The sequence below is a fragment of the Urtica dioica genome, chromosome 3 (assembly GCF_054948205.1).
Source record: "Urtica dioica subsp. dioica isolate 48M chromosome 3, U.dioica_male_clone48M_v1_H2, whole genome shotgun sequence".
Taxonomy (NCBI): domain Eukaryota; kingdom Viridiplantae; phylum Streptophyta; class Magnoliopsida; order Rosales; family Urticaceae; genus Urtica; species Urtica dioica.
In genome coordinates, this window is record NC_142758.1 from 44,496,401 (window position 1) to 44,640,579 (window position 144,179).

At 38.3% G+C, this 144,179-nt stretch overlaps 9 protein-coding genes and 1 pseudogene across 14 annotated transcripts; 4 read left to right on the forward strand and 6 right to left on the reverse strand.

Annotated features, from left to right (window-relative positions):
• Positions 1-12,996: 12,996 nt before the first annotated feature.
• LOC149403045 (cullin-3A) lies at positions 12,997-16,491 on the reverse strand. Its single transcript, XM_089609054.1, has 2 exons — positions 15,945-16,491; positions 12,997-15,197 (listed from the first exon to the last, which is right to left on the reverse strand). Exons 1-2 carry the CDS (start codon positions 16,103-16,105, stop codon positions 13,160-13,162), a joined length of 2,199 nt encoding a protein of 732 aa, XP_089465180.1. The 5' UTR covers positions 16,106-16,491; the 3' UTR covers positions 12,997-13,159.
• A 6,612-nt stretch (positions 16,492-23,103) lies between these two features.
• LOC149403046 (Haloacid dehalogenase-like hydrolase (HAD) superfamily protein) lies at positions 23,104-25,889 on the reverse strand. Of its 5 annotated transcripts, none has more exons than XR_016296093.1 (10): positions 25,705-25,889; positions 25,500-25,613; positions 25,301-25,386; positions 25,098-25,181; positions 24,945-25,020; positions 24,233-24,305; positions 23,932-24,005; positions 23,704-23,814; positions 23,537-23,616; positions 23,104-23,427 (listed from the first exon to the last, which is right to left on the reverse strand). XR_016296093.1 is itself a non-coding variant. In XM_089609399.1 (10 exons), the coding sequence occupies exons 1-9, from the start codon at positions 25,817-25,819 to the stop codon at positions 23,547-23,549; spliced, it is 786 nt and encodes a 261-aa protein (XP_089465525.1). In that variant the 5' UTR covers positions 25,820-25,889; the 3' UTR covers positions 23,104-23,408; positions 23,537-23,546. The 5 variants fall into 5 exon arrangements, 4 of the variants coding, with proteins under 4 accessions (XP_089465525.1, XP_089465524.1, XP_089465523.1 ...); XM_089609399.1 differs by having other exon boundaries at positions 23,104-23,408; positions 23,721-23,814; XM_089609398.1 differs by having other exon boundaries at positions 23,721-23,814.
• A 6,224-nt stretch (positions 25,890-32,113) lies between these two features.
• LOC149403047 (transmembrane protein (DUF616)) lies at positions 32,114-35,466 on the reverse strand. Of its 2 annotated transcripts, none has more exons than XM_089608159.1 (8): positions 35,197-35,466; positions 34,534-34,710; positions 34,100-34,446; positions 33,699-33,910; positions 33,343-33,599; positions 33,059-33,237; positions 32,773-32,885; positions 32,114-32,528 (listed from the first exon to the last, which is right to left on the reverse strand). In XM_089608159.1, exons 1-7 carry the CDS (start codon positions 35,354-35,356, stop codon positions 32,814-32,816), a joined length of 1,404 nt encoding a protein of 467 aa, XP_089464285.1. In that variant the 5' UTR covers positions 35,357-35,466; the 3' UTR covers positions 32,114-32,528; positions 32,773-32,813. The 2 variants fall into 2 exon arrangements, with proteins under 2 accessions (XP_089464285.1, XP_089464284.1); XM_089608158.1 differs by having other exon boundaries at positions 32,114-32,533.
• An 8,107-nt stretch (positions 35,467-43,573) lies between these two features.
• LOC149403048 (ARM repeat superfamily protein) lies at positions 43,574-46,222 on the forward strand. Its single transcript, XM_089608118.1, has 9 exons — positions 43,574-43,708; positions 43,870-43,992; positions 44,094-44,291; positions 44,375-44,453; positions 44,521-44,666; positions 44,748-44,861; positions 44,993-45,124; positions 45,672-45,785; positions 45,889-46,222. The coding sequence occupies exons 1-9, from the start codon at positions 43,595-43,597 to the stop codon at positions 45,940-45,942; spliced, it is 1,074 nt and encodes a 357-aa protein (XP_089464244.1). The 5' UTR covers positions 43,574-43,594; the 3' UTR covers positions 45,943-46,222.
• Positions 46,223-50,495: 4,273 nt separating this feature from the next.
• LOC149403049 (uncharacterized) lies at positions 50,496-51,981 on the reverse strand (annotated as a pseudogene).
• A 1,605-nt stretch (positions 51,982-53,586) lies between these two features.
• Positions 53,587-55,984, forward strand: ORC6 (origin recognition complex protein 6). The gene is made up of 10 exons (XM_089609548.1): positions 53,587-53,777; positions 53,859-53,905; positions 54,041-54,145; positions 54,228-54,308; positions 54,530-54,641; positions 54,735-54,797; positions 54,905-54,992; positions 55,108-55,178; positions 55,463-55,559; positions 55,688-55,984. The coding sequence occupies exons 1-10, from the start codon at positions 53,658-53,660 to the stop codon at positions 55,765-55,767; spliced, it is 864 nt and encodes a 287-aa protein (XP_089465674.1). The 5' UTR covers positions 53,587-53,657; the 3' UTR covers positions 55,768-55,984.
• A 2,396-nt stretch (positions 55,985-58,380) lies between these two features.
• On the forward strand, positions 58,381-61,194 carry SBH2 (sphingoid base hydroxylase 2). The gene is made up of 2 exons (XM_089609927.1): positions 58,381-58,834; positions 60,474-61,194. Exons 1-2 carry the CDS (start codon positions 58,610-58,612, stop codon positions 61,023-61,025), a joined length of 777 nt encoding a protein of 258 aa, XP_089466053.1. The 5' UTR covers positions 58,381-58,609; the 3' UTR covers positions 61,026-61,194.
• A 20,994-nt stretch (positions 61,195-82,188) lies between these two features.
• On the forward strand, positions 82,189-82,777 carry LOC149403052 (uncharacterized). The gene is made up of 2 exons (XM_089608613.1): positions 82,189-82,484; positions 82,558-82,777. Exons 1-2 carry the CDS (start codon positions 82,189-82,191, stop codon positions 82,730-82,732), a joined length of 471 nt encoding a protein of 156 aa, XP_089464739.1. The 3' UTR covers positions 82,733-82,777.
• Positions 82,778-92,981: 10,204 nt separating this feature from the next.
• LOC149403053 (protein PHYTOCHROME KINASE SUBSTRATE 1-like) lies at positions 92,982-95,201 on the reverse strand. Its single transcript, XM_089608827.1, has 2 exons — positions 94,053-95,201; positions 92,982-93,630 (listed from the first exon to the last, which is right to left on the reverse strand). The coding sequence occupies exons 1-2, from the start codon at positions 94,903-94,905 to the stop codon at positions 93,176-93,178; spliced, it is 1,308 nt and encodes a 435-aa protein (XP_089464953.1). The 5' UTR covers positions 94,906-95,201; the 3' UTR covers positions 92,982-93,175.
• Positions 95,202-110,034: 14,833 nt separating this feature from the next.
• LOC149403054 (S-adenosyl-L-methionine-dependent methyltransferases superfamily protein) lies at positions 110,035-113,845 on the reverse strand. The gene is made up of 7 exons (XM_089610175.1): positions 113,714-113,845; positions 112,597-113,244; positions 112,279-112,489; positions 111,893-112,184; positions 111,370-111,759; positions 111,180-111,257; positions 110,035-110,559 (listed from the first exon to the last, which is right to left on the reverse strand). The coding sequence occupies exons 2-7, from the start codon at positions 113,233-113,235 to the stop codon at positions 110,331-110,333; spliced, it is 1,839 nt and encodes a 612-aa protein (XP_089466301.1). The 5' UTR covers positions 113,236-113,244; positions 113,714-113,845; the 3' UTR covers positions 110,035-110,330.
• Between the last annotated feature and the right edge of the window lie 30,334 nt (positions 113,846-144,179).

The following is a 144,179-nucleotide window of genomic DNA, read 5'->3' on the forward strand; positions in this document are numbered from 1 at the left end:
GCTCCAGAGACGTCTTGTCACCCTCCGGGCTCTGCGCGCCATGACAAACCACCTGATTTGACCTCTCTCGAGAAGAGCGCACGTCAGCCAAAAGTCAATCCCCGACCAAGAGCCTCTCAGACAGCCACAGTGCCCAGGAAAGAACCTTCCCCTCCTAGGTACAAGGCTCACCTTCTGCCTCTGACACACGGGAAAGCCTCTCTGAAGCCTTTCCACCAAATCTCCCCTCCTCGGGAGATTACCACGCCTGGTCATCTCTCTGAAGTTTATGTTGGGGCTCGAGACCCTAAAGCTGCCAACAACACTCCTCATAACCCTACTCTCCCTGATGGGCCCATGCCTACAAAAGCCCACTCCATTACCAATCCTCCCCCTTTGGGCCTTGAGGTCACGGGAAACAGGCCCAACAAGGGTAAGGGCTCGTCCGTCCCAAGCCCATCTCCTCCTGGGCCACTTCCTGCTGAGCCTCCTCTTCCTTTCTCCGAGTTAGCGACCAAGAGCGTCCTTGCGTCCCCCAGCCCCTCTCTGAAACGACGTCTCCCTGATTCCGAGACGACATCTGTGGATACAAGCCAGCCCTCCTCTAGATCGGTGAAAAGGAAAAAGCAGCTAGCCCGACTCCGCTCCTCGTCCCCGACGGTCTCCCTCGTCAGTGCCCCCGAAAACAAACCCACTGCCCCACTTCTCCCTGCTCCAAGTTTTTCTTTACCCAAGGATGTGCTCGAAGCCCCTATCTATTTATCGGCACCCTCCTCGGAGAAGGGTGACCGGGCACAATGATAGGCGTATTGTGGAACGTCCAAGGGCTCGGCGGCCCTGGGACGATGACGACCCTCCGCTCCTACATCTCTAAGCACGAACCGGACTTCATTTTCCTCTCGGAGACAAAACTTTCTAAGCGTCGCGCGGAAAGACTCCACTCGAGACTGGGGTTTGGTGGCTGCTTCGTGGTAGATCGGGTGGGTCTCAGTGGTGGTTTAGTTTTACTATGGAAAGATTCATTGGACACAAGAATACGCTCTTACTCAAGATTTCATATCGAAGCCGGCCTCAAAGATCAAGAATGACTTTACTGGAGATTCTTGGGAATCTACGGCAGTCCCAATGCTTCCCAAAGGCACCACACCTGGGAACTCATCAAGAGGGTCCGGGATTTTGAGGACGGGCCTTTACTCTGTGGAGGTGACTTCAACGAAATTCTCGTAGCCTCGGAGAAACGCGGGGGCTGCCCCAAAACCCCGGGCCAAATGGCTGCCTTCCGCAATGCCTTGGACGCCTGCGACCTGGAGGACATTGGATACCAAGGAGACCCCTTCACATGGAGACGCATTACCAGCTCGGGAGTGACTCTCGAGCGCTTAGACCGGTGTGTGGCCAACTCGGTCTGGAGAGATTTATTCCCGACGGCAACGGTCATCCATCTCGACCTTCAGGACTCAGACCACAGGCCACTCCTCATTCTCACCGACCACCAAGACCGGCCCAAGCAAGGATATACAAGGGGCAGCCATAGACGCTTCCTTTTCGACGAGGCATGGAGCGAGGAAGCGGAGTGTGACCAGATCGTTTCCAATTCTTGGAACCCCAACCTGCCCCTCGCCTTGAGGAACTGCGCAGCGGCCCTAGCGCAGTGGGGTTCGCAGAAATTCCGAGCTTTGTCCAACAACATCGCTTATCAACGCAAGGTGCTTGAAAGGATGAATTCCTCTTTCACTGCTTTCGACCCTGAAACAGAATGGAGAGAGAGAAAGAAACTCAACATCCTCCTCGAGAAGGAAAACACGTATTGGAGGCAACGGAGCCGCGTGACGTGGCTTAAGAGCGGGGACCGGAACACGAGGTTCTTCCACCGAAAAGCCTCTATTCGACGAAAGAAGAACCGCATCAACGGACTCCTCGACCATAACCAGGTGTGGACGGAAGATAGCAAAGGTATCGAGGGTATTGTCACTTCTTACTTCGAAAGCATTTTTTCCTCTTCTTGCCCTTCCCCCGCGGATATCTTTGATGTGGTTGATTGTGTAGAACCGACCATCGACGAGGCCACAAATCTTGCCCTTCTCCGGCCCTTCTCTGAGGAGGAAGTGAAAACGGCTTTTTTCAGCATCGACCCATCCAAAGCCCCGGGGAAAAATGGCTTTCCGGGCTATTTTTTCCAAAAATATTGGAGCACGGTGGGAGCAAGTGTCACGGAGACGTGCCTGGGTGTCCTCAATCAGAAACAAAGCCTCGGCTCCCTTAATGAGACCCTGATTGCCCTCATACCAAAGATTAAAAAGCCTACGAGAGTCCAAGACTTCCGCCCCATTAGCTTATGCAACGTGGTTTACAAGGGGATCTCTAAGTGCATCACGAACCGTTTGAGCATCACCATGTCCAGCTATCTCAGACAACTAAAGTGCCTTTGTTGGTGGTAGACAAATCTTTGACAACGTCATTATTGGGATCGAAGCCGCCTACACGATGAAAAATGGAAGATTCGGCAACGGGAAGTGCGGAGCCCTCAAGTTAGACATGTCCAAAGCTTTCGATCGAGTTGAGTGGAGCTTCCTCGAGGCTATCATGACCCGTATCGGATACGACGAAAGATGGGTGGAGCTCATTATGCGATGTGTGCGGTCGGTCTCTTTCTCTTTCAACATCAACGGACGCCTAGTGGGCAACGTCTCCCCGCGCCGAGGCATTAGACAAGGGGATCCACTCTCCCATTTTCTCTTCCTTTTTTGCTCCGAAGGCCTCTCGGCCCTCTTTCGAAGGGCGGAGACCTTAGGAACCATTAAAGGTTTGAGATTTGGGAACCCCGGAGTCTTTGTCTCTCACCTTTTCTTCGCGGACGACAGTTTGATTTTCTTCAACGCTAATCCCCCCGAGAGCAGAGAAGTCAAACGCTGCGTAGAGTCCTACGCGAAGGCTTCGGGCCAAGTCATCAACTTCGACAAGTCCGTCATCACCTTCGGGAGAAGCGCAAACAAAGAGGACCGCGAGGCCGTGGCGGCCACCCTCCGAGTCCGCACCGCCGATGCCCATGAGAGATACTTGGGCCTTCACATGGCGGTGGGTCGGAAAAAGGCTGAAGTCTTTGAATACATAAGAGAGCGAGTTTGGGCCAAAATCCGAAGTTGGAATATCTCTTTCTTCTCTTTGGCCGGTAAAGAGATCATCATCAAGGCAGTGCTCCAAGCCATTCCGAGCTACGTGATGAGCTGTTTCAAGCTCCCCAAAAGCTTGATTGCGGATATACATAGGATGGCAGCCAATTTTTGGTGGGGAAGCGAATAAGGAAATCGCAAGATCCACTGGGGCCGATGGGAGAAACTTTGTGCGAGAAAAGAACATGGGGGATTAGGCTTCCGAAACCTCGAGCTCTTCAACAAAGCTTTGTTAGCTAAGAATGTTTGGTGAATCATCCGGCATCCTACCGCCCTAGCCTCCCGGGTTCTCAAAGCGAGCTACTTTCCGGATACGTATGTGCTTAATGCCCCTATTCCCCGGCGAGCGTCAAGCTTTTGGACTGGAATCCTTTGGGGCCGTGAGGTGGTGTCTAAAGGATCCCGCTACCGCGTTGGCTCCGGGAACAAGATTGATGCTCGGTTCGGCAGATGGATACCACGTCCCCATGAGTTCGTTGTTCGAGACGGGTCACGCCTTCCCCCTAATGCGCTGGTCTCTTGGCTCAAACTCCCAAACGGGGATTGGGACGAGAATCGGCTTCGGACCACACTACTGGAAGAAGACGTACGTGAAGTGCTAAAAATCCCTTGGTCCTCCCCCAATGCCAAAGACGAGATATGCTGGCACTTCTCCAAAGACGGAGAACTCTCAGTCCGTAGTGCGTACCGAGTGGCATGCGAATCTCATCTAACCGGAAGCTCCTCGAACCCCAAGCCGATGGAGGACTGGTGGAGCACGGTCTGGAAACTTCGGATCCCGCCGAAAGTTCGAGTCTTCCTCTGGAAAACGTGCAAAGAATGGATCCCCACCTCGGGCTCTCTTGCTGCGAGAGGTATGTCTTTGGACCCGACTTGTTTCAGATGCGGACGGGAGCAGGAGTCCATCTTCCACGCCATCTGGAAGTGCCGTTTCAGCGCCGAGATATGGAAGGTTGCAGGCTGGTGGAACCTGATCAAGACCTCGTACAACGGCGACCTCATCTCATTCTTAATTGAAGTGAAAAACTCTCTACCGGAGTCGGAGTTCGACACCTTTGTCATGACGATGTGGCACTCCTGGAACCAGCGGAACGAAACCCTCCATGGAGGCTGGGCACGCACCGCAGCAGACACGGTGAATGATGCTTTGCACTACCTGGAAGACTACCGGAGCTGCCACCGCCCTGAGCACCCACGGCCCAAGAAACCTCCGGCAGCATGCCAGCAATGGACTCCCCCTGCGACTCCCACTACCAGCCTATGCGTCGACGCAGCTCTCACAGCGGACTCCCAACGATGTGGTCTCAGCGGCATATTCCGAGACTCGAAGGGCTGGGCCACGAGCTCTTTCTTCGTTCCCTGCAATAGGCCGCTAAGCCCGCTGGCTGCGGAGGCTTTAGCAGTGATATGGGGTTTGAAGATGGCAAAAGACCTCGGACACGCAAACATTTTGGTCCAGTCCGATTGTGCCTCGCTGGTCTCCACCATCCAAGCTAGACTTTCGCCCCGAACTGAGACAAGACTCTTCATCGACGAGATTCTAACGCTCTCAAAAGATTTTTCTAGCTTTGATATCTCTTTTCTCCCTCGTGGATGTAATGTTATTGCCCATAGGCTTGCTAAAACTGCCCTTCATTTTGATGAAATCGTGGTGTGGAAGGACTATTCCCACCTGACATTATGTCTCTCATTCAGGTTGATACGTCATCAATACAATAGTCCCAGAGACTACCTTTCCTCAAAAAAAAAAAAAAAAAAAAATTAGTCCAAAAACTGTTTAATAATGAATGAGCTATGGATGGAGACATAGCTATGATCATCATACATCAATAGCGTGTGTTTATTAAATTTAGTTAATATCCAAATTCTAGAGGCTCTCTGATTTAGTTTGGCTGTCATTCAGTCTTTGTTTTTTGTCTCCGAAGGATAAGCTAATTTAAATAAAAATCTTTGTACTATCTGTGTCCATCACAATTATAAAAACTTCATATTTGGGAATTTGATTTGATGTGAATTGTCTGCCACAATAATTAGAACAGTATTATTATTGTACATACATATTTGTGTGGGAAGAAAAATTAATATGAACGCAAACCATAGTATATAGTTACTACATATTATTGGGTCCCACTCAGCTAAATTTCAAACAAGTTGGCTTCCACGTGATCGAATATATCATTATATATTTTTGGTCTCTCCTATGAAAACAGAAATACAAACGTAACACATCATACATTTTCTCTTCAAGGTTTGTTTTGTAGAATTACAATTTTACAAGATAGTTTCCAATTTTGAGTATGATTTAAAAAGGAAGATTCTGAAAAACTTAAAACTAAAACGAAGAGCAATTAAAAAAAAAATTAACATGTCATTGGTACATCATATCTTATAATATTTCAAAATTGATTATTGAATATTTAAATAAAAACTACAAAAAATAACCTATAAACTTCAACAAGAAAGATTTCTTTACATTGGTTTGGTTATGAACTTTATTGGTTTGGTTATGAACTTTAGCTCATAATAAAAGAGGTCTATCTGTCTATGTACATCATGTATTAAGATTTGTAGTTGATTTATTTATCCATTGCTGATATAGTTGACCTTTCCTGTTGCTCGTACTTAAATGCTGACGTAACCTTAAATTATGCAAATATAAATATGAGGTTTTAAAACAGCAAAATCAAATAACTATGAAAAATTACATAAATTGGCTTTTTTTTAAGATTAGTCTAAGTTTCATTTTATTAAAATAATAGTCCACTAGCTCGCGGTAAATTAAATTAATTAAAGAGTTAACTTAATGGGATAGAATAATCCTTGGCATCGGAACTGGTAAAGATCGAAACTTCTTGTTCCGATGCTTAAATATTAGCTATCGGACCTACCGTTCCGATAATCTTGGAATCGGAACTACCGTTTCTGAGGGGTACCAAAAGCAACGAAAATGATCAGAAAACATGCTTTTCGGTTATTTTCGTTCATTTTTTAATTTTTTTTTTAATGTTTTTTCTAGGTCGTTGGATTAAAATCCAACGACGCAGATTTTACAATTTCTAATTTCGCCGCGGCGAAGACTGAATTTTTTTTAAGCGTTATTTAAAAAAAATAAAGTATTTAAACGAAATTATTTTTTTAATAAATGAAAGTTATCGGAAATAGAATTTCCAATAAGATTATCGAAAATTTCAATACCCTTAAGCCCGATAGCCGGTTGAAAGCTTATCGGAAGCTTCCGGTACCGTTAAGCTTCGGAAGGCACACTGACGATAGTGTGGTACTTCCGATAGCTACTGGTGCCCAAAATAAGGCTAGTGGTCTAATTTCCTCAATAACTAATATATTTTAATAATTTTATATTAAAAAAACTAAAATTAGTTATTAAAATTATAGAAAAGTATAATATATGTGAAAATGGGGTCACTTTTAATTTAGCAAAATGTTGTTCTAATTATATATGAAGTTGTTTTTACTTAAAGCTGATAATATTATATATAAAAGCTCCCAAACCTTAGTCGTTGTGATCTCTCTCTCAAAAAATCAAGATTTGGGTTTTCAGTCTTCGGTGTTATCGCCTCTTTTGGGATACGTATACTCATGTGATCTCGACCAATGGAGAACTCTTGACTTAAGATAATGTATTTTTTATTTTTATTTTCTTTTTCATGTTTTTTTATTATATTTCAATAATCCAGACTTATTATATATGACTTATGTACCACTCGTTCTTTAATTGGAGTAGTTTTGAATATTTCTTCAGATCTAAATTTCTTATCTAAAATATGAATTTTTTTGGCCGTTGATATCAGTTGGATAAGATCCCTAAAACCGCAATCTGCAAAAGTCGAAGACTGGCGTTTTCATTCGTGATTCGTGTAGTAATATGATAATGACTGATTACCTACATCATCGGATAACCCACAAGTTATATATTTATGATTGTTTATGGTCCACTTTTCATCTTCTTCCCGTAGAAGTTTTTTATTTTTTTTATAAAATAAAATTTATATAAAAAAATTATTGCAACTAGTCAATCCTCTAACTTCTTTCAAAATTCTAGTTAAAGTTTCATTTTATTAATAAAATAGTCAACCAGACCAAAATAAATTTAATTAGTTAAAATAATTAATTAAATGATGATAAGTTATTGAGTGACTGGCGTAATTATTCAAAAATAAATAAATAAATAACGTTGTTCGAATTATGTTATTGCTTTTTATTTCTGTTTTGCAATTCGTCTGTGTATTGCAGAGCCTGTAAATGTTAGTTTAATATACATATATATACACACACTATTACTGACGATAAAAGGGAAAATTTTCCATTTTCCATATATATACACTACCGACGATAAAAGGAGAATTTTTCAAATAAATATACACTTTTATTTATATATATATATATATATATATATATATAATATACACTACCGACGATAAAAGGATAATTTTTCAAATAAATAAACATTTTTTTGTAAAGGTCTATGTATTTTATGATTTGTTTTTGGACTAGAATGTGATGTCTAAGTAACCAGCATCCAACGTCAATTGTGTTGTCATTTTCAGGGAAAAAGCAGTAGAATTGTGTGTGTTTGTGTGTGTAATGCAAATTGGCTAATTAATTTTCACTACGTTAACTTTTGATGTAAGAGAAAATATCAAGAGTATCCCTCGTATTTAATCGAAATGCGAGATTTATCACTTCGATTTTTAGAAATATCAGACATATCTCTTCAGTTTAATATAAATGACATATACCTCCCCTAAAAAAATGTTATATTACAAATATCACCCTTCTCGTTTATTTTTTACAAAAAAAAAATAATTTGAACTCCCCAAAATACCCTTAATAGAATAAAAAAAAATGAAAATGGTGATATTTGTAATATAACATTTTTTAGGGGAGGTATATGTCATTTATAGTAAACTGAAGGGATATGTCCGATATTTCTATAAATCGAAGGGATAAATCTCGCATTTCGATTAAACATGAGAGATACTCTTGATATTTTCCCTTGATGTAAAGAAGAAATTATAATTTAATTATTCAGATATAAAAAAATATAATTCATGCTTAAGTCCCTCGTAATATGAAAGATGTGACTTGTCTTATCTCCCCCAATTTTAATATTAAGATGTGTCTAAATATATTATAGGTCTACCTCCCCCAATCTCAAATGCTTTGTTTTCACAATTTTAAAACGACGCCTTAGGGAAGGAAAAAAAAATGAAATACCTTAAGTCCGGGCTCGGGTTAGACTTTTTTTAGAGTCGGATCGGACTTGAAGGCTTATACATTAAGCTCAGCACAAGTCTTTCAACAAGTTCTGTTCGGCTCGATTCTTTTCTGAAAAATATCAGATCGGTCCAAAACTTTTAAAAAAGAGGATTGGATCGGTTAACTTATGGGTAGCCCGATTTAATTGACAGCATTAATATATATATATATATATATATATATATATATATATAAGAGAGAATGAGAGAGAATAATAGCTCTTAAAAAAAGTCGTGATTGTCTTTAGTTCTACAGCTTTTGGTTAGCTAAGACAGCGAGAGAAATTGGATTATTATGATTGATTGAGACGCTGTTCTACAAAGATTAAAAGAAACAAAAGTCCAAAAGCAATAAAGCAGACAATTTTTATCAATAACCTATCTGCATGATTGATGATGATATATGCTCACACTTCTATTGTGATTTGAGGTTATGAAATAAAATAAATAATTGATTGATTCTAATTGAAAGATAGCGAGAGATAAAGGAAAGAAAGAAGAAAAAAAAAGAAGTTTGATTTCACAAGCACCTTTTCTAGATCTTCTCTAACGGATAAAGTTGTTTTCTTAAGATAAGATGTATATATCTCCCTTAATAATCATATAGTTCAAAGTGTTTCTTGATAATAATTTTTTTTTCTATAATGTTTATTCCTAGTTTACATGTTTTGCAAATTTTTAGTTTGTGCAATGGAAAAAAATTCACTGTCCCACAACGAGAATGTCTTTCGCCCAGCATATAATGTTCCTTTCAAGCAATACATTACAACTCCAATTCAATTTATCCATTTGGTCACAAATACTGCCTCTTTTTATTGGCTTGAAAACTATTCATGGAATAGTGTTTGTTTATTTATCATGATGAAAACTACACTCATGTAAAACTACATCAAGGGTTCGAATTCAACTATATATCCAAACCCGTAAAATCAAAGTAGGAGCCCAAGAACAAGATCAAAAGACATGGGCCCAAAAACTAAATCTCAAGCTAGATCAACAAAATCGAGGTTCAAAATCCAAAAAATAAAGTCGAAGCCTTTGGACCCAAAGACATATACAAATCAAAGTCCACCTCAAGACCTCACCCGAGAGAAGTCAATGCCCTCATCTCATGGTAATTCGAAACACTCGACGTGCATCTCATCATCGACCCTTGGTTCACAACACACTTGAGCTCGACGAGACACACGCTCGATGCAGCTCATTTGCTTGTTCTTGGCGCGGCACCCGTCTGATGCCCTCTGCTCTTAACGCTTGTGGGCCCCTCGAAGAATCAGCATCTTGAGATATTTGTGTAACTCTCTCTTAATAATTCAATTTATTGATGGCATGGGCCCAAAAAAGCTCATGTTCATACGTTATTATTACCATGTATAAATCCATCTCTCTCCCTCCGTGTATGGTTCTTCAATGTCTTCTTGATATTTCTTTCAAAATATTAAGTAACTAAGCCACCAAAATTTGGAGATTTGATAAATAGTCAACCTTTTGTAAATTTTAAGTAAGTAGTTATTATGGTGATGTGGCATTGTTTGGACGTTTTTAGCCTTCCATTTGTGCATTTGGAGTCTAATGGTTTATTTACAATTATTAACGATTATTTACAACTATTAACGTCTTTTTTGGCTTTGTTAATAAAATCTCGTAGCTATTTACTTAAAATTTACCAAAGGTTGGTTATATGGCAAAACTTGAGTTTTCATATGACTATATATATACTAGACCCTATTTATTTAGACATTTGGAAGAAAATTAATACTACAATATTGCTCGCGCCTCGCGACACCCAACGACGTGCCTCCCTTCATGCCGCCTAGATCCACTCAATCCTAAATGGCTCACTATATACAAGACAATTCCTTCAATGCAAGGGCTATATATTTTAGACTCTCTATCTCTCTCATTCTCACTTTTTCTCTCTAAAAACAATAGACAAGCTAAAGATCTCCACCTCACTTAGCACATAATGTTAAGCACCGAAATACGTGTTGGAGGAAATTCCTATGCACCCCATAGTTCAAGTTCCTTGTTTTATAGGACGGAAAATCAAAAACTACTTTCAAACGAAGAAGAACGACAAGCCTGAAAATGTGTCCCCCCGATGGGGCCCACGGGCCATGCCATTTTGAATCTGATCCTAAAGTGTTTCGTTTATTCTCGAACATTTTTTACGGACATGTGTGCTCAAAATGTTGATCATAAAATGACATTAACATATAATATACAATTCTTGAGATTTGTGGAGAGATATGAACTCTTGATCGTTCTTTAACGATTCTTGAGATTTTTTAAATTACATTTGCATCTATATTAACTTTGAAAGGCGAGAAAGCACAAACACATCGGGACATCAAATTATAGACTTAATTTGATGCTCGACCAATATTTACATGTTCCATGATTTTTATATATTTAAAATGTTTTAGCACTTATTAGGCGACTAATTTGTGCATTTCACCTCATTTTGTTTGAGTTTATTTCTAGGTTTATTTTTCTCCACCATAATATATGAAATTTATAAGCAGCTTAAGCGATAGCTCTATGAAAATAATAAGATTGACCTAAAACTCAAATACAGTAAATACAAAATAATAAAATAATTTACAAAAAATTAGAAAAATAGCCAACTTAAACGTTTGATATTGCTAAATAGCCAAGGTTTGGTAAATATTAAGTAAATAGCCATATATGATGACGTGGCTTAATATGGCAGTGGCTATTTACTTGATATTTACGTTTGTAAATATATAAAAATGGCTATTTACCTACTATTTACCAAACCTTGGCTATTTAGCAATTCTCAACGTTTAAGTTTGCTATTTTGCTAAATTACCCAATAATTTAACATAAAAGTTACGCTTCTTGACGTGAGAATCCTACTAGGGATGGCAATTTGACCCGTTACCCGCGTTCTGGCCCGTTATCTGATTTATTCGGGTCGGGTAATACCCGTTCTTTTTGGGTAAACGGGTAATACCCGTTAAGGTTTTAACAGGTCCGGGTACGGGTAACGGAATAGTCATCCCGTACCCGGTTACCCGGGACCCGACCCGTTAACTTTTAAATATTTAAAAAGATAATAAATTTTTATATGTTGCAATGAAGACGACCAAATTTACAATGAAGATGATCAATTTGCAATGAAGACTTCTTTTGTATTTTTTATTTATTTATATTGAATTTTAATGTTCTTTATATTGTAGTAGCACTTTGATATTTTTCACCTATATTTTATTATTTTTAAACTTTATATTTTTGATGGATTTTTATTTTATAAACGGGTAAGCGGGTCTACCCGACCCGCTACCCTTTTTTTAAATCGGGTAAACGGGTAACGGGTCAAATATTTTTAACCCACTTACCCGGCGGGTATCCCCGTTACCCTGCTTGTCTCAAAATCCGGGTAAACGGGTCCGGGTAATGGGTAAAAAATTATAGCGGGTACGGGTAACGGAATAAGTGTACCCGACTTTACCCGTATCCGTTGCCATTCCTAATACCTACAAACCAAAACAAGTAAGTTTAAGATAAAGCCATATTTGAATTTACACTTGATGGGCCTCAAATTCATAAGGATGAGATTCAAATCGATGTAAATCTAAAACAATTCGATAAACAATATATAAAATAAAAATGTCGAAAGAATAACTAATTAATACAAATAGAAACTCGGATTACAGAAAATAGAGAAAGAGGAAATTGTTCGTGTACGAGGAAAGAAAAATATGTGTTCGTTTTTGTGTGGCATATGAGTATTTATAGCAATGAACATCTGGTAATATGTACTGAGCTTCTATATTTTTTTACGTTTCATCTTTATTTGTATATATACTGCTAATGCAGGCCCGAGGAACAAGCGCTATTTTGTTTTACACTTAACTTTTTTACCTTAAAATTTTTCAAATTAGCCACCTTATACTTTGCGTATTAGCTCCCTCCCTAATTTGTATTTTTTGCCTCAGTCCCTGTACTATGTGTATGTATATAGAACTTAGAAGTGGTTAAATAGATTTGCTATAAAATAAAAAAAATAAAAAAAATACTAACAACGTTCTACTTTTTTTTTTTATATATAATAAACATGTTTAACGGGTATTTATCATATTAAGTAAATATGTATTCCTTTAAGATAATAAACAGTATTTTATTTATTATTGTTGTTGAATAATTATCTGGCTTAGCTCCACAATAAATAATAAACTCGTTAGATTAAGTTCATTACAAATATGGTTCCTAATTTGATTAATTTACTTACTCTATTTTTTTCTTCTTAAATGCAACTAAAACACATTCAAAAGACTTGAATCATTTTGTAACTTCTTGCTATAAAATAAAATAATGAATTAATCAATGAAATGGATCATTAACGTCCATGACAAGAATGTATTTTGGGCATATATTATTTATAGCATTTTGAGAGTGCAGTCAAAATAGCTATACTCCTATACTTCTAAACTATCCTATGCATGTCAATTCATGTCGAATCCTCGTTGAAATCTAATTGGGCGAGACAAATCCTATACGCAAGATCATTAAACTGAGAAAGCACTGACAGAAAAAAGAAGAGAAAATAAAATAAATGCATGATATTCATTGAAGATTTAAAATGTGAGAGCATCACCAAATATTTCATTTCCTAAACAACAAAGATACAATCATTACCGCCCATCAAAACGCCACCCAAAAGGAAAAAAAAAATTTAAAAAACAAAAAAAAAAAGTAGACGAATTTTTTTCAGGCGAGGTAGCGGTACATCTTGCGCTCGACTGCGTCGCGCTCCAAAAAGTCGCGCTCGATGAGCGACTCGATCCTCTTCTTGATCTCGGTGGGGTTGGCTAAGAATCGCGACTGAAGCTGCTTCGTGACCTCCGCGATAACGTTGTTGTGGTCCAGCGCCTTTCTCGACTTCATGATGCGGACGATCGCAGCCTCGATCTGCGGCTTCCGGTCCTCCTCGACCCTCTGCCTCGTCTCCTGTTTCTCGGGCTCGGACTCCTTCTGGGCAACCACGGTCCCGATCTTGACCTTGTAGAACTTGCTCGCGAACCTGTCGTTGACGAAGAACGAGTCGTCCTCGGCGATCTCTTTGCTCATCGGCTCCTTCCTCAGCACGTTCTTCCCCTTCACGCACGCCAGCGACTGCATGCACCGCCGGAGCTCCGGCGCCGGGATCTCCGTCGCCGCCTCGATCTCCCTGTACGTCAGCCGATCCGAGCCGTTGAATAGCATCAGAGCGCACATCTGGTGCGTCGAAACGTTCAGCTCGTGCTTCTGACCTTTTCCGAACACGGCCTTGATGTCCGCGGAACCCATGCTCGTCTGCCACGAGAGCCTCCGACCCGTGTGGGTCCCGAGGTAGAACGATCGGAACCGCTCGCACAGAGCCGACATCTCCGCGGGGAGGTTGCACGGGACCCCGGGCTGGGTCGGCCAAGACCCCGTGGTAAGAACCTGCACCGTCAGCGTGGGACCGCCCCCGAGCTCGGGGTGGCTCGCGTAGAAGCCCTGCATCGTGTCCTCGGAGGTTTTCATGTCGGTGAACATGCCCTCGAGCTTCGAGGTGAATTGGTACCCGCACTCGGTCTTGAGCTTCACGATGAGGCTTCGCTCGGCTTCGTCGGAGACGGTCTTCCCGGAGAGAAGCCGCTTCGCCAAGTGCTGTTTGTAGTACTTCTCGAACACGTCTTTCTCTTGGAGGTACCGGAAGAGCATCATGACTTTGTCGAGAATGACCTCCACGTCCTCCTCGCTCACGCCCTTCAGGCCCTTCCGGAGCTTCTCGTCGACGAAGAGGGAGATAAACTCCGGCGAGCGCTGGTTCAGGTTGATGAAGTACTCGAAGGAGGAGTTCAGGGCGTTCTGGAACGTCTTGTCGTTGCTGAACGATGAGGTTATGATCTTGTCGTACTTGTCTTTCTCGTCCAGGAGTCTCTGGACAAACTCCACCGGATCTTTCAGCTTTTCCGGGTCGGTGACCAATTGCTTCCCGGTCTCTCTGAGGTGAGAAGTCATCACGTCGCGGACAGTCAAAAGACCGTTCGGGACTCGTCGGAACAAGAAGTACATCCTCTTGAGATCTTCAAACTTGTCGTCGAGGAGCATGTTCACGAGGCCCGAATTCTCCATGTGAACTAATCTCAACATGTGGTTCGCGATCATCTCTCTCTCCACAACGTTCGTTATCTTCGCCTCGCTCTTCGCATCCAAGTAATGCGAGACCCTCTCGACCTCCTCGTTCAAACGCCTCTCGGCCTTCTTCAAGTAGTCCCCGCAGTCACAGCACTCGATGAACTTTTGAGACTCGCCCATGTAGAACTCTGACGAGACGTCAATAAAAGGCTTCTCAAAGTCTTCTTGATAAACAGAAGGACCCAAATCGGTCAACATTTTGGTTATGTTCCTCATCAGCCCTCTGTTGATGACTTCGCCGCCCCGCTCCTTGAGTATTAATTCGAGAAGCGTGTTGCGAAGCCTTGCCTGAATCTTACTGGAATGGACAATGTTATCCCTCCATAGATTCAGCCCGAGTTCATACACGGGGGTCTTCTGGGTGCTGGGAATGTAAGTCCTGTCCATATACATCAGTATGTCTCGAATCATCTGCAAAGCCTTGTTGTGATCATTCCATTTCCTGTTCATTTCTTCCAGAAACAAACCCCCCTGAGACGCTTCAATAGATTTCGATATTTCTCTTAGATGAGCAGTCATGGTGTTAACCAGTCCCGAGTACAGCTTTTCGCCAAACTTGTGAAGCACCATGTTGTACGCATTTCTGAACACAAGAAAAAGAAGAAGAAACTAAAATAATATGAAATCTACTCTCTTTTTTTTTCCTGAAATACAAAAAACGAATTAAAATCCTACAAGATGGGCATTAGACAGCAATAAATATTTATACGAGATTGCTCCCTCCAATTGAAGGAAAAATAAAAAAACGAAAACAAAATTCAGTTCTAACAAAAAAAAAAGTAGAAAACAATAGGTGCATCATAACAAGTATAAAAATTCCTATAACCAGACTTTCAGTAAGATAATTACACTTGCACGCAAAATTTATTCAGCATATCGATTGATAAGATAATCCATAATATCCCAAGGAGTAACAATCAACATCATTCTTGGTCTCACTCATTCAGAAAAAGATTTCATTCCATTTAACAGCTTAATAGTAGCTGATGACCCGCCATGATTTCTCATTTGCTTTCAAAGCGCCTCAGTTACAGCAGAACCATAAAATGAAACTACGTTCAAGATCCTTATAAAACAATCGTATCTACATCGTGCTTGGATAGAAGGAAAAGAAAACAGGAGTCATATGTAAGTACAAACCAGGGTGAAAATGGATCTACAAACTATAAAATATATATATAAACAACTAACAAGGGCCAATCCAAATCCCTAAGCATGGTAGCGAAAAATCGACCACGAAACAGTATGAACAAAAATCGCATCGGACTCGTAGAGCATATGTATTTCAAATGAAATCAGACGACTTTCAAAAACCTAAAAGAAGTCGGACCTGTAAAGCTCTTCGAAGCTGAGACCACTAGCGTTGTGGTTGTAAATCTCATGAATTGCATGTTCGAGAATCTTCCAGGTCTTCTCGGCGTATTTCGGATCGACCACGACTCTGTGCTTGAACGCCTCTATCTGGAAATTCCTCTTCTTCTGATTACTCATTTCTTTGGTTTCGATGCCCAAAAAACAAAAAATCCCCAAATACAAAACCCTAGCTTCTGATCTTTGAAAAAGGATGACCGAAATCCAAGCCCTACTAGAAATTCACCATCGGACACCAAGATCTACGACCTCTGATCGGAAGAAGACGAAGAGAAACAATAAATCGTAAAAGAAAATTAAGAGAAAACAAAAAAAATAAAAACTGAGGTTTGATGATCGAAATACGATAGGGAGGTTCGATTGTCTGTAAGCAAACTCACAATAATAAAAGGATTATCCTAAAAGAAACGAATATTAAAAGAGTCAAAGAGGTTGGTTTGTTTGATAACTTCGATACCATCCCAAGGAAAATTGAAGAAGCTTAAACCAAGGCTTTTTTCTCTTCTTTTCTTTCTTTCTTTTTCTTTTCTTTTTTCCTTTTTTTTTTTTTCTTTTTTTGGTGGTTTCTGATCACAGTAAATTGTAACGTTTATTATCCATGTTAGGGAAAAAAAAAAAATTCGGCGCGTGTGTGAAATGAAATTTACCGTTCTGTTGCATCATAGCCCTAAGTACTGATTACGTGGCACTCTCCGATTGGCTATCTCAAAGATGATAACTACGAATATGTATACAGCATACTATACTGGGATGGCAAATTGGTCTAAGCACGAAATATGAAACGGTTACGACACGATTTAAAGCGGATTTATATCTCAATAAATGGATCGGTTTTTAATTGGGTCGAACTCGCTAACACGATTAAATAATTGGTCAAAACGACACGATTACAGTGACACGATTAAAATCCGATTAACACGATTATTAAATTATCGGCACGAAACACGATTACGGTCAGCATGAATATGACTCAATTAATATTTCAGCCCAAAATCGCTAAGAGTTTCAATTGACTTGCCAAACTACAACATCAATATTTAGCGATCAAACAATACTTGTTCAATTCCTGATATTTACTTGCCTCTTTAAACAGAACGAAACCACGATACTTGATTCCTTATTAAATACAAACCAAAGAGCTATAAAGATCGAAAACTTTGCGGAAACAGAATGAGATAATTACTTACAGCGCCACCCTCATCGGCAGATTTCTTTTCCTTCAGAGGTTCGCCGATACTCTTATTTTTCTTCTCCTCCGCCTTCGCTGCTGCCGCGGCGACAGCTGCCTCTACATAAGATTAGCTGGTCAATTTCGCTCTCGCTCGCTCTTTTCATCTTCAAAGTTTCTTTACATGCCCTTTCCTCTATAGGTGTGTGTTTTGGGTGGCATAGATTGAAATTTTCTCAGTCTAGAGTTTCGACAAATTTGAATCAAGAAGGAAAAATGTTCGTTCACCCTTAATTAATTGCTATAATTAATAAACTTAAAAGTAAAAAAAGAATCTCACAATTAACTACACAAAATATTTAATCAATTTAAAAAAAAAAAAAAAAAAAAAACTGATTCAAATAACAAAAGGAAAAAAATTGGAATACAAGTTTCGAATTAATTGTCACATCATCAAAATTGGCTATTTTGATTAAAATCTTGAAACATTGGCTACTTTGCAATATCACCGTTTGAGGTTGCTTAATCCGTGTAATTTTTATAATTTGAAGTCGTCGTTTATTACTTTAATATTCATTTTTTTTTTTACTTCAATATTCATATATTAAGATCCTTTGTAAAAATAAAATAAAAAATCATTTTTCCTTAAAAATTTAAATAAAGTAAAAAATAATAATAATAATAAATAATATTGATTGGGTGTTTAGCCGCAGTGTAATTATTCACAAGAAGGGCATAATATTGGTTGTAGCATTCTAAACACGTTTATAATCATTTTTGTAATTCACATAAACACAATGCATAGTCTCTTTTATTTATTTTGACACTGAAATGAGTGTATCTTAAATTATTTTTATAGTTGCGCGCGGTATCTCAAATCAAGGTTTAAAATATCGACAGTATACCGAAAATTTAAAGCTACTATAAAAAAAATTAAAAAAAGAAAAGAAAAGAAGAAGCTATAATAGCCTAAATACAGCCGGTATAAAAAAATTAAATTATTTTTACTCGTGGGCCCAAAATATTACAACTATTGATAAAATTAATAAAACTCATAGGTCCACAAAGGCTCTTTGTTACTTTTGTTTATATAGAGTGTTCTTTCAAGTTTTTTAGTTTCACAATCATGTTTATTTTTTTATTTTTTTTTAAACGAAAATTCTCATTAACACACAGAAATGGCTTCGGCCGTAAAAAATATACCGGATAGAAGCCGGTACCTCGTTTAAATACCTAAGTTCCTACAATGAAAATGAGAAACAGAAGATTGACAAAGCAAAACAAAGAATGCGAGGGTTTATAATGATGAAAAATGCTAATCCCGTCTAAAACTCCCTTGGGCCCCTTCTATAGATGTCTTCCACAATTCTGAAATTGAGCTAGAGAGACTGCCATAACATGCATAAGTTCGAACTCTTAGCCACCCTCGACATCTCGAGAAATTCTTCAACAGTCACTAATATAAGCCCTCACCATAACAATTTTTTAAAGAGGGCATAAAGACTATCTCATCCACATAAAACTCAAACCATCACAAAAACTATCTCAATAAACCTAACCTCTCAGACGAATAACTCATCTAAGATACACAACATCCACCCTAACTGTGGCGTTAGCTAAACCATTCAAACCATAACTCTAATCTTAACTAAACATTACATAATAAAAATCAGGCTTAAAACTAAAAGCAAACAAAATAGATTCTCAAATTCTGACTTCCGCTCACCCCCATCGACTCTAGTCACAAACTCCACCACAGTCATGAAGCGCAGAGCAAGCCATGACATACTCGGTTTTCATCGCTGAACTTCACCGCCTCCAACGACAAGTCCACCAACGACGAGACCACCTGGAGTCGGAGACTTGGAAAAACCTTGCGAAGAGCACTCGAGAACTCTCACCTGCAGCGAAGTTGTCGACCTCTGACATAGAGAATAATCGGAGAGATAGCATGAAGCACAGCTCATCGTCAACGAGACGAGATCCCCAAAAGATGAAACTCGCTGCAAGCTTCCAGAGAGCCTTTCTAGGTCTTCTCCGCGCAGCAAAAATGACGACGCTTCCTTTGTATTGAGCTAGAGCTCGGCTTGAGGATAAACAATTCCACGACGAAGCTCACCGAAGCAAAACTGGATAGAATGGATCTAAGAAAACGGGGGAAGCCAAAGAAGGAAGATGGAAATCTGAATTGGATGAGCCTCCCCCTCCCCGTCACGACCTCGACTCCAAAGAGCGGCGCCGAAAACGTCAAGGGAAGGGGCAGCGAACTGAGACAATACGGCAAGGAGTTTGAAACCTTAGTTTAGAGAGAAACCCTTTTTAGAGAGAGAAAGTTATCAACACACTTCTTGGCTTGTTTCACAATCATGTACTCTAAACTTTTGGACATTAATTGTGTTTAAAGCATCGTTTTTATATGATATAACTATAAGTACACATTAATGACTTAACGTTATTGTTTCTACACTGTTATACACATATATATAAGGGAGTTCTAGAAATATGACCAAAAGCAAACCTCAGTTTTTGGTTTTAGCTCATGTTTGCCAAACTTTAGGAATATAGCCAAACAAACTGATAAGCAATAAAAAGTCTGATTTGCCCTTGGCTGCGTTTGGTTGAGATTAAAATGCCCTGTTTTTGTTTTTAGAAAAAACTAAACTGCTTATCCGGTGTTTGGCAAAACTGTTTTTACAAAAAACTTCAAAAACGATTTTAGATTTTGTACATAAGATGGAAAAGCTAGGATTCTTAGCTTTTGGAAAAAGTGTTTTTAAGTTTGCTATACAAATTATCGTAATATCCTCGTACAAAGTGTTTCTATCTAAGAGTGAAACTTGTTCAAAAATTATTTGAGCATTCTATTGGAATGTCGTTGGCCGTTGGAGTCCAATAGTAGTTTATCCTGTTACGTTATCTTTTTTTCTCTTTGATTTCTTTTGAGAAAAAAATATTTTTCATATATATGCATATGAATAAACATATTAATAATTATTATTTAATTTTAAGAACATCTCTATTTTAGTCTTTTTACTAGAATATATTTATTTTACCAAACGCTAAATCAACTTTTGTTATCAGCAACAACTGTTTTATAAACAGTTTACCAAACACCTGTCAATTTTTGGAAAAAAACAGTTTTTTTCAAAAACTGAATCTAAAAGCACTTTTAAAAAAACAAAACTATGCCAAACGGGACCCTTATCTATTAACAAATTCGTCACTTTCTCTCTTTTACTTTTTTTCTTATACTTTTTTTTTCATAAAAACTTCAAAAAACCATATCTATCTCATATGAACTCGAAATTGAGTTATTCCAAGTCCTACGGATTCGTGACGCCGAGATCTTCAAAAAATGTTGATCCATTGTGTTTGATGAAAAATCATGTTTAATGCCAATAATGTAGAAAAATCACGTTACTGCCTTAGACATGGAAATAACTGAAAATTTTCGGAAATCATCTGGAAATAAATGGAAACGTAAACATGATTTTTCATCAAACACAATGGGTCTATTTTTGAAGATCTCAGCGTCACGAATCTGTAGGATTTGGAATTACTCAATTTCGAGATCGTATGAGTTAGATATGGATTTTTGAAGTTTTTATGCAGAAAAAAAAAATTGAGAAAAAATAGGAAAAAGAAAGTGACGAATTAGAAAACAAGAGAGATAAAGCGATGAATTTAGAAAAAAAAAAAAAAAAAAACGTTATATTTATTTAAGAACAAATATGGAATTTTAACCCATTACCTTTAGTGTCACCTAATATAATTGGCTATTTTTCCAAAACTCTCCAAACGTTGGCTAAATCTCAAACCTTGAGTTTAAGGTGGCTTAGTTAATTATAAAATTCTATAAATAATATGTAAAGAAGAAGTTAACATATATATTATATACATATACATATATCTATTTAAGTAGATATATATATATATATATAGATATATATATATATATATATAGTTATAAGCAAGAACATGACATATATATTTTTATTTAATTACTACAATAATTTATCAAAATTTATATTGTAATAACTGTTAAAAAATACTATAATTATTGAAATATTTATGTATTTATTGAAAATATATTAAATATTAGTTCAGTCAATATATAATTTTTTTCAATTATATTTTGTTATAAGATATTTGTCGATATATCTATTGATATTCGATATATCATCGGTATAATCGGTAGTCGGTGTTAAAATTGTTATAGAATATCCGTTGATATATTTTTCGGTAGTCGATACATCAGTAAAATCAGAACTTCGGTATCGATAGTTAAAATATTGTCTAAAATATGTCAATATGCAATCAAAATATCAAAAATTACAATCACAAGCATTGGAAATCGCGACTGATTCGGTAATGGAAATTTTATTTTTATTTAGATATACCAGTAATGGAATCAAGTGTTAATTATTTTCATGTAGTACGTTCTGTGAAGTGTGAACCAAACACTGGTTATTTCTTTGTTTTTCTTCTTTTTTTTCTGAGAAGAACCAAAAGTACTCATTTTCTAAAGAGAAATAAACCAAAAGTACTCTTGACCGAATATGAATTATTACATAGTAAATGTGTGAAATAGCATCATCGAATATGAATTATTACATAGTAAATGTGTGAAATAGCATCATCATCCTGTTTGGGTATTAATTTGTTAATGTTACTTTTTTTTCTTCGGTTGTAGTTTCTTTTTCCTTTTGTTCAATATGGCTGCGTACATTAACATAGTCGGTCTTCTTTCTTTCTTGCTCTATATGAGTTATAACATTAAAATTTCTGTTATAGTTTTCTTTGATATTTTGTGCAGTATTGATTGTGATTCACATGAAGCCGAAAAAATAATATTGGTTGTAACATTAAAATTACGTTTACTATTTTTTTTTTTTAAAAAGAAATTTGTATTTTTACTGATATTGATGAAGAGTGACTACAAAGTTCGCAGCGAAATAAACTCTTACATAATTGCTGGTACTATTCAAAGAAAAAGCACAAAGTAATCAGTAAAAAAAAAAAAAGCTAAAATCTTGAAAGGTAAATAGTAATAGAGATGCCGAGATACATCTGACAAGATTACTCTCTCGTCCTTGAAAGAAGAGAAATAAATATTAAAGGAAGAGTGGGAATTTTTTTTTTTTTTTTCATGATGATCTCACTATAATCATGTCCCGTAGTATTTTATTGTCTAATTTGTGATGGAAGTTTATAGGAACAATATGTTCGTTTTTAAAATTCTTAAGATATAAATCAGTATATTATAATATAATTTTTATGTTCATTTACGCAGTTAGCAACTTTGCCTCGTGATACTATAGACATTTGGCATAATAATTTATCAAACCTTTTGTTCATGTATAAAAATTAAATGCAAACAAGTCATTTGTATAGTTCCGAAATAATACATGAAAAATTATAAATGTAGATCTTTCTAACAATTTGATATTTCATAGTGTAGAAAACCCCTAAAACGACTTTATATGCCTAACTTGTGGAAGTTCAATGTTGGATTTGAAAGGATATTCATTGTAGTTTGTGGTTAGATGTCTTATATATTAATTGTGTGCTGTAATGTAAGAATGAAATATTCACGGAATGAAATAAAAATAGTTGAAGCTGAAAAAAATACTAGATAAATAGATTAACTGAGTAATAAATGATAGATATATGAGGGGAGAAATTTCATTTTATGGACTTAAAAGCTAACAAAATATCGAGATTAAACCTCATATTTTAAAAATATCTGGAAATGGACTTTTGACCCAATTTCGGATACAAATACCCTTTTGAACAAATAAACTCATTTCACTTTCACTCTCTATCTTCTCAATCTCTCATTCGATCTTTCACGCTCGACTCCGACGAGATATAACTAAATTCAACGAGATACGACAACGACTTATGATGACCTAAAATGACAAAATTTCACATTAATTTGACTTTTTCCGCTTAAAATACCCAAAAAGTATGAATTTTATCGTATAGCATCGTACATTATAACGCAGTTTCATTTTATCGTACATTATAATTATAATGTATCGTACGGCATCGTATTACGATGTCGTACGATAGTGTACGATATAATAAGATGCCGTACGATAGTGATGGTGATGTACAACAATCACCATTCACATCCGACTCACTCTAGCATCATATTGTCAAATATATTTCCACAAAATTACATCTTTTATGCACATGCCTCGAATCAATCGAACTTTCTTTCGAACTACTATTCCCTGAGCCGAGTTACATCTACAAAGCTGATAATATCCTTCAAGGCTCAAAAGCTGATATTAGTCAAGACTTAGACCCATTTTTTCTTCTAGTTCGGAAACTTATTATCACGAAGAGAAAGCGCCAAAGAAAAATGCAATTCATACCTAACATTATCTAAGCCTGCCCCGAAATCAGAAAACCGTTTCGAATGTCTTCGAAAGTCTTCACATCCGTTCCCCATAACCTGCTTTGTCGAAATCAATCGTTAGAACAAAATGCACTTTCTAACATTACTATAATCAACTTATTAATAACATGATCAGAGAAACACATTTCGAATTTTCTGACCAGCACTCAATCCCAACGGTATTTGCGCCTGCCTTGTCGGCATTTACATCATCTCCAACATGTACTGCTTTGCAAGCCTCCACATTAATTTCATCTACACACATATCTTAGTTATACATTCCTTCAAAACAACAGCTATATATATATATATATATATATATATATATATAAAGTTTACAGGGTGCTTAAACTTTAAAGTTCTGAAGCATACCTAAAGCAGCTTCGAAGATCTTCGAATCCGGTTTTTCATAGCCAACCTCTGATGAAATAATGACTGCATCGAACCTGGAAAGGAATATAATAAGAAATAAATAAATCAACATTTTAATTGTACAATAACACACAGGAGACCGTAGAATCAGATTCTTAAAAAAGTGATTTTTTTTCGGGGGGAAAGTAAACATTCGTAGACTAAAAAGAACAATGACACAGATCTGAAAGGTAATGGAAAACTCGGAAGAGAAAGGTGGTCATCGAAATTGTGGAAGAAAAAAAAAGGCAGTGACGATTACAGGTTTAAGATATCGAGCTCCTTCAACAGCTTCCTCAGACGGGTATCGAAATTGGACACAACAGCCACTTTAACTGTAACCCGATTCCACAACCAAGCAAGAAGTTGTTAGACTCTTAGTATCATCGAGAGGGTCAAACTGGTAATTTTTGACTTGTCGAATTAGTATAAACAAGTCATTACAGGGTCATATAGGGTTGAGTAAAATTCCAATTTGAAACTGTGATTTCATCGCAATTACTTAATCATATAAGTATAATTAAAATTGCTAGGCAGTTCATTAAAAAAAAAAAAAAAAAAAAAAAAAAAAAAAAGGAAGAAATCAGTGTCAATTTGATTTATAATTGTAAACCCCATAATTCAAATAGTCACAAAATCTTAAGACTGCCTTTTTTATACACACATATATAGTGTATAATTGATTACTTGAAACATTTAAGCACAAATTACAAAGAAATCTTATAAACTTTGCTAATGAAGACGTTTCACTATTTCTGAGGTAGTGTAACCCAAGCAAAGTCCTTCAGGGTTCAGAGAGACTGGTTCACAAATCGAATAATGAACCGAGTTTATCAATAACACTATCGATTTTACGCTCTGAATTATCCCGGGTCCAACCAGAGAACCAAAAAGAGTTCATTAAACACAACGACGTTTCGAACAACGAAAATATACATATCGAGTGATCAAAGAGCTCAAAGAAGAAAAAGTACCTCCGGCGTCCTTAAGGTGAGTTATCGTTTCATAAGCCCCAGAAGGAAGAAGCCAAGCCTCTCCCCGGGCATAGTACTGAAAAATAGGGCAACAAGGAGTCATAAGAAGAAGAAGAAGAATTATCGAACTCGTAGAAGAAAACATTTATTTACCTTGTAAACTTCTTCGAAATATTCAGGATCGGAACAACCCGTGGCCTCCGAAACGACAATCTTCCAGAAGGGCCTCCCATCTCCCTATCACAAAACACACAAATTACTCAAAAGGATTTGGATTTAAAAGCCATTATTACAACAAACATCTGATGAGCAATCCATGAACAAACAGAATTAAAATTAAATAATTAAAAAAAAACCTGGTATCGAAGCTTCTCGGGCCACGATGGAGCTGCGAAAGCTCTCTTGAATCCTTGCTTTATTTCAGCTGGTGTCGAAATCAGGCCTGAGAGAAAAAGAAAAAAGAAAAAAAAAAAATTAAAGCCACTAAACATCACGCAAAATGACTTGATAAAAAGTGACGAATTTGGATTTGAAAATTTTCAAAAATGATTTGACCGTATTTAGAGCCAATTGAAGCGTAAGTCTCTTCGACGGGATTCGCCAGCTGCAATAGAGTTCCTCCGGCGTCTAAAAGAAGACCATCGTAATTTCTCCGAACTCCATTGTTACCTAAAATTCAATGTTCAATGTTGAAATCGATGCAAGCGAACAAACAAATAATTTTATTTTTTTGTTCGTTTTCGTTGGGAGAATTTCGTACCAGGGAGATGAGAGCAGCGAAGTTGTGGCTTCGGTGGTCGATAATGGCGACGAGGTCCGAGAGCCCTGGCCAGAGAGTCGCCGCCGGAACGGAATTTCGTTAACAAAGCCTCCATTAATACAAGAATCGGCGTCTCGAATTTTCGTTGGCCGTATTGTTTGAGTAGGAAGCAGGAACATCTTCTCTTGTAAGTTCATAAGTCGTCTTACCGGGAGTTAATAAGTTGTAATAAAAAAAAATTGAGATATTATTTTATAGAAAATTAAGAAAATAGTCGACTTAAAAGTTTGACATTGCTAAATAGTCAACGTTTAGTAAATCTTAGATAAATAGTCGTAAATAATGACATGACCTAATATATGGAGGTAGCTATTTATCTAAGATTTACGTCTGTAAATACATGGTAATAGCTATTTACCTAATATTTACCAAACGTTAACTATTTAGTAATGTCAACCGTTTAAATTGACTATTTTTCCTAATAGACCCTTATTTTATTTAGGGTAATTTTGAAAACTACATGTCTAGTAAAAATATGAGATATATGTATCATTTGACTAAAATATGCTCGAACTCATTTTTATCTCTTTTTTGTTCATTCTCTCTCTCTCTCTCTCACTCTTTATTTTCCTCTCTATCTCGAGCTATCTCGCTAACAACCAAAAAGCAAAAGATATATCTCATTCCAAATCATCGTACACACAAAACGACGAATGTCTGGGATTAAAGAGGGTATTGTTCATCAATTTTTGTTGAGTGTAAATGAGACTCATTTTCAAGATCTCGATTTGTAATGTGTATGTCATTTTTTCATGTTATATCAAATGTTATTACATTTTTTTTATATAATTTAAATTTTAGATTTAATATTCAAATAATTAGTTGTTTAGCCATCTAAAACACTAGCAATTTGGTTTTACCCAACATTTCGTTAATTTCTCGTAAATAGTCATCTTGCTTACGTGGCAGCTTATTAATTGAATTAGTTTTACCTTTTTGTCCTTACGCTATTTTAATTAGGCATTTTTTTCAAAAAATTTCGAATTAAATATTGAAACCGAATAGGGAAGTTTTCAAATTTGAAATTTGAATTTTGAGCAGATTTTGAAAGTTCTCAGCCATTAATTATTATGTATTTGGAAATTTTCAGCGTTGACTTTAGGTAATTAGTTTCTATTTTCGTTGCAATTCATTAGGTAATTAATTTCGAATTAATTCTTCATTCATTGATATTATTTTGTCTTCCATATATTCATAATTTCCAGAATTTTCGTGCTCAAAATATTTCCAGAATTTTTTCAGTTTATTTACACGAGTATACTGTAAATAGGTTTTGTATTTACAGTGAATATACTGTAAATAAGCTTCATATTTACACGAATATATTGTAAATATGATTTCTATTTACACGAACATACTGTAAATATGATATCTATTTACACGAACATACTGTATTAAAAAAAACCATAAACTTCTCTCAGCAAGAAGCTTGTCGATTTGCACATGCGTTCCAGGAACATGAATGAACTTGATTCCCAGGTTATAAAGGAAAGCAATATCCTGAATTGAAATAAAATTCATCAACTTTGAACTTATTAAACAAACCACGACATAAAAAATAAAAATTAAAAAACATAAAAAAATAAAAAATAAAAAAAACGCTGAAATGACGGTGTTATTAAACTACTTTGCATTGATGATTGAATTTTGTTATTAAAAGAAGAAGAAGAAGAAGAAGAAGAAGAAGAAGAAGAAGAAGAAGAAGAAGAAGAAGAAGATTTTGTTATAAGTACGAATTTGCTAGACTAGAAATGACGGTGTTTGAGCAAAATCTGAGATAAACCTTGTTTGATGATTTTGGATCAATCCTTGTTTTGCCGATCATAATTGCAATTATGTAGCAATTCAATCTCAGTGGCTGAAACAAACGTGCCGCCGGGACTCAACATCTTCTCCATTGACTGAAACAACTAAGCATAGAAAAATATTGCTTTATTTGTTGTACAACACAACATCAGTTTCAAAGTCCAAATACGTTATATAGAAAGCGTTGTGATTTAAAGTTTTGAACATTGTTGATGCAACTACTTTGCATTTATTGGCGATGTTTAATTGGCAAAATTGCTCATAAAAGGAGGATATATGTTGCTGATGTGGAGTCGTCACGCGGCAGAGAATATTTGATTTGTTGCGACGTATTCTGCGACATTCTTGAAGTCATCAAATATCCGCGAGATTTTCCAGGGATCAGAAGATATGATATCCCTGATGCCAGCAACTGAATTGGTGCGCCCTAATTCGCCTCGAAGACTATAAGTGGCGTCCTCATTTCATAGATCTCTTTGACCATTTTGGAAACACTTGTTTGAGAGATTTATTTTTTGAGTGTTTTAGCTTAGCTTAGAACGACCTGTGTTCAAGCTTTTAAGGTGTCTTTTACCTCTGCTTTGTTGTCTATATACGGGTGATTGTATTAGAAGCTAGAGGTTAGGTATTTTCCATTGTTTTTATTGGGAAACACGTTTAGAAGTCTCGGGAGAGATATTCTGTGGGAATCGAGGGGAACTCGTGCTTTGGGGGAGCCTAAGTTGCTGTTGAAGAGGATAGACGTAGGTTGGGTAGCTAGCGAGGGAGTCGTTGAGTGTAAAACCTTATCGTACCACGTTATCATAGTAGATTGCTTTCCACCGGACAAAGGTCCTCCAGATGTAGGCACGAATTGCCGAACTGGGTTACCAATCCATGTGTTCTTTATAATTTCGCACTTACAGCTTTTCTCTGTTTGATCACTCGAATTTGAGTGTTTTTCACAGAACTCGTCACAACATATTCTGTGACATACGCACAGATCACGTAATTTCAATTGGTATCAGAGCAGTTCACTCCTCACCTTGAGTGTGATCCGTGGTGTTTACTGATCTGGTATTCGAGATGGATTTCATGAGGGAAGGTGCGTCGATTAGCCGACCTCCATTACTTGACGGCAGCAACTACTCCTATTGGAAGGCGCGTATGAGGGCGTTTTTGAAGTCCTTGGATGAAAAGGCTTGGAAAGTGATTCTCACGGAATTGGCTATTATCTAAAATTTACAAAACATTGGCTAATAAAAAATTCCTTTAGTTTTATTTGGCTACTTTGTAAATTATTTGCAAGAAAAATAGATTTTTGGACTACTCTGCATTGATGATTGAATTTTGTTATTAAACGAAGAAGAAGAAGAAGAAGAAGAAGAAGAAGAAGAAGAAGAAGAAGAAGAAGAAGAAGAAGAAGAAGAAGAAGAAAAAGAAGAAGATTTTGTTACGATCAATCCTTGTTTTGCAGATCATAATTGCAATTATGTAGCAATTCAATCTCAGTGGCTGAAACAAACGTGCCGCCGGGACTCAACATCTTCTCCATTGACTGAAACAACTAAGCATAGAAAAATATTGTTTTATTTGTTGAACAGCTCAACATCAGTTTCAAAGTCCAAATACGTTATATAGAAAGCGTTGTGATTTGAAGTTTTGAACATTGTTGATGCAACTACTTTGCATTTATTGGCGATGTTTAATTGGCAAAATTGCTCATAAAAGGAGGATATCTGTTGCTGATGTGGAGTCGTCACGCGGCATAGAATATTTGATTTGTTGCGACGTATTCTGCGACATTCTTGAAGTCATCAAATATCCGCGAGATTTTCCAGGGATCAGAAGATATGATATCCCTGATGCCAGCAACTGAATTGGTGCGCCCTAATTCGCCTCGAAGACTATAAGTGGCGTCCTCATTTCATAGATCTCTTTGACCCTTTTGGAAACACTTGTTTGAGAGATTTATTTTTTGAGTGTTTTAGCTTAGCTTAGAACGACCTGTGTTCAAGCTTTTAAGGTGTCTTTTACCTCTGCTTTGTTGTCTATATACGGGTGATTGTATTAGAAGCTAGAGGTTAGGTATTTTCCATTGTTTTTATTGGGAAACACGTTTAGAAGTCTCGAGAGAGATATTCTGTGGGAATCGAGGGGATCTCGTGCTTAGGGGGAGCCTAAGTTGCTGTTGAAGAGGATAGACGTAGGTTGGGTAGCTAGCGAGGGAGTCGTTGAGTGTAAAACCTTATCGTACCACGTTATCATAGTAGATTGCTTTCCACCGGGCAAAGACCCTCCAGACGTAGGCACGAATTGCCGAACTGGGTTACCAATCCCTGTGTTCTTTATAATTTCGCACTTACAGCTTTTCTCTGTTTGATCACTCGAATTTTAGTGTTTATCACAGAACCCGTCACAACATATTCTGTGACATACGCACAGATCACGTAATTTCAAACATCACTTACCATTGTTTTGAAAAAATCCCACATTGGTTAAAGGATTGAGCAAAACGAATTTCAATGTCATATAAATAAGCAAGAGTTCGCAGGACCATCATGGTATTAAAATAAAGAATCGATATTCGATAAATTATTATATAAGATTTGACTTAACTAAATAGGATGATATTATTAATTATTATTGCCGTCCTAGTTGATATTAGATCTTTAGCTAATTTCGCATGACCATCATTAATCTTTCCCTTCAACATCAACTTTAGAGATAATTTCGAGCCACTGTTTACGTATGAAATATGTTTGTGCATTTTGATTCATATTATACATAAAAAGAAAAAGAAAATTGATGTACCGCTTCGCATCACTCGCACTAAACCCACTATAATTCCTTATCAAAGATTTCATTTAAGCCTTTTCCACGTCCGAGACAGTCGAATATTCATATATCAGTGTCTATGCATTTGATCGAAAGTTTACTGAAGGAAGATATGACCTACTGCATTGGAATTTTGTTGCACTTTACTTGTATTTTATTGGATTTTTGCCCCTGCAGCATGTTGTTTCTCCTTTATGCTGGCCTCTGAATCTCATATAACTCTAGAATCAACCGTAGTGTCAGTAAAATAATCCATCAAGTCTGGGGAGGGAAACGATAACCAAATAAGCTCCGAAATTTATACAGGTTTCTCTTCCCATTTTATGCAAAAGAACTTGGAATTTCGTTTTTTGAAGCATAGTTTGGACGCCGAGTATCTTGAAAGTGGCTTGAAAAACAAAGTGAATGTATACTTTGTATTTATGAGAGATAATATTTATTTTTCCATCTTGTTCTAAACTTTTCGTGAAATTCAATAACAATGGGTGCGGGAAGATACAGAATAATAGATTTGTGAAACGATGCATGAACAATTTCTCTTATTGTACATTAAATAATCCTAGCATACAACTGTTTATGTGAACTTATAAGAATAGTTATAATAAAGGTCTTAGTTTTCTTCTATCTCGGGATTTGATCATCTGGCGAGGTGTTATTGTCTTGGCTGCAATTATGTCTATTTATTGGAGTTATACACCGGAGAGGGAAGCTCATGTTAGAGGTGTGGAGTCTAATCGGAGCTGAGATGACGACTGAAGACCTTACGACAATGATTTGGGGATCGACTTGGGCGAAAATTATATTGTAAGGGTTATTAGTTGATGGTATTTTGGGAATTTCATGCCTATCTATTAGCCCTAATGTTTTTCCTATAAATACTCTATGCGTCGATGTTCTCTGTAGAGCGCAAGAGAGTTGTATAACACATTTTCTCCTGATTTGGGTCTTAGTGAGAATCTACAGCGGCAAAGTGGATGTAACTTTCGCATTGAAAGTGAACCACTATAAATCTGTGTGTGCTAATTTTGTTATTTGCAATTTCGTTGTCTAATTTTAAGTAACATTTATGCATCGAATCTTTACAGCTCCGTCGCCGGCGGCAGTGATCTCGAACTTCTTTTGATTTTTATATTTGAAATTTGATTTATGTTTCTTAATATATGGTTAAACATTGTTTTTTTTGTTTTTTTTTTCTCTTTGGCTGCTGATGATTACAAGGCTGGGTTATACGGATATGTTTCTTTATGTTGTTTCTCAGTTTTATATGTCAGTTAGCCAAATCACCCCTAGTCAGGGCAATGTTCCTTATAGCTATTTTGTAACTTTAAACTTTATTCTTAGTAGAGTCAATTCATATAGGACACCTCCTTCTTTGGTAGATGCTAAACGCGTACAAGATTATTTTGTACGAGACGTGACTCTTAAAATGAGGTTACCAAATGAGGCATAGACCAAACCTCGTTATTTTGTACAAGATTATTTTTTTTTATAACTCCGTCCGTCTATAACACGTAACATTTCAATGAGTAACCACAAAAGGAGAAACATTCCAAACAGTAACAGAAGGACAAATAAGTAATGAGCCATTCAATATAACTGAAAATACACACCTCACGGCTATTTTTAATAAAACCCAAAACTTCGACTATCGTACTATGGCCTTGGATTAAATGGACGAAAGAGGAAATGCATGAATTTTGATATCAAAGTTAAAAAAGGAAATAAATAAAAATAAAAATTGTAAGATCTGTATTTAATAAAAAAAAATCAGTCCAACAAAGGATGTCCCAAGTTACAACTCATCTTCCTGATTCTTCAACCCCATTTCATTGCTGGGGTCCGATGAAAGATTTTATGGCTCAATTCCAAGTAGAACAGAATTTCTTTTCACGACTGTTAATATTTTACAGATATCGGGACAACTTGCGTTTGTCCGGTTCCTATACACTTCAAAAACTCACAACCATCTGTATAGATATAAACATAAATATATATCTACCTGTGCTATAAATCAGGCTGTGAAATCTTCAGCAATACTTTCTCAGCGGCTGAAAAAGCAATCTCCAAAGACAGCTCATAAAAGGCCGAAAAAGCTCATTCTCAAAAATCGACACACTTTGTTTTGTTCTTCCTTCTCTATTCTATTCTATTGAAGACGAGAAACAGCGACAACAACAAAAAGGTTTAGCAATTGTGTAAAATATGATACCATAGGTCGTTTTGGTCAATTGTGACAATGACACGTACACACAACATTATTCAGGTGACTATATGTTTCCTAATCAACAATTATGTCCAGATTACAAACTTTGTGTTATCTTAATCAATGTTTACCATGAGGAGAACTACGTTCAGATTAAAAAAAATATAAGTTGTAGATCTTACCAAGCATGTAAATATTCGGAGTTAAAGATATTATGTAGATGTCACGGAGCTATTGGAGGAGGTGGAAATACTCGGTGTTGGAATAACTTCGCTAGTGATCTTCTCTCACAGTCCTGAAAAATAATAAATTTTGACAAAACAATTTAAAGCAGCATTAGTTTTTAGAATAAAGCCTTGCAAAAGACTAAAGAATGAAACCATAATTTAACATCCCCAACTTAATTTGTGATGGGGAAAGATATTAAAAAAAAAAATTGACTTGAAATCTATCAAGGAAAGTAAATACCTTGAACATGTTAAGATAAAAAGGTTTATCCGGATTCGTTCTTCTCAATTTCAAGTAAGTATATGCGAAGCTTAGTTGGTCACGAGAGGTGAACTTGTCAACTTCGTTAAACCAGAGACAGGAAAAAAGATTCGACATCGGCGTGTGTGCTCGGATGATAAACGAACCCTCGGGAACATCTGCATTAAAAACAATATCAGAAATAAAATCAGTAAAAAGTAAAAATATAAAAATAAAAAAAAAAGAAAAAAAAAAAGAGAAGATGTTCCACAAACAACACGTACAACTTGGAAGAAGGTTATTTGGACGTGAGGGGTCGAACTTGGTGAGACCATCGGACTGGTAAAAAATGAACTGTCTGTCGATGGCTTGGTGATCGTATTTATTTAAGCGTTTATTTTGGAGCACCTCGTCCCAAACACAGTGACGGTCGTAATGGTTAGAAATGGCGTACTCTGACTTTGTTCGCCACAAAAAGTATTCGAGAATAAGCATCGGATCGGTGTGGAGTCGCATCTTACTGTCTATCCAAATCGAATACCTTGAAAACAAAGCATCCAGTTTGTTTTAATTTTTTTTTCTTCTTTTTCAATCCAAAAAAGGGTTCTATGTATTATTATTATATATGAGTACTTATTACCTGGCTGCTGGAAAAAGTCTATGGGATAGAAGTTTCGGGACCTTCCCGGTTCTTCGCATGTCACTGTATGGCAAATTCTTCACAACCACTATTTTCCATAAGCCGATCTTTCCTTCTCGGTCGGGAATACTTCCCTCTGATGACAGCTTTGACATTGTTTGTTCGTCCAAAAACATGACGAAACAAACATGCTTCTTCGAGTAGTCACTTATCTACAGAACAAAACAAAGAACGAATTGTTTTTCTTGGACATAAGTTCTAAAGATCAATAAAAACAATTGATAACATCAACGAATGCTTTAAAACCCAAAGGAATTTACAATCTAGGCATGGTAATTATTTCAAAAAAAAAAATTAATGTTATGTCTGCGTAAAAAAATGGGGAAAAAAGATTTGTTTACTTGTTTTTTCCCAGGCCTCCTCAGAAAATCAGAGTTTCCGAATATGCAAGAAGAGACGACAATCTTGCACGTCTTCATATACGCCTTGTCTTTCTCCTCCAAATCGAATCCAACGCTCGGATTCCCCGTCGGCTCTTTAACGAAGCCGCAATGAATAGTCTGGTTCTGCGCAATGAACGATTTTTCTCTGTCATCCAGAGTCTGGTGTCCCCCGAATCTCGGCTCGAGCGAGCCGGTCGCATCTTCTCTATCAGCATATTCCAACGAAAACCTCGTAAAGTTCACGAGTTCCATCGGTTCGACGAAGTAATCGACCGACTTCTCAAACCCAATTTCGCACGGAAGATCTAGGGACACGGTACACAAGAGAGACATAAGATTAGAGGGACAATGAATTTGGTAAACAAGGATTTTAACAAGAGAACCATTCTTACGTGATCTACGAGGTTTGGTTCTCGGTATAGGTAATGGTGGTGGTGGTGGTGGTGGTAATGGTGGTGGTGATAATAGTGGTCTCGAGATTCTTTGTTCGGCTTCGTGTTGTTGAACCGAATCGCGATCTTCTACTACTTGATGTTCTCGACGCAACGATTCTCGATCTCCGAGTCTATCTGTAATCCATGAACTTTAGTCCTTATACTAAGCATACGTTAAGCTAACAAGGCCAGAGATAATAATATCAGAACCAGATCATCAATCAATGGCTATATTGTTTCAAATTTCAACAAACATAAAGTGCATTGGCGAATGAAATCCTCGCAAAAGACACGAATATCTAATCTATCTGTAATCAATGAACTAACGGTTTAACTTCAGTCCTTATATAGATCATCAATCCAATGGCTATAATGTTTCAAATTTCATCAACATAAAGTGCATTGGTTAAAGAAATCTTCGGATACGACTTGAATTTCGTACAATGCCACAAAAGTTTCTCCGTCGAAAGATTCGCTAGCACTATAAATAATGGCCGTAATGAGAGACACTTGAGCTTGTTCAGAATCTCAGTCCGAAGCTCTTGAAAGAAAACTCGGAGAATTTTAGGAAAGGAAGTGAATATCAGTGACTGAGATAGCTCACAAAGTTCGAAGCGATACCGTGAAAAGGCATTTCTGGGCCGAGGGCGGTGTAGAAGATGATGAAGATACCGGCGACGATGAAAAACAGCCTAAGCGTCGACAATCCGAGCCGGAAGAACCTCTTTCCTCTCCGTAAACTTCGATTCGAGAGCTCACTCGATCTTCTCTCTGGCAACATCTCTGCTTCGTTCGTATGCTCGCAGCGCAGCGAAATCACAACGATGTCGAACCCCCCATGTCGGTTATCAATTCTTAATTTATTATTATTACAAGGGAAGCTCTTGTGTTAGATCCTTAATATATTCTGTATTTAAACGAAGGACTTTTAAAATATATATATATATATATATATATATATATATATATATATATATATATATATATATATATATATATTGGAACTTGGAAGAATGAATTTGACACTGGGCTTTTAGATTTTAACAAATGAAAGGTTTTTCTATATTTGGGAAAATATAACGTGTGTTTAATCGTGCGATGTATCCCAAATATACCTCTTTTAAAAATATATGATATTATAAATACCACTTTTTTTCGTTTCTTTTTTACATAAAAAAATTTTAAACTCCTCAAAATATCTTTAATAAAATAACTATTTATATTTAAATATAATTTAATCAAGTTCTTTATTTATAAAAAGTTAAGTATTTTTTTATAAAGAAAGGTTTTGATTTTTTTTTAATAAAATAGTAAATAAATATTTATTTTAGTAAAGGCGTTTCGGGGATTTCAATTTTTTATGTAAAAAATAAATGAAAAGGGTGGTATTTGCAATATAACATATTTCTAAAGGAGGTATGTATCATTTATATTAAACCGAGAGAAGATGTATGATATTTTCTGAAAATTGAGAGTTAAATCTCGTATTTAGATTAACACATGAGATATTGTTGATATTTTCCTTTTTTAAACTAACAAAAATAAGAGGAGTTAAGCATATAGTCTAATCTTAGACAAACGGAACAAGAAGAGATTTAGAATTTTGTTACTTCTTACACTAAATTTTGTTTCACTAGTTCACAGAATTGAAATTTTTGGTATCATTCATTATTTTTTTTTTTTTTGGTATAATAGGATAGAATAATGAGGAAGTTTCATTCCGGTTATTATAAATGAAATTTCAGTGACTTTCGCTTGCCTAGGTTTACTATAGATCAAAAAAAAAAAAGGTTTACTATAGCCCATTTGAATCTTGCGTTAAACTTATAGCCGAAGTAATTAAAAAATTAATAAGATAGTCCAAATTGAAGCATGACACATACATTTACATTATACTACGGAGACATAAAAATAAATTGGACTATTTTATTAATTATTTGAATAATTTGACTATAATTTTAACTTTCTTCCCAGTTTATAATGATAGACTTATATGTCTTTTTATATTCCTCATTGTAATATCTCACATTTACGTATAATTTTTTACTAAAATGGGACAATGACTAGGAAACAAATTTGGAATAGACTATAGATGTCTACCGCTTAAAGAAATGGGGCAATCGTGTCTATTTGCCCAAAATAAATTAGTGAAAATTGCACGTGATGGTGATTTTTTTAAACTAATCACAAAAATAGTGCACTTATATCTTTTACCGCAAATTTAGTGTTTATTTTGTTGATGTTTACAAATTATTTAAAAAAAATTGTTCACTATTTAACTTCGTTTACTCTTTACAGTTTCATATATATATAAACAATCTCAATATATTTTTACGGTTCTTAAAAATAATATTTTTAAACAAATTTTAAATAATCATTATTTTATAAATATTGCTCTTAAAAAACTATTTTTATAATATTCCCTAATAATTATCCTTTGTTGATTTAATGCAATTTGAATGAATAAATCATAGGGTTCTGAAACTAATTAGTCATGTACAAACTCAAAATTTGATAAATAGCCAATGTTTTATTAATTTTGCATAAATAGTCATTAACATAAATTAACACTATACAAATATTCAAAGTATAAAAAAAATTAACATAAATTAACTTGTCACGTTAGATTTTATTACTATATTTGAAACATATTTGAAACGTTGACTAAATAACAATGTTAACATTGCATTTGATATACTTTTTCTAAATTATAATGATGCTGCAACTTTAGCTTTTATATTTATGTAAAAGTAGTATTGAAAATTGTTCCATTTGACACCTACTATTTTTTCTTCTAATATATATTAACAGGACTAATTTTTTTCAGCCAATAATTATGGCTTCCTCATGGGCCACTATTATATTAATAACTCGTAATAAGTTCCTTATAAAATCATTGCGCATCCAAGGAATGGTTTGTGCTCGGTTGTACTAGGCATGTCTCGTAAATTATGGCATTTACATTTTAGAAAGAAAATCATTATTGATAACAGTCGAATCAGTCTATTAATATTGATTGATCCAAATTCCTATATCTATTTCTAACATATCTGTGTTTTTTTAGTATATAATTCACAAAATTCAAATGTTTGAGTGAATGAGTTTCTCATTAACGTAATCGTCAATGTACATCGTATTTATATCAAGCTGATAAGAGGTTTGAATTAGTACTTCAACTAACACAAAATTACATTATAACATGTTGTCGAGGAAAAATTTTGGACTCTAGGAGAGGGTAAATCTAATAATAATCTAAAATTTGTAGGGATGATGTGAGAAAAAAAAATAATTAGGCCACATATCCAAATATCATATAATTTAGGTTAAAATATAAAAAAAAAAATTGTTGAAAAATAGAGGTAAAAAATAGTTTTGGAATAATTAGGCTATAATTATAATAGTGAGTAGTCATTAAACTATTTCAAATGAGCTCTTAGCTTTTTTTTTTTTAAATTAAAATTCGGGCCGGCTAAAGAACTAGCCAAAATGACACCCCTACTTTAAAATTATAGCCAAACTATTAACATATTTAGGAAAATAGCCAATTTATCATGACAACATTCCAATATTCCAATTATATCCTTAGATTAATATTATTAACTATCATAGTAAATAATATCATCTATAACAAAAAAAATTAGTAAATCTAATTAACAATAACAAAAACTACATTAAATCTTATTTGTCGTAACAAGAATAATAGTAAATCTTATTTACCGTAACAAGAACAATAGTAAATCTTATTTACCGTAACAAGAAAACAATAAATTTTATTTACCGTAATAAGAATAGTAAATCTTATTTACCATAACAAGAACAAAAGTAAATTTTATTTACCGTAACATTTTGTAGTTAATCTAACAGGAAAAGTATCAGAGATGATGACTAGTTAATCTAACGGTAAATACGATTTACTAATTATTTCCGTGAACAATCGAGGACTAACAATCCGACAGTAAATCATATTAACCATTGAGTAAATCATTCGTTTCTATGGTAAATATGACTATTTAATCTAACAGTAAATACGATTTACTAATTATTTACGTGAACAATCGTGGACTAAAAATTCAACAGTAAATCATATTACCCATTGAGTAAATCATTCATTTCTATGGTAAATATGACTAGTTAATCTAACAGTAAATACGTTTTACTAATTATTTCCGTGAACAATCGAGGACTAAAAATCCGACAGTAAATCATATTAACCATTGAGTAAATCATTCGTTTCTATGGTAAATATAACAGTAAATCGGATTTACTGTTATATCGCTCTTCTCTTTCATTCCCAGCCAAAACCACATGGCCAACTATTTTACACGGCCAACAAAAAAAAAATCTCGAGACCAAAACACCACCAGTCCAAAAATCATGAAATCCTCCACATAATTGAGCATAAAAACCACTCTAATACACCTCTAGATCTTCAAACAATACTTGGAATCACAAAGCCCCAATTCCGAAATCAACCTCTCGTTCTCCGGCGTCTCTTCTCGGTCCAGACGACAGATGCGGCGGCTCCGTCTGAGGCTTTCAGGTCTCAGCGAAGGTGAAATCGAGGCCTACGAAGAAGCGATCGATCACCGAGATCTTCACGGTCGCTCCTCAGATCGATCCCGTTGATCACGAAATCTACATCGACAAGGTCGATTTCGGCGCGGATCGAGCTCCGATCTTCGATTCCGGAGATTACTTGAGTGAGCTCATAAATGAAATCAAGAAGAAAAAGAAGGTTAGCAACAACTGCGCTGTGGTTTCGATAGAGAACATGAACGAAAATAAGAAGAGGTTCATCAACAAGAAGAAGAAGAAGAAGAAGAAGAAGAAGAAGAAGAAGAAGAAGAAGAAGAAGAAGAAGAAGAAGAAGAAGAAGAGGAGGAGGAGTTTGGATCATCACCGCATTCGTCAACGCAGAGGTGGTTGTCGTGCGAGAGGTAGTTTCGGCGGCGTCGGAGGCTCGGACGGTCGGAGCAGAGAATCAAAGAGAAGATCGGAGAGAGGTTTTTGGCGAGAGAGCGACATATTAAGCGTGGGAGATAAGTGAAATTGGGAAAAATGGCATTTTGGAGAACTCTATTAATAGTTTGGCTACTAATTTAATCTCACCTTATTAGATGGGCTACTTGTTTACAAATCTCTTAAAATTCTCATAAAAACAAAACCATATTTAAAAATTACACATTTCTTTAAAAATCTCATGGAATATGTCACTTAAAACGTTGGATTTACAATCTAGCCAACGTTTTACGCATGTTTAAAATATGATTACATTTGAAGACTTGACCTCAATAATAAGATAGGATTTTACAATAATTGTCCTTAGTATTTATATACGTCAATTTTGATTAATGATCGATTTACCAAAATAAACGAAACGTTGATTAGTTCTTTAAAATCACGTTTGAAATTATCTACATTATAACAAAGCCCTTTTATTTAAGTGTCCTTACCCTAAAATTCGTAATATAGTGGTCCTTCAACTTACTTCAGCCATCAAACTATAGTGTATTTTTATTTCTTTACATGTTATATTTGACCGTTTATGTTCCTATTAAGTTTTCAATTTTGGCATAGAGATACTTTGACAAGAGAGTTTGAGGTAATTTTTTTATCCTTAGAGTATCTTATTCTTTAGTTCATATAATCTCAATATTGGATTCTTAGAGATGAAGAAATTTCTCAATAACTTGTGCTTCAGACAATTATAGAGTTATAATACATCGATTATTTAGCTAACAAACTCCTAACAACCTTTACCATGTGAAAATCTATCATCAATATGTTTAATAAAAGATAACAACTCAGCTTATCTCTAGAGTTTATATACCATTCAACACTTAGACTTGCATAGTTTGCTTTTATAGCCCAAGGGTACTACGGTACTCTATCATTCCATTGATTTGAGCGCGATGGCTCTAGTACAAAAAAGACCATTGGGTGCGACTTTTTTTGCACCCAAAAGTCAATTTTCGCACCCAAAGATATCTTTAGGTGCGATTTTTCCGCACCCGAAAGTCCGCACCTAAAAGTCTTGGGTGCGACATTTAGGTGCGACTTTCCGCACCTAAAGTCGCACCTAAAAAGTCACCAAAAAAAATGGCGACCAAATCCCTCGGCCAAATAACCAAATCCCTCGGCCGAAACACAACCCAATCCAAATATCCAGAATTCACAAAAAAATCAAACTCAACACACGACCAGCGTCAAAAACACACGGCCAACACCAACACACGGCCAACGTCAACTGATTTCCACAAAAAGCCCCAAATTCAAGTTCCAAACCCTAGAAAATTTGGGGTTGAGGTCGAGGGTTCTCGAGAGACCGCTCGTCGCGGGAGCAGAGGCCGGGAGGGAGGTTGCCGGTGAAGGCGTTGGAGCTGAGGTCGAGGTTGCGAAGGGCGGTACCTGCAAAGAGGAAGAAAAAAAAGAGGAGTCGGAGTTTGCGCCTGGCCGGAAATTAAAGAGGAAGAAAAAAAAGAGAAGGAGAGGAAACTCACCTTAGGACGCTCGATGGTGGTGGTACCCGTCGGTGGAGAGAGAGGCTCGGTGGACTGGTGGTGGTGGTAGGAGAGAACTCGGAGAGAGAGAGAGAGAGTACCTTTGAGTGCGACAAAGTCACACCTGAAAGACTCATTTGGTGCGAATTTTGGGTGCGAAAAGTCGCACCCGAATGTCTTCCGCACCGAAAAATAGTATTTGTAGTAGTGTGAGATCTTTCTGAGTAGAGAGTTTGGTCATGATGAGACAAGATCACCAAGTCTTCATTTGTTGTTCCACTATCTCAGGAGACATGTCATGACGAGAAGAGATCATAAATGAACTAATCAACAGGTGTCCATGAAGAAAGCACACGTCGGCAGCTTATAAATTCATTTTTTCTCATAAGAAGTGTACGTACTTTTTCATATATTTTATGATTATAATCTTGAGTTCAACCATTGTAATCGGGATCACCCAATGAATAATATTATCGTTATTATTTCAAATTTGTTTCTCATTTCTATTTCATTTTGATATATTATTAATTGATCCAGAGATTACTTTTATTGTTACGTGAATTCTTGAGATCCACATAATAGTTTTAAAACGATATCAAACTCATCATTTACTCATGATTATTAAGGCTTGATTTTGGCATCAACAATTTTCAACTCAAAGCTTTGACTGTCATGAGAAAAATTGGCTCCTGAGAACAAACCCTGATAAGTACATCTCTGAAGAGGTATGAGTATATCAAACTACAATCCCCTTGACCACTTTATCATGCACAAAGAAGAGATCACATCTTTATGTTTGCTTTCCCAGATTGGATTGGCTGACTTCTCAATCAATAACAAAGATAAAACTTTCTCAAATTAATCCAAACAAGAATTAAAGATAAATTGAAACTAGCAATAGATTGAATTTTCAAACCAAGTAAATAAAGAAAAGAGAAAGAATGAAGAGTGAACAAATGGAGTAGATGTGATGAATATGCAATAGATGTCACAAGCTCCTACGTTTCTTCTTCTTTTAATCTCAAAAAATTTTAACGACCTCTAATAGCTTTTCTTCTCCCAAACCCAAAACTTAACTCTCAAATATAATATTTAATGATACAATGTGTGCTTTTTTAATCTAAACAAAATATAAATGTGGTCTTAATGTGTATTTTTGTATTGCTCTAAGTGTCAAGATCAGCTAAAAACGAGCAAAAATCTGAATCAATGATATTAACATGACACATCGGTTGGTGGATGCATTGTGTCCCTTTCCACGCGATCGTCGCCTAACTTTTTGAGTAAATCAATTTTTTAGGTCGACGTGTCACGTGGTGTCTAATATTCTGACCATCTTTATCTTTATCTGCTAATTATTTTATGCAATTTAAAAACTGTTTGTATACTACAATATTCAATTTCGAGCGTTTATATTTTTTTTAGCTTTACGCTTTCTTTGTGAATTTTTTTTTTACAGGATACTTTTTTATTACGTTATCTTAGAGAATATAATAGTGTAAATATATATCTCGCCCAATTTCAGACAGAGTCAATAAACATTTTTTTATATAGAACAACCTCGTACGTTACTCAATATTTCGGTGAACCGAAACAAGCTTATGCGACAACAATAAAACATTTTTATTGAATATTTTTTTCCAGTTTTTATTAATTTATTTTAGCCGTTATTAGTAAGTATTATTAACTCGTTAATTTCACATATTTCCTTCCATTTTCCATGAAACCAGTTATATAAACAGGGTAACTAGTTCAATTCTCAATTCTAATTTTAAAAAGTAGCTCATTTAATTTTATTAAAAAAAATAAGTTATCAGGTATGTAGTATATTAAATTAACTAAGAGCTAATTTCACTCTTAATTAATTTAATTTATCTGGTGGTCTATTTTTTAAATAAAATAAAATTTGAGCTAGAATTTTAAAGGAGCGAGTGGAGTAACTAGTTGAAAGTTGAAACACATTATATATATATAAATTGTTAAAATTAATATTTTTATTAAATAGAAAATTAGGAAAACAGTTAACTTAAACGTTTGATATTGCTAAATAACCAACGTTTGGTAAATCTTATGTAAATAGTCAATGCTTGTTAAATGAAAGTGGCTATTTACCTAAAATTTAGGTTTAAAAGTGACTATTGACCTAAGATTTACAAAATGTTGGTTATTTAACAATGACAAACGTTGAAGTTGGTTATTTTTCTAATAGACCCTTTATTAAATAAAAAAAATTGGCTACTTAAGCCACCTAAACTATAGAAATTGTAAATTAGCCAACCTTTAGTAAATTACAAATAGCCAACTTGCATACGTGACAGCCTATTAACTACATTTTTTATATGTTTGACTGGATTAAATAAATATTTTATTAATCTGTTAATAAGTTAACTTGGCTATTTACAAGAAATTAACGAAAGGTGGGCTATATCTCAATTCACTATAACCGTGTGCCTATATAACTTAATAATCCTTACTAAATTAATAAACACGACGTCGTTTCCAAGAGGTGCCTTAAATCAATGAGAGAGAGAGAGGGAGAGGGAGAGACTCGCTGTTTAGTGCTTAGAAAGTTAGAAACAATGGCGACTGAACTGGAAGAGCTCGTCGAGTTTCTATCTTCACCATCTCCACAGGTATTGCCTTCCGTTTCTTTCCCGGCCAAAGAAGTAATTGTTCGTCAAACAAAGTTTTATTCCCATCTCTCTCTGTGTGGATGATTTTGACGGAAATACGTGTTCGAGTATAGCTGTAAACTGATTCCACTCTTATAATCATACACTCGATTCTGTAACAGATCAAAAAAGCGGCTGTGGATATTGTTTGTGGATTAACCGGGTCTGAGGATGGCTTGACCTCGCTCTCCGGCCATGCCAAGACTCTCTTGCCATCGCTGTCTCGGCTTTTGGCTGCGAATAAGGTTGTTCTCTCTTAACCCTAAATTGATTATTTGTTTCGTGTCTTCAACTTCCAAATGTTGAAGTTTGATTGGAATTATGTTATGTATGAATTTTTTTTCAGGAGATTTCAGAACCTTCAGTTCAAGCACTTGTGAATCTTTCACAAAATTCAGATTTGGTAGAAAAGATGATAGAGATTGAAATGATTAAAGTATCCATGGAAATGCTGTACAAGCCTGAATCGAGCATCAGGCAATTGTTGGTTATGCTTCTTGTGAATCTCACCCAATTGGACTCTGGAATTGCTTCCTTGCTTCAGGTCTGTTGTTATTTTACTGATTTATTCTTCTCTATGTATATATATATTTGTAATCGCAATTTATGATCTTTTAAACCTCGTAGATTGGAGACGAGAAGATGCAAGGACTGAACGTGATGAAGCTCGTCCGATCGTTTTGCAGATCCTCCACAGAAACTAGCGGTAATTAAACTTTTGTTCTACCTCGATCATATCGATAGTGGGTTTGACTTTGGTGAACGCTTGGCAGAGGATGTTTTCGAACACGTTGGTTCGATTCTCGTGAATATCTCGAAGAATGTCGCGGGGAGGAAGATTTTGATTGACCCTAAGCGCGGGCTTTTGAAGCAGATTATGAGGCAATATGACTCGGCTAGTTTGATAAGAAGAAAAGGAGTACGTTTTCAACTAATTACCTGTTAATTTGAAATTTTTTCCATTTTATTTTCTTTGTAATTTTGTTAAAAAAAAATACAGGTGTTTGGAACTATTCGCAATTGTTGTTTCGAAGCTGAGAGTCAAGTCCATAACTTGCTTATAATGTCGGAGTTTCTTTGGCCAGCTCTACTTTTGCCAGTTTCTGGAAACAAGGTGAGTTATCTTACTGCTTCATTGTGTGTGTGTGTGTTATATATATATATATATATATATATATATATATATATATATCATTACTTACATTTCGAAAAAAGAATTTACAGTTCGCTAAATTTGTCTCCTAGGTTTATAGTGAACAAGACACATCAAAGATGCCCCTGGAACTCGGGACTGTTCTCTCAATTGAGCGTGAATCGGTTGCCGATCCCGAGATTCGCGTCCAAGCTCTGGAATCGATATACTTGATTGTGTTACAGGTTAAGTCATATAAGAATAATCTGTGTTATCTATTTGTTTCCCACAATTTTATCTGGCCTCGTCTATGGAGAATTCGCTGACCAGTCACCAAACATGACTAATTATTTATTTTTACATCAAGATTTTCCCTGTTTGGAACTTGGACATGGTTCAAGAGAAAAGAAAACGAAAAATCCACACCATTTTCTGTGGCTTGTATGGGTTGCAGAAAATTCAAGGGAGAAAATTTAGAGGAAAAGAACTATGTTGGCAAATGTGTAGCTTAATTTTTTCTAACAAAAAAAAAATTAAAAAAAAAAGAAGAAAAGAAAATAGCAAGGAATTTAATTCACCCTTCTTAAAACTTCCATGACTTCGAAACACAATAAAAAAGTCCTTCAGTTTTTTTTCGTCAAATTTCTATTTTTCCTTGGTAAAACCAGGATTCCATACGAAGACGAAGTGCGAGTCTTTGTCATCCCGTAAACGAGCATTTCGTAGACTGTAAAAATTTAGTGATCCAAATTTCTTTGCATTAACTGATTCTGACTGGCCTGTGATTCTCAGGAGGCTGGCCGGAGAGCCTTTTGGTCAGTAAATGGACCGAGGATAGTACAAGTTGGGTACGAAGATGAACAAGATCCCAAAGCAATGGGAGCTTTTGAACAACTAGGCTCATTGGTAAAAAACATTCAATCTCTTGTTTTTTTACTCGTTTGTTTCCGGTTTGTTACTGACTAGTATTGACGTAAATATCATCCTTATTTTTTTACCATCTTATCAGTTGGTCAACAGCAGCGGGACGGAGGAGCCTTCCACCGAGATATCATCGAGCTAGCAAACTGTTGATTCATATTTATTACCCATTTTTGTCACCTATGATTCATTTTTAATGCTTCTCTTTTATTTTTTTTGGGCCCTAGCCCTGCTTGGTTATCTGTTTTTTAGCAGCAGCTTAATTTAAAGCAGATCTAAGTTGAGAGTTTTGGAAATTTGGGATATGCAAATGTGTGCCATATGTATTCACTTTGTACGTTTTCTATTTATAGTCGGGTCTTTGATCATAATATTCAATTTTGCATAATTTGATTCTTCCCATATGGGAGAACCTTGTTGGAGATTACTTTGAGCCAATGATTCGAATACCTTTGATGTCGTACCGAGATTCGGATTTTGCTGAATTCCCAAGAGATATTTTTGGTTTACCGGGGTATCCAATGAAAAAGAGGGTAAACCGTGTCGGTATATTTATCGTTACCGACAAATATCTGACTTATCGAAGGGGTATCCAGTGAACAAATATTATAAATTAATAATAGTACGATAATTCAAAAAATATTAACACTTGATAAAATTTGTTATTTATTAATTGAATTAATTTCCTTTTTAGCCTCTGGACTCGTACTTCGATTTCATTTCACTCCCTGGACTCGGGATTGTTGCAGAACTAATCTCAAAACTTAGACACGTGTTACAACTTGCCACTTCTGTCAGTATTCGGACGTTAAGTTTAAATTTTTGATGACGTGGCAATATTTTAAAGGGTATAAGAGTATTTTCTATTATTCTAAATACTTTTAATATTTAAATATTATTATCATATATATTAATTGTTATTAAATAATTTAATATTTTTATTATTCTCTCTCTCCCTCCTTTCTTCTCTGCATTTTTCTTCTCTTAATAAAATGAAAAAGCAAATCATGAAGATAAAAATGTACAAGTAGCTTATGTGAACTTCAAACTCGCACCACTAGATAAACATTCAATAAAAATAATTAACACAAAAAAAAATTATGAAATTTCCAAGCTCAAGAAACAAGAAAAAAAAAAACCTGCGAAATTAAAAAAAAAAATCTTCAACTCTATACAAGATCTAAATTACAGAATGTGCACAAGTAAGAAAATCAGCTTGTGGATGAAGAAACCCAAACCCGGCCACATCTTTGTCGACTCTTTCTTCGTCTTCTTCGAGCTCGGATCGATGAGGTTTTCGAGGGACTTTGCCTTTCTGTCTCGAGACTTACCCGCCTCTTTCAGAAGTTCTCCGAGCCTTCTCTTCTCGTCTTCGAAATCCAGGTTTGCCGTCCCGCCTTTTTCATTTTTCTTTGCAGTTTCTTACCATTTTTTTTTTTGTTTCTTACCATTTTTTTTTGTTTCTTTTTTCTTCCTTTAGTTGGATTGATGATACAGCCGAGGTCTATGACTCCTTCGAAAAATGGAGGCGATATCACTGCTTCGTCGTCGAGATTGGAGATTTCTTCGTCTAATGGCAGAGAGAGAGTCAGTGTGGTTTCTAAGAACACTTCTCTGGTGAATTTCTTTCAGTATGTTTGCTGATCTTAGCTCCTCTGCCTCGCTGGAGAATCCACACGTCTCATTCACCGCCTTCTTCGCGCTCAACGAGATCCTCGAACACTGGGACGAGACCGTCCCGTCCTCGAAGAACAAACCGCTTCCTTTAACCACAATCTCATAGCCTCTCACCATCAAGAAATCCGTCAAGGCCAAATCCAATTAAGTTCCCAGAGTAACCGCGACAAAACCGTCGCCGCCGGCGAAAACGTCACTCGTCGGAGCCGAGAAACTAGAATGGGCCAAAGGAGACGGAGCGAGAGAGATCGACGTGTTGAGAAAGACTCTGTTGAGCGAAACTAGGTCTTGGATTCTCAGATTCTTGGGATCGGCTTTGGACGTAGGGTTTCGTTTGGAGAAGAAAGGGAAAAGCGGGACGGGATTCCCATCACCCCCGTCGCACAAAATCTCCCACCGATCTCAACTCCGGTGGTTTTTCTCGGCTTTATGCGACCATGTTCCATAGCTAGCACAAGGGCAAAGATTTTCTGCACATTACTAATCATCGGTGGACGGTACCAGCAGAGATCAAACCAAATTGGTAATAATCCCAATATACAAAAGTTTTCACAAGTTCAAAATTCAATTTTTTTAATCAAAAGAGACCCATAAATTTTTACCAGGAAACACAACCCTGGCGAACCAGGAAAGAAAAAAATGCAGAGAAGAAAATAAGAAGAAAGGAAAGAGAGAGAGAGAGAGAAAGAGGAGAGACAATAATATAAATATTTATTTATTTAATAATTAATATATCTAATAACAATATTTAAATCTTAGAATAATAGAAAATACTCTTATACCCTTTAAAATATTGTCACGTCATCAAAAAGTTAAACTTAACGTCCAAATACTGACGGAAGTGGCAAGTTGTAACACGTGTTTAAGTTCTGAGATTAGTTCTGCAACATTTCCGAGTGCAGGGGGTGAAATGTAACCGATGTACGAGTGCAGGGGGTAAAAAAGGAATTAATTCTTATTAATATTTGTTTATGTTAATGTTCAATGTCGATAATACTAAAAAAAAACAAGAACTAAGAAGTTAGTATAGTTTGTGACATAAATACAAAGCGACTGCTATGGTGTTTTTGTTTCTCAAATATTAGTACTCTTTTCCTATTAGGAAAAGATTTTTATGTTCTTTTCTTTCTTATTACTTTTTTATTTTATTTTTCGATTTCTCGTTCCAAACCATGTATTATTCTTTTTAATGTTTTGCATGTACGCCCTGGACCATGGTCTCTCAAAATGGGCGGTTAGTCTCAGCTGGATTAGACCCAGTAACTGGTGGTCTATGGCTGACCGATATCGCACATCATCATTTAGCTATTGCAATCATTTTCCTGGTAGCGGGTCACATGTATAGGACCAACTGGGGCATTGGTCATAGCATAACAGATATTTTAGAGGCTCACAAAGGCCCATTTACAGGCCAAGGCCATAAAGGCCTATATGAGATCCTAACAACGTCCTGGCATGCTCAATTATCTCTTAACCTAGCTATGTTGGGCACGTTAACCATTATTGTAGCTCATCATATGTATTCGATGCCCCCTTATCCATATCTAGCCACTGACTATGGTACACAACTTTCATTGTTCACGCATCATATGTGGATTGGTGGATTTCTCATAGTTGGTGCTGCTGCGCATGCAACCATTTTTATGGTAAGAGACTATGATCGTATTAACTCAATCAACTGGTATTTATTCTCTCATTAACATTTTATGAGACTCCCCTACGGCTTATTTTTATTCAAGTATTTAATGTTGGTTCATTCGAACCAGCTAAACAAATACCTAGAATTGCCATTAATAAAAAGGCGGAACTTGCCGCAGGTTTACTATGGTCAGTGTAGTGAGATTTGTGGAACTAATCATGCCTTTATGCGTGCGCCCGGAAAGTAAACATAGGCCGAGTGCCCATGATTTTACTATTGGGTCCCGTATGAAAAAAAAAGAAAGAAGCGTGACATAAAAAAACTTCCCTACAATTTACTTTGTTAATTGACGGCTAATTCCGTGGTAGTATGTATGATTTACTATGTTAAATAAAAATTGTGACATAAAAAAACTTCCCTACAATTTACTTAGCCTCGATATAATAGGAAAGCAAATAGATTACCAAAAAAAAAAAAAAAAGAATTGTGTTGGCAGCAAAAGTTCAATCATAGTCTTTATTTTATTTGGCTCTTGCTTTTCCCAAAAGTCTCTCTCTCTCTCTCTCTCTCTCTCTCTCTCTCTCTCTCTCTCTCTCTCCTTTCATTGTCTTCTTCCCAAACAAACTAGACAACAAAACCAGGTGACTTCAACGTCGGGAATCGTCGAGACGGAAGAAGACTTCAACGTCGGCCTGTCGGAAAGCTTCGAACCGGGAACCAGACCGCTTCCCGTCTAATTCTCGACAATTTACACGAAAATGGGTTTTAAACGTCCCGGTGCTAGTCTGCTCCATTTTTACGGTTTCTGAGGGGTTCCCACGGAATTTGAAACCTTGCTTTGAGCCGTGCAAAACAGACGGATTAATGGTCACTTAGTGGTGTAATATATATATATATATATATATATATATATATATATATATATATATATATATATACACACACACATACGTATCCACAGGAATTGAGATCTGTCAACCACTTTTGATAGAATTATAGAAACATAATCATCAAGAAATTTTCCCCATAAAAAAATAGAGAAGAAGAAAGTTTTGAAGATATTGAGGAGAAATGTTTATGACATAAAAGAGAAAAGACATGATTTATTTTGATTGGAGTGACACGAAAAAAAACACTAAAAATGGATAGAAGATCTGGATTCCATAAAAGAGAGCGTGAAAAGTTATAAATTTACATGTGATTCTTACCTTATTGTTAATTCATTACTTGTAGAAGTAAGTAAATAATTTTTGTTCATTTTCACCTTGTACCTAGTTGCAGTGGCGAAGCCAGGAATTGAATTCAGGGGGGACAAAAAAAAATTAAACAAAATGAAAGATACATAATATATAATAAAAATATCAAATTCGATAAAAATATTACATATTTCCACGAAAGGTTTTAAATTGATCAAAATGATCTATAATGACTTCATTATCAATACAATAAAAAATTTCTTTCTCAACATAAATAATTAAACTGTCGTTCAACCGCTGATCTCCAATACGATTGCGTAACTTGGTCTTCATGAGATGCATTCCAGAAAACACTCTTTCAACGCTAGCAGTCGCAACTGGCAAAATCAATGCCAATGTCAATAGTCGGTAGACTAAATGATACACCTTATCTCTTCCCATTTCAACCATTTTTTTTGCAAGATGACTAATCCCGTTTAAATATGAAAACTCTACACTTGAGCGCATATCAACAATATAGTTTTCAAGTTGATCATCAAGTTCCATGAGCTCAATTTCAGAAAAATCTTTTGGATAATAACCGGCAAGTTGAATAAGCTTTTGCTTCTCGAAAGCAACAAACAAATTATCGGGACACAAACTCGCTATACAAATAAGCACTGTAGTATTTACCTCGTTGAAACGACTGTTCAATTCTTGAAGTTGCATATCAATGATGGAGTAATACAACCCCGCACGGTAGTGAAGTAAATTTGTAGTCACATAAGTCTTGCGCCGCGATCTTCCTCGAGGTACGTAGATATCACTCATGTCGGGTGCTTGTATATTGTGGCTTTCACAAAAAGATGACACTTGGATAATAAAAGAATCCCAACCACTTTCCCTCATTTCTTATAGTCTTTTTTTACAAACGTTGACCAAGGCAATGACATTTACAATTTCTTGGTCTCTTCGTTGTAGTGCTTTTGACAATTCATTTGAAACTCCCAATATCATCCTCATCAAATGTAGAGAAAAAACAAAGCCATACGATTGCATATTTTCCAACAAGTTAGTTGTTTCGCATCTTTGCTCACAACTAGATGCATCATCAACGATAACTTCTAGGACTTCAATAGTAGATGAAAATAAAGTGAGCAAGCTAAGTAATGTACCATAGTGTGAGCCCCAACGCGCGTCTCTATGTCGTTTGAGAGTTGTACTTTGATTTTGGCCTCGACCACTTTCAATCTCTCCATTTTTTAATGCTTGAGAAATGTGAGCAATTTGCTTCTCTTGGAGGATGTCGGAGCGTTTGGAGGATGCTCCAACAACGTTCACCACACTAGCAACCACACAAAAAAACTCTAGAACTTGAACATGTTTTTTTGCCACGCCAACAAGTGTCAATTGAAGTTGATGAGCAAAACAATGGATGTAATATGCGCTTGGATTCTCCTTCAAAATAAGTGCTTTTAAACCGTTGAACTCTCCTTGCATGTTACTAGCTCCAACATAACCTTGTCCCCGTAGACTAATTATGCTCAAACCATATCTAGAGAACAATCTATCAATTGCCGCCTTAAGTGATGTAGCCGCGGTGCTTGAGACGTGTTCAAGACCCACAAATCTTTCAATTACACACCATTTTTTATCCACATAACGCAACACAATAGCCATTTGTTCTTTCATTGAGATGTCAGAGACTCGTCAACTAGAATAGAAAACAAAGCATCTCCAATATCCTTAATAATCACATTGACAACTTCATTTGCGGCAAGATAAATAATATCTTTTTGAGTGTCAGGTGATGTGTATTTAGCGTTCTTCGGAGAATTTTCTAGTGTCACATCTTTGACTTCTTTCTTCAAGTTACCCATAAATTTCAAGAGTTCTAAAAAATTACCTTGGTTACTTGAACTAGAAGATTCATCATGACCACGAAAAGGAAGTCCTTGTCGCAAAAGAAATCGAGCGGAATCGATAGACGCCCCTAAGCGAGCATGATAGTCGGCTTTGTCTTTATTGGATTGTTTGTTGAAAAGTGTCTCAATATGTTGCTTCGTGTTCATCAAAGCCATACACTTATTCCAAGCATAGTTGTGAGCACTATCCGGACCTCCGACATGAACTTTCAACCTCTCTTTATGCTTTTGCCAATTTGAATATCATTTTCCAACAAAAGAATCACCACCTACTTGATCTCCATTATTTTCTTTGTAAAGATAACAACATAAACAAAAGAGTGCATCTTTTGCTATGCTATACTCCAACCAAGTATAGGATAGTCTTGAAATCTTGATGGGTTGAATTTTCTAGGTTTCGTTCCAAAAAGAGTTTTTGGAAAATCATGATTGTGTGGTTGGCAAGGACCTTTTAACATGTACCTTCTACACACGTCATCTTGGACATTTGGATGATAATTCAAAATCGGAATCCTTAACCCCAGATCGGTAGCGAGCTCTTCTATGTTGATCTCCAAATCTCCACTTCTCTTCTTTGCACTTTTAGCGTGTTCTTCTATTAATGTCGTTGTTGAGTCTATTTTTCTTTTGAAATATCTCTCCATATCTATACTCATCAAAAAAATCAACACCAAATGATTAGAGAAAAAAAAATTCATTTGAGACTTTCATCAAACACATAGTATGCATTAAAATATTATAGAACTCTTATAATAAAAATACAAAATGAGCAATGCACATATGAATTATATATTAAACATTTACCTTGTTAATGATAAACAAGAAATTGGAAGAGTTGACATGAAAGAGGTGTATGGTTGCTATTTGGAGTTTTTTTTTTAACATTGAAGATGAAAGAAGACTTGTTAATGCATATTTTTTTTTGTAGTTTTCTCTTAAAAACGCTGCTGTTTGTATTAAAAAAAATAAAATGTAAATTTTCGTCCAACCTGGGATTCAAACTTAAGACTCTGCCTACATTTCTTTTAAGCCTTGATCATTTGAGCTGCAACAGCTTTGTGGGGACCCGTGCACCCGTTGGTCCCCACGTAGCTTCGCCTTTGCCTAGTTGTCGTTTTTTTTTTTGAATAATTTACCTAGTTGTCTTTCTAACCTTTATTATTCCCGAAACTGTAAATAAGACAGCCATATTAATTTTCAATTGCGTTTATATTGGAAGAAAATGAAAAGAAATCAAGATTAGCTATAACAATTTTTAAAAAACCGCCAAAGTAAAATAAAAAAGGCCCGGGAATCGTTTAAACTTTAAATCACTGTTTCCCGCCAAAACCTTAACAAATCGATCTTCTTTCTTAAGTTGGTTCATTTCAGTTTTTTTTGTCCTGACAAAAAAAGCCTGTTTCCGAAACCCTAATTAACAACACAGAGAAGCGATAATCCAATGGATCTTTCAGAGATAGCGAAGAAGCTCGATCTTTCCGAGTCCAAACACCTCACCCGTAAAGCCGCCGAGCTTCGTCGCCTCTGCGATCTTCAGTTCGATTCCTCCGTTATCGGCGTCGTAAGTTTTTTTATTTCTCTCTCAGCAATGTAAGCCCAGATTATGGTTTCTAAAGCTATATTCGCGATTTTTGTTTTTCAGGGAGAGGCCTGTAAAGCTGTGATATGTTTAGAGATTTCCGCCACAAGGTAATGACTAGATTTGATGAAAATATTGTTCTTAATTTGAGGAAAATTGATTTTTGATTCCAATTCTGTGTTATCGTATGAATATATATATATATATATATATATATATATATATATATATTTTTTTTTTTGTAGATTGGGGGTTTTGTTTGATCGATCAAAGGCAATCAAGCTTAGTGGAATGTCTGAAAAGGCTTATACTAGATCGTACAATTTGCTTCAGAATGGTCTCGGAGTCAAGTAAGTTAGTTTGCATTTCTGTAATTATCAATCATTTTCAACTCCGTATTGATTCTGAAATATGCGTTTTTTTGTGGTTTAGGAACAAGCTTGACGTTAGAGAATTGGCCATTCAATTTGGGTGTGTGCGAATTATTCCGTCTGTTAAGAAAGGATTGTCTCTGTAAGATCATTTTCTCTCTTATTTTTATTGAATTCCCTGAATGTTTGATTATACCTTTGAGGATTAAGGTTGTTGTTCTTATTACTTGATTTGTGAGATGTGCAAGAGCAAGAGCAAATTATTTAGTCGCCATTAGTCTGGATTTGAATGTTGATGCTTAGAAGTGTAAAGATTAATTTGTGGGCTAATTCTGCCTACTTTTTTTTTTCCCAATTGTTCAGCTATAAAGAACGGTTTCTTGCATCGCTGCCAGCTTCTCGGCGTGCAAGTGCTGATTTTTCTCGGCCAATATTTACAGCTGTCGCGTTCTATTTGTGTGCAAAGAAGCAAAAGGTGCAAAATTACTGGTCTTTTATTTCAAAGTTCACACACTTTATGCCCTTTTATTTCCTAAGTTTAGTGTTCAAATAATGCTTCTTTATACAGCTAAAGGTAGACAAGCTTAAGTTGATCGAACTTTCTGGCTCCTCAGAATCCGAGTTCACATCGGTAAGAAATGCGTCGCACGTTGGGTTACCAGTTTCTTACAATAATCGATTAAGTTCTTCTACAAAACTTTCAGTGGCTAACGATTGGGCTCATGTTTTCCTTTGAAGGTTTCTGTTTCCATGAAGGACTTGTGTTTTGATGTATTCAGCGTCGAGAAGGAGAAAAAGGACGCCAGAGAGGTGAAAGGAAACCGAGGTAAAGCGTTGTTGGAACTTCAATTCCTCATGATGTACTGAACGCTGAAGATGCTTTTTGATATCATGTTCCATTAAAACATGGAACTTCATGAGTTTCAAAAATTGCAATGCAGAACTGTTAGACGCTTTGCCAGAGAAAAGGAAGCTCGAGGATGGTGGTTATGATTCTGATGAAGGAGAAGAGGTATAAAAAATTGGTCTTTTTAACGCCCAAAATTTTAGTTCCTCTGATTATCCAACCTATGAGTCGCCAATGATCTTATAAACCTTGTTAAGCCTCGAAATTTGTATAAAACACTGTATTTCATCGGAGAACTTTGCTTCCCTAGTGTTCTAGTTTTGCCTTTGTATCATCGGGTATTGCAGTGTCATCTGATTAAGTCTCTAGTACAACTCTTACTCATATATATTATAATTGTTGGACTTGTTGTCTGCTTTTGCTAAACAAAACCTCGATGCGTTTTGCAGGGTTCTTGTTACAAGCGACGTAAGAAAGTGGAAAAGCAGTCCTATAATGAGTGGAAATCTTCAGTTCTCGGTTCCAATAAACAAAATAGCGCTAAAGGTAGGGGTTTTTTTTTTTTTTTTTTTTTTTTTAAATTGTGGCATTTTGCTTTCTGTTTTTCCTCTCTGTTGTATGCGATGTTTTCAAGAAAACAAATCTAACTGTATTTTGATCTGTCTTGTTATCAGTTGAGTGTAAGCGAACAACACAAACTAGTCTCAACTTCCTGAGGAAAGCGCCGGAAACTCACAAGCTCGAAGCTTCATAGCACAGACGTTTTATTCTAGATTTTAATCAACGCAAGTTCGATTTTTTTACTGGGAAGTACTGTAACTATCAGCAGTGTGTTGAACTGAACAGAAAGGAAAATATAAAAAAATAATTTATAATCACTGCTGTGTACATAATTTCAACTTTTTTGTCCTGCAAAATCAAATTTTCAATTCAAACTCAAGATGATGAAAGCATTGCAGAAATATATATGCTAAGGTGCAGACTAAGTTTGCAATTTAAGGAAAATAAATGCATTTAATGTATATGGAAATACATTATACACAAATAGACCAAAGTTAAATGTAATGGATAAAGTGTGTGAACTCAATTATACACGAATAAACTAAATGTGAAGTTGATAAAAAAGTTGAAAAATTTGAAAATCTTGCAAAAAAAAAAAATGGAAATTTGTTTAAGATTTATTGACATACGATTCTGAATTTTTTTTGTTTTGTTGAATTTATTGACATCGTGGTCAATAATTTTATTCATGTCAATAAATCTTCAACAAACCAAATTCTTTGGAGATTTATTGACATCGATGTCAATAAATCTTGAAAGAATTATCTAGAATCGTTTGAAAATTTATTGAAATAAATCTTGAAAGAATTATCTAGAATCGTTTGAAAATTTATTGAAATAAATCTTGAAAGAATTATCTAGAATCGTTTGAAAATTTATTGACATTGATGTCAATAAAAAGACAATATGTCGATAAATTTTCAAACGAATTTCCAGATTCTTAAAACCATTTTTTTTAACAAATTTTCTAAATTATAGGTATATATGAGGCTTTGGAGGGAGTGGAATCGTGAAACACGTTGATATGGACATAAATCGCTCTCTCTCTCTCTCTCTCTTCGCCTCCTCGTCAACTCCTCTTCTTCTCCGTCATGATTTCTTCTTCTTTTTCTTCTTCTCCGTCCAAAATGACAAAGAAACACCAAAATCCAAACCCAAACCCTAAAGCTAAAGCTATGACAAATAAATCTAAATAATCTCCGATAAAATGGAGAGAAGCTCAAAACGAAATTGATTTTGTATGTGTAGTTGTTGATTTTCGTTTAGTTCGCTTGAATAATATTTTTTTTTTCTAGATTTTTCAGGTTTCGAAAAAAACCATTATATCGACAATTTCAATAAATCATGTAGATTATTGACGATAATGTAAATAAACTACACAGACGACATAAAAAAGAAAAACATATTTCATTGATGGTAGTTTTGTACCAACAAATTTATGTAGTCTTACTTTTTGATTAATTTTGATATATTGGATTTTAGTCCAAAAGTATTGAGGATGTCATAGTTTAATAATAATCCCAAAGTTTTATGCAATACCATAAATATTGGTTTGTATTCTATGCGATTAAAGACCCTAGAGAATTTGACATCAATACCAATATTACTAGACTCGTGCCAATTATTCAAAATCAAACCAAAATTTTAAATTTGAAAGCTCGGTCACATAATTTTGATCGATCATGGAATTCTGTATTTCATGATTGATTTTAAAATTTCACAACATATATGTCACAAAATAAGAAAATGACTACAAAATATTATTATTTTTAATTGTTTAAGATAAGTCAAAATAGACCATAAAACCTATACAAACACCAAATATATTCAATCCTTTAACTACTAGTTAAAAACAAAGCTTAAAGGTGATTTTGTCGACACGTTTCGATCGCTCGTTTACACTGGCTGATCCGCCGCGTAGTAGGGTTGTGGAAGATCCTCTCGGTTTAGTATCGAAGGATAGAGAATCTTCCGCCGTTGTTGGTGTTTTCGAGATCAAGGTTGTCGGTTCTAAGCAGGATGAGCCTAATCTCGGAAAAGACCTTGTCGGAGAGAGAGAGAGAAGCAAATGAAAAAAAATATATTTTTTTTGTAAGAAAATAATTTTCTCTACTCTATTTAATAATTTAATAATAGAAGTGTCATGTTTTATGTTTTTTATAATAAAATAATTTTCTGTATTCTAATTAATAATATTTGTATAATTTTCCCTGGGACTATCTGGCAAAAAAAAATCCGATTTAGATTTGCCCAAATACAAGTCTGTTGTGGAAAAAAGTGGTATTGTAGATATGACTTATACCTGGCAACTCATAAACCATTAAAATTTCTCTTGTAAAACAATGAGTTAGCCTATTCATGTTTGATTATTAAAAAACAACTTTTTGCTAATATTTTCAACCTTATTTATTAATGATATTAATATATAAAATTTGAATTTTCTATTATCTACAACATCATCATCATCCAAGTTATTAAGTTTTTTCTCATAGAAGATCTGTGTGCCACAAACCCGTTAAACTACGTGTCGTTTTGATCGTCCACAGAAAGGAAAAAAACAGGCTCGGTGAATTATATTCACATACACACCAAAGTACACTACCCCCAAGTTTAGACGATTTCCTAATAGCTTAACGAATCAAAATAGCTCACTCAAACTCCATATATAGACCTAGCTAATATATTTATGCCACGTGGCAATCTCACCCGAACCGGAAATAAAGCAACCACAGGGATAGAAAACACCTCTTCTTCAATTTCCCAAAACCTTTTTTATTTTATTTTCTCGTCTCTAAAGAACTTTATATTCCATTTACAGCCAGGCATAAGAGGATCAAACGACCTATTTGGAATCTTGCTATTTATAAATTTCAAACTTTTAGCTGCTCATAAAAAATCATCTTCTTATTCATTTTTTTCCCCCAAATCGATCAATGTTAGGGTTTCGTTCTTCGGACCTCTGAATCCGTCGGAGAGCCAAATCTCGCGCGATTGAAGGATTTCTGAGCTCGATTCGGAGGGAAAAAGTGAAAGTCATGATGGGTTTCGAGGTCTCCGATGAGCTATTGGGAACTTTCGCTCCGATTGTCGTTTATTGGCTGTATTCAGGGATTTACGTCGTTTTAGGCTCGTTCGAGAATTACAGATTGCACTCGAAAAAAGAGGAGGACGAGAAGAATTTGGTCTCCAAACGAACTGTTGTCAAAGGGGTTATTCTTCAACAAGCTATTCAAGCCGTTGTTGCGATTTTGTTATTCACGGTGAGTAGAATTGCATATAAATAATTCTGAGTTTATTTTCTCGTGATTCTAATTTATTGCTCGTTTTTTTTTGTTCATAATAAAATGAAAGGTTGACTTTTCATTGTTGATTTTTTGGATTTTGCAAATACTGTCTGTGATCTTTTCTGGGTTGTTCAATTGGTAATCGTGACTACGATGATATTACATGAATTGAGATTTAATACTTGAACCTTTTAAATTATTGGTTGGTTGATGTGTGATCTAAAAACAACATGAATGTGTCTATTATAGAAAGTGATAGAACTTTGTCAACTTGAGCTCATAATTCCCGGGATCTCTTAGCTACAATGAGAATCCGATCAACATATTCTTTCTTAAGGTTCTAGGAACTTTTTCGTTTGTTTTGGTTTTGTTTGAACATGTTAAACTATTGCTTAACTAGTTGGATTTGTGTGTAATTGTCATGACTAGGATGGAAATTAGATATCCACTGAGTTTATTCGACGTGCTGTGTTTTTCAGTAACGAATAATTTCTCGTGACTATGGTGGGGTTTGAGGCAATTAAGTGCCTGCATATACCTGATGTAAAATGGAGAAAGTAATCTCTGGTGTTGATTTCTTTAATTAGAAAAATAAAATAAATTAATTTAGTGTTGGCTGACTTGAATTATTGTTAGCTGATAAGAATGTTGACAACCATGCAATGCACATGTACTTTTGCTGTTCTCTGAGTAGAATCTTCGTCAAAACTGCTGTTAAGAATAATAGAAGCACATGAAAAGTTTTTATTATATTTTAAATTTTATTTAAAAATATAATAACCAGTTCTTTCCAGTGTGTGACATCCTTTAAATCAGCTGTTTCTTTTCCTTTTAAATTTTATGTTCATCATCCCTCTTTTGCACTAATTTAATCACAAAGTAAATTGGTACCAAGATACCTCTGTTTATTCGAATCCTAAGGTCCGGTGGATATTTTTTTTAAGGAAAAATTACACAAAGTAGTCATTTGAAACTCGAAACTAATTGACTAGAAAAATAGCTAAAGTTTTAAGCTTTTAGCAAAACAGCCAAAGTTATGTGGAAAGATTTTTTTATTTTTTTATTTTTTTATTTTTTTTTTCACTTAACCCCGTATACGAGTAATTTACCACTATAATTTTTTTTTTAATGAAAAATACAATATATGCCTTACGTTACGTGTTGGGATTATTTGGCTACTATGTTCACGTAACCTATAACCATAAACAGACCAGAGTTGTTCGGAACATCCAAGTACCTAAAAGAGCCAGCAGTATCCGAACAATTCTGTTGGAGTTGAGTCGTACCGCTTCACATTTGTTATGGCTTTTCCCTTTTATGGAAGAGATACTGGAGCGCAAACTCCTTTTTTTTCTTCTTCTACATTTTCAGAGAAAGAGAATTAGTATATGATTTTTGAATTTTTTTATTTACTATTTCAAATGGCTATTTTAGCTAGAAACATCAGAAATCTCGCCTCTCACTTCCAATGTAACGAAATGTAATATATATTTCTTTACTTGCGAGATTTTTTTTCGTTACATTACACTTCAATGTAACGAAACGTAATATATATTTCATCGATCAATGCAACGAAATCTCGCCCCTCATTTCAATCCTATTTTTTTTCCCCCAGGTCACGGGAAGCGACGGAGAATCTGGAGCGTCTCAGACGTCCCTAATCACGCTGGCGCGGCAGTTCATCACGGCGATGCTGGTCCTCGACACGTGGCAGTACTTCATGCACCGGTACATGCACCAGAACAAGTTCCTATACAAACACGTCCACTCTCAGCACCACCGGCTCGTGGTCCCATACGCGTTCGGGGCGCTCTACAACCACCCGATCGAGGGCCTCCTGCTGGACACGGTCGGGGGAGCGCTCTCGTTCCTGCTCTCGGGGATGAGCCCGAAGACTTCGATCTTCTTCTTCTCGTTCGCGACCCTCAAGACCGTGGACGACCACTGCGGGCTATGGCTCCCCGGGAACCCGTTCCACGCCTTGTTCTGGAACAACTCGGCGTACCACGACGTTCACCACCAGCTCTACGGGACCAAGTACAACTTCTCTCAGCCCTTCTTCGTCATGTGGGACCGCTTCCTCGGCACCCACATGCCTTACTCCCTCGAACGGAGGCCCGACGGCGGGTTCGAGGCGCGACCTTCCAAAGATTACAAGGGGAATTGAAATTCCATTACCGAGAGAAATATATATATATATACATATATATTTTGATGTGTCGGTATCTGTATCGGTATTTTTTATATATATTTTTTGAAATTTTTTATTCCGATGAGTGAAAGAATTGCTTAATTATTTTGATCTATGTATATACGTATTTATTCGAGATTTTTTGGTTTTGTTTACATTGGTTTTTGTTTTTCTAAGTAATAATGAGTTTATGGTATCCTAACTCTCTCAAATTGTGATTTGGCTTTGAAGTCAGATGGTTACTGTTTACATTTACAGCTTTAGTACTTCATGATGGTGGCAACATGGAATCTCCTTAATTAGATAATTACTTTTCTTTTTAAAGATAATAGAACACAAAAAAAAAAAAAACACTAAGCAAAAGTTTGGATAGTGTAGTTAATTACACATATTCCACAAAGACAAAAACAAAGGTGTGTGTGATCGATATTGCAAAAACAATATGAGCGACGTGGTATCAAAGAGTGACGCGCATACGTATGGTCAATTTACAATTATAAAATTTGAGAAAAAAATTATTCAAGCAGTTTACTATTATAAAATCAATTAATTGATTATAAAATAGACTTTTAGAAACAACAGATCACTTATACTTAGAAGCGATACTTGCTTATAGAAATAACAAACCGCATCTAAAGCGATTATCGAGATTTCTTAAAAATAAATCATGTTTTGATTTTTTTTAGAGTTATGCTATATAACAGCGCTATCAGCGGTAGTGTAAAAATTTACACGTAATGAAAAAATGTAGGGACCACAGTAATACATAAGTGAATATACTTTAACACGCCAGTGCTGATCAGCGGTTATCGGTTGACAAAAATCAATTCTTTCTTTTTTTATTTTTAGAAGTATAGAAAATTTTCGAAGCTAATAGTCCCTTCAAAAAGTTGGTTCAAATTTTTGTGAAAATTTTGAGCGGTTTAAATTGTCTTTTTTTTTTTTTTAATATTTTGAGCAGTTTAATTCTGCTTGTTGCTCCTCCGACGACAGCAACCACCTTTTCTCGAACTATAAGGTCTCTCTACCTTTCTCTCTTTTCTCATTATATCTCCTCTCTCTATGTAGCCCCGTCGTCCATTCTTGCGTGGCAAAGTCACTGTTCTGCAGCGACTTTTGGGCTTTTCAAAACGACAAATGTCGTTTCTAAATGCTCAATCTCTCATAGTGATTAAAAATAATTATTTCTAGCTAATGGAAAGAAATAGAATTTTAAGATAGTGTAAATGATAAAAATGATCAAAAGATTTATCATTTGATATCTACCATGCACAAAAACTAATAATTTATCCTATTTAAATATATTTAGAAAACAATATACTGAAATATTGAAAAAAAACTATTTCACATAAAAATGGTTGTGAAAGAATATTAAAAATTAAAAATATTAATTCAAATAGTACCAGAACTATGGGTTGTGAAAGAAATTTGTTAATATATGTTCAAGAACACTACTTTTTAACAATGTTGATGTTTTATTTGTGAGTTGAATTTGATGAGTTCAACATTATGTTAGCATAGATTAATATGAAATTAAGTTATCGATGTTCATGTATTTATTTGCGTTTTAATTTTTTTTGTCAATAAAACTTATAAATCGTATAGAAAATATGATCTTTGTAAGTTACACGTGTTGTTATGTTATGTGTTGGCTTATTTTTTACTGGAAGTTGTTAAGAAAAAATGTCGGTCAACATGCTTTAAGATTTGTAGAGACATCTTTATCTTTTTGCGCAGATTGTATTTTTGGCAAGTTTCTTGTTTTGCCAGGTCGCATCACTGAAGACTTTCTTTGACGATCTTCACGCATTTATGGGTAAGAAAACCCTAGTTCGACTTCCAGACTTGTATGACTGCTATAAAAGCCGAGTGCTTCCCTCTTAACAGTTCTTGACGCTTTATCAAAATACTTAGGGTTCCTAGACGTGCACGACTGGCGGACTGAGAGACTATTTGTTTTGATAAGAGTGGTGTAGTTCTCCAAACATTATTCCAGAAGTTTGAGTGTCTGTGAGATTGGGTTTTGTGTCTACGTGATTGAAGGTTTTCACGTGCGTTGATTTTGAAGCTGACCGAGCATTGAAGTGTTCTTGAAGAGTGGAATTGAGGGGGTCTCAAATTCAGGGGAGTACCTGTTTTGGCAATCACTTGTGGTAATACTTTCTAGGGCATTGATGGTTGTGTTGTTCATATAAGTCCTTGTTTGTACTATTGACTACTTGATAGTGAAATCCTTTCCACTGAGTGAGAGCCCTCAGATGTAGATGACGTTGCACCGAACTGGGTAACCATATTGTGTGTCTTTACTTTTACGTACTGCTTATTTCATAATCCATTCTCTGTGTTAGAGCAAGTTGTCGGACATATTGACTCTACGTTGTGTGCGACATCTTGCCTCTTCCTCTAAACAAAATTTCAACACGGAAAAAAAATGTTTAAATTATTTTTTGAATTAAATTCAAGAAAGAGGCATCGAAAATGGAGGGCCATGCCAATGTGGCTTGATAATAACTTATAAGGACATATGTGGCAGTTAGTTTGATCTAGTGGGAGTCCCACACAAATTTCGGTTGAGAGGCCCTGAGTTCAATTTCCTATGAGCTGCAGAAATGTATGCCTCTTTAAGATTTACCTTAAATCATGTAATCTTGACTAATATTATCACATGCGCTTGCACTACTAATATATCATATAATATTCGTCAATAGTGTCACTTCTAAAAAAAATAAAATTATAAGAACAGATGAACCATAGGCCCTAGATGGGACCTAAGACCCCCTCCGAAATGTGGATATTTAATTTTTTTAGTTGTTTTTGTTTACTTAGGAAATTATCAAATAACCTTCCTCTACGTTTTTTTAGTCCCCTTTGAAATATTTTCTATGCTTGTTGGTTGTGCGTAGAAAAACACGTACGCAAACTTTTTTCCGCAGCGATAATGGATTATGCCATGGCGACGACCCATGGGGGCTTAGCTTGCTTGTCAATGTTGTCAATGGTGCCTACAAGAAGAGTTGTAATCTTTATATTATACATTTGATGTAATAAAGTCTCATGAAGACTCTTGCTTGTAATTGCTTATTCATTAATAAAAAGTTGAAACGTTCATTCAATCTTCCTTGTTTGAAGCTTTATGATAAAACCTTAGTCTTTAGTCCATAAACAAACTAAACAACTTACGAAGAGACAAATGTAGATTTGCATGAACAAACTCTTCGTAGTTTGCTTAAAACGATATATTCGCAATCTAAGGGTCAAAGGACTATTGACCTCAGTATGATTGTTAGAAGAATCTATGATGTCTGGTTATGAGGCATTGAGAGTTGGAGACTCTATAGTTCTTCTAGGTATCTTCCGAAGGTACTGAATTGACCAGTGCACTTCTAGAGACAAGATAAGAACAAACCATTTAACCTCTTATGTCTCGAAGTCACTAATTATGAATTGCATCGTGCTTACCTTAATCCTGAAATGAGACATGTCATTTCACACCTTAGTATTCTCATTTGAGAAAGTCAGAGTTCGGACTCACTATGTGATTCCGAACAGGGCCTATTGGTGAAGTACTAAGTTGTGAGAATGTCATGAGTAACTTTGTGAAGTTCTCATAGATATGGAATTCATGTACAAGATTGCTGAAATGCAATGTATGTCACCTCATGCTTTGTTCCTTGGAGTGTGAATAAATGAACTGGCCAGTGTCCGAATTGAGTCCTGACTCTTTTGGATGAAACAATGTGACTTGTTAGCTCCTTGTCAATACATTGTTTCTAACTTATTCACAAGCGACAAAGGAGTTGAGGAAATAACAGCTAGAAGGGTAAAATGGTAATTTAGTAAATCCCGACTAGCTGATGACATTCATGAAGGGTAAACATAGATAATATTCAGTGGATCCGCTCATCATAATTAGGTTGAATTCTTGAGTAGAAAATAAATTCATTTGAACCGAGAGATTTTCAGTGTCAACTCTTTAGTGGAGTCAGTTGGCATTAAGCTAAACTTGGAAAAGGTTTGTGAACTTTTGAGTCCAAGTGTTTAGCTCAAGCTTTGTTCATTTGGGTCCATGAGGTCACTGTCACGAATCACATCGATTAGGAATAGTTAAACTGGAAGCTAAGTCAAAACAAAAACGAAAATAGTCAAAAGGGTATTTTTGTCTTTTAAGACAAAGGAGGAAATGAATGTCAATAAATTTTTTGACAAGTTCATTTGATGACTTAATGTCACTCGGCCATGACTTGATCATTGGGCCTTGTGGATTAATTTCATTTCATAAGAATTTTATTGAAAATTCTTAATGGGCCTTTCTCATGTTGTTATGAACAAATGAAGAAGCTTCTAGAAGCTCCTTCTAGAATGATGTTGGGCGCCCAAATACCTAAGAGAAAGAGATAATATTTTGTGCATAAATGTATCAAGATACTTGCCAAAAGAAAAAGAGGAAACAAATTTCCTATGCTTGCCATAAGGAAATTCGGCCAAGACAAGCAAAGAAGAGGAAACAAATTAGGAAACAAATCCCTTAAGGGAATGGCAATGTTGGGCGCATATGGAGAGAATGGGCAATAAGAGATTGCTCATGAATGCTTGGAAAAAGAGGAAACTCCCATTTCTAAGGCTAACCCTTCTCCTATAAATAGGGCCCTCATTCTCATTGTTTTCTCATTCCACACAAGTTAGAGATTGAGAGACTCTCTCTCTAGACATTGTGGCCGCCCCTCTCCCCTCTCTCTCTAGTCAATTTCGTTTTATTGTTTTGGCACCTAGGTCCTCATTTGACCTAGAGAGACGTGCTGCGAGGGGAGACGAGCGTTGCAAACTTTCCAAAAGCTTCTCAAAGTTCAAGCTTCAAGAAAGGTTAGTAAACTTCTATACTCATAATAGTTTTTAATTACATGTACTTGCTCTTTGTCTAGGTTAGTAAAAACCGTTTTTACTTGAAAAGAAATTTTTTAAAATTGTGCCGCTTACCGAAGCGTTAATTATTTTCTTTAACCCTAGATCAATTCCAACAAATGGTATCAGAGCTATGGTCAAAGATTAGCATGTACATGTATTTAAAATTATGAGCTTGAAAATCGTTTTCGAAAGTTTACTAATTTTGTGACAAGTTAGAATTGTTATCTTAGATTTTTTTTTAATTTATTGCTCTTGCCTTTAAATTAAAAATCATGTTGATTTTCTATGAGTTTGGGATGTTTTTAAAACACATTAGAATCAGTTCTAAAAGTTTTTAAGTTTTTATATTGAAAAACGTGTTTTAAAGGTTTGAGAAATTTCGAGTAAAATTTTGTGACTAGTTTTGTTGTCTTACTAGTTTCTTATTTTTACTTGAATCGTTTTATGCATGTTGTTATTTCTTTTATATCTTGTTATTACCTTGCTAATAAAACACCAATAAAAGCTTTAACAACATCCTAAAACGTTCCGTTACACTCGATTCTTTTTCGCACCTAAAAAGGACCAAGCTTTAATTATTTCTTTTTCTTCGAGCTGGAGTAAACCCACATTAAAAGTGGAATAACTCTCTGCTCAGAAATCTAAATTTAATGATTCTTGAATCAAATTAAAGCTCTATCTGTCCTCTGTCCAAAGCCACCGGTTTTGGCTCAAAAGGACATCGGAGCCGCCAGATATGGCGATTTTACTCCGAGGTGCGCGGCTGTGCTGAAACTCCAGTTTTTTAGAAATCTGGATTTTCAAACCCCACTACCATGAGTTATAGAACTCTAATGAGAAAATTTTCTTGAGCAAAAATGTTTTTCATATGAGTATAAACATGATGTGTAAGATTAAAATGTTTTGATTTTTGAAAGTTTAATTGAAATTGAGTTTTTACAAAACTAGTTTGAATTTTGAAAAACCGTTTTCACTTTCAAACTTGAAAATATTTTGTCATCCAAATCAAATAAGTTTTCAAAATGTTTTCAAAACTATATCTATATCACATGTGTTCAAAATCTATATGCTCTTGAAAATTTAAGTGGGAGGTCTCCTTGTAGACAAGCCGAAAAATAAAAAGATGTGTAATCTCAAACTTTCAAGTGTTCGAATGAGTTGAAGTTCACACTTCCCTCATGCACTTTCCCGAAATAGAAAATAGGAAAAGATCGAGTATGTACCTTGTGCCTTTATGCACTAATACTGCTCTGAACATGTCGATCTAGGATTCTCTTCTAGTTGTCCGCTCTATCGCTCTTTAACTAGGAAATCTGTTTCCGAACTTATTAGAGTCGATGAACCAACTCCAAAAACTAAGTGGGAGGGTTATACTTGTTGTTTGTAACCCACGATCCCCAACACTAATGAAAGAAGCAATTAACGTGGGACTAAGAGCCGCTCTTGCGACCCTCACTTAAATGGGAGTACTCCAAGGCGTTATTGCTTCGATCATTGCTCAATGAGCTACGTCCGAGAGTGAGACGATGATGACAAGGCCTTGGGGGATTGTTTTTCAAAGTTGACCTTTTGGACTAAGTGGTTGGTTGCACACTTAGGCTCAATCCCTAGTAATCCTCCCTCGAGGCCCTGCGAAAGGATGTGAGTGATCAAACCAATTTAAAAGGTGGCTAGTCAAAGTTGATGTATTGACATCTTGGCTAAACATTAATGATGTGTCATTTACTTATAAATGGAGATTTTTTGCGGCCTTCTCTTGAGGGAGTAAATTATCGTTTGGTTTATAACACCTTTGGATTTTATAAATGTCTTAAACAAACTTAAATCCTAAACCAAAGACTAATCATAAACTTGTTTCAACTTAATTAAGCAATATGTTTCGCAAACATCCCTCGATCATCCTTTCCTCGAACAAACTCGAAACCAAGAACTACGTAGACTCGAAAGTTAACCTCGACATCATCCTTGCCATTAAGAAGCACAAATGGGTACTCACCACCCCGTGTCCTCCTCTGACGAATGATGATTCGACTCAAGAGGACAATGACGCCTTAGCGGCCTGGCTTCGATCCGATGAGATTGTGAGGTGCTATATCTTGGCATCTATGAACAATATGCTGAAAGAGCAACATCGTAACATCGAGACTGCCGCCGAAATGCTCTACAATCTCCTTGAGATGTTTGGAGGGCAAGGGCGTCAAACAATGCAAGAAGCAGTCCGACAGTTTATGAACTGTCACATGAAGGCTAGGACTCCCGTTGGAGACTTTATGATACTGATCATTAGTTTTCTAAATAAAATGGAAACCCTAGGATCTGAGATTGATGGGAAGAGTGTCATAGATATGATCTTAGAAACTCTCCCCGCATTTCTTGATTCCTCCAAGATGAACTACTCCATAAACAAGCTAGAGTACACTGTTACCAAGCTTATGAAGGAACTTCACACTGCTGTAGGTCTCACTAAGAGAAAGAGGAATCATGGAGAGGCACAAGCTACTGAGCAAAAAGCCTCCGCCTCTGGAACTAAGAAGAGACCTCACAAGGCCGATAAAAAGAACTGTCCTGCCAATCTCAAAGCAAAGGAACATAGTATTGTACTAGTTACTGAAGCATGCTTAGTAGCTGATAATGTATCAACGTGGATTCTTGACTCCGCTGCTACTAACCATATTTGTTGTTCCTTGAATGGTTTCAAGAAAACCAAAAGCTTAGAGGAAGGCGAGTTCTGTTTCAAATGGGATGATGAGAGCCTGGTGTCTGCAAAGGCTGTGGGATCCGTGACGCTGTCTTTTGAAGACCGCACTTTAAACTTGAATAATGTTTATTTTGTTCCTACCTTTGGGAAGAACTTAATATCCGTTGCTCGTCTTCGTGAGCAAGATTATTGTTTAAAGTTCATTAAGAATGGAATTCGTATTTCGTTTCCTGATAATTCTTTTGTCACTGATGCATGTATGAAGAATGCTCTTTTTTACATCTATCCTACTCAACCTTCTCTTTTAGACGCCGAAATAGATAATGATCTAATTAGGGAGCCAAAGAGGATCAAACTTTCTGAGTCCTCCGATCTAACAAAATCAACATACCTCTGGCACTGAAGACTTGGTCATATCAGTCTAGATAGGATTAAGAGACTTGTGAGGGACGGTCCACTCCAAGACTCTGCAATAGGTTCACTACCTACTTGTGAATCCTGCATAGAAGGAAAAATGACTAAGCGACCTTTCTCCGATAAGGGTCGAAGAGCCACTGAGTTGCTGGAACTAGTACATTCTGATGTATGTGGTCCGCTCAACCAACAGGCACGTGGAGGATACAAATACTTCGTTACCTTCACCGATGATTACTCACGATATGGGTTTGTCTATTTGCTCAAACACAAATCCGAGACCTTTAACGTATTTAAGGTCTTTAGGGCTTTAGTGGAAAAGCAAACTGGCAAAGTGATCAAAACCCTTCGATCTGATCGAGGTGGTGAGTATATGTCTGGAGAGTTCGATGACTTTCTTAAGGAAGAAGGTATCGCTTCTCAGCTTACCGCACCTGGCACACCTCAACAAAACGGAGTGTTAGAGAGAAGAAACCGAACTCTTATGGAGATGGTTAGATCAATGATGACTTACTCATCACTCCCTCTTTCCTTTTGGGGATATGCCCTCGAAATAGCCGCTTATATTCTGAACCAAGTTCCGTCCAAGACGGTTCCTGGTACTCCTTATGAACAATGGACTGGCCGTAAAGTAAGTTTGGGCCACATCCGAATTTGGGGTTGCCCTGCACATGTGCTAAGGCAAAAGACTAGCAAGTTGGCTAGTAGGTCAGAATTGTGCTTGTTTGTGGGATATCCAAAGGAAACCAAGGGTTTCATCTTCTATAGTCCCGAGGACGATAAGACTTTTGTTAGCACGAATGCTCGTTTCCTTGAGGAGGACTTTATGAAGGATGCAAAACCTAGAAGCAAAATTGTGCTTGAAGAAAAGTTGGGTGATGAAGCTTCTACCTCATCTGTAAGAACTGTTCTTACCCCAACTGAAACACAACCTAACTCATCAGAATCTCGTCAAGTAGTACTGCGACGTAGTGGGAGGGCTACTCAAAAGCCTGACAGGTACATGTCTTATGGAGACTCTCTTGTAGCCGTCTCTGACATGGATGATCCTGTTTCCTATAGCCAAGCGATGGCTTGTTCTGAATCAAACCTTTGGCTTGACGCCATGAAAGTTGAAATGCACTCAATGTATGTCAACAAAGTCTGGAAACTTGTAGACTTTCCTGAAGGGATTAAACCCGTAGGGTGTAAGTGGATATACAAGAAGAAAATGGGTCCTGATGGGAACGTCGAGACGTTCAAAGCACGACTCGTGGCGAAGGGTTATACCCAACAAGAAGGGATTGACTATGAAGAAACCTTCTCGCCAGTGGCGATGCTTAAATCCATCCGCATACTCCTATCCATAGCTGCATCTCTCGACTATGAGATCTGGCAAATGGATGTCAAGACAGCCTTTCTGAATGGCAATCTTGACGAGCGCATTTACATGGCTCAACCAGACGGTTTCGTGGAAGAAGGTCAAGAGACCAAGGTTTGTGAGTTGCTTAAGTCCATTTATGGATTAAAGCAAGCATCTAGGTCATGGAATATTAGATTCGATGAAACTGTAAAGAGCTTTGGCTTTGAACAGTCAATAGATGAGCCTTGTGTTTACAAGTTAATACACGAAGGCAAAGTTATGTTTCTGGTGCTATATGTCGATGATATACTACTCATTGGTAATGACGTGGGTAAGTTATCTGAGGTTAAGGTCTGGCTGGCAAAGCAATTCGATATGAAGGATCTAGGAGAAGCCGCGTACATTCTGGGGATTCAAATCTTTCGAGATAGGAAAAACCGGACCATGTCGCTCTCTCAAGCATCTTATATTGATAAGGTGATGGATCGCTTCTCGATGCAGGACTCCAAGAAGGGTCAAACACCCATTAGGCATGGAGTTTCACTCTCTAAGGACCAGTATCCCAAGACTGCACAAGAGATTGAAGACATGAGGAAGATTCCTTACGCCTCTGTCGTCGGAATCCTCATGTATGTTATGCTTTGCACTAGACCTGATATATGTTTCGCCGTTGGCGTAGTTAGCCGTTTCCAATCCAACCCTAGACCCGAGCACTGGATTGCTGTTAAGCATGTTCTTAAGTATCTTCGAAGAACTAGGAACTTGATGCTTACATACTCGAGTACTGACCTGACTATGACGGGATATACCGACTCCGATTTTCAAGCGGATAAGGATTCCAGGAAATCCACTTCGGGATCTGTGTTCATCCTTAATGGTGGAGCTGTTGTGTGGAGAAGTATTAAGCAATCTTGCATTGCTGACTCCACAATGGAAGCAGAATATGTGGCTGCTTGTGAAGCATCCAAAGAGGCTGTATGGCTTAGAAAATTCCTTAAGTATTTGGAAGTTGTTCCAAACGTCGACGAGCCCATGACCCTTTATTGTGATAATAGTGGGGCTGTCGCTAACTCAAAGGAACCTAGAAGCCGTAAGCGCTCTAAGCATATTGAGAGGAAATACCATTTGATTCGAGAGATTGTGCAGCGCGGAGACGTGGAAGTGAAGAAGATCTCAACGGTGGACAACCTCGCAGATCCATTCACCAAGGCCCTAGCGAACAAGGTCTTCGACCAACATCGAGAGGGATTAGGCATGAAAGACTACACACATCTTCTTTGAGTCAAGTGGGAGTTTGTTGTCAATGGTGCCCACAAGAAGAGTTGTAATCTTTATATTATACATTTGATGTAATAAAGTCTCATGAAGATTCTTGCTTGTAATTGCTTATTCATTAATAAAAAGTTGAAACGTTCATTCAATCTTCCTTGTTTGAAGCTTTATGATAAAACCTTAGTCTTTAGTCCATAAACAAACTAAACAACTTACGAAGAGACAAATGTAGATTTGCATGAACAAACTCTTCGTAGTTTGCTTAAAACGATATATTCGCAATCTAAGGGTCAAAGGACTATTGACCTCAGTATGATTGTTAGAAGAATCTATGATGTCTGGTTATGAGGCATTGAGGGATGAAGACTCTATAGTTCTTCTAGGTATCTTCCGAAGGTACTGAATTGACCAGTGCACTTCTAGAGACAAGATAAGAACAAACCATTTAACCTCTTATGTCTCGAAGTCACTACGTATGAATTGCATCGTGCTTACCTTAATCCTGAAATGAGACATGTCATTTCACACCTTAGTATTCTCATTTGAGAAAGTCAGAGTTCGGACTCACTATGTGATTCCGAATAGGGCCTATTGGTGAAGTACTAAGTTGTGAGAATGTCATGAGTAACTTTGTGAAGTTCTCATAGATATGGAATTCATGTACAAGATTGCTGAAATGCAATGTATGTCACCTCATGCTTTGTTCCTTGGAGTGTGAATAAATGAACTGGCCAGTGTCCGAATTGAGTCCTGACTCTTTTGGATGAAACAATGTGACTTGTTAGCTCCTTGTCAATACATTGTTTCTAACTTATTCACAAGCGACAAAGGAGTTGAGGAAATAACAGCTAGAAGGGTAAAATGGTAATTTAGTAAATCCCGACTAGCTGATGACATTCATGAAGGGTAAACATAGATATATTCAGTGGATCCGCTCATCATAATTAGGTTGAATTCTTGAGTAGAAAATAAATTCATTTGAACCGAGAGATTTTCAGTGTCAACTCTTTAGTGGAGTCAGTTGGCATTAAGCTAAACTTGGAAAAGGTTTGTGAACTTTTGAGTCCAAGTGTTTAGCTCAAGCTTTGTTCATTTGGGTCCATGAGGTCACTGTCACGAATCACATCGATTAGGAATAGTTAAACTGGAAGCTAAGTCAAAACAAAAACGAAAATAGTCAAAAGGGTATTTTTGTCTTTTAAGACAAAGGAGGAAATGAATGTCAATAAATTTTTTGACAAGTTCATTTGATGACTTAATGTCACTCGGCCATGACTTGATCATTGGGCCTTGTGGATTAATTTCATTTCATAAGAATTTTATTGAAAATTCTTAATGGGCCTTTCTCATGTTGTTATGAACAAATGAAGAAGCTTCTAGAAGCTCCTTCTAGAATGATGTTGGGCGCCCAAATACCTAAGAGAAAGAGATAATATTTTGTGCATAAATGTATCAAGATACTTGCCAAAAGAAAAAGAGGAAACAAATTTCCTATGCTTGCCATAAGGAAATTCGGCCAAGACAAGCAAAGAAGAGGAAACAAATTAGGAAACAAATCCCTTAAGGGAATGGCAATGTTGGGCGCATATGGAGAGAATGGGCAATAAGAGATTGCTCATGAATGCTTGGAAAAAGAGGAAACTCCCATTTCTAAGGCTAACCCTTCTCCTATAAATAGGGCCCTCATTCTCATTGTTTTCTCATTCCACACAAGTTAGAGATTGAGAGACTCTCTCTCTAGACATTGTGGCCGCCCCTCTCCTCTCTCTCTCTAGTCAATTTCGTTTTATTGTTTTGGCACCTAGGTCCTCATTTGACCTAGAGTTTAGCTCTGCGACTTCAAGACTTGTTCTTAAGTCGCAGTGTTTAAAAAGTGCCCACTCACTGATTCCTTTTTTTTCGAGTGATTTAGTGATAGAAACTTTCGTGGTTGCTCGAGGTGCCGAGGAAAGAAAGAGAGACGTGCTGCGAGGGGAGACGAGCGTTGCAAACTTTCCAAAAGCTTCTCAAAGTTCAAGCTTCAAGAAAGGTTAGTAAACTTCTATACTCATAATAGTTTTTAATTACATGTACTTGCTCTTTGTCTAGGTTAGTAAAAACCGTTTTTACTTGAAAAGAAAATTTTTAAAATTCCGCCGCTTACCGAAGCGTTAATTATTTTCTTTAACCCTAGATCAATTCCAACAGTCAATCCTCTACACATAACTCAACTTTGAAGTCTTCGTTTCAAATCCTATAATGCAATTCATAATACTAAAACACGGTTGATTTCATTGTATTGATGACATGGACTCTCAAAATTTTTGACTCATTACAAATATATCTCATGAACTTACTCTTTTCAAACTTTTAAGTGTAAGACTTCCATAATTTAATAGCGAAATTTTGAGAAATCTTATCAAACCATGAATAAATTGAAACCAAATTCTAGTTATGGTTCAAGCTTTTCACTTCGTAATAAAGTATTACAAAAATAAAATTGAATTAGATTGAAAAATTTATGTCAATTTAACAAATTAGATCATTGACATTGAAATTACGTAATCTGCCTGTTTATTACAAAATATGTTTCGGCCGGTTTCTGTAACAATTGCTAAAATTAATGAGAATATAATGTGAACATAAATAATATGGAATATGCCATCGTATTACACAGATTGGTGACCCAATTCGGCAAGTCGTGATCTAGGGGGCCCTTGTCCGGTGGAAAGCAATTTATTATGATAACGTGGTACAATAAAGGTTTACACTCAATGACTCTCTCGCTAGCTAGCCAAGCTACTTCTATCTTCTTCAACTACAACTTAGACTCCCCTAAGTCCGAGATCCCCCTCGCTTCCACAAAATATCTCTCCCGAGACTTCTACAAATGCGTTTCCCGTTCTCACAAAGAACAGTAAACCTAACTTTGCTTCTAATACACTCTAACACCCGTATAGAATAAACTCTAGCAAAGGAACAATACACACTCAAGAGAGTAAGCAACACAAGCCATTCTTTACTCTCAACAACTCAACAAAATTTATATGAATAATAAAATATGAGTGCATGAGCTTCTAAGACCATGTGCGGCGCTTTATATAGCTCTAGGTCTTTAAAAACTCATTAAAACCGAATTTGCTTTGTTCCCAAACTTCGAATTGGATTAGGAGATACTTGGGCCAAATTGTCGCACGTATTGTTACAACGAGAAATAGTCTCAACTAGTAGCAACTTTGATACTTTGGACTAAAATAGTAGCAACTATATTTTTGGACACTTTTACTAGTAACTGTAGACTTATATATCTACAATTGTGGTTAATTGCAGTTTTTAACAACTGTATACTTTCATATATATAGTTACTAGTAAAAGTATCTAAAAACATAGTAGCTACTATTTTGGTTCAAATTACCAAAATTGCTACTGATTGAGGCTATTTCCCTTGTTACAACAGTTCCTGAAACAATTTCTTTGAAAAAGCCCAATAGGCCCATTACTACCTATAACTTTTTGTTTTAAAATTGTCGATTGTTTTGCCCATTAACCTAGCCAATAAAAGTTCATCAACAGACATAATTTATAGGGAAATGGTCCTAAGTACTACCACTTTTCATAATTTGGACCAAAATATGGAAATCCATGTTTTGGACAAGAATAGTAGTTGGTCAGCTGAGGAAATACAATTTTGCCCTTTTGTAAACATACCCACACCACACACACACACACACACACGTGAAAACTAATAAATTAATAATATAAAAAAAAACAAATTCTCTCCAGTCTCTCTCTACATTCCCGCTCTCTCTCTCTCCTAACTTTCTGACGAAATCGACGCTATAACCACCACCCGAGTTTCTGCAAGTCCGGCCAAAATCGGCTCCGTCGCGAGCCGTCCTCTGCCTCCGACGCACGACTCCGAGCTCAGCCCAGTCCGAGCCAATCTTCGCGTGAACTCCGACCAGAAAGAGGAGAATCGCGAGCTCCGAGCCTCTCTTTTCTTCGCCGCGTGACTCGACTGAGACAAAGGAGACGCGAGCTCCACCGACTCCAGACCAAGGAAAAGCCATCAGAGAAGCTTTTGACGAAGCTCCGACGAGCCTGAGAACATCCGCCGAGCCAGAGGAGACCGCCGAACCGAGAGATCGACCGAGAAAGGATTGGGTGAACTCTGAAATGGTTTTTTTTTGTATTGTCGGAGCTGACATACAAGTCTACAATTTCATTTATTGTAGACATACAAGTCTACAATTTCAGACGTTGTAAACTTGTATCATAGCTCCGACAATACAAAAAAAAACCATTTTTTACCCAAACACACGAACGAACCCATAAATATGAAACCCAGAAACACGAATGAAACCCATAAACATGAAACCCAGAAATAAACACAAGCGAAACACGGAACCCGTACGTCAACAACGAAACTCATACCAAAAAACAAACACGAACGAAACCCACCCAGAAATTCCCAGATTTCGTTCGCCATCATGAAGAGATAAAGTTTACCTCTTCAGCGACGACGACGGCGGACAAACCACTGGCGACGACAAACAGAAAAAGGCAAGCTTTTTTTTTTTTACCTTAAATGAACGAGAGAAGAAAAAAGAGGAGAAATAGAGAGCTCTGAAACAATGAACGAGGAGAGAGAGAGAGAGCTGAGAGGAAGTTTGATGGAAATGAACAAAATAAAAAATCAAAGGGCACTTAAGACTTTTCTCACATGGTTAGGTAGTATTTTTGTCCAAAAACAATGACCACAACATTTTGGTCAAAAGTATCAAAAAGACTACTATTTAAGACCATTTCCCTAATTTATAACTTTTACCTATCATTCCCGTAAATTAACCATCATCAAGCTATAGTAAAGTAAAGTAAACCATTGCCTGGTTTACAAGTATTATAAATATTTTCATTAATGGGCTATTATACTTCTGTAATTACATAAGCTATTTATTTATGAATGGTTTTATTTCATATTATAATGTATCGATTAATTTTGATTTATTATTTTGTAACCGATATGAAAATAATGAGTAAATACTAAACAATTATTTTTTATAAAAAAAATATAATTAAAATATAATTAATTAATTCATTTACGGGGTTCCTTAGTAAATCAAGGGAAAGATTTAGGTTTCCGCTTTCAGTCATGCTGATGCGGTAGATCTAGGTTAGAAGAAAGTTTGATAATAAGGGATCAATGTTTAGTATAGATTTAGTGTTATTTGGTTGGATAATAAATGTAACAACAAGTGGGACTTCTTTTGGATAAATGCTATAGACATTATCATGGTTTTTTTTTATATATTAATTTTAATAATGAACTGTATTGAAAGCACGATTTGGCCAGGCTTCCATTTCTTATGCATTAAAAAGGAATTGATGTTTGAATTCAAAACATGCTTTGGGCCATCTAATTGCTCTTGCTATCTTTAATATCTTCGATCCCAACCACCATAGTCTTCAGTCTCTTTCTTTGCCCATGAAGTTCATGCTATCTCTAATCTCGTTGATGCCTACAAAATTTTGCCAAATTTATTATTATTTCTATTTTCCGCGGGTACTGAAGATTGAACGGAAGTTTTTTTTTCTTCTGACGACAATCAACATTTCCAATAATTTGCGATTTGAACATCTTTATCTTGTGATTTGAGGTCGAAACACTTTTAATTACGAGACTTGGTTGTGTTCTAGTTTATATTATTTTACCGGCAAACAGTTAATTCTCTATGAATGCGACATCTCTAATTTACCTGAAAACTTTTGTTTGCATCTCCATTAACAATAATATTTATGTAAAATCGAATCATTTATAGCAAGCAATAGAGAACCGGCATTCCAAACCTTGTCCCCATCAATGCTACAAGAGAAAAATAATTAAAACTAATTTTCCATTTTTCTTTCCTTTCCCTTTCTTGGTTTCATCAATTTCACAAATTCAAATCCTCTTGAGGGCATTCGATGGCGACCGAGAAAAAATCTTCCGCGGTCTCATCTCATCTCCAATACTTGGTCCCATCCATTTTGCTACACCCTCTACCCTATAACATGATGATCATGATGATGATGCTCAACCATAACCATGCTTAACATTCATTCTCCACTTCAAATTCTAACCACAAAAATGGGTTCAAGGTTTTTTTTTTTGTTTTTGTTTTTGTTTTTTGTTTTTTTTTATAGGGAAAATAGGTTCAAGAGGCTTGATGTTTCATAAGATATCACTCATAATTTGTATAGAATTTATTTCTGCTCATCTACCAATATGTATGGTCTAATTCACATTGATTTCTTGACCGAAACTTTATTCTCTTTTATGTTGTATGGAACACTGCACTTGGATCTGTATTATATTTTCAGCCATGTTGGGAGGTTGATAGAGCTTATTTTTTTTTTTTTTTTTCTGGGTAAATTATTATATTACCTTTTGGTAAATAGCCGTTACATTTGAGAGACAAATAGAGAGGTGTGATTAAGATAGGGATTATTCCTATTCTATGACTCCCACAATAATTTTGGACCATAATCCAATAAGTCCAATTTATTCCTAAAATATGACTACATGAATTGAGCTATTACAATTATATCCTTTCAATTTAGTTTCTCTTTATAAGAAAATTAAAACCTTTTTCTTTTAATTTTATTACCTATATCAATTAATTTGATTTGGAATTAAAATTTGAAACCGTCCAAAATCTTTTCTTTTCTTCTTCTGCGTTTTTTTTTCTTCTTCTTCTTCGTCCAAAAAGAAACCCTATACAAACCCACTGAAACTAGTTGTCTCTCTCTCTCTCTCTCTCTCTCTCTCCATATCGCTCACCATCTCTCTCCATTTCGCTCTCTCTCACCGAAACCCTAAACAAACCCACCGACACCTCTCTCTCACTCCAGTTCATCTTCTACATTTCTTCGGCCGAAACCCACCACGCCTCTCACCCAGACCTCGCCGAAACCACCGCGCCTCTCTCGCTCTCTCTTTCTCTCTCCAGTTCTTCTCCATTTCTTCGGCAAAAACCACCGAAATGACGAACACCCAGACCCCTAACGACGAACACCAAGACCAAAACCCTAAAACCATACCCATTTTGGCCGAAACTCAAACCCAAATACCCGACCCAAACTCAAACACGAAGAAGAAATCCCCCGCCAAGAAACCTCGCGTTTCCCATCCCTCGCCTGAGAAATCTCCCCCGGTGGTGCGTAGAAGTCCTCGCGTTTCCCATCCCTCGCCTGAGAAATCTCCTCCGAGCGTGGCGAAGAAGAATCCGAGCGCTGCGAAGAAGAAGCCAAGTGTTGCAAAGAAGAAGAGGAAGACGACCATCTCAAAGTTGCCGAAGTCTCCGGCCAAGCGACCAAAAATAGATACCAATGTGGTATCCGAAGATGATTCCTTTGCCGATTTCGTCATAAAAAAACCATCCTCTAAGCCCAGAATCACAAAGTCATCCAATAAAAATCAAAAGGTTAGAGATTATTTTTTATGTTGATTATAGTGTTGATGTTGATTATAGTTTTATGTTGTTGAAGAAAAACCCAAATGTGAGATGTTAATTATAGTTTTAATCCGTTGACGTTGATGTTAGTTCTAACTCTTGGCGCCCAAATGTGTGTTTTTATACAATGTTGTTGTTTCTCATGTGTTTGGTGTTGCTGGGGTCGTTGACATTAGCTGGTTTATTGACATTGATGTCAATAAACCATCTGTTTTATTGACATTGATGTCAATAAACTGTCTGATTTATTGACATTTATGTGAATAAACCGTCTGTTTTATTTACATTGATGTCAATAAACTGGAAGGTTTGACATTGGTACTTCAACGATATCATGTTCTAAGTAATGTTTTTTTTCATTTAGGGATGGAGCAGAGTCTTGGACGATGACCAAATTGCCGGGGTTACGTTCAACTTTTTGGGCGGTATTCAAAAGTTCAATGAGGTCATGAAGAAATCAATGTCCGAGGAAGAGACCAATATATTCAGGCAGTCTTGTTTTGGGCATTTCCTTGACGTCCCCGAGATAGCCAATTCTTCGGCGATAGTCAACCATATTATCTCGCGGGCTGGACAATACAAGGACTCATCTTCTGATGCTTTGTTTTTTGAAATTGGCGGTGAACCTCGGTCATTCAGTAAGGAGAATTTTGCGGCGATCACCGGCTTACGGTTTGTTGACGACTACACTAAATGTTCTTATTCGGAAGTTGTCAAGGATGGTCTCTACGAAACTGCCTTCCATAAGGGTGCCTTAAATAAGAGGGACGTCGTGCAGTCCTTGGTCTCTGAGAGCGAAGAATGGCAGACTGAGAAGAAGGCGAAGTTTAAAATACTATATTTTTTGCTGAACGTGCTCATCCCCGACAACACGAATTGTTTGGTAATCATAGTAATTATGAGTATTGCATTTTGATAAACCTTTTTGTATGTCTAACTTGATATTGTTTTGTTTAGGTACCGAACATGAACTATGTCAAGTTGGTGGATAACTTGGACGAGTTCAACCGATACCCGTGGGGAAATGTGGCTTGGAATTTCCTCCATGAAAAGATTACAACATTCATTGAGAAGTCAAGGTCGAGGGACACAGGTAAAGTGAGACTGCCAGGTTTCTTTTTGCCTCTTCAAATTTGGGCATTCGAGTCTTTTCCCATCCTCTCGGAGCAAAAAATTTGCCACAAAGTCTCCGACACGGTCATTCCTCTCATGCTCCGATGGAAATCTACATTTAAGGTTTCTGCGCTAAAGATGCGAGAAATCGATTTCTCAAGCTCGCAGGTAAATCTAGTAACATGTCCTTTGATTAATGTATCACCATTGTTTATTCATCATGTTCTTGAATTCATGTACCAGATTGTTTACACTCCACTTCGCTCATCCACTATGGCGGCGAAATGAAGAGTTGTCAAAAGTCATGAAAAAAAATCAATGAAATCCACTGTGGCGGCGAAAGAAGCCTCGAAGGTGCCACCGACGAGTACTGACCAGACGAGTACTGACAAGCATTCCCAGGTAAATATCACACGACTTTTGACTATATTCATGTCAATAAAAACTTGTGTTTATGACATTCATGTCAATAAACAACCAGTGTTTATTGACATTCATGTCAATAAAAACCTGTAATTATTGACATGAATGTCAATAAAAACCTGTGTTTATTGACATGAATGTCAATAATTACAGGTTTTTATTGACATGAATGTCAATAAACACTGGTTGTTTATTGACATGAATGTCAATAAAGACATGTTTTTATGTCAAATAAAATTTGTGTATATTGAAATGTTTTTTCATTCTATTAGGAGCGGTTGCATGCTTTGGAGAATCAAATGGCTAGTGTAAAGTCTGATTTGAAGGACATATATGGCAAAATTGACGAGTTAAGCCAATATGTCAAGGGCCTTGATGAAAAGATCCAATTGATCTTTCCGAAGAATAAGGACCCACGAGATTATGACGAGAGAGGACCAACAACACATGATGACGAGAAAGGAGAGACACATGAAGAAGAGAAAGAAAGAGAGCAAGAAGATGATGACACTCAAGCCAGCGATGGAGATAGGGAGAACAAAGAGAAGCGGGTATACGGAGAGAACGACATTTTTACTCAATCTCAGGTAGTCATTTTTACTCAACATTCCAAATTTATTTATTTATTAATTTATTTATGTTTGCTTATTCAATTCCAGGTAGTTGTTTATGGAGAATGGGGTTTTTTGAACCATACTTCACAAGAACTGAGAGATATGGAAGTGGAAGAAGAGGCCGGCATGTACGATGATGATGTAGTTGTTACCCAGGATATTGTAGACCGGGTCAAAGAGCAAGCTATCATCATTTCCGATTCGCCGGAAAAACATCGGATCCGGAGGCCCCCGGCAACATACACTCCTACACCGAAGTCACGGCCATATGTTCTTTTCACCACCGGCCCGAAGAAAATGCCCTCTCCTTATCCACTCTCGGATCCAACGGCACCGCCTTCCGTTGATGATGTTGATGTGATGACCAAGTGGTTGGAAGTTGGTCTAAAACCCGGATACAAGAAGACAAATGTCAAGATTAAATACAATGACTTTGAAGAGTCGTTGTCTCCATCTTGGGACTTCCGGGACGTATGCATTAGCTCAAAGACATGGTTTTACACCTTGTGGACGGCAGATGAATGGCTGACCGATGAGGTACCATAATTCATGTGAATAAGTCATAAGATTTATTTATGAGCATATCAATAAAAGAAGTGTTTATTGACATGAAATCTGATTTATTTCTATTCATGTCAATAAATAATCTGATTTATATCTATTCATGTCAATAAATCATCTGAGTTCTATTTGCTTGCAGCACATGAGTGTACTATTCTACTACCTTAGGAAGAAGAGGAAGTACACGGAAGTCAGCCATGCATACACGACCACCAACACGCATTTCACCAAATATGTCGAAGAACTACACAACGAATGGAAATCTTGTGAGAATCCCGACAAGTTTGACTGGTCCAAGCAATCAACTGCGCAGAAGATCGTTTTAGGGATGAAATCAGCAGGGAATTGCGTTTGTCCATGGGTAGATGTGGGTATTATTTACGTCCCGTTTCACTCAAAGGATCATTGGATTCTTTTGGTTATCTCCCTCCCCGCCAAGTCAATCACTGTTTATGACTCATTGAGCTATCGAAAGGGAACGAGAGACAGTATAGCCGGTTTGGCTGAATTCCTTCCCATCATGCTAGGCTCAATTGGTGCGTTTGGAAGCTTAAAAATTGAGGATCAGACTTCTGAGCCATTCAAAATTATATTCGCCGATGATATGCCTCAACAACATAACGGGTAGGGATTGTAAATGTCTACTTTTACATAGTAATTATATTTTTAAATTTAATATTGTGTATTATGTTGACAGCGGAGACTGCGGGATGTTTGTCATTAAGACCGCAGAGTTCTTGATGCACGGGCTTCCATTGACGGATTTGAAGCAAGATGACATGGTCATGTACCGTCAAAAGCTAGTGATCGATCTTTATAGGCACGGCAGTTTGAAGCAAGAGAATAGATGCATGTCCGACATTGATGTATGATGTGTTGTATTAGCTGACATTGATATGTATGTTTTTATTTTGCTATCCCACAACTATGATATTAGGTAGGATTTGACTGAACAGGTATGGTAGTTACATGTGAGTAACCTTTTGTATGTTGTATTATGAGAAGTGTTCAGGTACACTATTTAATGTCTGAACAGGTATGGTAGTTACATGTGGGTATGTTATTTTGATATTTACTGAGGTTTATTGAGATCATATTTACTGATGTGTTTAGGTATGGTAGTTATTGAGATCATTGTCTATAAAAATTATTATTTATTGACAGGTTTTATTGACAATAAAACTGAGGTTTTATTGACATCATTGTCAATAAAACTGAGGATTTATTGACATCATTGTCAATAAAACTGAGGATTTATTGACATCATTGTCAATATAACTGTTGGTTTGAAGAGAAGTAGAAGAATTTCATATTCACAAAAGTCGACATCCATAATTATAAACTATTAGATCATATTCAGAATTACAAAATGGTTACAACATTAAATTAAAACTTATTCAACGACTGCTTCTCTGAGACAAAGGAACGGGATCATCACATGTCTTTCTATTGTGTCCTTCTTTGCCGCACCTGCTACATTTACGCCCACTAGGCACTTCACCTTGGGATAGTATCCTTCTCTTCTTAGGTCTACCTGCCGGACGGCTGTTGAAGTGAGGAGGAAGTAATTTGAATTGTTTAACTTCAACAGGAATGTCCCATGCTTTAGCACTGCCATGGGGGTGGATGACAACTAAATAACACCCTTTCCAGTACTCGGTGGTATAATAGGCAGAACAAAAGTCCACAGGTGGAAGGTTACGAATATGACATGCCGCAATCGCATGAGCGCATACAAAACTATCTGTTTGAAATTCTAAACATGAGCATGTTTTATGCTGCAAATTCACAGCCCATCTCTCTCCATCTTTATCTAAAACCTCAAACTCGAAAACAGAAGAAGGTCTCACCTACAATGAACAAGTATTTATTGTCAATAAAAAGTCGCAGTGAGTTATTGAAACATAATTAATTCCTGTTCTTTTTTTATTTATATTAATGTCAATAAACATTGGAACTTATTTGTATTAATGTCAATAAAAAGTCACAGTGAGTTATTGAAAAATAATTAATTCCTGTTCTTTTTTTATTTATATTAATGTCAATAAATCTTGGAACTTATTTATATTAATGTCAATAAAAAGTCACAGTGAGTTATTGAAACATAATTAATTCCTGTTCTTTTTTTATTTATATTAATGTCAATAAATCTTGGAACTTATTTATATTAATGTCAATAAAAAGTCACAGTGAGTTATTGAAACATAATTAATTAATTCCTGTTCTTTTTTTTTAGAAAGAGCATATTACATTAGTATAGATCTTACCAGCATTAAAGTAGAAAGAGCATGAGAGTCATCCATTCGCTTTTGAAATTTTGGAGTGAGCACCTTCGTTGAAGCCGTTGCTAATTCTCTTCGGTCGTAGAACCACTTTTGCATTCTCTCTCTCAACCAATCAATCAACTTCGAAATTGGAAAATCTCTAGCTTTGGAGTCCATTGCATTCATAGACTCGGCATTGTTTGAGGTCATGATTGAGTACCTTGTATTGGTAATGTAGCAACGAGCCCATTTTTCATGTCTCACTTCATTCTCAAGGTATTGTCGAATTTCAATATTTTCCCGGTCGATCATGCGCATATACTTTTCAAATTCCATACGAGTATATGCCTTTGCTGCACCATAAAACTTCCAGTTGAAACTCTTGGTGAGACCCTTGAAATTGTTTTTCACGTTTCCAAGAAGATGATGCGCGCAATACCCATGTCCCGAATTTGGAAAAACCTTTGCCACAGCGTTACATATTCCATTGTTCCTGTCAGATACAATGACTTGACGTGGCCTCTCCCCTATCGCTGCCTTTAACGTGCTCAAAAAATTCAACCATGACTCATTCGATTCAGAGTCTCCAACACCGAAGGCGAGGGGAAAACATTGTTCATTTGCATCCATCGCTACCGCTGTAAACAAAGTTCCACGATGATAGTTCTTCAAGAACGTAGCGTCGATAATGATGATAGGCCGACAAAACTTCCATCCTCTTATGAAGGGACTAAGAGACATAAAAAAATTTATAAATCTGTGTTCACGATCAGCAGTAAGCTCCAGAACAGACCCTGGATTTATTGTCTCAATCATATACTTTAAGGTGGGCAGAAATGCGTACGACTCAGTGTCAGTTCCGTATAACAACCCAAGGGCCTTTTCTTTTGCTCTCCAAGCCTTCTTATACGTCATACGAACTCCATAATCTGTCTCCATGTAACCAAGGATTTCTTTCGGTTTACAATTCATTTGTCGAGGATCTACAAACTTGTATTTCACAACATCTCCTGTGAATAGCGCCGTGGCTTTTGGATTCTTTCTAGACTCTACGGAACATGTATGCTCAGAATCAAACCTATATTAAGAATAAATGAATGTCAGTTGATAGATCACAAACCTATAACATAGATTGTTAATAAATCACAGTATTTATTTACATTGAAGTCAATAAATCACAGTGTTTATTGACATTGAAGTCAATAAATCACAGTGTTTATTGATATCAAAGTCAATAAATCACAGTATTTGTTGAATTTAATGTCAATAAATACTGTGCATTAAGGTTCGTGAATATAACTAAATAATGATGTAAAAAAGAGAAAGATAGGGAGAAACACATACCTCCTAATCTGAAAAACCTCGGTCTCCCTTAATCTAACCGCACGAATTGCCCACACACAATTGTCACCCGGGCAAACGACGTGGAGATACTTCTTACAAGAACTCTTTGTCGTGAATGCAAAGTGGTTACTTATCGCATACATGTTCAAATGCTTCTTCAAGGCCTGTTTGGTAGCGTATAGAGCTCCTAGCTCGACTCTGATAGGCGAGTTCAAATCCATCACTTCATTCTCCCCAATGTGCTCACGACCAATCCTGGACGGTTTGGTAGGGGGCTGTGGAGGTCGTTGTGTCGAGGGAGTGGGTTGAGAGGGTCCTTGTGTAGATGAATGAGGTTGTGGAGATGGTTTATGTGTCGGTGGAGTTGGCTGTGACGGTCTCTGTGGCGGGGAAGGGGGCTGTGATGCCAACGCACGCGGCTGTTCAAATGTGTATTCTTCCAATCCAATTGTGGACGGAGATGCAAACTCTTCAAATCGAGACTCCCCCTTCATTGGACTTAATTCTAGGCGAGACGAGGACGGCTGATTTGCTGCCTCATCGGGCGTTAGCTTAACTATCTCAATAACAAGATGATAATTTGACATGGAAAGGTCTCGGCTCCTCAAATACAAGTAACTTTTGACGTGGCTATCGTTTGTAATCTTTATTGGCAATGCCGAAAATGGTGTCTCATATTTGACCACAATGGAATGAGTGGACGGTAAGAGCCCCATCTCAGCGTACAAGGCGTCCATGAGATGGTGGTATTCAAAACCATCCGAAAGCACAAGTACAAACGATGCACCCTCCTTGTATACACATGGTTTCACCCATGTACCACTATGCTTGACATACACTAAAATATCACCCATTACTGCATAAAAGAGTGTAATCGGGATGTTAATTTCATATTTTAAACGTTTAAAATTCCTTTATAAATATTTAAAATCATAACAAAAAAAATTAAAAAACTGTGAAGATTTATTGACATTGATGTCAATAAAAATGTATTTTTATTGACATTGATGTCAATAAATCTTCAAAGGATTTTCCCAGAACCGTTGAAGATTTATTGACATTAATGTCAATAAAAATGCAACAATGTCAATAAATCTTCAACGATTCTCAGAAATTTTAAGAAATTTTTCCAGATTTTCCAACCTTCGAAGAATCGTTCTTTCATTGTTTTTTTAACTTCAAAGACCACAAAAACTCTTTTTTTTCATGAAAACCATTAAACCCTAATCAAAGTGACGAACTTTTTTCATGATGAAGCTTTTCCATAATCAAAGTGACGAAATTTTTCCAGATTTTCCAACCTTCGAAGAATCGTTCTTTCATTGTTTTTTTAACTTCAAAGACCACAAAAACTCTTTTTTTTTCATGAAAACCATTAAACCCTAATCAAAGTGACGAACTTTTTTCATGATGAAGCTTTTCCATAATCAAAGTGACGAACTTTTTTCATGATGAAGCTTTTCCATACCTTTTTTCCACGAGCATGAAGCCACTGGAAAACGAGTTCAAGATGAGACAGAGAGAGAAACGAGATGAGAGACACGGGTTGATAGAGAGAGACGAACATGAAAACAGAGGAAGACAGAGTACACACGCGAGAGAGAGAGGAAGAGAGAGAGAAGTCTGACTAAAATAAAAAATAATCTCATTTAAAAAGTAACAGAAGTCAAATACTCCAATAAAATAAAAATAAAACAAAGTGGGGTTATTTTTGTACTTTAGGAAAATAGGTAATCATAGTTTAGGATAAAATTAGACTTATTTGATTTTGGTCCTAAATCATTGTAGAAGTCATAGTTTAGGAATAATCCCATTAAGATATCAGCGTGTGGACCACTTTATTTATGTCTGGATGTTACACACTAAATGCAACGTATATAGCAAATAGCTTATCCTTAATACTTTATTAAGAATTTGGAAGACATTCTTTTGATTGTTGACTCGAGACTGCAAAAAAAAAAAAAGAAAAAAAAAAGAAATGGATTCATTAAATAGCAATACTTTGACATTTGATATAAGTTCACATCTTGTTTTTGTAAGAGTGTGCCTTTTTTTGTTGTTAATGGTAAAGTTGTAAATTATAGCATAATAATAAAAATCATTTCAATTAATTTAGACTAATTTTTTTTACTAACCGAAATTAACTTAAACATAAATTAATATTAGTACAATTTTTCAAAGAAATTGCAATTTGTTAAAATATTCGAACCTAAGTTAATCTTTAACGGAGAATCCGTTAAGGTGAACCTAAATTTATCATTTCTTAACTTGCAAGTGAGGGAAACACATATCTGAGCCCTCTTGTTTCCAGAAATAATATGGAACTGAAATTTTTTGAGCCACTAGAGTGTACTTTGAAAATAAATAATAATACTATTTATCATCACATGTGATATACGTCATCCACACATATACGAAACAAGTTTTTGATGGGATGAATGATAATCAATCGATAAATTTTGAGAATTCCCTTAAGTTTCATTAGCCATTAATTTTCGTCTAATTAAAGTGTTTTATTATCTTTTAATATGTTATTAACTGAAGAAATAGTGACAATACATTATAATTTTTTGTCCTGATTTTGATTTATGTTGATTAAACTATATGGCTAATTTGTTTGTATGGTGTGCTGTGTGGTGGATATTTATATTTAGACAAATTATTAATTACCGCAAATGTTATTTCTATAAATATGGACTATTTAGTAGTAATCATAACTAATTAGTAAAAATTAAATATTTTGGTTATTTTGATTAAATATTATGAGTGAAGATATTTTTAAATTTAATATATATTGAAATTAATTTGTTATGTGTAACCACTTGGTTTTTTATTTTCATTTGCATTTTACACTTGCGGTAAATATTTATAACTGAACACTAAATATTGATTGAGAAGAGAACGTTATGACATTATTGATACTTTGAGAAAAAAGAAATTCAAGGCCTCATCGTCAAAGGCGGAGCTACCTTGAGTCTAAGGGGGTCCAATGCGTGCATAAGGAAAAAGTGTCGATAATATGCTTTCCTATTTATAGACCAAGAGGATGGTCTCTGAGCTCTGCTTCTTCAGGGACCCTCCTAGCTTGAATCGGTCTCCACCTTCTCGTCGCATGTCACATGCTATGCTTGACCCAGTCCTGTGCGGACGGTTGATGAGATATTGTGGTTGAGTAATGTTCAAAGTCCTCGTCTTAAGGAAGCCATTTGAACGAGTCTTCATCGGGCCAAGCTAAGTTATGACTACCTCAGCTCGGGAGTTGTGAATGCTGAGCAGAGCTAGGTGAGCTCGGCTCGTCTTTCTTTATTCGTGACGGGGCTGAACCCCACATTGCCAAGCTCGGCATGTCATGACGTGGGTCGTGTTGTTCGGGCTTCAAGATTGCTCTCTGGACCCAGACTTAATACTTTGTTTGGGCCCACGAGCTCAATATTAATGAAGGACGAAGTCCAACACCAATAGACTTCTCCAGCTCATGACACATGTACTTCCTCATCTGGAATGAACAAGATGTTGATGTCATTTCTGAGCCTCAACTATCACAAAGAAATGATTAGATATTTGATTCAATTTATTTATATGTGGATCTCAGAAAGACGTTGTATATAAACGAATATTAGATATTATAATAATGAACACGAAAATTAAATGAGAGAAATAAATGATTTATTAATATTCCGATCTCAATTACAAGCGACAAACTCGATGCTTCACGTACGACTAACAAGCTCAAAACACAACTGAGAGAGAGAGAGAGAGAGAGTAACGTGCAAATTCTCTTCGAAGAAGAGAAATTATACTACGACGAGATGCGAGATCCTCGGAGACACGTGTTGGCGACTTCATCCTTCACACTACTACAAAAATGATTTTTAGAAGTGACGCTTGGGATTAATAGCGACAAGTCGCTTCTGATTAGAGGCGAGATTTGTCCTTTAAAGGCGACTTGTCGCTTCTAACCTATTCCATGGATATACAAACATTTTGCCCAAAAAAAGTTATACTGTTTGAGGTTAGAAGCGACATGAATTTTTCCGCTTCTAAATTTTTCCCGCCAATTAGAAGCGAAATCTCGCTTCTAATCTCTCAAAATTTTAATTTTTTTGTATTCTCCGCAAAAATTTTAAGATGTTAACAAAAACGACGACGTTTAGTGTGACGTAGACATTTTGAAGCGACAAGTCCCTTCTAAATGTCGCTTCTAAACAACTAAAAAATTTGGCTCGTTGTTTTTTCCGCCAAATTTTTTAATTTTTTTTACAAAACGACGACGTTTAGTGTGACATAGAAATTAGAAGCGACTAGTCGCTTCTAATATAGGTCACACAGATTATAACACGTGACTTCTTCTTCTTCCTCATTTCACATATCTGTTTCAGATTCTCTCTCTCTCTCTCTCTCTCTCTCTCTCCTCCGACCGAATCTCGCGTGCCACCACCAAGACTCGTGCGCCACCACCATCTCTCTCTCTCTCTCTCTCTCTCTCTCTCTATCTCTCTCTCTCTCTCTCTCTCTCTCCGACCGAGCCACCGTCATGCCGAAATCTCAAATCTGAGAGCCACCACCGAGCGCAAAACCGTCGTCACCACCGAGCCACCACCACGCCAGAATCTCAATCCGAGAGCCACCATCGAGTGCAAGACCGCCGTCACCACAACCACGCCTCCCGTGAAGCTCCGCCGCCACCACACCACCACCATCTTTAATTTTTTTTGTTTCTCCGACCACCATCTCTCCGCCACCACCACCTCCAACCACCATCCCTCAGTCACCACCACCTTTGACCACCATCTTCTCAGCGTAGCCTTGCCTCGAGCTCGACAACCTTTACTCGGTATGTTTAATTTTAATTTTTTTTTTTTTTTTTTTGTAAATTTCGACCAGTATTTCCGACCACCCTAGCTCCGCCATCTCACTCTCTTTCTCTTTTTCTCAGCCTCATCTTCGACCCGCCTCTGAGCTTGAAAGCCCCGCCTTAGTCGTGCCTCGCCTCAATCTCGCAGCCTCGACAACCCCCTCATCTCGCAACCCCGTCCTCTCCGCGTCGGCTCTGCCTGGTCGTACAGGATGTACATTGCTGACTTCAAGGTAATAATTTATCGTACATTTTCTACAAAATAATATTGATACAGGTCAGATGAACATAGAGGATCCGAGAAATACAAGCAATATTATTTTGCAGAAAAATTTCGAACATAACAAAGTCCGAACATAACAAAGTCAACCAATCCAAGAAGACCACATAAATTCGGAAATGGACGATTTCATTCACTCAGTATCGATGGATGAACGTAACTTTTATTCAACTATAACTTATTCAACTTAATTAACAAGTATATATATATATATATGTATATATGTATACTGATTCGTTATCTACATTTGCAGAGGCTGCCTAGTGGTTTGATGCTCCGACCGCTCACTGCGTGGGAGAGTCTCCATCAAACCACTGATGGACACTGGACTACGCCTGCTACTGAAGAATATCATGCAAGTTTAATTAATTTTGTTTAAACTAATGCTTATTCATTTCAATTAATGTTATTAATTTTGTAACTATTGTATGCAGGGCCGCATCATAGAACAACTAGCTGATATACGACGGAAAGCTCAGCCGGGAGGGTAATCCCCGAGCGAAGACACTATGGAGGAGGTTGCGATAGCTCAAATTCTCGGCAGGCGACGTGATTGGGCTACAGGGATAGGACCACTAATATCGCGCTCGGATATGCTAGAAGCCCAGGCTCACGATTTTGAGACTGAATCTTCATCAGAAGCTCGCGACGCGACGCCCCGCGGGACTAAGAGATGACAGAACTACGGGGAGCAGTGAAAGACCTAGCTGCTGGGTATGATTCCTTGTTTAGGCATAGTGCCGGACCGTTCGACCCGGAGCTTACATCGAGGGTGAGCCAGATTGCGACCCGCTATGGATCGTCGTCATCGAGCTCTCCGCGTATATCCGAGCGCACCCCTGATCAGCCACAACGACGATCACCCGAGGATCCTGGATCTTCATCGGCTCAAGTACCACGTCGTGGCCCCGACCCTGGTGAGCCTAGATATGGACCAGCTGGAAGACGTAGAGGACGCGGATGAACTCCCAACGTTGATCGCAATTATTATTATATTTGTATTTAGACGTTTTATTTTTATGTTTTTTCAGACTTTTTATTTTGTTATGAATGCAACTTATAATTTCATGTTATGAATGCAACTTTTAATTTCATGTTTTTGAAAATTAAATTAAATGAAATATGCTAATTTTAATTATAATAATAAAATATATTCAAATATATATAAAAAAAATAGCAACATTAGAAGCGACTAGTCGCTTTTAAAAGCGTCGATTCTAATTTTTAGAAGTGATTGACTTTTAGAAGCGGACTTTTAGAAGCAACTTTGTCGATTCTAAAGTTGCTTCTAAAGGTCCATTAAAAGTGACTTTTTGGCCTTTAGAAGCGACAATTTTGTAGTAGTGTCATCGCCTCTTCTTCTTCCACGTCGCTCCTGTGTTTGAATGGGCTCGGCAGAAATCGTCAACTCTTCGGGTTTCAAGACAAGATCGCATCTTCTGTGCTGACTTCGATTTTATCATGATCTTTGACGGTTACATTCTGAGCTCGTGAATGGACTGTCTTTAAATTATTTCGTTGAAATGAGCTTTGGTGATCATTGTAATTTGGCAGCCTAACATCAAATTATTTAATGGGACCGAATTCTACCTCTACATAGAACAGTTGCAAGAGTTGCGATTCATGAATAATCTTCGTCTCTGGGATTCGGACGACCCATTGCATTGGTCTCTAGGTCACCTATTAAGGAGCTCACTCGAGTTGAGCTGCGAAGAGCTGATGTCGTTAACAAGCTAATTAACCTGAGATCATTTCATCCCCTCTCGTTGTTCCTAAACCTCTGAGGCCCAAAATTCGTTATGTCTAAAGGACGAAGTCCTATCTAACAAATATTTTAGTCAAAATAAACACAAAAACTAAATACATATAACTAAAAAGTATATGGTGACTTATCACACATAGTTTTTGTAATTACGTAATCATAAATTTATCAATTAATTCGGTCTTCAAAAATATTTTATCCGCAGGGTCATGTTTATCGAATTTCGAAAATATCTCTGATTAAATTAAGGTGACTTTGCATTTGAAATATCCGCAGGGTCATGTTTATCGAATTTCGAAAATATCTCTGATTAAATTAAGGTGACTTTGCATTTGTGTCCTAGTTTAGGACATTGGACATGAAAGCTTAAAAGAGACTTTTTTTTTTTCGGTATAGGTCATCTAATGTGTCACGACGCTACCTAATTTTACTTTTCAATTGATTATTTGACCAGGTTTTCAATTGCAACGCCACTCATCATCGCCACTCAAAAAGTGAGAATTGAGAGCATGCTTTTGAAATAACCCCGGTAAGATATATCTACTTTTTGAATATATCCCCGCGAAAGACACGAATGTATAGACTATAGAGTAAAACAGCATACATTATCCATATAATAATTTCCTCCAATAGTAGTCACAATCAATTTTAATCAAACAGCAGATTAATTAATCTCATAGTAACAAACTATGGATCAATAATATAAACTACATTTTAAATATTTGTATAATTAAACTATAATTTTAATCGAAGGTAATCAAAGTAAACTATTTTAAACAATCTTAAAGATCAACTATTTTTTTTTATCAATCACTTAATGTAAACCAAATGAGAATTATTCCTCGGCGATTGAGGAAATTGCCGATCAATCCTCGCCATCTCGGCCTGAAACCTCGCCGGGGAATCCGCCCTAAATCTTAGGCTCCCCGGGCCGGGACTCGCCAAATACACGTCTCTGGCGACCACGCTCACGGCGTTCCGGCTCTTGCAGCCCAAAATGGCCCTCCGTCGCTGCGCCGACTCTCTCGCTGCCGCTGAGCTCCTCCGCGGGACTCCATAGTCCTCGCAATCGGCGGCGCTGGCCGTGACCACGCTCCATTGGATGCTGGCCTCGCTCGGTGCGTATCCTGTCGTCGGGGTCGCGCATCCCGACGTCCCACGGTCCTCGGAAACTCGCCGACTAGATCGGAACGGGTTAGGGCTTTTCCCCGCCAGGCTGTCGATCTCAAACAGATCAGAGCTCGCGTCGCTGTCTGAGTCATTACCTATCAGGGGCGGAGCCAGAAACTAAATTTATGAGATCTCATAAAAAAAATGTTGAATTTACGAGGGATGAAATGAAAAAGATACATTTAAAAAAATATATATAAAGGTATTTACAGCAATTTGATTTTTGAAGTCTAAATATTTAATTATAAATTATCGCAATGTAATTATTTATTATAATATTTAACAGCTTATAAATATATACAAATCCAATTTTAAATTATAAATGTTGTGATCCCATAGTATTTACGGTCACTTGAATATAATTTTGTTTTAAAAAAATAAAAAAAAGAATATAATTATACAACGTGAACATTTTGAATTTACATTGGCCAATAAAAAAGAAAATTAAAATGAATCAGAATAAGTATTAATTTATATAGAATTTGTTTTGAAAAGGGTTCAAATGTAAAAATGTTACCGTTCCCTCCTTCTCCGGGGCCGCCGCTTCTGCCGGAGATAGCAATCTCCTCCGGCGCCGGTCGGTTCCACGTCATCATGGTCAGCCTCCGCTCTAAGCTCATCGTCTTCATTCCCGACCTAATTAACGCCGGCGAGGACCCGAACACGTCCGGCGACCCACTCGGCCGGAAAACCGGGGTTTTCTCCGACCGGAAGCTCCGATGCCTCGGAGGCTTCAGCGAAACAGCGTCTTCGATCGCTTCATCATTACGGCCATCGTAAACAGAAGAAGACAATGAGCTCTTGATAATATCGCCGGAATATTCTTTTGTCCGAACAGATTTCTTGTCCGAGCAGCTACACCCGAACCTCTTCAGAAACCTCTTCCCGGCGAGAGAGCCGTTGTTGTTTCTCGCCGGAGCTCCGGCGAGAGAGCCGTTGTTCTGGAGCAAGACGCTCCGGCTGTTCCAGCTGGACTCGGACCGAACGCTGGCTGTCGGGGTCTTGGGCTGAAGCCGGGCCTTGACTTGCTCCAAATTATGGGCCGCCGCCGAGCTCGAGATTTGGGCCTCGGTGGCGGTTTTTTTGTTTGGGCCTCGGTGGTGGCTCGAGGCCCGCGATGACGTGTCAACCACGTCCTCGTTGAAGTACTTCTCGGCTCGGAAGACTCCGATCTCATCGTCCTCGGCCGAGCTCTTTCGGTCATTAGTATTCTCTTGGGCGGTTCTCGTGATTATCGGGGCGAGGAGGGTTTGGATTCGGGCCGGTTCGGTTGGGCCTGGGCACGGGAACGGGAGTTCCTTGTCGCGCAAGTAACTCGGGAAATCCGGGTTTTGTTGCTCTTGTTGGGATGGTAACCTAGCCATGTTCATTGTTATTTTTTAGAAGCTTTTTATTATGCCCTTTTTAGAGGGAAAAAAAATAGGAAGATAGTGAGGCAGAAAAATACAAAGAGATCTAAAGGGGAATGAAAAAGACTACACACGCAACAATGAGTTTTATAGGGATATCTATATATATTCTAATAATTCAACTATACATGTAAGTAGAAGAAGAAGAAGAAGAAGAAATATGTTTTTTTTTAGTGTTTCAGAGAAAACCTAATTCGTGCATGTATGGTCCATCAGAGAATGAGAGTGAAAGAAACTAGACATGGAAGAAGGAAATATTTGTGAGAATATTGGCTTTTTTTATATATTTTATTTTATGTGAATAGCTCGTTCTTTAAGTAGAGAGGAGTAAATGCCACACATTTAATAAATTTTCAATTATTCTATCTAGTCTAGTTGTTATAATTGTCTTTGTGGATCATATTCGTACCCTCCAACAAATAGTTGAATAATATGTTATATCAAATTAATTAATGGTCCAACAAATAACATAATTTGTTACTTATTAGCTAATAAGCTTAAGAGATTGGATATATAATTTGCAATACTATAAACTGTTGAAACATGAGATAACATTACCTACATGTCACTAGTTTCTTTTTTCAAAAACAGCTTTTTTGACATGAATATTGTAGGACCTCGTGGCCTACTAATTTCACATCTTTTATACTATTATTATTCATATAATAGGGGAACTGAAATAAATAAATAATATTATTATCCTTAACATGAGTATGACATCTCCCAGTAGGCTTGAAATTAATCCCACTTTAAGAATTTAAAAGTACATTGAAGGTAATAATTTTCTCTTGTAGTTTTCTGGTTTTCTCAGATGTACAATCTCAGCCGCTATAATTGTTTACTACCTTGTCATCCGATTTAAACGGACCGAGTACTCTCTATTTCAATCAGGACGAACGGATTCGAGTACAAATAACAAAATTGTCATTTTATACAAAATATATATATATATATATATATTTTGTATAAAATGACAATTTTGTTATATATATATATATATATATATATATATTTAGTAAAACTCTCACATTGATAACCAATAAAAGAATACGAGAGCAATGTTGATATCAAATGAAAATGGAATCACACTTAGCATACCCTTTTATAGCCGATTGATTATGATCAAGTGATATGTTTAATTAATATCTTACCAATTACTCATATGATATTTTTTTAAATGGGAAAATTCTGGATAGTCGATTAGGATTTATTCCGTACCGAGTTGTCACAAAAAGGGCCAAGCAAAATGCCCAGGAACCGAATAAATTGAGGAACAAATAAGACCATAATTTGAAGTCCGATAATCACTGAACATAAATGAAAAGATTGGTGAATTTAGTAGTTATATAAAGACTAGTCAAAATTGAACATTTACTATATAACCACGTGAACATTAGATAATCGTTGATATATAGTGCACGCATGTTAGACTACACATAAAAGAAACAGTTACTAAAATAACCTCCAAAACGTGGGTCTGATTAACCTACTACGTACATGATCAAATTAGACATTATAAAATGTGAACAAAGTGCAACACAAATCCTCTAGACATCACTTTTCAAACTACACCAAGAATTTAAACAAATTCATCACCTATTTTTAGCACCCTCATTATAATTATTTTGTACTTCTTGCATATAAATTCGTCTAACAATATGACAACACTAGATTTCCGATATATTGATCGAGTCTATATTAGGATTCCCGAGCTGAGCGAGTTTGTTTTTGTATTTGGTTTAGTTTGGTTTGTTTCTTAAGTCCTAAGTAATCGAGTGTTATAAGATTATAAGGATTTGTTGTTTTATTTTTCTGCCCTTTACTTAGCCTGTTAAGTAAGGTCATTTGTGTAATTTACCTTTGTCTTTTGTACTTTTAAATTGGGTCTTCGTCCCCAATTCTGATTCAATGAAAGAGTTCTTTTTCTGATTCATCTCTCCGAGTTTTCTCTCTGCGATTAGATCGTAAAAGTCTATTTGGCATACACAAGAGTGTTGGCTGAGACAATTGTTTTAACTATTTTTTTTCCATCAACAATATGAATTAATTTTTATCTAAAAAATCAAACTAATTATCTGAAACAAGTAAATGTGGGTATGGATACCAAATCAGTTTATTTTGATGCGCATTTGACATAACTTTTGATCAATTAGTTAGATATTCATTAAATTGGATGGTCCATATACATTCATTACATAATTATAATTCAGAGACAAAGCCAATAATTCATTTTCCTATTATAAGGGGAATCTGGTTTGGCATCAAACGGAGAAGCCCTAGAAGAGTTCTCACATCTTGCTATATATTTTTGTTTTTTTGAAACCATCTATAATTATTAGCACAGTGAAAAGATAAAGTCGACTATGTTATTTTATACCCACATAATCTTACGGTTGCAAAACTTTCAGTGTACGGAATTGCGAACCACACTACCAATCACGTGTTACATATATATATATATATATATATATATATATATATATATATATATATGCATATAATCTAAAGGAGTTTAATATACTTATTATCTTCATCAAATTTATAAAATCTATTTAGTAGTTGATCATTAGTTAATTGACAACCAAGCCCAAGATATAGGCTTTGAAATTTTCTAAGAGAATACATGAGGTTGGGTATATTGCGCTCATATGTAAATGTATTTTAGGGTATGAATTTTTGTTAGGTAACATGAAAATATTAAAAAATAAATAAACAATTTAAAACAGTGATATTTGGGGGCTTAAGCTCTCCTAAGCTAATTAACTCCATCGCCCCATCTCTCGCTATATGTGAGTATATAAATATTGTCTCTCAATATATCAACCCATCGCAATCTCTATAATGAATTGATGTCTCTGTTTGTTGCTTGGTCTAAGTTTTGAAGCATTTTAGTCCACACAGGCATTTTACCACTCATGTCCGAATCAGCTAGGGCAACATTTTACCTCATCATGTCGACTATAAGATAACCATGAAACAAAAATACAAAAAACAAAGTGTGAATAATATATAGGCATCGCACTGCAAAAAATTTTATCAGCGCCAACCAACTCAGCATCGTAAAAAAAAAATATGGTTGTCTGGCTTGGTTGCCACCAATAATAAATCGTCACGCTATATATTTTTATGGCATTCAGTTTTTTTGTTTTTTTTGTTTTTATAGACACCTAAATTATTATCTCTTCCAAATATACAACAAGTAGCATTTACCTCCTTATAGAAGATCCAGCTACATGGACATTGACATCTAAAGGGAACTACAGACCAACTAGGACCGAAGTCGTTACGGTAAAATGATAGGTTTTAACTTAAACTAATATACCAGCTAAAATTAACTGGAATGCGATCACTAGCACTGTTTAAAAAAAAAAATTAGGATACGCGGGATTGTTGCACTTAGGAATGTTAATTTTATTTGTTACCCGTTTTAAACGGGTCGGATATTACCTACTTTTTCAGATAAACGGGTAATAGCCGTTATGATTTTAACGGGTTCGGATATGGGTCACATAATTGTCATTCCGTACCCGGTTACTCGATAACCGATCCGTTAATTTATAAAATATTTGTATATACAATATAAGTTATACATTCACTTAGTTCAAACAATATAAGTTATACAGTATATATATATATATATATATATATATATATATATATCAATCAGTTTATCACTATTTTATTATTAAGAAAATTTATGCGTATTTAAAATTTTTTTTTCTTCGGGTAAACGAGTATACTCGATCCGGTACCCTTCATTTAAGCGGGTAAACGAGTATTGGGTACAACACTTTGTACCCATTTATATCCACCGGGTACTTGATCCACTTCAAAAATCGGGTAAACGGGTTGGATAACGGGTACATGTGACGGAATAGGTCTACTCAGCATTATCCGTATCTGTTGTCACTCCAAGTTGCACTGATTGTGGTTCGCAGAGCCGGAGTAGTCAGAGTCGGTTGTTGGTCGTGCGATTCCTGGAGAGGATGGAGAAGGTTTATGTCGTGGTTGAGCCGTTGAAGCAAAAGATACAAGTATTCTCAGCTCTGAGCCACAGCTCTGAGCCATGGACCTAGAGCTCGGCAATGGACCCCGAACGAGTCGAGGATGGAGATTGTGGGGGCAGAGATGGCAAAGAGGTCGTGGTCGAGGAATCCACAACCAAAACAGAGGAAAGGTAATTTCTCATACTTGAAGAAATCCAAATATTTTCTTGGAGATTGTAGTGAAGTGTCTAGAAAAAATGGAATTAATAAGGTTGATTGCTATTTTAACCCGGAAGAATTCTTGTTAAACAGAGTAAAATGAGTTGTTTCATTTGAAGGCGGCGATGTCGTCACATGTACTCACTTTTTTTTTAGGTTATTGTCGGTTTGGGCTTGGAGTAGGGTGCCATAGACACGAGTCCAGAGGTCGACAGAGGAGAAGGCGCTATGTTTCTAGATGTTTAAGTCGGGCCAAGGCTCGAGGAGAAGGACACTGTTGCATATAAATCACACACGTAAGCGCACATGTCGCCCAAGTAATATAGTGTACGTGGAGTACGAGTATCGATCCCACCAGGACTAGCAATTTTTAACGACTTACCCACAATGTGCATACAGGTAAACATGTTTACATTTTTTGTTACAAGTTATTTTAAAAATGTTTTTTTTGACTAGTTAATTGAACTTTTTTTGACAAGTTTTAAACAAGTTTGTTTTGATTGACAAGTTATTTACAAGTTACTTTTTTTACAAGTTATTTTTAAAAAGTTTTTTTCACTAGTTAATTGAACTTTTTTTGACAAGTTTTAAACAAGTTTATTATTATTGACAAGTTATTTACAACTTAGTTTTTTTTTTACAAGTTATTTTAAAAAAGTTTTTTTGACTAGTTAATTGAACTTTTTTTGACAAGTTTGTTTTTATTGACAAGATTTTTTGACAAGTTTGTTTTTATTTTACAACTTTTTAGACACGTTTTTTGACAAGTTTGACAAATTCTTTTACTTATTTTTGTGTTGTAGCGGTGATTGCGGGATGTTCGCAGTGAAGTATGTCGAGCACATAGTACTGAACGAATCATTTGACACTCTTCAAAGTGTCAATATGAGAACGTTAAGGAAGAAATGGTGCGTGGACTTATTCTACAACCACCTTATCCCGTGATTTTGTATTTTCGGATGTTTTTTTAAATCTTTTTGGTTTTGTATGTAATAGTAACTTACAGATGTGGGAAGGAAAACAGTCGCAACAAATATGCGTATATATTATCTATACATAAATACTAACCATGCATCCCTACTATTTGTCTTCCTTCTCGTTTTTTGTTGAAACTTGAAAGTAACACCAAGTCCAACTCATAATTTTTTTTAGTACTATCTACATAGAAGAAATAAGAAAAAAAAACATTCTTTATCGGAGACCGAGCGCCGCCATAAATCCCATCCCATGCATGATGAGTATTTATTGTGTCACTTAAATATGAGAGTTAATGATTTATGAATTAATATCTCCGCTACCACACCGAATAACACATGAAAATCAACAAAATTAGAGAAAAAAAGATGGTATAACGTACTCTCTTCCTGATCTGTATACATGGCATACTTCACTTAAAAATAAAAATAACACCACGCAAAAGATGGTCACAAATGAGTTCATCCGTGGCATACTTCACTTAAAAATAAAAATAACACCACGTCTAAAGTTTTAATCCTCCAAGTGCATGTTTTTCTGTTATGTCCCCTACCACCACATTTCCCGCATTTTCACTGGATAACAACATTTTCGCCTTGAGATGGGTATCGATTAATCCTTCTTCTTCCTTGTTTACTTTTCTTCGGTCGATCGGCTTGCTTCTTTTCAACGGGTTCCGAAACTTTCATGTTTTTTTTATCTCATCCGGGACATCCCATTGATCTTCATTGCCAACCGGATATATGGCTTCCTTGTACATTTCAATCCACGTCTCCTTCAAATAAAAGTCACTGCATAACGAGTACACGTCCACGCTTCGATATTGGGCTGCTGCGATGGAATGATCGCACATGATATTCAATTGTTGTAGTAGTCCGCAAGTGCATGTCTTCTCAATAAGGTCTACATCGAAATCACATCTTGCGTCTTTGACATGACATTCATATAGACCAAGCCCGTACGCATTGACGAACTGTGCCTTATTATTTAGCTGTGCGAGATCATTTTGCCACGTTGGTGTCAATTTTGTGTTCAACTTGTGTGCTATCTCTTCTCGTTCGAAAAACCAAGTTTGGAGTGTGAATCGAATAAAATTGAGCAACTTCATAATGGGAAACGTCCTAGCATTCCTTGTTTTGTTGTTGAAGCTTTCTGCATTGTTGCTCGTCATTAGGTCGTACCTATATAAAACCAACGACGTTTATATATTCAACGACATTAAAATTCAGTACAAAAGAAGTTATAGACTTTTACCATTTTCCAAGAAAGAAAGCTCTGGCCCACCGATCGACACCAACTTCTTCGAGATACTTTGCCATATCGACATCCTTCCGTCTCAACTGTCTAAAATTAGCTTCGAATGCTATTTTACTGAAGGCGTAAGCAGCATCGTAAAGTTCAAAGCGACAATGGTCTGTCTTGAACTTGTGTTGGACATTCAGTTGTAAATGATGATAACATGCTCCGTGAGTGATACCAGGAAACACAACCTCGACACCATGTATGATGCTAACGTGGCGATCGGATATGAACGCCAAATTAGGTACGTCTTCACCGATAGCTTCTCGCAATCTTCTCAAAAACCAAATCCAAGAAACATGAAACTCGTTATCTACAACTCGAAATGCAAGTGGATATAATTGTGAATTCGCATCCATTGCAATTGCGTAAAGCAACTGTTCGTCATATTTTGTTTTTCAGAAATGCACCGTCCAATGCTATGACCGGCCAACATGCTTTGAAGCCTCTACGACACGCCCCAATAGAAAAGAAAGTATACTTGAATTTGTCACTATCTTGCAAAAAGTCTGTTAACGTCCCACGATTCTTTTGCTTCAACATGTACAACCAAGACATCTGGTACGATTGTTCCAGCGTACCCCGCACGTACCCAATAGCTTTCTCTCTGGATCTCCAAGCTTTCAAATACGATATGTTCACACCCCATCTTGTCTTCACTTCTTCCCTGACGTTATGCGCCGAATACTCCGCCATAGAGTTAATTGAGTACTTGTCTTTAAATACGTGACTGATGACCCATGGTGCAGCTCCTCGATGGCCCTCTGTTCGAACAACACGCGCACATGAGTGTTTACACTCGTACGACGTAATCTCCCACATCTCAGACCACTGCACGACACCCCTCAACCTCCATGTGCATTTCTCGTCTTTGCATAGAACATACCATCTCTTTTTCGAAGAAGATTTCACTCTAAATTTGAAATTATGTTTCAACGCGTACAGGTGGATATGTTTCTTCAGTTCATGCTTGTTTTCAAACTGATGCCCAATCTATATTTCTTTTGAGCTACCTGTTAGTTTCAAAGGTTAGTTAAACAATAACTTAACATATTATACTTGAATCTCATTTGAATCCACTTAAATTACCTGTAGAAGAATGACTTGGATAATGACTCGGTTCTTCCTTCACAACATCATCGACGGTGAACTCGAGTGCTTTCCATGAATAAGGAACGATAGGTGATCCGATCATCGGAGGCTCACGCTGACATTGACCCGATGGTTCACAATGACCCGTTGGTACTATAAACGTTTCCACAAACTCTTCATATTCTTATGGATTGGCGAATTCTTCAAATTCTTCACCTCTACCATTGTTATCTCCATCATATCCGTCACTATTCTCTTCATCACCTTCGCCACCTTCGTTTTCATCACCTTCGCCACCTTCGTATTCATCACCTTCGCCACTATTGTGTCCATCATATTCGTCACTGTTGTGATTACAATCTCTATCACACCTATACTTCGTCACCGTTTTCGGCACCCTTGTACTCGTTAAACTAGTCATCGTCACATCCACCATCTTTGTTTTCAATTATAGGATCATTTTGTCGATCCTCGATAACAAGAGTATTCCGTCTCTTCTTCGGTTCATTGCGAGACACCCTTCCAACTTCCACATATTTCCCTTTACATACTCCTCGATACGCAATAGGTGCAATGATCTGTTTCGATACCAAACTCACACAAAGTGGAAATCTATTACGATATTTGTGCTTCATAAAATGCGAAACATCACCATTGTCCTTCAAAACGGCAGGACCCAGCGGAATTGTACCGATTGTGTATGGGACTTCGAGTTTTAAGTCAAACGCGAATCTGTCTAACTCGAGCTTCTCGTATAAAAATCTACTAACTCCGTGTGCGTTACCTCTTTCAGAACTACGAATGCACGCGTATCTGCATTGGTGAACATCTATTGGTGTCCTTCCTTCTCCCAAGTGCCATTAACCATGACAAAAACTGCAAAAATATAGTCAAACTATGCAAAAAAGTTAAATCTATCGTACAACATCATACAGAGTTGCATCGTACAACATCGTACAGACCGTAATTTTTTTTTCCAAATTTAATCGTAAAAAAAGTTAAATCTCATCCTACCATATCGTATACCATCGTACAAAAAAGTTAAAACTCAGATTTTGGACTATGTTTTCAGATCTGATCGATTTTTATTGCTACATTTTATCATATACAATCATAAACTTTGTAAAAATGATTAAGTTAGTAATCTTACTGTTGAAATCGAGCTCGTCAGATCGCCCTTCCGCGTCGAGCTCGTCAGCTCGCCCTTCCGCGTCGAGCTCGCCAGCTCGCCCTTCCGCGTCGAGCTTGCCTCGAAAGTCCTCTCCTTGGAACTCATTCCTCATGGGAAATTGTCGCATTTATTTCTCATGTTATTTCCGATGTCTTGCTCTCTGTGTATATTTATTATTCTCTTTTTCCTAGATGTATTTATTACACTCTCTCTTGTACCCACCATATGTATAAATAGGTGATACAAATTAATATTAAAAATAAGAAATATTCAAAGTCTCGGAACACTCTCTCTCTCTTCTCCGATTCTCTCTTTCTTTATCTTCTCTCCAGATTCGACTCTCTCCCTCTCTAAACTTCAACATGGTATCAGAGCAGGGAAAATCAACCACCATGAACACCACTCAGACCACGCCCACTCAGTCGCAATCTGAATCCTTCTCCCAACATATCACGAGCCACAAACTCAATGGCCACAACTTCCTACAGTGGTCCCAATCTGGGCTCATGTTCATATCGGGACGAGGTAAAGATGACTACCTCACAGGCGTGGCCACATCTCCTGTGATCGAAGATCCGACGTTCAAGAGTTGGAAGGCCGAAAACAGCATGGTGATGTCCTGGCTCATAAACTCTATGTTCCCCGAAATCGGAGAAACCTTCCTCTTTTACCGAACGGCAGCAGAAATCTGGCAAGCAGCTAGAGAAATCTTCTCCAACTCAGAAGATATGTCCGAGCTGTTTGAAACTGAGAACACTCTCCACGACCTACGTCAAGGAGAGATGTCTGTTACTCAGTTCTTCAGCTCGCTCATAAATCTACGGCAGAAGATCGACCTCTACGAACAGCACCAGTGGACCAGCTCCGAAGACTCAAAAATCTACCGCAGGATAGTGGAGACCAAACGTGTGTTTAAACTACTATCCGGCCTCAACCAAGACCTTGATGAGGTCAGAGGTCGGATACTTAGTACAAAACCACTACCATCTCTCTGTGAAGCCTTCTCCGCGGTCAGACACGAGGAAAGCAGGAGGAAACTCATGCTGGGAGTTATCAAATCGAGCTCACTTCCGGGCTCATCCTCAGACTCGTCCGCCCTCACCACACATGGAGACGAAGTTCTTGCAGCCCGTGTCTCAACAGAGAAACCTCGCAAACCTCGCCCCTACTGCGATCATTGCAGACGACCTGGACACCTCCGAGAAACCTGCTGGAAACTGCATGGGAAACCACCGAGCTCGAAGTCTACCCAAGATACTAAGGATCCTGACTCAGTCGGAAACTTAGTATCCACCTCGTCCGCTGCCTCGACCTCGACCTCAGACTCATCTCCCTTCAGCAACGACCAGCTCGCTATTCTCCAGAAGCTTCTTCAACAAGTCCAACTCAGTGGAGAACACTCGGGCATTGGCCCTCTAGGTAACTCTCCTAGAGCCCTCAATGTAAGCTCAGAGAATCCTACAGCATGGATTGTCGACTCCGGTGCCACTGATCACATGACTGGTAATCGAAATCTATTCACAACTTACTCCGCTTGTAATAAAAGCATATCAGTCACCATCGCCAACGGAGCCAAGACTCAAGTGACTGGTATTGGCACCGTTGTCTTGACGAAGTCCATGAGGCTAGACTCGGTGTTCTTTGTGCCTCAACTACAATGCAATCTCTTATCTGTGCATAAGATCAACCAAGACTCTAAGTGCCGAACTGTTTTTGATGGAAGTTCATGTGTGTTTCAGGAACAGGCCACGGGGAGACAGATTGGTAATGCCGAGCTGAGTACCGGACTCTATGTCATCAAGCCAGATCAGCCCACCATGTGTCAGCTCGCCCAACATTCACCCCAGTACAAAGAGATCATGCTCAATCACCTTAGACTAGGGCATCCAAATTTCATGTATCTCAAAAGAATGTTTCATTCTTTGTTTTTCAATAAAAATATCAATTCCATTCAGTGTGACATGTGTGAGTTCGCCAAACATTCTCGAAGCTCGTATCACCCCATCTCGTACAAACCATCTCGTCCTTTTGCCACAATTCACAGTGATATATGGGGGCCCTCAAAAGTTCCCAATATCACTGGAGTTCGATGGTTCATTCTCTTTATTGACGACCACACTAGACTCAGTTGGATATACATGATGAAACAAAAATCTGAAACATCCAATCTATTCAAAACCTTTCACAAAATGATCCAAACACAGTTCGACACATCCATTCAAATTGTCCACACTGACAACGCTCGAGATTACTTCAATTTTGAGCTCGGCGATTTCTTCAATACACATGGCATAATTCACTCCAGCTCGTGCGTTCATACCCCGCAACAAAATGGGGTAGCCGAGCGGAAAAATCGACACATTCTCGAGGTCGCCCGAGCCATCATGTTCTCCTCAAACGTCCCATCTCATTTTTTGGGAGAAGCTGTCCTCACAGCCACCTACCTCATAAACAGAATGCCATCTCGTGTCCTTGGCTATAAAATCTCATCTCAAGTCCTTCTAGAGACATACCCTCACTGTCGACTCATCTCAACCCTACCTGCGAAAGTGTTCGGCTGTTCAGTCTTCACCCATTCTTATGGCCAAAGTAAACTTGAACCAAAATCGCTCAAATGCATCTTCCTTGGCTATTCAGCAACCCAGAAAGGCTACAAATGCTATGAACCCCGATCACGAAAATTGATAGTCTCAATGGATGTATCTTTTCATGAGTTCAGTCCTTACTTCGCCAATTCAGCTCGTCAGGGGGAGAATGACGAAAATGACTTCCCAAATTGGCTCATCATAAACCCAGAATTCAGCTCGCCTCAAAATCCGACCTCACCTGTCTCAGAAATTCCCAGCTCGCCCAGCTCACCTCAAAATCCGACCTCACCTGTTCTAGAAATTCCCAGCTCGCCGACCTCACCTGTTCAAGAAATTCCCAGCTCGCAAGCCTCTGAACCCTCTCCATGCGAACTGAATATCACCCAGAGTCCGGTACAAGCTCGCGACCAAGATGTCTCTCCGAACTTGAACCACGACACTATTGAACAAGGTAACATCGAATCTCCAGACTTACCCATTGCATTGAGAAAACCTCATCGGTCGTGTGCTCAATACAGGATGGCAGATTACGTGTACTATGGGAATTTATCTACGAGCTACCAAGCCTATGTGGCGAAGTTAGATGAAGGAAAAGTGCCGAACTCCATCGAGGAAGCCCTTCAAAGTTCCGAGTGGCGAGACGCAAGTCATGCTGAGATCCAAGCCCTCGAAAAGAATGATACGTGGGATATCGTCGAGCTACCACCAGGCAAGCGAACTGTTGGATGTAGATGGCTCTTCACCATCAAACACAATCCAGATGGGACAGTGGAGAGATACAAAGCCCGACTTGTCGCAAAAGGGTACACGCAGGCGTATGACATTGACTATCAAGAAACATTCGTTCCAGTTGCAAAGTTCAATACCATCAGAATCCTCCTTTCACTAGCAGCCAACTTAGATTGGCCTCTCATCCAGCTCGATGTAAAGAATGCTTTTCTAAACGGCGAATTGGAAGAGGAAGTCTACATGCAACTCCCACCAGGATTTGACAAAAATCAAGGAGCCAATAAAGTTTGCAAACTCAAGAAGTCACTATATGGACTAAAACAGTCCCCTCGAGCATGGTTCGGAAAATTCACCAACGTGCTCAAACATTGTGACTACGAGCAGAGTCAAGCAGATCCAACACTCTTCTCAAAAATCTCCACACAAGGCAAGCACACCATTCTTAGTGTGTATGTGGACGATATAGTCATCACCGGAGACGACCTGGAAGAGATCAGGAGGCTGAAGCAAACTTTGTCATCTGAGTTCGAAGTCAAGGACCTCGGCAGCCTACGATACTTCCTCGGCATGGAGGTAGCTCGATCAGAAAATGGCATCTCTGTTTCCCAGCGCAAGTACACGTTGGATCTCCTCAAAGAAACTGGCATGCTTGGCTGCAAACCAGTTGACACTCCGATGGATGCCAATGTGAAACTTCTAGCTCGCACCAACGAGGCCGCCACCGACAAAGAAATATTTCAGCAGCTCGTAGGAAAACTCATCTACCTAACTCACACGAGACCAGATATTGGATTCGCAGTGAGTATGGTAAGTCGATTCATGAGTAATCCCTCATAAACTCACATGGACGCAGTCATGAGGATTCTTCAATACCTCAAATCTGCCCCAGGGACTGGTCTCTCCTTCAAGAAAAGACGAAGTCGAGGTGTCGAAGTATTCACAGATGCAGACTGGGCCGGACATGTTCTAGACAGACGATCAGCATCAGTCATGTGCACATACGTCTGGGGAAATCTTGTTACCTGGAGAAGCAAGAAGCAGTCCGTTGTCTCAAGAAGTAGTGCTGAAGCCGAGCTGAGGTCCTTAGCAAGTGGAGTATGTGAAGGCATCTGGCTGAAGAGAGTTCTCGACGACCTCAAGATCATTATCGAAGGTCCAATCAAGCTCTTTTGCGATAATCAAGCTGCTCTCAGCATAGCCAAAAATCCAGTCCATCATGACAGAACAAAACATATCGAGATCGACCGATACTTCATCAGTGAAAAGATTGAAGAAAAAATAATCGATATGGAATACATTCCGTCAGGTCATCAGCTCGCCGACATTCTCACCAAAGCCCTTCCGCGAGCAACCTTTTCCGAGCTATGTAGCAAGCTTGACCTCCTCAACATATACAGTCAAGCTTGGGGGGAGTGTTGAAATCGAGCTCGTCAGATCGCCCTTCCGCGTCGAGCTCGTCAGCTCGCCCTTCCGCGTCGAGCTCGTCAGCTCGCCTTTCCGGGTCGAGCTTGCCTCGGAAGTCCTCTCCTTGGAACTCATTCCTCATGGGAAATTGTCGCATTTATTTCTCATGTTATTTCCGATGTCTTGCTCTCTGTGTATATTTATTATTCTCTTTTTCCTAGATGTATTTATTACACTATCTCTTGTACCCACCATATGTATAAATAGGTGATACAAATTAATATTAAAAATAAGAAACTCTCTTCTCCGATTCTCTCTTTCTTTATCTTCTCTCCAGATTCGACTCTCTCTCTCTCTAAACTCAACACTTACCCATGATTCTTTTGAAACCCGCTTAAGTAGAGAGGATTTGAGTGTGATTGAAATGATAAAAATGAAGAGTGAGAGATGTATAGGGTTCAGAGATGTATTTTTGTCCGATTTTGGGTCAAAAGTCCATTTTTAGATATTTTTCAAAATTAAGGTCTAATCTTGATATTTAATCAATTATTGAGTCCAATTAATGAAATTTCTCAATGCAATTTATATATTTTTTTATTTATAAATGTGATGTCAAGGTTAGACCCGACTAAAATCCATACTGTGCGCGTCCAAGGAGGAGAACCTAGGATATAAATGATTAATCAAGAGAAAAATTATTTATTTATTTATTTTACAAATGAGGAATTAATTTTAGTGAACTCAATAGTCTGAAGCAATGATTGAAATACCATTACCGATCTCGTACCAAGAGTCAGATTCTACAGGTATACCGGGAGATACCAATGGTTTACCGGGATATCTAGTGAAGATAAATGTAAACTATAACGATGAAGTTACCGTTACCGACATGGTAAACCGACGAATACCGAATTTACCGAAGGGTATCTAGTGAGCAAACAAATACAAATATACATATATATATATATATATATATATATATATATATATAAAGATAAACTAAAAAATATTAACACTTAATTATTAATAATATTAAGATAAACTAAAAAATATTAACACTTAATTACATTTTTGTCATTAATTAATATTTGTTAGCGTTACATGTTGGACCATGGAGATGATGCTTCCACCTGTGATCGGAACAGCTATGGGAGGTTGTGGTTGAGAGTACGAGTACTCCGCAGAAGGTTGGTACTCATGAAAATGATTGTCACCTATACAATTAAAAATTGGCCCAATTTTTTTTTTTTTTTTCAATAGTGATCTAGTTGTTAAGGTTTCGGTAACCAATCCGGTTTTCTGTCAGTAACCGGTGATTTTCTCAATATCTAACGATTTTGTTCATGCCGTTACGGAGAAGTGCCAAAAATTAGTACACCAATCGGTTTCTCACAGTTTCTGCAAACTTGTATCTTACTTACGTGAGTTGATTGGTACACAAAGCATTTGATATTTTGACGTGAGTTGCATTTGGGTTGCGTATCATCAATACCGTGTGGCCTCTCTATTGCTCCATTGAGAATCTTTTTTTATTTTTGCTTCTAGAAACTTCTTGTCTCCTTAAAGCACTTATATACTACGACTAACAAAGACGGATATTCCATCGAGCTAGTTTTTGCGCGGTTGGTAAAAAAACGAGACTCACTCAACACGTTAAGAACAAATTAATATAATAACACCATTGGCCTTACAACAACATAATAACCTAAATAGCTTCATTGGTCTGGCAACAAGCTAGTGTAGCTACTACCACTAGTAAAACAAGCACAAGGGCAAGATCAATTATATATATAAATAAATAAATAATAAAATAAAAATCACATGTTCTCTCCTAGGTCAAGCCGTACCTACTCGGGGGCTGGCAAAATTGGTGCGAACAAAACGAGAAGGTCGGTCGTGAGTGGTGTGCCCCGAGATTGGGTTTCAAGTCGATGTAGAGTTTCCACCGGTGACCCAATACTGCTTGACGGCAAACAAGACCTTCTCGGGGACAAGAGGCCCGTCCTCGTGGTCCACCATCTTCGAGTCCCATCTCATCCCTCCGATGATCTTCTTGATCTTCACCACCGTGTCCACGTCATCGCGGAAGATTACCGCTCCTTCCGGCCTCAGAATCCTGTCCATCTCAAGAAGAATGTCCTCCGCGTTGCACCTGCGATTTGTTTGTTTGTTTTTTTCAAGCACCAAATTGTTATTTATAATTCAATGAGAAATTTGTTTTCATTTCGTTGTATATTTTAGTATTGTCATTAGGGTCACGAGAAGACTTACTATTGAGTTAGCTATTTTATCTTCTTTATTATTAGTGTAATTGGAGAGACTGGTTAAAGATTTATCAATAATCTTTTGTGTTTGTAGCCCGGATTTGCACTTAGGGGGGCAAATTTTATTAAAAAAAGTATTCTAAATTTTACAAGGGGCGGGTAAGAAAAATAATTATTCAGGGGGCATATATGAAAATATATATATATATATATAAAATGATAAAATTTGGTATAAATATTTTAATTTTCAAAAGTTTATTGCAAGCTTAGCAGAAGAGATAACGCGGTTTTTTTTATTTCTGTTTGAAAGTGAATATTTTATGAACGGAAACAGATATATTTTTTTAGAGTTAGATTTTTACCATCTTCGGAGCCTCGTACTCCATCAAAGCCTTTATGGCTCGATGACGCTAATTTTTATTTTTATTTTTTTTAGTCAATGCTCGATGGCGCTAATTGCTTGCTAAGATATGATATGAATAGTGCGCAGATTGAAGAAATTACATACTTGTCCTTATACAGACTGAAAACTCCGTCGGCGTGAATGAGGTCGTACGTCCTCGGGTATGTCGAAAAGCCTTCACACCTACACAGGGAATAATAATAACGCACACGGATTTAACGCACAGAGATAGACAAAAAAATTAATAGAACGAGAGAGAGAGAGAGAGAGAGAGAGAGGGGAAGTTTTAGATTACCAGTCGTGGTATATGCCGATCAATCCGCGCTCATATATGACACCGAGCGTGTTTTTCTTGGCTATCGTGGGCATGACATTCATAACCCACAATTTTGGTGAGTGAATGGCTGCGGCAAAACTCCCGAGCCCGGCGTTCATGTCCATTATGTTGCGGTACCTTCCCGTGTCGATCAACCTGTTGATTCTCCTGTAAGCGTTCACGTGCTTCTTCCACATTCTGTTGTCCTTCTCGTACGCCTCGACAGAGACGCCGTGGACGGACCTGCTCGAGATTCTCGGAGGCACCGCGTAGAGTCTCTCCGGGAACGGTTTTATTTCTCCTCCGGCGACTTCCTCGGCGCTGTTCACCTCTGGATACGGGGTCACGCACGTTTCCATTTTCTTGTACCTGTTAAACGACTTAGCAACGTCTTAATCTGGAGTTACGGGTCTCTTGAATACACGATTATCTTGTATCTTTCATATCATTTTATAAAAGAATTGCGATGAAAAGGTTAGAGAGAGAAAGAGAGGGCGTGTACCAGACATTGTCTGGGTCAGCGGAGCAAAAAGTGGCTCGGGATTCGTCTTGTCTGGTCTTGCACGACTCGGCGTTGATCCTCTTTTGCCAAATGGCGATTTCGCCGCTCTCGTACTTCTTTTCCCAGCAGAGAAGCTTAGCGGTTTCCTCGATCTTTCTCTGCTCTTCCTGAAGCTCTTCCTTGGGACGAAGCCATGACTTGTAATTCGCCTTCCAATTAATGGGAGGGCCAGAGAGAATCCAATAGCCTCCGGGTCTAAGAACTCTGTCGACTTCTCTGAGATAAGTTCCGTCTGCAAACCCAAATATTCAATTTTATGTAAATTTTGATATCATGTGATTTGATCTGATATGGCCAAAAAAAAAAAAAAAAAAAAAAAATCTCACCATTGGCTCCCCATGGAATGAGGCAACGAGAACAATGTGCCATGTCAAATGCTCGAGACGGGTACGGAAGCTTTATCGTCCCGAAGACGCCAATCACCGCCGGGACACCCCTCTCGAGAGCGAACTGGACTTGCGCTTCGTGGGAATCTCTCGGAGCAAACGACATCGCAACGACGTTCCTACTCCACAGATACGCGCCCCAACTCGCAACCTGATTGCAAAAAAAAAAAATAGCGTAAATCAATCACGACTTCAATTGAGAAAAAGAAAAAAGAAAAAAAAGACTTTTTTTTTAAAACACGAAATATATATCCGTACCCCACAACCGGTATCCAAAGCGGTCCTGACAGTCCCGTTCTTCATCGGGATCACGGATTCGAGCTGGTCGATGTACTTATCCGCGCCCTGGGGGAACTGGGTCCCACCGCCGGGGAACCGAAAGACGTTCCCCTCGTACTGAATCCAGTTCTGGATCGCCTTCTCGACCGTCAAGCTCTTGTACGGCGCGTTGGCGTAGGGAACGAAATCGCGGCTCTTCGGCCATGGGAACGGAGTCACGTACCCGCTCGGGGCCGGAATCAGGCACCGGAGCTTCTCGTCCTCCCCGGGGCAGTGCCTCTCTCTGTATATCATGTCGTTCCTCGGGAAAGTCATCGCTCGCTTCTGGTCCTGGCACGGCGTGTAGTCCGTGAACCGGGACGGGCACGGCTTGAATGCCTTGCCGGGCTTCGAGCCGGGCCCGCCGCCACGGTGGTGAGTGTCGAAGCTGAGATTCTGGATCACGTTGCACTCGGCTCCGCTCTTCTGGATCTCGAGCGCGATGCTGTCTCCTTTTCCGAAACCGCTTCTCTGCCACGCCCCCAAAACGTAGAAGAAACAGCACAGACCGGCCACGATCACTATTTGGACAGAGCTTCGGGTCCGTCCATCGCCCGAGTTCATCGCTTTTGGCGCCATTTCAGGAACCTGAAAACAGAAAAAAATTATTAAATTCAAGATCTCCTGTTGAAATGCCCAAGTCCGTTAAAAGAGCGAATCTTTCTGAACTCTTTTCTTAGGGCATTACAGCGATTTCGAGATTTTTCGCCGTTTTCAAAAGTTTAGAGAAGTAATACAATTGGAATCGGATTAAAAGCGAAACCGTGATTCCTAATAGTGATTAGAATTTAGAATCGAAACGCGTTGTTTATTTGTGGAAGCGACAACATTACTGACTGAATCAAACTCTGTTCAATATTACAACAGCTAAAAACTAGCTCAGACAATCTTCCATTTCATTGCTTTTCTCTTTCTCGGCAACAAAAACAAAGATAGAGATACTAGTGTACGGCATATATATTCCATATTATACCAGAGCTTTTTCAATGAGAATTCTGAAATCAATACGTGATACGAAATTGAAGAGGATAATAATAAGAGCGAGCAGATCGCTTACCAATCGCAGAGGGAAAGGAAAAAGGCAATCACGAAACTTCGAGATCTCAACCAGCCAAATGAACTCTGGAAAAAAAAAAGAAAGAAAGAAAAGGAGACAGAGAGAGAGAGAGAGAGAGAGAGAGCTATGCTATAATGTACTATATAACAATTAACTTTTTTTTTTATCCCTTTTCATAATTTTCATAAAGAGGGAAAAAAAATGCAATGAGTTAATTTTCCTTTATTAAATCGTCGGTGAAAAAGAACATTATTTCAGGACTTAATGTTTTGATATATTTATATGTCGAAATTTAGATTTTGACTAGATACATGTATTATTTACATAATTATCTATAAAATTCTCATCCATTCCATACTATACTTCTGATTTATTTATTTACGTTATTGGTTATTGTAATATACACTTATTACACACGTCGTTTGCTTATTGCACCATAAACAATAATGTCCAACAAACAAGTGGGTCCCACTGATACATTAAAGTTTAAAACATGCGACTGTTTGAAGATCTCGGTCTCTCTTCTTCCTTTATTCTCTACTTAATATAATAATGCATTTGTTAATTATATTTTATACCTATATATTATTATACTTTAAAATGACGATAACAAGCTGGGTTTTGCTACAGTGCAACGGCACTACCGTAGTAGTGTGCGCTCTGGCGCGGAGTCGCGTGGGACCCACGCGAAAACTTCCTTTGAGATAGCGACGAGAAAAGAAGTACGTATCCAAAAATTAAATAATTTGACTTTTTTTTTTTTTAATTCCAGTTGGTAATGGCGTGATTTGTGGGCCTGTGGGTCCCACAAATCGTGGGCTGGCCTTGTCATCATTGCCCATTACTGATCGTCGGTGGGCCTTATCGGGTACAATCGGTCATAGCATATAAATTTATATTTTAATTTAATAATTAATTTAATGCAGACAGTCATAATGTTTTTTCCCCTTTTATTTTCTGAAATTGTCTGAAAAACCCATGTGGGATGAGACTGGTAAAATTAATTATGCCTCAAATTTTAAGCATCTGCAAGAAATACAATCCATGTGTTGATTGAATTTGGTTTTTTTTTTCTTCTTATTAATAATGTAAGTGCCCTTCCAATCAATTATTATTATTAATCAATATCAAGTATTGCTTTTAATCCATCAGCTCTTGGTAGTAGATATGGTTAGTTAGACCTAAAATTTGTGATTTTATGTCACTACTAAATCCAATCTGTTTTAGCCATCAAAGTCAAACTATTTGTTGGTTGAATGGATGAAAAATGTGGATTTTTTTTCCGTAATGATATCATTTTTCCGTATGGTTAAATGTAGCTGAGGCTTTTTTTGTGTGTAATGAAAAAATTGTTTGTGGCATACTATCAATCAAGCATAAACTAAGAAAAAGAAAAAATCACCGACAAAACTCCGAGTAGGAATGGGACTAACTTATTGAGATGGCCTTAAAATATGGAAAGCCAAAAGAGAATAAATAAATAAAATTAATGCACGTATAAACTGTTAGTAATTGTCAAAGAAGAAAAAAATGACTGACAAAATATAATTAGGACCACCGACAAGAGAGCGTCGTTATTGATGGCCTCTTATTTTTATTACTATCGGAGTGGATATAATTTGTTTTTCTTTCTAAATTTCTATTCTCATTCGTTAATAGTCATTTTCAATGGATTTGGTTGGTGTTGGACTCTTTATACTGATTCGTACACTTTTTAGATAATGAAAATCGAATTACTCTATTGAAACACTGTTTCTCAAGATTGTATTATCTCCTCCTTAAATGATTGTACGAACTTTAAAATACATCATAAGACCGTTTTCATTCATGTTATTAGAAGCCGATTGCCTTCAATTTATTCGTGTTATTGAGTTTTCCCTCGAGCAACTCCGACGCTCAACATTAATCGTGCACGATTTATACTAGTCTCTATGTTTTTTTGAAGAGATAAAGTCGTGGTGTGATTTTTGTAGAGTTTTGAAAAGTTTAGAGAAACTTACTTCGTGTTGTGAGTGGATAAGGTATTTATAGGAGTCAAAATGGTTTGATGGAAAGTACTTGGTTGAGTGGTGGAGATGGCCGGACGGTCTTGGCTGAGTGAAGACGGACGGCTGGTCTTGGTCAAGTGAAGACGGTCAGGTGATCTTCTTTTTTGATCGATCGGGTGGTCATTTTTGTTTGTTAGTCGGGTGGTCTTCATTTTTTGGCTGGTCTGTTGATCATTTTCTTTGGCCATCCGGGTAGTCTTCTATTATGGTCGGTCGGGTGGTCATTTTCTTTGGCCAATCAGGTGATCATGTTTATAACACCATATTTTAGGAAGGTTCTGTTTGATTGTAAGATGCTACTTGATAATTTAAGTTAAGCGATTCGCGCACTCAACTGTTCACTTATTTGTTAGAGTTGAGTTTATGCCTTATTTTTAAGGATCAACTATTCATTTGCTAAAAAAATATTTTGTAGCTAATAGTTAAATAAAATTACTGAATTTATAAAATATTCAAGATTTATCCGTCATAAGATTTGTCTAATGAAATAAGCTAAAATTTGCAAAATTACATAATTATTAAGTTTCAAATTTTATAGATGGAAACAAATTTGATTGGCTTTAAAATATATAAAAAAAATTAATTTGATTTATTTTGATAAAAGCAAAAAATTCTTATCTATTTTACTTGAAAGTGTTATTATTTTGTCCATATTATTGATTACTTAATTTCAAATGGCTATATTTTTTTTTCCTAAGCATTGACTAGTTGGCTCTCTCTTCAAAAATTACAGTTACCCACGCAGAAATCTCTCCTCAACGAAGAAAAAAGTAAAAAATATATATATATATAAAAACATCCTCAACGGCTACATTTTCCTTTGCAATTACCCACTGAAAAATTGTAACATCACTTGCCATTTTCTTTCAACACCCATATTTCCCCATTATATTCCCAACTATTTAATCAATCCCTTCCTTTTTATTCGTCAAAAGCCCAACGGTCCAATTCCCATCTACATAGCTTAACAACGTTACCCCCCAGACCCAAAGCAGCTAGATATTCAATCTCTCTCTCTCTCTCTCTCTCTCTCTCTCTCTCTCTCTCTCTGCAGTCAGCCAATAGCGAATACAAAATCCAACACGTGAAAAAGAAATCCTCAGAAGAAAGATAGCTCGAAGCAATTGAGCGTTTTGAAGTGTCGCCGGAGCAGGGAAAAGACGGCGAGGAGGCAGCGTGGGACTTACAGTAGATCTCACCTCAAGGTTAGACTATTCTATTAATTTTATGATGACCCCATTTTTTATATGTAAATTTGGTCCAGTTTATGTAGAGAATGGCTGTTTGTGGGTTCTGGGTTTCGTGCGTGTATTAATCAGAAATGATATATAGACAAATTAGTGGAAGAAATTGATGGATTTTTTTTTAATTTTTTTTTTATCAAATTTGCATTGGGTATGGTTGTTTCTGGGTTCTGGATTTTGGATGTTTATAAGAATTGAGGTATAGAGAAGTTAGTACAAACTTTGATGGCTAGTTAAATAATTAATATTAATTTTATTTGTTGTTTTGAAATATAGAATTTGATATGTTATTAGAATTTAGGGTTTGTGATTTATAGAAAAATTATAATGTATTGATGGGGGTGGCAAGTTTATATAATAAGTTTAGACGGGTGCTAAATTGAATTAGTTTTAGTCTTGCACGTAACTAAGATATTTTGAAGCATTTTACAATTAGTAGTTCAAATCATGGATTAAAATGTCGGCGAAATTCCTAGAAAAACGGCGACATTGTCGTTTTCGCCCATTGAACGGCCGGTGACTCATATGTTTGTCGTTTCCTTGTGTTTTGTCGTTCGATTATCGGCGATACGACATGCCGTTTCGCCAGTATACGACCGTTCCATTTTGCTGTCATTGCAGTATAAAACAAGGATTCAAATGTCGTTTCGAACTTCCTAATTAATGGAAAACCGTCATGTCGACGGAAAACCGAATGAAAAAAATGTGGAAAAAAGCAAATGAAATCCCCTTTTTAAATGTCGTTTTCGATGAAAAATCAACGTGCCGATGGAAAACCGAACAGAAATAATTTGGCGAAACAAACAAATACATATATATTTCATAAGTATAGTCCAAATTTGAAACACTTCAAATCATACATATTTATCATAGAAAATGAAATAAATATGTTCTACAAACATATAGTTAATTTGTGAAATTGAAATGTATCAATAGAATTTCGATAAACGTCCCGGTTGGATAAAACTCGGTTGATTTTCTTGAAGCTCGCAATATTGGCACCAAGGGAAATTCCCCTTGTACGATTGTTGATAGTTTTGTGTCTGTCGTAATCGGCTTGATCGTACCCTGCGGCTTTACTTATTAGTGGACAGGGTACACATGCTATAATGTGCTCGGCACCGAACTGATCTATGCGTACACCAAATGTACGACGCCCACTTCCTTGCGGATTCACCCGTGGCTTGGCACTCCTATCAGATTAGGGTAACGGTGAGAATGACAAGTATACGAACCGTTACTGTGTGTGTCTGACGTAGTGAAAGACATAGTGTCAAACTGAGACTCAAGTCTGAAAGACCATTCTTCAACGCCCTTATGCAACCTTAGTTCATTAGTCACGGTGCGAGACTAAATGTAAACAATCATATATTTCATCTCTTTTTCAATTAACTTGCAACACGAGTTCCTCCCGTCTCTTATACGCCAGTCAGTTTCGTTGCTTAGTGTGGACAAGTGCGAATGTGCTCCAATTTCGCTCGCACGCTTCGTTTTTACTTAACTTGTAACACAAATTCCTCCCGTCTCTTATACGCCAGTCGGTTTTGTTCCTTAGTGTGGACAAGTACGAACGTGCTCCAATTTCGCTCGCACGCTTCTTTTTTACTTAACTTGTAACACGAATTCCTCTCGTCTCTTATACGCCAGTCGGTTTCGGTGCTTAGTGTGGACAAGTGCGAACGTGCTCTAATTTCGCTCGCACGCCAATGATAATGCGGTCTGAGACAAAATTCTCATCGCCAACTTTCTCAACGTGAGGGTTTTGATTCCAAACATGGCTCACTATTCTCCTACAAATATGAAGAAACTCCGTAAATATAAAGCTATGAAATATTACTAATTTGGTTTAAAGAAATAGTTCTTACTGGAATCCATCTTCGTTCTTCCCGCTACTGCGGTTTTACTTCTGAACATGCCTTTCGCGTCGCGGAATGCCAGAAGTTCGTTTCCAATGATATCGCAATCATCATTCTGAAATAGCCGCTCAAACACTTCGGTAATCGCTGTAAGGTGCTAGGGCTACATGACGATCTCCGGATTATATTGAAATTTTGGATTTAGGTAGTGAGCTACAAGTAAAACAATCAAAGACACCAATTAGAAATTATACAAAGATGTTCGCAACGAATAAGTGAAATGACTTTTACCTGCTTGGTGTAACATATATGCAAGTTGTCTCGTCCATCTCTCGACCGCACACTAGGACAAATATAGGCATCCGGTGTGACGATTGTGCACCAAATGCCTCAAAAGTCGCACCTAATAAAACTGCTAATGACATCATCTTCATTTGCATATTCCAGATTTATGACATGAAAATTAGTGGTTCCGACGTGTCCGAAGAGCTTTACGCATTGTCTGCGGGATCTATGCAAATTGCTCATCAGTATCCGAGTTGCTTTGTGAATGGCGTGAAGTTCATCACTCGTCGTCGTGATAACCAACGAATCACCCAGAACAGCGGTGTTCGTGTGCCCGTGAACGAGTTCAACTTTTACGGTCAATGGAAGACGTCATCGTACTGAACTATAGACATAACTGTCATGTCGTACTGTTCAAATGCATATGGTATGGTGACAAGTACAATGCATGACGTATAGTGCACGTTGATAAGACCACCGGAGCAACATGTTCGTATACAGCCAAAGAGCGGTTTACAAAAGAGCCGTATATACTCGCGACTCAAGCGAAGCAAGTGTTTTACATCCAAGATCTCGTTAAGGGTCGCGAATGGGAAATCGTTCAGGAATGCAATCATGAAGTTGACCCGACCACTTCAGCATCGATTCCGTTGACAATAGAATTGTCAAATATCGACCGTAGAATTGTCAAATATCGACCGTCTTAATCATCGACACGAGACCGTTACGGCCGAGCTTGTTACTGTTGTTGAAGATGATGAAGAAGTGGATGAAGAAGATGAGGCATGCGCCGTTTTTTAGGGAGACGATGTTGATGTCGATATTAACATTACATCGAGTAACGACGATGAATGACTAACACCATGTAATAACTACAGCCGTCGAATACTAATTAAATAGTAAATACTAACTACGATTCATTTTACAGGATGTCGACTTCAGGTCAGGACCCATCATGAGGAGATCGTGATCCCCCGCAGATGCCAAGGAAGAAGCGGGGACCAACGACTAGCCTCGTTTCTGCGAGAGCTGGTGTTGGGACTCCTGGAGCGAACTATAGATGTTCGCTACGATCAAACACAGCAGGCGTTCTACCAAGACGTCAGCGAGCAAAATCCATTGATCGGGACGTTCCAAAACCGAATAGGAAACCTGATCAAGAGTACCATTCCAGCCGACCTCCCAGATTGGAATCACGTGTCTGCGCAGAGTGTGGCGGCTCTTATGAGCTCGATTCATAAAGAGTATCGCTTCATTTATGCTCATCCTGACACTGGCGAGCTTGTGTTAGCAGATCCTATTCGCAACGAGATTGATCTGGCTATCATTCGCGATGCGAAGAGGATGCGACGTGGCCAGAAGTCGAGATTGTCGCAGCTCTTCTTCAAGACGTTTTGCGAGAGTAAGGATCTCGCTAAAAACGAAACTCCCGAAGGCTATAACCAGGAAGCCTGGTTGAAGGCAATAGAGACGTTCGGCTCGCCGGAGCATAAGGTATGAGTTGAACTTCACAGGGTTATTCGAATTTCCTAATATTGAACTTAACAAATTTATGTCTCGCGGGCGAAGTCTGTCTGCAATCGAGAAAATTCGAAGAAGAAGACGAAGGCGAGACAAGGGTCGCTTAGTTTTTTGGTCATCGCTCGAGGAACGTAAGTCGCTTAATATTAAGATGCAATATATATGTGATTCATATTTTAACATTGAAAAATTACAACGAAAGGAAGATGAGAGTATGGGCTTGGCATTAGCGATATGATCAGAAAAACACCATGGCGCTAAGGGATCGTGGACGATGGACTTTTGCGAAGTTGCAATTTGTAAGTTATTTGTTTTATTTACTATATTTAATTACTTAAATTATTCTTATCTGATAAGTTTTTGTGGTTTTTTTGTGAATGATCAAATCACCGCCCAGACGATAGATATTTTGCGACAAGCGGAGGAGCAAAACATCGTGATCTCCCAAAAAGATGCATAGATGTATGCGATGCGCGACGTTTTGGGAGTACGCAGAGACTGGGAAGTCGGGATAGGGCCTTCGATCCCAAGGTCATATCCCGATTTCCCAGTCTCTGCGTACTCCCAAAACGTCGCGCATCGCGTACATCTCTGCATCTTCTTGGGAGATCACAGTGTTTTGCTCCTCCGCTTGTCGCAAAATATCTATCGTCTGGGCGGTGATTTGATCCTTCACAAAAAAAAACCACAAAAACTTATCAGATAAGAATAATTTAAGTATCAAAATATAGTAAATAAACAAATAACTTAAAAATTGCGACTTCGCGAAGTCCGTCGTCCACGATCCCTTAGCGTCATGGTGTTTTTCTGACCATATCGCTAATGCCGAGCCTATACTCCCATTTTCATTTCGCTGTAATTTTTCAATGTTAAAATATGAATCACATATATATTGCATCTTAATATTAAGCGACTTGCGTTCCTCGAGCGATGACCAAAAAAATTAAGCGACCCTTGTCTCGCCTTTGTCTTCTTCTTCTTCTTCAAATTTTCTCGGCTGCGGACAGACTTCGCCTGCGAGACATAAATTCGTTAAGTTCAATATTAAGAAATTCAAATAACCCTCGGAAGTTCAAATCATACATTATGCTCCTTCAACCAGGCGGCCTGCTTATAGCTTTCGGGAGTTTCGTTTTTAGCGAGATCCTTACTCCCGCAAAACGTCTTGAAGAAGAGCTGCGACAATCTCGACTTCTGGCCATGGCGCATCCTCTTCGCATCGCGAATGATAGCCATATAAATCTCATTGCGAATAGGATCTGCTGACACAAGCTCGCCAGTGTCAGGATGAGCATAAACGAAGCCGCCACACTCTGCGCAGGCACGTGATTCCAGTCTGGGAGGTCGGCTGGAATGGTTCTCTTTATCAGGTTTCCTATTTGGTTTTGGAACGTCCCGATCAATGAATTTTGCTCCCTGACGTCTTAGTAGAATGCCTGCTGTGTTTGATCGTAGCGAACATCTATAGTTCGCTCCAGGAGTCCCAACACCAGCTCTCGCAGAAACGAGGCTAGTCGTTGGTCCCCGCTTCTTCCTCGGCATCTGCGGGGGATCACGATCTCCTCCTGATGGGTCCTGACCTGAAGTCGACATCCTGTAAAATGAATCGTAGTTAGTATTTACTATTTAATTAGTATTCGACGACTGTGGTTATTACATGGTGATTCATCGTCGTCACTAAAAAACATCGTCTCCCTAAACCCTAAAAAATGACGCATGTCAATGATTAAGACAGTCGATATTTGACAACGGAATCGATGCTGAAGTGGTCGGGTCAACTTCAGGAATGTCCCATATCCATGATTGCATTCCTGAACGATTTCCCATTCGCGACCTTTAACGAGATCTTGGGTGTAAAACACTTGTTTCGCTTGAGTTACGAACTCGTTGCTCCGGTGGTCTTATCAATGTGCACTATACATCCTGCATTGTACTTGTCACCATATCATATGCATTTGAACAGTACGACACGACAGTTATGTCCATAGTTCAGCACGATGACGTTCACGGGCACACAAACACCGCTATTCTGGGTGATTAGTTGGTTATCACGACGACGAGTGATGAACTTCACGCCATTCATAAAGCAACTCGGACACTGATGAGCAATTTGCATAGATCCCGCAGACAATGCGTAAAGCTCTTCGGACACGTCGGAAACACTAACTTTCATGTCATAAATCAGGAATATGCAAATGAAGATTATGTCATTAGCAGTTTTAGTATGCTTTTAGCAAATGAATCCTTTCATTTTACCTTTTTCGCAAACCAAACTATTGGGTGCGACACTGTCGCACCTAATAATCTGTCACGCCCCGGGAAAGGTGGGGTGTGATTATTGAATATAAAATAAACGCTAATAAACTTTACATAACTATCCCACGGTGCATACTCAGTTATTTACTTTACAAGTCTAAAACCAACCTTCGATACTTGATAGACTATCCAGCGAAAACCTTCAAACTCTCGACCACACTTAATCCCGAGGTCTTTCTAACCTTCTCCTTCTCACTTCTTGATTATAAGAAATATTTGAGGAAATAGGGGTGAGCCTGAGGCTCAGTAGGTGCTATAGTAATGGTTTGATTTTTAAAAAGATTTTCGAAAATAATACTTACTTTATAATAATACTACTCTTGTCACGTGTAAATCACCATACACGTACAAGTATACCTTGCAGAAAAGTAAATGACAAAAATTTAAATTGTGTCTCTAGATACATCTAAACGTGTACTATCTCCTGAGCCGCCTGCCAACTTAACCCGTGGCAGTCCTCTGATCAGAGCAAGGTGCACTCTCCGCACCGTATACATGTATGTGTGAAACCGGCTTATCCAGGATATACGAAACATTTTCTTTCGTAAATACGGGATATATGTATAATATCGAAAATATTCTCAATTTTATTATCGGATATCCCGAGTTGAAGTTCCGCCACATTTTCTAAAAACGGTTCTGGGTTTCGTGGCACGTTCACATTCGAAAATAATATATACTTGAGGCCAAACCATAAAATCAGGAGAGAAGGGTTATAATAATCTACCTCGAGAGTAAGCGTCTATGTCGCTCTTCCACGAGACATTCGCTCGTCCTGTGTCAGAATTCTACGAGTAGTCCACAATACTCAAACTAAAAAACTCAAACGTACGATTTAAAAGAATCGTAGAACCCAAAGACATATCCTCGGAACAAAACTTCAAACGATACGAGAACGTGTAAATTCGAACGAAAATTACGATCAATCTCGAAACCCGAGAAGTAATCCTAATAAGCAAGCCTCGTTCTTCTCTTTTCTGAATTCCAAAAGAAATACTTAAATCCTCTTATTGCTACGCTTGAGAAACCGAGAAATTAAACGTTAACTCGAGTCGAGTTTTTAATTTCTAAAACCCATAAACGAGCTTCGTGAAATAATAAGCTCATTTATAAAAACAACGTACATTCGAACCTTAAATAACTTAAAACGTTTAACATACAACTCGGAACAACTTAAAATTAAAATACAACGGCGTCTTAATCTAGGATAATTTGTACAAAAAGACTTAAACGTCGTAATTACAAGATTATAAAATAAATAACTCGTTAAATCTAGTCGCGAGTCTCCGAGCCTAAACCGAAACGTCGTTATTCACCCGGTCTCGGTCTCGCCTCATCGACGCTCGCGCAATAGCTCCGTCGTTTTCCGGTCACGCCCTCGCCGTCCCGAACTCGCTGTTTTGGGCTCTACGTAGCCCACCTATACCGTACCTAGTAAACTCGCAAACGAAACAAAGCTCACCACCCATATTACAATCCAAAATATCAACGTGTTTCCGACTCCTCACCGAATATCAAACCGAAACGAAACATCAATTCAACCTATCGATCTTAGATCATCATCAATAACAAGTCCAGACTAACAACAACAACAACACAGACACAAACACACGGCCAAATAACAATATACACGGCCAAGACAAAAACCCACGGCCAAACTTTTCAAAATCCAAAGCAAATTCGTCCAAAATCAATAACAATCACAAATTCGGGTATAAACTTATCCAAGAATCATCAATCTCGTTCACCACCAAAAACCCCCAAATTTGCGTTTCAAACCCTAGAATCACCAATTCCAACTCGGGTTTGATTTACTTACCCAATCTCTGTGAGATTCAATCTTCTCGGGGATTATTCTTTCTTCCCCCGGCATTCTTCTTCGGGCGGCGGCCACGGCGAGCTCGCGGCGGTGGTACTTCTCGTCTGGAACGTGCGGCGACGTGGCTCGGTGGCTTGATGGCACGCGCTCAAGGAAGTAGAAGATGAGAAGAAGATGAAGAACGAGAGGTGGATGATGATCGGCCGATTCTCGTATTGATTGTTGCTGTTTTTTTTTCTTTTCTCTGCAGGTTGGCACGCGACAATGGAATGAGAAGAAGAGAAGAAAAGAAGTAACGGGAAGAAGAAGAAGATAAGATAAGGAAGAAAGAGAAAGAAGTTTCTATTTTGTATGGAGACAAATTGCTTATTTACTCGTTAAGTCCTTCGGTTTTATCACCGACTCATTCCAAACCCCAAGCTCAAAACTTCATTTCAATTGAGCTCGGAAAACATGACAATTACGTCATTGTCATAGAATTTTGTGACTTGAACCGTAACCAACTTTTAATTAAAAGTTTCAAAACCGAGAAAATTTCTCGTTCATTCTCGATTATTTCAAATATATTCAAGGTTTCTCGGAAATAACTCTCCTCCTTGAGAATTTATTTTCTTAAATTAAATTCCGGATATATTTCCTCGGAATTAATTTCTTATTCGAGACAAACTCGATAAATCCTTTATTCATTCCGAGATTTTCCATTACCTTAAAATATCTTAAATCACTCGATAAACTTATTACTCCAACCCAAAATGATGGAAACGATTCTTAGAAAATTAATTTACATAATTTTCTCGTCCTTTTGATTAACTTAATTTACAACATTAAACTTAAAATTTCGAGTCGCTACATAATCATATTCGGTGTGATATGTCGCACCGAATATGAAATCCCAGATCCAAAAAATTTCAGGGGGATTTGCCTGGCAACTTTAAATTTAAAAACCTAAAGGTATTAGGTGCGACAGTGTCGCACCGAATACCACTAAACATTAGTGAAATTTTTAGTCATCTGGATGAGTATCCGGTGCGACATATCGCACCGAATATGTGCTTAGGTGCGACATTTAGGTGTGACATGTCGCACCTAATACCCTTCCGCACCAAAAATGTGAATTTGTAGTAGTGGCGCACCTAATACCCTTTCGCACCAGAAATGTGAATTTGTAGTAGTAGCAATGTCCATCACTTCTTCGGGATGTTTTCCAACTTCTTTTTCATTAAGTTATTTGGAGCCTATTGTTGGAACTACTTCCGTATCAATGAGACGCAAAACTGAGTACATAGACTCGAATACCTTGCACACACTATCAATATGGAGCCAAAAGTTGTTGTTCAATACTTTTGACTCCACAAACTGTCCAACTGCAGTTTGACGAAAGGAAGATCGGTCCCATCAATCCGACGTGAACATCTTCTTCAACCCGGATCGATTGCTCCTTAGACTCGTTAAGGCCAAGTAGTTCGTGGCGAATCTTGTCGGACCTGGACGGATTAGCTTTCCTTGTCCCTCTTCTCTCATCTTCGAGAGGACTATCCCGTGATTGTAGATGAACTTCGTCACTTCTCTACGATTCTTAACAACTTCGGCGACAGTTGCTCGTTTGCTCATGTCTTTGAGCATCAAGTCAATAATATGTGCAGCGCACGGAGTCCAATAAAGATTGTAGCGCCAAGCGAGTTTCATTCTAGCTTTCTTGTAAGCCGAACCATTATCTGTGATAATTTGAACAACGTTCTGTTCTCCGAATTCTTTAACCACCGGTGACAGAATCTCATAGATGTATGTATAGTTCTTCATCTCATCCGACGCATCAACAGACTTAAAAAACAGTCTTACCAGTCGAATACACCATAACATTTATGATGCTTAAACGCGTCGGTCCCGTCCATCCGCCCGACATTATGGTGCATCCATATTGCTTCCACGTTTCCCTTTGTTGGTCGATGTAATTCTTCACGGACGTAACCTCGTCTCTCAAGTACGTATTATAAATCTCGTAAAGAGTCGGAATCAGGATACCTGGACCTGTAAAGTTTGAAAATGCAAGTACAGTTAGACACGACAATACTTCTCAAATTAAAATCGCTACTTCAAATTCAAAAGGCTTACCAACTGCCACGGCCTCACTTTGTTTTCTGAGATGTTCTCGTGAATGACGTAGCTTCTATCGGCTCGTCCCAGCTGTTGTTCAATTTTTGGATTTGTCATTTTTGGAATAGTTAGTTGTCGCCTACTTTCTGGCTGAAAATGAGGAGTTTTTGGTGCAATCCCAGAACCCCCACCAAGGCCAAATCTCCAAGCATCCAGTCATGTCTCTTTTCGGCTTCTCTTAAGAACTTACAACATATCATGTTCGTATTGTTGGTCAGGGTCAAGCTGTACGTGAGTAGGACCAAAGTGTCCGGCCAAGTGCTCGTTATTGGTTTCATCAAGAACAGACTTGCTTCGTTCCTACTCACGTACAGCTTGACCCCGACCAACAATAGGAACATGATATGTTACAAGCTCTTAAGAGAAGCCGACAAGAGACACAGTCAGATGCTTGGAGATCTGGCCATGGTGGGGTTTCGAGACTGCACCAGAGCGTCCTCATTTTCGGCCAAAAAGTGGGCGACAACCAACTATTCCAGAAATGACAACAGTTAGGATGAGCCGATAACAGCTACGTCATTCACGAGAACATCCCAGCAAACAAAGTGAAGTCGCGTCACTTCTGACACATGATCAGAGAGGCCGTGGCAGTTGGTAAGCCTTTTGAATTTGAAGTAGCAGTTTTAATTTGAGAAGTATTGTCGTGTCCAACTGTACTTGTGTTCAAACTTTATAGGTCCAGGTATCCCGTTTTCGACTCTTTACGAGATTTATAATACGTACCTGTGAGACGAGATTGTGTCCGTGAAGAAGTACATCGACCAACAAAGGGAAATGTGGAAGCAATATGGATGCACCATAAGATGGACGAGACTGACGCTTTGAGCATCATAAATGTTATAGTGTATTCGGCTGGTAAGACTATTTTTTTTTAAGTTTGTTGATGCATCGGATGAGATAAAGAACTATACGTACATCTATAAGATTCTGTCGTCAATGGTTAAAGAAGTCGGAGAACATAACGTTGTTCAAATTATCACAAATACTTACAAGAAAGCTGGAATGAAACTCGCTCGGCACTATAATCTTTGTCGGACTCTGTGCGTCGCACATAATATTGAATTGATGCTCAAAGACGTGGGCAAACGAGCAACTGTTGTCGAAGTTATTAAGAATCGTAGTAAAGTGACGAAGTTCATCTACAATCACGGGATAATCCTCTCGAAGATGAGAGAATAGGGACAAGGAGAGCTAATCCGTCCAGGTCCGACAAGATTCGCCATGAACTACTTGGCCTTAACGAGTCTAAGGAGCAATCGATCTGGGTTGAAGAAAATGGTCACTCGGATTGGTGGGACCGATCTTCCTTTCGTCAAACTGCAGCTGGACAGTTTGTGGAGTCAAAAGTATTTGACAACAACTTTTGGCTCCATATTGATAATGTGTGCAAGGTGTTCGAGCCTATATACTCAGCTTTGCGTCTCGTTGATAGGGAAGTAGTTACGACTATGAGTTTGCTTTACCACGTCTTCGACTTAATGAAAAAGGAGTTGGAAAGCATCCCGAAGAAGCAATGGATGTTGAAAAGTGCGGTCGAGAGATGGACGAGACAACTTGCCCATCCGTTACACCAAGCAAGTAAAAGTCATTTCACTTATTCATTGCAAACATCTTTTAATACCTAAATCCAAAATTTTATATAATCCGGAGAATGTCATGCAGCCCGAGCATCTTACGGCAGTTACAGAAGTGTTTGAGCGACTATTTCTGAATGATGACTACGACAACATCGGAAACAAAATTCTGGCATTCCGTGATGCGAAAGGCATGTTCAGTAGTAAAACCATAGTAGCGGGAAGAACGAAGATTGCTTCCGGTAAGAACTATTTCTTTGAACCGAACTAGTAATATTGCATAGCATATTTATGGAGTTTCTTCATTTTTGTAGGAGAATGTTTGGAATCAAAACCCCCACTTTGAGAAAGTTGGCGATGAGAATCTTGTCTCAGACCGCATCATCATCGGCGTGCGAGCGAAGTTGGAGCACGTTCGCACTTGTCCAGACTAAGCAACAAAACCGACTGATATATAAGAGACTGGAGGAACTTGTGTTACGAGTCAATAAAAAAGAAATGAAATATATGATTGTTTACATTGAGTCTCGTACCGTGACTAATGAACTAAGGTTGCATAAGGGCTTTGAAGAACGTCTTTCGGACTTGAAACCAACTTGCTCGAGAATTTGATCCTTTTCAACTCTGAGCAAGGTTGCTTTCGTTGTGGTTGTGATCCTTTTCAACTATGGATTCATAACTATTTCTCAAACTTTTTCCTCTTCGGAAAGCTTGAGATCCAAATACGCAAAATACATAAAGAAAGTGAAAGCAATGACAAGTTCACCATCTGATTAATCTAATCCTTGAGCGCCAATTCATGCCATCCACCAATGTAGAGATGTGGAAACCTCCCTCACAACGCCTTCGGCCTCGCAACTCGTGATGAAATTCTATACCAACATTTCTATCTCTGACATGGACATTGGAATGGTGAAATTTTGAAACGTCCTCTCAAACGACGACTACATGCCGATGTAACCTGTCGGCTACACTACAACAATTATGGAACAGATACACATGGGTAAAAGATCCGAAGTGGCGCTCTATCGAAAAAGTGAACAAGTTATCGGATGAGCCATCAACATCGAACGAGTCATCCGCGATCATCTCGTGCATCGAATGGCCTACTTGATCACATCCATGTGCATCATAGCGGGATCCGACTCAAGTTGAAGGATCACATTGACCCGGTGGCCATCTCACGATTTCGGCAACGACGAGAAATCAAATGGGCAAGACTTCATCAAAAACATGAACCTGATGGTCGAGTCGGCGCCCGAGGAAGAACAAGGCAGATGAGAAGAAGAAATCAAGACTATCACCTACATAATCAAGCCGACTACTCCGAGTTGTTGACTATGCTAGCCAACTTAGACCACTCTCAGACCGAGCTGCGATACGAGGTACAGTCGCTCCGACACGACGCGACGTTCCAAGCCGATCATGGTGTTTCAAGATGCATATGACCAGGCACGCAACAATGAGGCTAGCTACTACAGAAGTGTCTACGAGACGTGGATCTCGCATCAAGTCCTAATGGTATCATAGGTTCTTAAAGAATTCCGGATTTGAGTCAATTTTGAAATTTTTTGTTCTTTATTGTGATTGACAAATGATTTGCGTGATACAATTCTACGTAGAATTGTGATGGACTAGTAGAGCTCGCTCGTTTATTACCTCTCAATTTCAAAATTTTCTAATTAGAGATAACACACCCACAATCCTATAGAATTCTTTTATTTTACACCACATGAAGCTCAACTCTATCCTAAAGTAATAAACCAACAAACATCAAATTACTAACTACATCATTCCACTCCAGAGCTCATAATTCTAATCAAACAAAAGAACAATAAGTAAAAAGCAAGAGAACAATATAATAAAGAGACATGGAAATTGGAGCATTATGTGGCCTAAACAAGACAAAACAGAGTCATCGCTGAAGAGAAGACACAAATTTAGACTCCGTGTGTCGCAGACTTCTTTGCCTGCCGCGCACTCCACACGGGTTCAAACATAATGATTTTGCGCGGACCATGCAACTCCATGTGCCACACCCAACGTCCTCGAATTTTTGACGTTATTACTTCGAAAATACCCATAAACCTATTTAAGCAAATTCGTAACCTCAAAAACACATCTTTAGCTTTGTTTTAGTGTTTGTTATTATTTTGGCTACTTTAGAGAGCTTTGGATAAGAGAAAAGTGTTATTCTCTGAAGTTGATGAGCCGGCGAATCTCTCGACTCTTCCTTTATATTTACTATTTTGCTTAAGAATATTGTTGAACCCCAATTTTAGTTAACACAAATTCCTTATTAATTTAATTGCTTGTTTTATTGCTTTTGATTATTGTTCTATGCTTGAGTGTGATCATGAGTTTGATTAGAGACTAGATTTTTATGAGGTTACGATGTAGCCATGATTGATGATGGTTGGGGGGTTCGTTAGGGTTAGATGATGATTGTCTATTTTAATTTATGGATTGATATGAATTGTTCTTATTGCTTTCTAGTCTTAGAGTTGTCATCTAGGATTGTTTTATTTTCGAGAGAGGTCATGAATTGTGCTCATATTCATGTCTTCATCGTTGAATATGCGATTGTGTAATCATTTGAGCTTTTGTATATATTGCGTGTAATTTTTTTAATAAGATTAGAAGTTTAGAAGATAACAATCGAGAGTGAATAATTTTGATAAAGTGAGATTTGCGACCATAGAAGTAGAATAGCTGTTCGAGCCCAGTCGTAACCCTTGCTTTCCCTTTGCTAAAATCTCGTGATTGTTTATTGCTTTTTGTTTAAATATTTTTATAATAGTTGAAATCATCTCTCAATTACTTTGAAATTAATTTGCGTCAATTTAGTTTAATCATTTATATTAATTGTCCTTGTGAGATCGATACTAGTACTTTGCGTACACTATATTATTTACCGGTGACACGTGCACTTGTGTGGAATTTTCGCAACAATCGTTTTAATAGGAGCAACAGAGGATAATAATCTGTCAATTGTACAGATTTGTTAGAACATTCAAGAAATTATATTTCTTTCGAACCTGAAATCCCCACCTAGTTAATTCCGATTAAATCGTAACCCTCGCTTACCAATTAATGAATTCTTTTATTTTTTTTGTTTTCTTAATTTAATTTTCCCTTGAAACCACCTCTTAATACATTGGGAATCAATATTCAAGTTAAGCTAGATTAATTTGCTAATTTAACTAATCCTCGTGGGTTCAAAATCTGTTCTTATAAATTTATACTACTTTTGCGACACGTGCACTTGTATGTGTTAAAATCACAACAAAGTCTCCAACATAGTAGGTTATAGTGAAATAGTAATCGTCGATGGGCCACATTTAAGTTCACATGATTTTTTTTTGCTTTCTAATATTTAATTAATTTATTTTTTTTCGTCAAAACCGCCTTTTAATTACCTTGAAATCAACTCGCAATTTAGTACAGCATATCTTAGTGGAATCGTTACTCGTACTATTTGTACGCTTTATTACTTGAGCAGCATGTACGCTTGTGTACACTTGTGTGTGCGATAAAATTGCAACAGGGGTCATGGAAGGGCCTTGCGCACAACTAGGCTTCGGTGTGCTGACGCGCAGGATATGATGGCCTCATACGCGCTCTCGACTCCTCGACGTCTCGGCCCTTGGCTGCTGTCTACCTGAAGTCGTCTGATGATTCCATGTCGTCTTTCAACCACCTTACCTTGGCCAAGAGCAACATTAAAGAAATCATTGTAACCGAAACTCACGTAAATCATTAGACCTTACCTCAATCAAACTAATGTTGAGCAATAAAGAGTGTGTTAGGGGAATATTTTCACTCTTTTTCTCTTCTAACGGGTTTCTACGATGAACTAGGAATCTCTCACACTAAAAAAGGACTCGCAGCCTAAAGGCCGAACACATCTCGCTTTTTATTCTCTACGACCGGAGCGGCAGGAACAAGAATGCCAGTTTGCCTGTTCAGCAGCCCCCCCCCCCCCCCCCCCCCCCCCCCCAAATCACCACTTCATGCCTACAGATCCTACAAAAATCCATGTCCCGAATTTGTCCTCCCGCTCAGCTGAAAAACCCAGAACGAACCTCTATTTCATTCATAAACAATCCCTAATGTTACCTTCTTCTCTCAGAATGTGATTTTCGTCCCACGCACCGGAACAACAAAAATGCTTGTCTATAAAAATGAACCACGATCTATCCCGATATCGCTTAAGTCGCTTCAAAAAGTAACCAGAGATATCAGAATCGTAAATTGGATAAACCGATAAATGATAGAAATGCTCTTCTACCAATATAATTAGACCAAGAGGAACAAAATTTTCCACTAAGAGAGCCTGAGGTAAGTTCGTTTACATGAAATAAAAGAAATTAGTTTCTTATTTGTCATCGCGACTTGAAAAAGGGGAAATTACGCCATTATCAATATGAGCCACACCATAATAAGTCCCATCGTTCTTCACATTCTTTTTAAGAATTAGAAACTTGACTAGGTCTGCGGCTTTGAGCACGTAACGTTGCTCGCACTCTAGAGCAATCACATCCATCACCACCCCTAACGAAATTCAGACACAACTGTTGGAGAGAAAGGTTTAAAAGACGCAGATAACTGATGATAGAAATATGAATTGGAAAACAAAGCCGCAATGCATAAAGAAGATCTCGTATACCGCATAGTAGTCAGGTTTATGGGTTTGAATGGTGTTCCCTAGTTCCTTAAGCATGATCCTAGTTGCCCTAGGAATTTCACAAACCGCATACAAGTGTTCTAGTTCATTAGCATTCGTAGGGTCCCCAGGGGTACTGGGTTCAGAACGGGTCCTAGAGTGGGACGCGACGCGGTAGACTAAGAAAAGAAAGGAAAACAGGAAAATCAACTCGAACAAATGACACTAAGTTTCGACAATGAAGGGAAACAAAAACCTCAGCAAAGAAGAAATATTCTAGTGAGAGAGTGAAAAAGTGAAATGCGTACTTGGTTAATGGATCCAAGCGGTAAAATATTTTTCTTTAATGACACCTTTCGTCTTTTATGAGAGTCAAATCATAATCATAAAAAAATTGATTCTCTAAGTTACACGGAACGATTTACTAAAAGTAATCATGGCTCATCTAGAGTTAAGAATCCGCCCTCATTCGGCTTGAATCGAGCTAGTCTTTAAGTGTTTCTTAACACTTATCTCGATTTTTTGCGACATATTTTAGGAAAAGCTCGTCTTCTAGATGCACTCGCACTTTGAGACGTTCACCGAGATGAGCTCTCAAATAACACAATTTTCCTGAAATATGTCGCAAAAACTTGAGGTAACTGTTAAAAACCCTTAAAGACTAGCTCGATTCAAGCAGAATGAGGGCAAATTCGCACGTAAAATACGCTATCATCAAACCCCCCCAAACTTGAACTTTTCCCCTCAAATTGTCGTCAAGCAACACAAAATCAAACAATAAAAATAAACACACCCAAATAAGCTATATTATAAAATACTAATGATCACAAAATTTCTGAAAAAGAGTGTATATTATGTGCCTCACTCTCTCAATGTTTTCATTCATTCATCCTATCCCACGTTCTTGGCATAAACTTTCGCCTTTCGAGAACATTTCTTATATGTAGTCATGTTCGAACCCGAAACCCCTTAAACTTCAACTCAACTCGGGTTTAATTCTAACAAACTAGTCTCTATAAAACTCAACACCACGCAAACAAGAAAGAAAAAAATAATTGTGATAAATACGCACTTTTTTTTACATAAGGCAATAGAAATAAATGAAAGATAAACAATCACCGGCGTGGTGTAAACACAAAAACACGTAGAGACTAGTTGTTCTATAAAGCACAAAACCCAAAATAAAACTTCACTCATGGTCATTCAAGAGTAGCTAAGTTAACAGAGTTCTTTGTGGGATTTCAACAAATATCGGCTTGGCTCTTTCTAACTAAGTAACGAGAAGGATTAACGTAATTGGCTTTTTTCTGAAAAGGGTGCTCAAAGAGGATGTTACGGGACGGTTTTTTTGGCTTGGAGTGACCAACAAAATAAAGGCCTAAATCAATTTCCTTTGGTTCGTATCAGGTTATTTCACCTTGAAGAGGGCTAAAGCGGTTCTTAGTGTTCTGCTAACCCTTTTTGGCTTCTTTGCTCTTCTCTTGCTGAGACTTCTTCTTGGCAACCTTCTTAGAGGATATCTTGGAACTCTTGGTGAGAGTAATAGGAAGACCTTCAACAGGGTTAGCAGAAGCCCCTTCTGACATGATTCTATCAAACTCCTCTGGCGAAATCCAATCCCTGCTAGGGAGACTTTCATTGACCTCGTCAGCAGTGTAACCACACCCCTTCATGTCTCTTGTCATCTCGGAAAGAGTAGGATTGTCGAACTCTGTCTCCCCCTGAACATGTTCTGCCTCATCAACAGGATGAGAAGAGACGGGGGTATCAATAGGGGTGTTCCTGACACTGGTTTCCCTTGTTTTCCCGAGATCCATCATGGCATCTACAGTAGCGGCCACTGAGGCACTTTCTAGGACACTATATTCAACAGAGACCCCTACATGCATATTCTTCTAGCCATCACTAGATGGTGGGATAGAAGTAGGGAGAACTATTCTTGTTACCTGAGGGAATGAGGGAAGAAGATTACGAAGATCAGGAGTGTCATCCTTCGACGAAGAGTCTCCGGCCACACCATCAACTCTGGAAGGCTGAGGCTTCCTGATTCTGATGCCATATCTGTTAACTTGAGAAAATTCCATCTTGAGACTCGAGGAACCCTCTTCTTTCCCTTTCGAACCTGCCCTAGAAGCGGTCACTGTCCCTTTCCTTGTAGCCACCATTTTTGCGCAACCAAAGGCGAGAGAAAAGAACATATGAGAGCGAAAATGGGTAGAATTGAAATAGGTCAAGGGGCGATTGACAGAGAAGTGATGTTCAGAGAAAAGACTGATGACAGTTGAAAAAGTTACGCTTCTTCTTGGGAAATAAACCATCACACAGGTTTTGAAAAAATAGCCCAAAAACGCACCGTTTAGCCCTGACCTACGCAAATAACTTCCCAAAATGGGCCTTTTAACCACCAAGAAGTAAGCCCAAAAAAATCTTGGCCAACCCAATAATTGCTATAAATCAGGGATACATACTCCCAAGGCTGATTTTTCAAATTTCAGCACATCCAGGGGCTTGGTAAAAATATCAGCCAGCTGATCCTCAGTAGTTTACAAGATCTCTGATATAATGGTGACGAATCTCGATGTGTTTGGTCTTGCTATGCAGGACTGGATTTTTGGCAATATTGATTGCGCTGGTGTTGTCACAAAAAAGTGTCACAACATCCTAGAGAACATCATATTCTCCCAGCATGGACTTGAGATAAACCAGTTCAGTGCTAGCAGCACCCGCATCGATGTATTCTGCCTCAGCAGTAGACAGAGACACACAACTCTGTTTCTTGGTGAACCACAAGATCAAAGTGTTCCCAAGAAAGAAATAATCACATGAGGTGCTCTTTCGATCATCAGAATTGCCTCCCCAATCTGCATCTGAATAACGAGCAAGACTGGAGTTTGTATCGAAATAGTATAGAATACCATAGTCTGCTATGCTAGGTCGAAATAGTATAGAATACCATAGGTGATGATCCTCTTGACATAGCTCAGATGTGTAGTGCTAGGTTGAGCCTGAAATCTTGCGCATACACCTACTAAGAAAGAGATATCAGGCCGACTGGCAGTTAGGTAAAGAAGGCTCCCTATCATACTCCTGTATAGTTTGGTGTCGACCGGTTCACTTCCATCACCTTTGCAAAGCTTGATTGTTGTCGAAGCTGGAGCTCTCTTGGGTTTACCAGATTCAAGACCAAACTTCTTGACTAACTCCTTAGCGTACTTACTCTGGGACAAGAAGATACCGCCTTCAAATTTCTTGATTTGAAAACCCAGAAAGTAAGATAATTCTCCAACCATGCTCATCTCAAACTGCATTTGTTCCACAAAGTGGTCGACCGTAGTCTGAGACATCCCTCCAAACACAATATCGTCAACATAAATCTGAGCAAACATCATTTCTGAACAAGATTTCTTGATAAAGAGAGTTTGATCCTTCACACCCCTAATATAACCCTTCTAGGTAAGATACTCCGCAAGGCGATCATACCAGGCACGGGGTGTCTGCTTTAGCCCATACAGAGCCTTATGAAGTTTAAACACATGGTTAGGGAATTTAGGATCGACAAATCCCTTAGGCTGCTCCACATAGACTTCTTCATTCAGGAAGCCATTAAGAAAGGCACTCTTGACGTCCATCTGAAACAGTTTGAACTTCTTGAGACAGGAGATGCCAAGGAGCAAACGAATGGCTTCATGTCTTGCCACTGGGCAAAGGTTCCTCAAAATCTAAACCCTCAATCTGAGAGTATCCCTGAGCAACTAACCTGGCCTTGTTCCGAGTGACATTTCCAAGGGCATCTGATTTGGATGTGAACGAAACCTTCGCACTCTCGACATTGAATTCCTTTTCCCTTGGACCCATATGATGCTCCCTTGTCCTCTCTTCCTTTCTTGTTAAAACTTCCAAGTTTGTAGCCTTGAAAGGTCTTCTCACGGTTAGGTCCGGAGGTAGATTGACCGGGAAAATTTTGAGATCTCTTCTCAAACCTCTTCATTAGCTTCTCATAGTTCTTGACCATCAAGGCTAGAGATTCATCGTAAGATTCTGTGGACCCATCCAGCTTAGTGGACATGGGCTCAGTCGAAGCAGACTTGAGAGCAAGACTCCTGGTTTTCTTCTCAGATGAGTCAGTGAAGGACATCTCATAAGTGAGAAGAGACCCAATTAGCTCATCCACCTTCATCACTGAGGTGTCGTAAACTTCGTCAATGGTGGTCACTTTAATCTTGAATATTTCACGCAATGACCTCAAGATTTTCTTTACCAATTTAGCATCTAACATAGGTTCTCCAAGAGAGTGAGACTCGTTTGATAAGTCTCTGACTCTAACATAGAACTCACTGATAGTCTCTTCCTCGAGCATCTTCATGTTCTCGAACTTGGTGGTGACAAGTTGGAGTCGAGAGTTCTTGACCTTGTCTATACCCTCATACGTAGAGAATATCTCAAGCTTCTTTAGCACTTTCACAAGTATTGATCAACCTGAACACATTCCTATCAACACCATTGTAGATGGCATTGAGAGCTTTAGAGTTGGACAAAGCTGCTTCGTCTTCAGTTGGGCTCTAATCAATCTCTGCCTTTTTCGCTGTGGTAACACCATCGGCCAAGAGTTTCTTTGGCGCTTCCCAACCTGTAATGACATATTTCCATGTCTTATGATCAATAGACCTAATGAAGGCTCCCATCTTGGCTTTCCAATATGCGTAATTTTGCCCATCAAGAAGAGGCGCCCGAGAGATAGACCCTCATTCTCTTAAAGTGTCCATCTCGAGCAACACCAGTTGGATCTGCAAGAACCTCACCCAGTAACTTAGGGTGCCTGCTCTGATACCACTTGAAAGTCCAGATCCACTGTTTTATCAAACTGTGAGATGTTGTAAAGAGATTCAGAACACCTGTACACAAAACACAGCAAGAAATAAAAGACACCACGAATGATAATCCAGTTCGGCCTCAACTGCCTACTCTGGGGGGATGTGAATCCCAATAAAAAGAGTAACTTCACTATATGAAAGTATGAGTACAAACCGGAATACAATGGATGATAACCTTTTACTATTCCTACCTCCAATACTAACTTAGCTTATTACTAATCTAGGTTCCCCCTAGATTTGAGCTCCCCTCACTTTTCACTTTTGCAATCACTCGGTGTGTCAAAGAACCTCACTTAACACATACAAGCAGGAGATCTGATTTTCTTGCCGGAGACCACCCTCCTCAAAACCAAAGACTCAAAACCCTCTTCTTCAAATGTATTTTTCGGAGTGAGAGTCAGTAACCCTACCAAGGGTTTTTACAATCTCTTTTATATGAAACAGACCAAGAGAATGTCCTCTGATGTAAAACAATGCCAGATGGCACGCATCCATTGATAACAATAAAAAGCTGTCAGCGGCACCACAACAAGTGCTGATACAGCATGAACAGAACTATGTTCTTCGAGATGCTTGAAACAACATGAGTGACAAAACATAAGCTTGAACCAAACAGCCAACTTCCTTGTAACAACAGGGATGAATAGAATACACCCTATGGACCCTTATTTTTACACTCTTGGAGTTCACAAAGTTGCTCTCTTTTTCCCATGTGGGATTTTTTTCACTCCTATTATAATAGGCTCCGCACTTTCTAACAATCTCACACTTGGAGACTAATCTCATCACGTGTCTCCATTTAGCAGCGGCGACTCAACTCATCAGGCGATGAGTCCAACTGAAGTCGAGCACAACTTCACAGCCTCCCAGTGTTCTTTCCACGGGTTACTCATAAACATACTCACAACTCCCACTGCATGAGCAATGTCCGACCTTGTACACACCATTGCGTACATCAAGTTTCCGATGGCCGAAGCATCGGGGATCTTGTCCATGTACGCCAGCTCGTCCTCCGTCATCGGCGATTGCTCCTTGGACAGTTTGAAGTGGCTAGCCAGCGGCGTGCTGACTGACCTCGCATTCTCCATGTTGAAGCGTTGGAGAACCATCTTCACGTACTCATCTTATGAGAGCTCGATGCTATCTCTGGTCCTCTTGATCCTCATCCCGAGAATCTGCTTTGCGGCTCCTAGATCTTTCATCGCAAACTCTTCGGACAGTATCTTCTTCAGCTCGTCGATCTCGTGTAGGTCGGCACCTACGATCAGCATGTCATCGACGTACAACAAAAGAATCACGTAGGAGTCTTCAAGTCTCTTGAAGCAGCAACAGTGGTCGGCGTCACATCTACCAAACTCAGCTCACTTCATGAAGTTGTCAAACTTCTTGTACCACTGACGCGGGGCTTGCTTCAGCCCATAGAGACTCTTCTGGAGCTTGCACACTTATCTCTTCCTTTCACCTCGAAGTCTTCGGGCTGCCTCATGTAGATCTCTTCGTCAAGATCACCATGAAGAAATGTGGTCTTCACATCCATCTGCTGAAGATGCAGATTCGCCTTGGCAACCAACCCTAGCACGGTTTTGATCATCACGAGCTTGATGACCGGAGAGAAGATTTTCGTAAAGTCGATTCCCTTATTCTGCTGGAAACCTTTCACCACCAGCCTCGCCTTGAACCGTTGGCTTTCATTGCTCTCATCCTTTATCCGGTACACCCACTTGTTGTGCAGTGCTTTCTTCCCAGCTGGTAACTCCACCAGCTCCCAAGTGTGATTCGTGATCAGTGAATCTATCTCGTCTTTCATGGCGAGCTCCCACTTGGTCGAGGCTTCGATCTCCATAGCCTTTTCATAGCATTCCGGCTCTCATCTGTCAGTCAGGAAGATGTAGTTGAGAGACAGAGAAAATTTGTGGACCGGTTTCCTGACTCTAGACGATCTCTGCAGTTCAGTGATCGGAGTCTACTGATTCACCTCGAGCTCAGTATCTTCATCAGCTTGTTCTTCTTCGAACTCGCGACCGCCTCAGCTCGTGCTAATCTCACCTCGATCATCGAAGTGTCTTCTTCTTCCACCTCGGTCGTCGAGAAGTCTTTTAGGTCGATCATTGACTTCTCGCCCTCATGAGCTTTCCTCGCCTGGTTCCCTTTCAGCTCGCCCTTGTACATCGTCTGCTCGTTGAAGACAACATTCCAGCTCCGAACTATCTTTCTAGCGTTGGCATCCCAGAAACGATATCCGAGCTCAGTGTCACCATAGCCAATGAAATAACACTTCTTAGATTTTGGATCAAGTTTATTTCTAGCCAAAACGTCTTGGGCAACCCAGAGTGAATCCGCATACTCTGAGCTCGCTCATTCAGCGTTCGGTTCATCCTCTCTACTACGCCGTTCTATTTGGGAGTTCCTGGGATCGTTCTCATCATCTTAATCTCATTCTCAGTACAATACCGCTTGAAGTTGGAGTCGACGTACTCCCCGTCGTTGTCAGACCTCAAGCACTTCACCTTCGAGCTCGTGTCCAGCTCGACCATCGCCTTCCATGTCTTCAAGCTTCAAGAAATAAATCCACACCTTCCTCGTGGAGTCATCGATGAACTTCACGTAATAGCGAGATCCTCCGAGTGAATGGAGAAGATTAGGTCCCCATACGTCGGTATGTACCAGGTCGAGCTTCTCCGCCTTCAGTTCTCTGCTCGCATTCGTGAAGCTGACTCGCTTCTGCTTCCCATAGAGATTAGGTTCCTCATCAGCTTTGGCACGTGTCTGACTTCGTTGATCTTCCAGACTTGCCCGTTTCCCATCTTCAGTCTGACGTCACCGACACCAGCAATGTCTAGAGGCTCGCCATCAGTCACGTAGACCTTCTCGTGGTTTCTTGCGACGTAGTTCTCCATGACGTCGTTGTTTGGAGTGGTGTGGAAAGACGTTCCTTAGTCGAGCACCCAAGAGTCGATTGAGCTGTCCACCATTAGCAGTAACGCATCTGCTAAATCTTCAGTGACGGCGTGGGCACCGCCTTTCTCCTCTTTCATCAGAGCCTTGCAATACTTTTTGATGTGGCCCGTCGTGCCACAGTTCCATCATTTGAGAGGTTGTCTCGACTTGGATAAGTTGTTGGAATTGATCTAGGGTTAAGAAAAGACTTAACGATTCGAGCAAGCGGCGGAATTTAAAATTTTTCTTTAAAACAAGTAAAACGATTTTACTAACCTAGACAAAGAGCAAGTACATATAAATGAAAACATTTGTTGTCGCTGTTTTTCAGACAACCATTTAGGAGCCCAAAGTGGTTAGACCCAAGGCCAGACCAAGTGGTCTTACTTCGGCTCGAGCATGTCGGACTTGGTATCCCAAGTCGTCCCTTAGCTGTGAATGTCCCTTGAGTTCGTCCAAGTACCTGAAAAGGAAGAAAGAACAGGTGAACTAGGAAGGGAAAACAGAGGGGGTGCCTCTGTTTACCTCTCCGACGCTCAACATTAGTAGGATTGAGGTGGAGTATAGAGGTTTTAGAGGTGGTGAGAGGCCAAAGATGAGCGAAACGAGTGAAGTATGAGTTCGACAGCGTTTCGGGACTCAAAAATGGATTCCCTCGACCAAGGGGGGGCCCTGTATTTATAGGCGTGGTTTGAAGCCCCATTTGGCCGAGCTCGGGCGGCCGAGTGGAGGTCGAGCTCGGGCGGCCGAGTGGAGGTCGAGCTCGGGCGGCCGAGTGGAGGTCGAGCTCAGGCGGCCGAGCAGAGGTTGAGCTCGGGAGGCCGAGTGGAGGCCGAGCCCGGACGGCCGAGTGGAGGTCGAGCTCGGGAGGGCGAGCAGAGGTTGAGCTCGGGCGGCCGAGTGGAGGTCAAGCTCGGGCGGCCGAGTGGAGGTCGAGCTCGGGAGGGCGAGCAGAGGTTGAGCTCCGGCGGCCGAGTGGAGGTCGAGCTCGGGCGGTCGAGCAGAGGTTGAGCTCGGGAGGCCGAGTGGAGGCCGAGCCCGGGCGGCCGAGTTGAGGTCGAGCTCGGGAGGGCGAACAGAGGTTGAGCTCGGGCGGCCGAGTAGAGGTCGAACTCGTGCGCCCGAGTGGAGGTCGAGCTCGGGCGGCCGAGTGGAGGCCGACCCCGGGCGGTCGAGTGGACTGGATGGCCGACTGAAGGGGTTCACTCGGCCATTGGCCGAGTGAACTGTTGGGCCGTCTGGAGGGTTCACTCGGCCATTGGCCGTCTGGAGGGTTCACTCGGCCATTGGCCGAGTGAACTGCTGGGCCGGCTGAAGGGTTCACTCGGCCATTGGCCGAGTGAACTGTTGGGTCAGCTGGATGTTGACTCGGCCAATGGCCGACTGAGGTGGCTGGGTCGGCCATTGGGCGTTGACTTGGCCAGTGGCCGGTCTGAGGCTTGGCCCGGTTGTGATCTAGCCCGGTCAATGGCCTAGGCAGGGGTTGCGCCGGTTGTGTGGTAGAAGTGGCCCATTTTGTCCTCGTCGGCCCGGGACGGGCCGACAACATTAGCCCCCCAAGTTTCCGGTCGAGCGTAGGTCGAGTGGAAACTCAAAACTTGCGCTTTCGTGCGGATACGGGACGAACGCTCTTGGTGCGTCACGATGGATGGCTTTTGTCGTCGCGAGGGACGGCCCTTGGTGCATCACGAGGGACGGCCTTTAGATGTCTTTCGTTCTGCGTGTCTTATGTTTTCGACATACTATCGTAGTCGTCTCGCATGGTTTTGTCGGTGAGCGTCTTCTTTTCTCGATTTGCCGACGGGGGCGTAATTGATTTGCGCGGCTTGGCAATGCGTGGCTTATTTTCTCGATTTACCAACGAAGGCGTAATCGATTCGCACGGCTTGGGCCTCGGGGGGCCTTGGTGTCACGTTGGTGTGAACGGGTTTTCCGTGGACGCTGGCTAGACCAGTTACGTCCGGCGGACGCAAGCCTTTGAAACCCATTTGTGACTCGCTGCCTTTCGGCTCACGAGCTGGGCGGCGAGCGCGGTGCCAAATTTGTGTGGCCAGGTTTCCCGTGGACGCAAGCTAGACCAGGTACGTCCGGCGGACGCAAGCCTTTGAAACCCATTTGTGACTCGCTGCCTTTCGGCTCACGAGCTGGGCGGCGAGCGCGATGCCATATTTGTGTGGCCAGGTTTCCCGTGGACGCTGGCTAGACAAGGTACGTCCGGCGGACGCAAGCCTTTGAAACCCATTTGTGACTCGCTGCCTTTCGGCTCACGAGCTGGGCGGCGAGCGCGATGCCACATTTGTGTGGCCGAGTTTCCCGTGGACGCTGGCTAGACCAGATACGTCCGGCGGACGCAAGCCTTTGAAACTCATTTGTGACTCGCTGCCTTTCGGCTCACGAGCTGGGCGGCGAGCGCGATGCCACATTTGTGTGGCCGGGTTTCCCGTGGACGCTGGCTAGACCAGATACGTCCGGCGGACGCAAGCCTTTGAAACCCATTTGTGACTCGCTGCCTTTCGGCTCACGAGCTGGGCGGCGAGCGTGGTGCCACATTTGTGTGGTCGGGTTTCCCGTGGACGCTGGCTAGACCAGATACGTCCGGCGGACGCAAGCCTTTGAAACCAATTTGTGACTCGCTGCCTTTCGGCTCACGAGCTGGGCGGCGAGCGTGGTGCCACATTTGTGTGGCCGGGTTTCCCGTGGACGCTGGCTAGACCAGATACGTCCAGCGGACGCAAGCCTTTGAAACCCATTTGTGACTCGCTGCCTTTCGGCTCACGAGCTGGGCGGCGAGCGTGGTGCCACATTTGTGTGGCCGGGTTTCCCGTGGACGCTGGCTAGACCAGATACGTCAGGCGGACGCAAGCCTTTGAAACCCATTTGTGACTCGCTGCCTTTCGGCTCACGAGCTGGGCGGCGAGCGCGATGCCACATTTGTGTGGCCGGGTTTCCCGTGGACGCTGGCTAGACCAGATACGTCCGGCGGACGCAAGCTTTGAAACCCATTTGTGACTCGTTGCCTATAGGCGCACGAGCTGGGCGGCGAGCGCGATCATACTCCTCATGAGCGTGGCACTCTTGGGTGTGTGTGTCATATGATAGGCGGGGTCAGGTGTAGACTTGATACCCCGGCGAGTGTGGCACCTTAGTGCACTGTTCGCGTTTTCGGGTTGAGTCT

What these genes read in the sequence shown, in the direction of transcription:
- LOC149403045 (XM_089609054.1), bottom strand. Translation starts at nt 16,105, where the DNA reads ATGAGTAATCAGAAGAAGAGGAATTTCCAGATAGAGGCGTTCAAGCAC. An exon ending in AGCTTCGAAGAGCTTTACAG is followed by an intron (nt 15,198 to 15,944) that starts GTCCGACTTCTT and finishes TCTTGTGTTCAG; the next exon opens with AAATGCGTACAACATGGTGC.
- LOC149403046 (XM_089609399.1), bottom strand. Translation starts at nt 25,819, where the DNA reads ATGGAGGCTTTGTTAACGAAATTCCGTTCCGGCGGCGACTCTCTGGCC. An exon ending in TTCAATTGGCTCTAAATACG is followed by an intron (nt 25,387 to 25,499) that starts GTCAAATCATTT and finishes TTTTTCTCTCAG; the next exon opens with GCCTGATTTCGACACCAGCT. An exon ending in ATTTCGAAGAAGTTTACAAG is followed by an intron (nt 25,021 to 25,097) that starts GTAAATAAATGT and finishes CCTATTTTTCAG; the next exon opens with TACTATGCCCGGGGAGAGGC.
- LOC149403047 (XM_089608159.1), bottom strand. Translation starts at nt 35,356, where the DNA reads ATGTTGCCAGAGAGAAGATCGAGTGAGCTCTCGAATCGAAGTTTACGG. An exon ending in CCCAGAAATGCCTTTTCACG is followed by an intron (nt 34,711 to 35,196) that starts GTATCGCTTCGA and finishes CATGGATTACAG; the next exon opens with ATAGACTCGGAGATCGAGAA. An exon ending in TTTATCTTAACATGTTCAAG is followed by an intron (nt 32,886 to 33,058) that starts GTATTTACTTTC and finishes ATTATTTTTCAG; the next exon opens with GACTGTGAGAGAAGATCACT.
- LOC149403048 (XM_089608118.1), top strand. Translation starts at nt 43,595, where the DNA reads ATGAGAGAGAGAGAGGGAGAGGGAGAGACTCGCTGTTTAGTGCTTAGA. An exon ending in ATCCTCCACAGAAACTAGCG is followed by an intron (nt 44,454 to 44,520) that starts GTAATTAAACTT and finishes AACGCTTGGCAG; the next exon opens with AGGATGTTTTCGAACACGTT. An exon ending in TGCCAGTTTCTGGAAACAAG is followed by an intron (nt 44,862 to 44,992) that starts GTGAGTTATCTT and finishes TTTGTCTCCTAG; the next exon opens with GTTTATAGTGAACAAGACAC.
- ORC6 (XM_089609548.1), top strand. Translation starts at nt 53,658, where the DNA reads ATGGATCTTTCAGAGATAGCGAAGAAGCTCGATCTTTCCGAGTCCAAA. An exon ending in CAGAATCCGAGTTCACATCG is followed by an intron (nt 54,798 to 54,904) that starts GTAAGAAATGCG and finishes TTTCCTTTGAAG; the next exon opens with GTTTCTGTTTCCATGAAGGA. An exon ending in AGAGGTGAAAGGAAACCGAG is followed by an intron (nt 54,993 to 55,107) that starts GTAAAGCGTTGT and finishes ATTGCAATGCAG; the next exon opens with AACTGTTAGACGCTTTGCCA.
- SBH2 (XM_089609927.1), top strand. Translation starts at nt 58,610, where the DNA reads ATGATGGGTTTCGAGGTCTCCGATGAGCTATTGGGAACTTTCGCTCCG. An exon ending in TTGCGATTTTGTTATTCACG is followed by an intron (nt 58,835 to 60,473) that starts GTGAGTAGAATT and finishes TTTTTCCCCCAG; the next exon opens with GTCACGGGAAGCGACGGAGA.
- LOC149403052 (XM_089608613.1), top strand. Translation starts at nt 82,189, where the DNA reads ATGAAATCAGCAGGGAATTGCGTTTGTCCATGGGTAGATGTGGGTATT. An exon ending in ATGCCTCAACAACATAACGG is followed by an intron (nt 82,485 to 82,557) that starts GTAGGGATTGTA and finishes TTATGTTGACAG; the next exon opens with CGGAGACTGCGGGATGTTTG.
- LOC149403053 (XM_089608827.1), bottom strand. Translation starts at nt 94,905, where the DNA reads ATGAACATGGCTAGGTTACCATCCCAACAAGAGCAACAAAACCCGGAT. An exon ending in CCCCGGAGAAGGAGGGAACG is followed by an intron (nt 93,631 to 94,052) that starts GTAACATTTTTA and finishes CGCCCCTGATAG; the next exon opens with GTAATGACTCAGACAGCGAC.
- LOC149403054 (XM_089610175.1), bottom strand. Translation starts at nt 113,235, where the DNA reads ATGGCGCCAAAAGCGATGAACTCGGGCGATGGACGGACCCGAAGCTCT. An exon ending in CATTCCATGGGGAGCCAATG is followed by an intron (nt 112,185 to 112,278) that starts GTGAGATTTTTT and finishes TTGGGTTTGCAG; the next exon opens with ACGGAACTTATCTCAGAGAA. An exon ending in ATCGGCATATACCACGACTG is followed by an intron (nt 111,258 to 111,369) that starts GTAATCTAAAAC and finishes TTCCCTGTGTAG; the next exon opens with GTGTGAAGGCTTTTCGACAT.